The sequence below is a fragment of the Pholis gunnellus genome, assembly GCF_910591455.1.
Source record: "Pholis gunnellus genome assembly, chromosome: 9".
NCBI lineage: Eukaryota > Metazoa > Chordata > Actinopteri > Perciformes > Pholidae > Pholis > Pholis gunnellus.
Genome location: NC_136535.1, coordinates 16831042 through 16975220, shown reverse-complemented (window position 1 = coordinate 16975220; position 144179 = coordinate 16831042). Strand labels below are relative to the sequence as shown.

General features: G+C 40.6%; 1 protein-coding gene across 1 annotated transcript; it reads right to left on the bottom strand.

Annotated features, from left to right (window-relative positions):
- Nucleotides 1-80237: 80237 nt before the first annotated feature.
- Nucleotides 80238-128360, bottom strand: LOC306700602 (leucine-rich repeat and fibronectin type III domain-containing protein 1-like protein; the record flags this gene model as incomplete). The annotated part of the gene is made up of 8 exons (XM_079165663.1): nt 80238-80290; nt 85391-86040; nt 123903-124283; nt 125287-125444; nt 125554-125797; nt 125954-126207; nt 126444-126595; nt 128168-128360. 8 exons carry the CDS (start codon nt 128358-128360, stop codon nt 80238-80240), a joined length of 2085 nt encoding a protein of 694 aa, XP_079021789.1.
- Nucleotides 128361-144179: the final 15819 nt, after the last annotated feature.

Sequence of the window (144179 nt, the reverse complement as noted above, 5' to 3'; positions counted from 1 at the left end):
CTGCAACAGACTTGGTGAAAGTGCTTTTAACGTTTTTGGACCCTCATCTCAGTGTGAACTAGATTGTTTTATAAGCATGCAAGATTTTGCAGTTTTAGTAGAAATGGTACTAAAACTGCAAACTTTTTTTTGTTATCATGTTGTTTTTAACATTTTTGCTGTGTTGTTTTTGAAGTCACTTATTTTGTCCTAAGTGGTGCTCATGTGAAACTGTTACGCTGCCAGGACCCCTTTCTAAATGAGATCGAACATCTCAGTGGGATTAATCTGTCTAAAAAAAAAAGGTTAAGGAAGAACAAGCTTAGACTACCATATTTCCACCCTCTAATAATATTTATATTTCTTTAGGCAGGAACTCATGTTTTACCCTTGTGTGATTCCATATAGCTTCACAGTCTGAGGCTCTCAGGAATCAATGATATTACTTTTAAAACCTGACACACTTTGATCTCTCACTACCTGAAGGAATACGACTGTTGCCAAGTTACATGATCACTAGTTTACGATGAGCCAGACTACACACTTTAAAGCTCTAAGGGTACTCTATATCAAGCCCCAATCTGCAGATAAAACACTTTTTTATTTGGCCGCAGAAAGTGATCGAATCAGGACGCGTTGAGCTGCACTGGCTGAAATAACCTTCACCCTTGGGTGATAAAAACACTTTTGCTTACAGCGGATCTTTTTCTTTGAAATATTGGGTTCAGTTTGTTTTTGAGCTGACATTTCTCTTGAGGTCTTGGTTGAAAATAAGTAAGTGATAAGTATTTTTCAGAGCGTGAGTTATACTCTTTTGAACTTTTAAAACAGCTCTGTAGTTAAAGCAACAATAAATAGAAAGGAAGTTGTGTAAAGAGGTGTCTCTGGTCCCCTGTGAGCCCTTTCACATCTAGAGTGCATCTGTAGAACACTATGGCATCTCTACAGTGCCAAAATGCATACTGAGATAAAAAATGTCTGCCAGAAATGAAAGGACAGAGCCTGTCAGCTCTGCTGCCTTTAAGGTCACGTCACACATCAGTGCATCAGTACACGTCAGTACATGATAGGGGCAGGGCGAGGCTGGGGCAAAGCGAGTATTATTGTGAAATAAAAGACAGAGAGCTAAGGGTTACAAAGGAGATCGGCAGAGATAAGAGGAAGAAGGCTGAAGAGAAACAAGGTGTCTGACAGAGAACGGGTTCTCAGGTTTTCTTTGTGCTGCAGGCATAAAATCAGGACGGAAAGAAGTGACAGAACCGCAACATTTCATGATCTGAGGGTGTTTGTCAGAGAATCCCTTCTATCTTCAGGCCCAGAGGCTGGCTTTTGACCAGATTCATTTCTGCTATCAAACAAAGAAAGAAACCGGGGAACAAAAATCGGGCCAGAAACACACTCCTCCTGGAAGAACTATGCTAATTGCATCATGAAACATATACACAAGGCACTTTATTTCAGTGCTGCAGTCACATTTCTGTCAGCCATGCTCTCTAACCACATGATCTGTAACATATCAAGAAGACTGTGTATTTTACAACTCCCTGATTGTAGTGTGTGCCAATAAATGGACTAGACAGCAGGCTGCCAGAAAGTACTGGCATTATGTCCAGCTGCCTCACCGAGCACACTCATCAGCACTGCATACAATCGCTGCTTGTCAGCTCCGACACACTCGAATCAAAATGCCAGGTCAGGCTGACATTGGCCTGTAATTTCCCTAGCCAACTGAGCTGATCTTTCTGTTTCTTATCATTTAGGCTGGCACTATAACGGCATCTGTAATGGATTACTGGCTTATCCTGGTGAAGATGTAATACTCCGGGCAAAGGGAAAATACATCAAGAAGTTTGTGCGCTCAATATGTTGTGTTTAATACTCATTTGCCTGCTCTGCAATTAGCTCCAAGAGCAACACAGCGGGAATTATAACCTGTGTAACTTCCTAACACCTGCTCTATGTAGCTTCATAATTAAATCTAATTGCAGTATTTGTTTTTGTATCAATACAAATACAATATTATTTCTTAATCATTTGAGTTGTGTGTTTTAATGCAAAGAGCGTATAGATGACAATAACAAAGTAAAGGATACAATTTATAATTTTTGACAGTTTACACTGACTTTGGGACGGTTGAATTGTTTTTTTTTGCACAGTGGTGAGACAAGTTATTCTGAAGCCTTGCTGTCAATCATAGTTCTTAGAAAGAAAAATTGTAATTGGCAGGTAAGACTTTTGAAAAAACAACCAAGACAATTGCAATCCGTGCACAGCCGTGCTCGGCTCCAAACATCCTGATTTGAGCGCCCTCAGCTGTCAAAGTATTTGTTGGTCAACATCGGAAGGATGATTTGTTCCTCAAAATGTTTTGAAAAAGCTTCAGAAGTGAAGGTAGGAGGGATGTGAGAGTGCAAGACTTCAGTGTGATATCTTCCAATGCATTCCGATCTAATTGTAAGTTGTTGGTATTTAATGGGACCATTAATGGTCATCAAGGGAGTTGCGCCGGCCTTAGTATTAAAAGTTGGTGGCTTAAAATCCTTCTTCATTGTCATTATTGTCAATGGGCATATGATGCTTTTGGAACTTTTCTATCATTATCTACGTTAGTGGAAAAAACTCACGCCAAAATCATTTCCGGAATTCAAGACAGCAGCAGACAGAGGGGGGTAGGTCAAAAGGCAGTGAATGGAGCTGAGAAGAGGCTTAATTAATTCAGCTAATGGTTTAGGATTAAAGAAAAAAAGAGAAGCTGTAAAAATGACACAGTCACTTCTGATCTGTGTGGCAGTCTTCAGGGCTGGTGTTCACAAAGTCTTCTCAGGCTTACGTTAGCTCTGACTGTAATTGGCCAGTCTGGTTGTAAATTCAAAGAATAATGGATTCCTTTCACTGCTAATTTAAATTTTTAAGTCCCCTCTATAAGATTTATCAAAGCAAAGAAAAAAAAAAAACATGAAAGACACGACAAGTCGAAGAAGAGTGTTCGCAAAGATGTTTAAAAAGTGCTGTTGATACCGAGAAAATTCCCGCTGTAGGTCCTGAGCTGTCATATTCTCGATTTGTCACATGCCTTGTTACCCCAGAACTTTTCTGGGACACAACTAAGTCTGTGGAGCGTTAATCTTAAAAAAAAAAAGTTTCAAAACTTGTCACTCATTATTTATTTATTTTACTTTAGTGTGAAAAAGCTCCCTTGAGATGCTTTATGCTTGTCTCTTGTGATCATTAAAGAGACGTGGCTTTCATAAATGAAACTCTTAATGAAACCATGTGACAAAATCACTGTGGGTAAAACGCCTATAGGCAAATCTGATATCCCTGTCTCTTTGCAACATGAAATTAATTAAAAAAAGTAATTGGGGACAGTTAAGATGAGATGGGAATACAAGTGTTTTCACCTAGACTTGACCGCTTGTATCATGATCTTGTTTGAGATGTGCTACTGCTGTCGTGTTAGATGGAGGTTGTTCAGAAAAGGGCTACCTGCGCTCTCTGATCAGAGGCTGGATTCACACTGGAATACAAAAGTCATTTATATTCTCTACGTGTCATGATATAGTAGCTACAGAGTAATCGGTTCTGGGTCACATGGGATTAACTATCAAATATCTCTGTTTCTATGTCATAGCATAGAGGACAGAGGCAAAACACACATGAAAAAAGAATAATTTCTGCCTTGAGGCGAGAGCAGCAGAGGAATCTGGCAGCCAGAAGGGAAGTGTCTAATCAAATAAACTGCTAGGTTGAGACTTAACTGACTGACTGGTTTGCTGGCTACTTCAAACTCCAGCTCCATGTGTTCTTTGACCGTCTGTCATGAAGGCTGCTGGTACAATGTGGAGTGTGTGATGTGCTGCACTAGCTGGTCTGAGTCCAGGTTCAAATTTTATTTGACTTTTAACTGTGTGGGCAGACCCAGGTGGCGCTGCAGGCCTGAGGTTTACATGACCACATGGTTTTTAAAAGTCTACAGCCGTGCCAGAACATGCTGTTGTTTTGGCTTTACCACATTTTAGTTGTTGAGATATTTCACTGAAAACCACACATGTACCTCATGGTGGTGCTTGAGAAAATGTCATCGGTTCATCACGATATAGGCTATTGTCAGTAGGGATGCACAATATGGCGTTATTGAAGTTATTCTCTAACCCATAAATACCTGCTTCTCACAGCCGATATGATGAAAGGTCAGTTCAATTTTTGTATTTCAAAAATAACTTCATAACTGGTAGACGGCTGAGGTAGATGGTTTAATATTCTGTAGCTCTGACAACCAAAACAACAACCAAATGAAAGTGAACAAAGAACAGTTCTGACTCTTCAAGGTGTATTTGATCAAAAGAATCATATTTTGGCTTTCATAGAGCATTTTGCCTAGAAATTCAAATGGCATGCTATGACATAATCTGTCAAATCAGACGTGCAGTTAAAGAACCTAAAGGGTGTGGCTGCTTAGACTGCAGATACAACACAATGACAACATTTCTACAGTAGACCGTTATGCTTCATTAAGAAATGGAAAAGGGTTTTGGGACAGCTATGCTACTAAGACAAGGCAGGTTTTCCTTTGCTTTGGCTGAGTATTACACTCTAGAAATCCACATATTTCTGTAATAACATGCAGTTAGTGTAAAATATGCACCACCTATTGTTTCCATTATTGTCTTCTATTTGTCTCTTGCGCCGAAACTGTGAGTTGATAATTAGTAGATAATTACTAAGCATACAAATCCCTAGAATTACAGTTTCAGCTAATTTATTATCGGTTGTTCCCAACAAGCAACCTGTTTTGTGATCATCACCATCACTCTGCTTCTACGGCTATTAAACAAGCTCTGTTTCAATTGTGACCTTTGTGAGACTCATCAGGAAAAAGTAGACAATACGTGCAGCTGCTGCAGCCCCAAGCCAAACATGTTAAGTGAGCTTTGGTTGCAAGATCCAGTGCTTGTTGCATGAGATTTAATCTAGATGTAGGACAAGACGAAAACTGAGCAGCGGTTTTTAAATGCGTTGTTTTTGATCCGGAGGTCATATGTCAGCTGTCTAAACATGTAACATAAATTACAGTGTCTGTAATACAGGCATCCTTTCTGCAGTATTTAATATTCTGTATAGATGTCCAATGCAAACACTTTATATATAACAAATAGCACAGTCTTCCGTATTATGTTTAATGTGTCCTCATCTTTACTGCATACGGTTGGGTATAATGAACATTGCAACCTGTAGCGGATGCTAGCTAGACTGTTTAGGTTATTTTTCTGACAGCTATGACTGAGTTGTCACATGACACATTTTATGAAATGAGCACACATGTATCTACGCTGAGTTTACCACAACTGGAAATGATTCTAAAACTTTGAAATTGCTTCACATGTCATTTAGTTTAAGGTCAGCATTAGCCTGTCTCCAGCTCACCTCCATTCCTGCTGGTGGTCCTTTCTGCACCTGAGTGACAGAGTGACTCTGTGTGTTGCCTCATTACTGGGAGCTAATGGAGCCCCCCCACTCCCTAAAGCTGTCTGTTTCTGGTAACAACTAAAGCTGGCTAATGCTCGCTCTGTAGCGCTACGTGACATTATACTGTAACAACTTATTATAACACCTGCCAAATGGAAGCAAAGCTTCACTTTCTGTATAATAGTGATTTTTGTTTTTTTACCAGTGATTTATAAATACAGCTCCCCGATTTATTTTCTGTTTATGAGTTTATTCTGTATTCCCACCTGGTATTTCTATAATTGAACAATAATTCATTAGACAAGTCAGGTTTATTGCTGAAACCCTGAATTAGTCCCAGAGGACTTCAAAACACATTAAACAATAAGTGAAAACAAACCCCCCCCCCCCCCCCCCCACGAGAGAACAACAGAAGCTTGAAACATTGTCTCATAAAATTCAAACTCCGATGATTCGAGAATGTGGCATCCATTGATATTTGGTCCCTGTTGTTGGTTTTTAAGACATGTACATATTGGACAACGACTACTGCGCTATCAGATTCAAGTAAGGATGAAGAGACTCATTTTTGGACATAAATGAAAAGTTAAGTTTAATCAATGGATGAGTCTAGCAGACATAGCGAGATTTGGAACTAGCTGCCAGATAGTCGTCCTTCAGTGCTGTTGGCAGGGAGCTACTGCACTTTTAACAGGCTTCAGGACTGCGATGAAGAATTCCTCAAGGTACCAGTCTTACAACGGACACAAACACACAAGTTAGTAAATCAATACCTGGTAAGAAATATCTATATATATATATTAACCCCAGTATTGATGTTTCAACATAGTTCAGTGATATCATTTAGTTTATAGCTTAAAAAATATGTTTACATGTGCAGTTACTCTTTTAATGCAATGAGTGAGTCTAGCCTTCTGTATGGAGGTGCCACTTCTGCCTATTGTTGTTTTACAAGTGGAGCTGATTTATCACTTGATGATTTTACTCAATGGATTCTTTGGGTTCATACGTGTCGGACAAATGTTAGGCTATGACTACTTTTTACTAGGACCCGTAAATGTCAACACGGTGCTCCATAATCAGGTCATTAATCAGCATTGCTTTGGTTGAGAGTGTTCAATCGATCAGCCCCTGGACACTCTTTGCTCCCCGATTTACTTCCAGTATTTATAGCTGTATGGGAAGGTATACATGCAATCAAGCTGCTAAAATTAATCTGGCAGACAAGCACATTGACAAGCTGTTATTTGCCAGTGAGCGCAGGGAAGCAGACGCACTGCACTACAGTTTTAACTCAGGAAAGGCTCCCATTTCAACAGTGGAGGATGGTTAGTAAGGAATAATGTACGGCGAGCTGGTCATTATTGCGGAAAAGAACCTTGACTTGATGAGAATTTAATCATCCCCAAAGGTTTCATTTTGCAATGATGACCTTCTCAGTGCACATTATCCAGCGTATTACATGGCTGCTTCTAACAAAATCAAGGATTTTACACAAAATCTTGATTTGAAAATGATTTTATTTAAAAAAAAAAAAAAACATAACATAATTCTGTGTCCATGGCAACAGCCTGTTCATAGCAGCGGTCTGCTACGTAGAAATAACATACCTTAGAATGAAGTATTCAACAAAGCTGCAATAAACAATATTTCAAGTGAGATACTATCTAATGTAACATACAGAGGATTTACGTGTAGGCTTTGTAGAAGAACAACAGTCTAATAAACAGTACCTGAGACACCATGCTGGACTTAAACATCCGTCTACATGTCAGACAAATAATTGCATCTGACTCTGCAGAGGAACCGGGGGATTATGAAAACGTTAAGTACATTTTCTTTGCGACACTCTTTCACCGAGTGAGTCATACTAACCTGCTACAAACATTGTGCTTAAGATTCCTTTCTCACTGTTTGAAAAGAAAGTGACCTCGAGGCTTAGAGAGAAACTCACTTCTCTGCAGCACCAGAACGGCGTTCTTGTAGTGGAGGTATTTACCACTAGAGTGAGCATGGCTAACATTAAAAAGAAGAGTTCAGGAGTCAACGTGGATAAGAAAAAAAGTACATGTCCATAAAAGCTTCAGTTTGTGCACCGAGCATGTCAGGCACAAGTGGTTTTACACTCTTTAGGTGCTTGGATAGTATGCATGATTAGAGTGAAACTACACTAACCTCAAATGTTCTACTTCTTTAACAACCACGTGTTGTAATAGTACGGTGTTTTTCTTACCAAGAATCACAAAACAAAATCTTTAATTCATGAGAAAAGTCACTAAGCTACATAACTCGTAACGGTCTACCGGCCTCTGATGCATCTGATGCTTGCTTGACTTCTACCGTACTCCAATGTGAGCAGACGCACACTGATTTTTCTTGTTCTTGTGGAACCGAGGGATTGTTTATTTTACAGGAGACCATACGGATTTCTATGCAGCTATATAATCAGTTGGCTGACGCATATGACACACAGGAAGTAATGCATTTGAAACCTTTGCGAGCTGGTTAAGGTCAGGCATTGACCATGAATGGTTAAGGTTAGGATAGGTCGTCAGCAGCGAGTCTCACGAGACTTTTGTGGGTTACCATCTAAACACGACTCTAGTGTCATAGATTCCTGCCCTGACTTGACACTGCAGACCACAACTTACGTGACAAATATAGGCCAATGTGATCGGTACGCACGTTTTTTTTTCCTCAAAAGTATTTGTTACACGGTTTAGGTTGAGTGTTTTGCCTTTTCTCTTCCCAGTGTGCAGAGAGTGAAGTTGCAGCCCCAGGTGTGATTGAATTGATACACACGGTAACAACTAGCATCACTTCAATTGCAGTGCGGATGAGTGTGTTCAGGCTAAGGATAGAAAGCAGACTCAGCTCCTGCTGTGCCAGCTGGTACACCTGTTTCAGGACAGGAAAAAAAAGCAAGGCCACTCATTCACACAGTGTGTACGCAGAGGGAAGGAGGATTGGAAAGTGACACTGCCACCTATGTCGCGGTCCAGTCCACGTGTGGATGAACAGGCCTGTGTTCTGTTTCACTGTCCCAGACAAGTTTTTTTTCTATTTAATCAACAGGGTCAGTGTAGAGCCTTGGTACTCCCCATGCTGTGACAGGGTTGGCGTTCCCGTTTAATTGCATCCTGTGCTCATGACCTCGTCTGGGACATCCAGATTGTTATCAAGCTGTTTTGATGTTTTTGTCAGAAGGCTTTGCAATGCGCCTCGTCAAGCGAGCCAGACTGTCACTCAACAGAGAGGAATATCCTCACATCATATTGCCATTTTTACCAGCTCTCTATTTTCTGACAGGAAACAATTTAATAAATGTGTTGTTTTGTTTTAGTGTGTAGTAATTATTCTCAGGAGGACAGTAACACTGCAGCTGTAACTGACTCACTAATTTGCTCATTAGACTGCTCATCCATAATTCAATTCAGAATACTATATACCATATTTTGTAAAGTACATGTAGATCTTTTGATGTGCAAGAAATAAGGGTCCAACACATTATTTTGTTTTCATGCTTTTTGCACGGAAAATTAGCATCCCGAACAAGTTGCATTTGGGAATAATTTGTTACTGACATTGTATAGTATAAAGTATTCAAGGATGTCTCACATAATTGCTGTAGCATTTTAGGCAAATATCTCACTATCTAGCCAATCATGTTCAGTAAAGTTCACGCTATTCCTTCAACCAACTGAAGCAAAGCATTTTGTCTCTTTCACACATACAGTACCAGCCAGGGATGGATTTGAATACAAATAACGGAAAGCAGACCTAAGAGAGTCACTTTTGACTACCTGGACTATTTCAGTTGTCCAACCTGGGAAGTGAATAATGCATTCCACTTCTTCTACTGCTCTGTCAGTCTGTTTGCAGAATTCTGTTTTCCCTACTATTGCTGCCCCCCCAACCACCTATTTTATATACCTAACTTATGTGCTCTTGTTTTATTTCAATCCAGTCTGTTTTGCTGTCATTTACCATCGTGCTAGTTTCCCCACTTGTGTGTTTCACTGAGGAAGTGGCTTTACACCCACTGTGTGTGAGAGCAAAGAGACTCTCTCCCACCGGCGGCTCATCTGTGCCCCCCCCCCCCCCCCCCCCCCCACCCCCTCCTTCGCCGACCACCGAGGCCTGATGTTGCTCTTGGGGAGAGGACCTCAACACACATCAACAAGCTAATGACCCACAGGCAGGGGTGGACTACTGACTGGTGTGCAGGTAATCAGAAATGCTTCCCACACCGGCGAGGTGCCATCTCTGCGTTCTGTAACCATCTGAGCGGGTATTCTCCGCTGCTGGCCTCACAGTCAACAGACTGAGCACCAGACTAAGCCCACAGCATGTCGACATGTTGCCGTTTCTAAATAAAAAACAGTAGACAAGCTGTCTGCTATTATGAAATATTATGTATTGGCTATTTTTCACTAAGTCACACATTTCTCCAAGTTTGTCCCTTTGTCTAAATAGTCCATTTTGATTCTAAATTTGCATCCCTACGTACTCTGAATTCAAAGCTTGTCAAAACTTTGCTCACAGGAGTCTCTTCTGTCTTTTGGTTTATCCATGTGTTTGTTTACTTGTCTCTCTCAGCCATCTGTCCCTTTCCCTATTTTAGTCTGCCTTTCTCTCTGTCAGTCTGACGATTTCCCACCTGAATGAATAAATCATCAGATTCCAGGTGAGATAGGTGAGAGGTCTCCTGGTTAAGTGTTATAATAATATTACCTCATAGCTGATTCACTTCACACTTCCAGAAGTCAAGAGGCCATCAATATTAAAGACGGGCACTGTGCTGTGTGCTGTGCACCATCTTTTAAATTACAGCCGTGTTATTACGCTGCCACAGTCTATTGCTACTGGGAAAATGCAACTTAAAATTGATTTCAGAATTAAAATACTAAAGTGATGAATGTGAAACTCAAAAACACATTTATTGGACTTTCCTCTCATTTGCTGCTTTCTTTTCTCTGTACTGTAGACGGTTTTCCACAAACTCCAAAACTGTAATTGCTTTCCCACTCCCCTAGAGTTGTTTTGCAAATTAAAAATGTTGACACTGATCTATACATACTCTGTATGCACAGCTGGAAAGGGAAAACTATTTCAAGCCCTAATTGTTAACAGCCTTCTATTTGATTTACTAATGTATGGCTGCAGAAAGCATCTGATTCGGGTCGAGGCTTGAAAGAGTTGTGATTAGCAGGAGAAAGGAGTTTGTACATTCACACAAAGACCCGTTTTACCATCAGAATGTTAATTTAAAATTTTTAACAAAGGTTTCTTAATTAATGAATTTCTATATTTCCACAGGCACCTCAAAGGGACCACCTAACAAAAGCTTAACTTTGACCAAATTAATCTTTTTGCTCGCTGTGATGGATTACAATTTCAAACTGTTGGTTAAAAAGCTGGTTTAAAAGCTGTGGTCCGCTTTAAGATGCTTCGGATTTTTGTGACATTGAGTCTGATGTATTAATATTCCTGCCAAATACACAGATGGTTGTGGTACAGGATCAAAAGTGCTTGGGTAAGGTTAGGGAACGTATTTTCATAGTGTAACAATAAGCCAAGAGTATGTTTTATTGTCTCACTTATTCACCACCCTATACCTTTACTGTTTGCTTACTTAAGGCACACCACAGTACTTCATGCACTGGCACTAAACAGGGGCATTGGATAAATCATGTGCTGCAGAATCACCCAGTACAAAGCTAACTCCTGGGCAGACATGGTTTAGTTTATGCTTGGATATTATAACTGAGATGAAGAAAGTATGCCACAGCAGGGTTGCATAATAAATATATGCAGCGTTGCTGACACTTTAAATTGCTTTTTCACCCGTTTTTCAAATTATTTTTACACTTTCCCCTTTTCTCACACAGAAACCATCATCCCACTGAACAACCCATCTCAATATACTCCTTACTGACTTCACTGACATTTGGTGCCTTCTGTGTTTCAAGTCTTTTGTGTGCTGAAGTGTTTGCCCTACATTTGAAAATGCCACATCAACTCTATTGTTGTTTGTCAAATCAATTTGAAATGTAGTTGAAGCTAGCCCCCCCCCCCCCCCCCCCCCCAACACACACACACACACACACACACTGCTCCCACCTCTTTGAGCTCAGAGTGCCGTCAGTGTGAGCGTAAACACCCAGGCTCTTTTTGGAGCATAGAATGGTGTGTTTCTGATTTTCTGTCCAGATCAGTTCCCTTATAGTGAACCTGGTTGACAGCTTGAATGCTGTTACACTGTGCATGCCTCAGTTAAACCCAGCTATTGCCCACCACTACACACTCTCCGTGTTTTACTGTGCTCTGACAGAAAAAGAAGACTTTATACACCCCACGTTCTCCACTGAATACATATTCAAAGACATGTGGTGCACAAAGGGACACACTCGGGTTCCGAATTACAACCGGTTCCAAAATTCTGATTCCAAAGGAATCATGAAGAAATGTAAGCATCAATTCTCAGTTCCTAAACCACGAGGCTATACATTGATGCTCTTTTTGGACTGGACGACGCAGCACATTTTGTTTTGTCTACGCAGTGAGGGTGAGGATTTTAACTCTTTTCTGACCGATAGCCGACCCTCTTTAACCAATCATTACAGTCCTCGGAAGTTAGAGCATCTTTAGCTTCTGCACTGAGTATTTCCCAGTGAAACTGAATATTTGAGCTGTGTACAGCTACAAGAGGGATTTTAATCATATCCTTTGCATTTGATTGGGCCTCCAAATAGTGGAAGGTGTTCGAATGTATTTCCAAAAGGAACTGTCTTTTCATGAATTACAGGTATACTAATTATTTAATGCGTTTTAAAAGATTTTGTCCTTTTTGCCAAGAGTTTGATGTGAAGATTGATGCCTCTCTAATGTCTGCGCTATAAATATGAAGCTAGAGAAAGCGGTCGGTTAGCTTCGATTAGCACTAATTGGAATGTTACTTTTCTTTTTGGAAGTAAGGTGTACGGTGTCTACCAGCACCTCTAATGTAACAAAGCGTTGTGTAGCCCCCTGCACGACAAGCTAGAATGACATAGTTGGAACCAATCGATTCCTTATGTTTTCTACCCTTCTTACCTTCATTTTAAAACGTTTCCCTCTACAACCTCTGGAAGACAGCATGTCGTCTGAGCCCGTGGCAAGCAGTCAGATTCCTGACAGGTTAACTATTTAGTCAGATTGTTAAAGACAAGTCAGAGGTGGATTGTCATGAGTAAAATGTCTAATGGGGTGTATATTTTAGTCTACAGTAGACGCACACACACGCACACACACACACCGAGGCTTTCCTTACTATCTACTTGCTTGCACACGTTCTTAGTAGCCCGTAAGTGCTAATGTTAAAAGGCTTTTCAAACCCTATTACACCCCTCTCCAAGTTCTCTTTATCTCTTTCTCGTGCTCTTCTTTTCTCTACTTTTATTCTCATGCTCTCTCTCTCTCGCTCCTCTCCCTTGCCCGGCCTTTTTCCCCTCTTTCCTTCTTTCTCTCTTCCTCTCTCGCTTCACAAGCTGCCTTTCCTTCCCACTTATATACACAATCACACACAGTGACATTTGGATTTCCAGCTTTATTCAAACGCTGAATTATTAAGAGAGCCAATTTTAAGGAGGTCTGCTCTGCATCGCAGCCAAAACACAATCTCCATTTCAACCGCAAGTGTGAGAAGAGACGTGCGCGAGTGAGCCAGAAAAGGAAAGAAGAGGGAAGAGAAATTAGGGCAGTGATTTGAAATTCCATTTATGAATAAAAAGAAAGTTTAGAACGTTGTTCACAGGCATTAATCATTCTAAGTGTGTGGGTTTTTGGCTGTGTTGCGTCGCTGAGTGAGTATAACAGCAAGTTTGCGTGTGTGTATTTTTGTGTGTGTTTGTGTGAGAATGTACACTGTGTGTCTCCCAGTGTACAATAGGTGTCACTGTATACCACAGGTTATCTGCTCCAGTCCCTGACCTCTGCTGTTTCACAGCATTTTATTGACATACTCCACTTTTTGTCTTCAGGCCAACATTTTCAACTTTATTTATTTCATTTTGTTGTGACTGCAAATGGATTTTGCCTTTGCTTCTTTCTTTTTTTTCTCGAGCAACCGTCCAAATGGTGCCAGCTTCAGCCTGCTAGGAGGGTGCTGCAGGGGCTGGCTGCGTCTTCAAAGTACTCCAGATTTATTTTGCATATGGAGACATCTCTTCACTGCTTTTCACACCTGGACACATTTGTGTTCATTCTCTACAAAAGTATCGCCACATGCAAACGCTGCAGTGTTTCAGGGTGCAAAGCATATTGAAGGCATGTTTCTTTAGCTCAAAGGATGTAGTTTCTGACCATTTTGGGCGCACACACACACATGCATATGTAGTCCAGTTGCAATGTAATCATCACTTTTCTGTATAAAACTGTGCACTCTACATCACAGTGCTGTAATAACTCCTTGATAAAAGAGAAGTTTGAATCAGCCACTGAGGGCAGATTAATTAATTTACCTTGAAAATGTATTCATCTTTTTTTATGTTATTGCATCTTTGTGATAATTTGTTTGTCAGCAATTTATTTTATAAACGTTTTTGTTGGATCTAACATAGCCGTCTTCATACGTTGGATATAGTACATTTCTTCTCTAGTGCACACCCCAATAACACAATACACATAATTTATTCAGCTATATGTAAACATGTTCCTGCTCTATTATTTCGCGTTCTTTGTTTTTCTTTTCTTTCTCTCTATCCTGTTATTTCCGCTGCTGCATTGACCCACTTTCCTCACAAATCAAGCTTGCGTTAGTTATGGCAGGCACTTAAGTTATGTTCACCACATGAGCTGACCGTGAGCCGATCCAACCAATGTACAATAATGTTTGACACCTCAACGTGGTGTTCTGTTGTAAGCTGCCAATATTGCATTCTCACGAGTACTGCGCCACGCTGTTTTTGCTGCTTTCTCCCCGCACCTTCATCATCTCCTCTTGTTCCAGTCCACAGTCAGTTATATGTTGATTATGACAGTTGTTGCCTTTGCACTGCGGTATGTGCAAGCTGCTTGGATACATACAGAGAGCTCCGAATCTCCACTGCTAAACAACTGTATGAAGCTATTTCACTTGATGTTGAGTGTTTCTGACAGAAGGATCATTATATTTTTCTTATCTTTTCTGATAGAAATGTATTCTCACTCTAGGCACCCAACTCACAACCTATAACATTTGGTACAGTGCTTTGAACTGAAGGCACTCCGTGTTAAAGTGTGTTGACCTACACGCACACATACACGCACAAACATACATGAAGGAAACTGAATCTGTGAATCATGGTTTAGGATAAAAAGAGAGCTTAAAATGGTTATCACACAGAACAGGCATGTCTATCCCATTATATTATCCCTTAAAGCTCACCCTTAACCCGGTTCACTGCCTCCTCAAAAATCGTTTTAGAAATGCGTAGATGCTTAGAAATGGCAACGTTGCCAGTGGGATGGCTTTCATGTGGGGATGTTAGTGGGTTTAAGACGCCGTGATCACACTGATCGCCTAAGAAACAAACGAGCTATTAGAAGATATTTTGGAACCTACAAGGAGCACTATAAATGATTTGGAAGCTGTATTACATAAGAAATGTATTAGATGTATTATAACCAACTAACCTTAGAAAAATAAAAAATGTAGAGGTTGATCAATTAATCGGTTTTGCCAAATAAATACAGTAAGTTAAATCTAGCTCCACGTCAAGTCTATTATCAAACTAGTAATATTTTATATGTTAATGTATTGTTCACAGGGGTCCTTTTTCTCCAGAAAAAGTACTTTTACTTTTGATATTTTGCCGATGATTCTTTTTATTTCAGAAGGTTTTGAATGCAGAACTTTTACTTGTCGTGGAGTTTGTTGATATTGCGGTTGAGGTGCTTGTACGTTAAAAGTCACATTTGCAAAACACACTTTTTCATGGCTTTTAAACATAAATATGTGTCCCCGGTGTGTCTACAGACCCTCAAAGTCTCGGAAAAGACCATCATCTCTATTTTGCTCCTGGTCCATCTATCCCATTATCTGAGGACATGGAGACTCCTCAAAACCACAGGACATTGCTTTCTCAAAGAGGGTCAGTAAGATTCCCTTCAAACCTGAAGCTCAGGATGGAATTATACTGGCTGTCGGTGACACATCTTCAAACATGGAAGCTGTAAGTTTTGCCAATTTTATGTTACTGTTGAGTAAGCAGACAGTTAACGTTAGCATGCTCCGCTGCTAATGCGGCTAGCGTGCATTGCAGGTCCACAGGCTGTTGTAACGTTGTAGTATGTAATACAAACTGTGTAAAAGTTGATTTACATTTGAATCCAGTTAGATAACGACAGTAGTAGGTTAGACATGGGCAACTGCTTCATTTTTAATGTTGCCTTTTGTGAAACTTCGTACATGAAGGCCAGTCTGCACCGTAAAAGGAACACTGAGTGGAGGGCCAGCTGGACTGTGTGTAAAGTTACTCCGATCGTCGTGATTCACAAATACACGTACTGTCATATTAGTGGCTCACTGTAGCAGCACTGTTGCAGTTATACCGTGACACTGATATACTGTCAGCAGCTCTCAGTCTCTCCGGTCACCGCCTCAATGAGTCTCACTTTGTCATATTTGCAACGTTCTGTGTAATACATTTTTCCTCCGTACTTGATTAAACCGATTTGTTAAAAAATAATGAGTGTTTGTAGCTGTTACCATAACTACACGTGTTGTAGTAAACTATAATACTATTTTCCTTCAGTCATCTTTACTGTAATCACCCTGGTATTATTACATGACAGTATAAACTCACACTGGCATGTTTTACAGATCACCTCAGTGACCTGATGCCCGGTGCTGAAGCTTCTGTCTGATCAGGCGTTCCTTGACTCACGAGACTCCGCTCACAGAGGGAGAGCGCTTTAGAGGAGCGGCAGCGGCAGAAAAGTCTCCCTATGACCACTGACCGCTCCATTAACAGCTGACACAGCTTTAGTATGCGAGACACACTTTACACTGATGCAGGAGATGATGTGGACGGTTCACATAAAACGTGTGGCGTCGCTGCTTTTTGCATCATGTAGCCAATTATTTCAATGTGAATGTCTATGAAAAAAGTGCTTCATTTTTTGGTCATATTTAAGTTAGAATTAATGATCCTGTGTTATTGGATACTAAACTTAGATTAAAACATGTTCCTTTACAAAGGCTTTATGTATTTGCAGTGTTTAAACGGCTGATATGCATGTACAAGGGTAAAAGAACTCGTCCATTTAACATCCAGACGATGAAAATGTAATCTTTACAGATAGAAAATAATGACTTAAGTTAACGCTGTTTAACAGTCAAACCTCACAGATGCCAATATGAAATAATATTTTCTGAAGTATTTTGAAAGTGTTTCAAATAGATAATCTGTTGCTTTGATAAAAATGTCACAGTGAAAATACGGCAGTAACTGTCTGACAAGTAAAGGCTTTTCAAGTGAAAAGATCAAAGGTACTCTGTGAAACATAGACAAACAGTTCTCACAGTCAATGCTGGGACTGTCATTACTGAGCTGTTTTTTAATCAAATAAGTATGTTGATATGGTCTATTCCAGCATGCTGCTGCCTATGTTAAATGTAACTGGTCTGACAAAATGTAATATTGATAATATGAGGATAGCTCGATGTACCTTGATTACTTTATGTTTATCTAGTGTCGTTTACCAGAAATAACCACCGTTTCATCTCTCATATTTTCTGATAGTCACTGTGTTCACATTGTTGTTACTGAGCAAAACTTTTGTCGATTTCTCCCCGATTTCAGATCAGATTCCTGCTGGAACATGCCGGTTCAAAAGTTTAACTTTGGTTCTTATTCCCGCTGGAACTGCTGCTCACTCTGTGTAGTAGAGAGGGGTGAATACAGGCACATTCAGTATGAGGAAAATAAAGGGCTTCTGAACATAACCGCATGTAAACATGTTCTAGTAGAAACCCAAAATACAAGTATGAAAAGTAATAATATGTCACCGTCAAGTGAAAGGTCTGAGTACTTCCCCCACCACTGGAGATGGGTTTCATGTTGGCACCTGATTCACTGACATTTCAGGCACTTCTTAGTTGTTTTTTTATGCGTCTACTTGTCAGACCCGAAGGAATAGGAGAGATTTCCAAGTAAAAACTTCAACTATAAAAATGAAGACTGATTTAAAATGCTGACTGATGAAGTCTCATGCGAAACTGTTTACTGCCTCACTGATGTAGACACACCCTCCCAAACTTTACGACCAACAAGTTTTCATGAACATCACACACACTTCCTGTCATTTCAGTATCTACCTCTGGGGTGTATGAGTATATATTTCAGTCGTTATTGCTGCATACTATACTGGTTTGCTCCTATCTGAGTTACCTCAAATATCGTTTCTGTTTGTCCTGATTAGACATTTTTCTCAGTAGGATTGGTCATTTAGGATGAAATGTGAAAATGGCTTGCATCCCTAAATATGCAGTACAGCATTTTACTTCACTCACAATGAACCATGAACACACTGATGACACACTTTTTCAACTAAGTGTCTGAATTCAATCATGTTCATACCTACAGTAGACACCGATGCAGTCACACACATGCGGACGCGTTCGCTCACACACACACACACACACACACACACACACTTGTACATTTGGTCCCCTCCCTGTTGGCCCATAAACATTTAATCAATGTGTCGAGAGAGAAAATCAGCCTCATCAAACATTCATCCTCGCATGGCAGGTAGCCATTCTGTTCCTGCCTTACTCACGCAACAACACACCTCATGTCCTCATATTCACGACATGAAATTAGAAGTATTAACACTCCCCCCAAAAAGCTAAGCTGCCTCTGTGCGTGGCGGTAGAGGAGGAGCGAACTTGGATAAGGCTCTGATTTCTTCATGTGTGGAATGTGACAGTGGAAGACTACATAAATATTTTAAGCGAAAGTATACGGGTAAATCTGTAAATCCCTTGTTTTGTCTATACACATACACACCACATATTCCGTGAATGTAAATATTGTGGCTGTGTCTGAAAGCGACCGCCTCAAGGGAACATCTACATGCCCTGCTGCAGTCACATGCACAGACAGAACTGTACACGCGGTAGTAGCGAGACGCATTGATGCATTTCATGTGTAGGAGCTTTATTTACCTCCGCATCCGCTCCTCCGCCCTCTCAACATTTGGTGTGTGTGTGCGTGTGCGCAGTTCTATGCATTGTTAAAGCATGGTTATGTAACATATGGCGACTAGAGTTCATACATCTTTTCAGATTTTTTTTTTTCTTTTGTTACAGTTTGGATGCGAAGCAAGAGGATATCCTATTTCGAATACTGCGGAAGAGGGGAGATGAAAGGAAAAGGGGAAGCGGAGAACAGAGAGGAAGGGATAAGAGAGAAAATATGAGGGGAAGAAGAATTAGGAGAGACAAGTTGAGAGGCGAAAAGAAAAGGAAGGGGAGTAAAGGGAGTAACGAGAGTGTAAATATTTGCTTTATCAACAGCAGCTCTTATCTAACACTCTGAATACACAAACAAACAGTCACATTTTCTGTCTTTAGTGTTAGATAATACAACAGAATAATCAGCAGGTATCTGCCTCCTCTCACTGGCCTCTGGATGAGAATAAAACAATGCATGACATACTGTTCCTCCTCCATCCTTCCCACTGTTGTTCCCCCCTCCCTCTTCCTTATCTCTGTACTCCCACCATCCTTCCATCATTCCTCCGACTAACCTGCGTCCCACCCTCCCTCCTTCCTCACTCCTACCTCTCTTCCATCATCCCTCCATCACTCACCCTGCCCTCCCGTTACAGTACACTCCGTCCCTCACCTCCGTCACCGTCTCCTTCCTTTTATTCCTCTCTTCAAATCTTTTTCTACCGTTCGACAAAGCTTGTACATCTCTTCATATTTCAAATATTACTGAACCATTTACACACATACACACACACACACACACAGTACAACACAGCAGAATAGAAAACAAAACATCTTCCCACAGATGATTGGTTACATAAATGTTTCACTGGATTCCTTGACATTTTATTTTCATTGTGGTTTCACACACTTTGTATGATGTACAAAGACCAGGAGGTTGGTGTGAACCGAATCAACCCATATTTATTAACTGTGTGAAAGAATTTGCCTTTCTTATCAAGAAAATCTGTCTTGAGAAAATTGAGAAAGATGCTGGCAGATGTTCAAACTGATATTTCTGCACTTTTCACATTATACCAATGCTTTGATATTGATTTCATTGAGACTCGAGTTATGGCATTTTTTCAGTAAAGACCATGGGAATTCAAATAATGAACTTCCTGTTCAGATCGACCCAACAGTAGCAGTATGCAACATATTGTGTCCATTAAACATTAGAATCTGAGGTGTAATAGAAATTAGCTTTTTTTTTTTTTTTGCCTAAACTGGAGGATTTTTCAAACACATGCACAGATACATGGACACACACACACTCACACACATGATCGTATCTCATGTACTGAATATGCAACATGTGATGCCATGTGGGATGGAAAGCTTCATGTGGTTTTTAGCCTTTGTTAAAAAGATGGCTAAGAATACACTTTAAGGGTACAGCAACCCTCCGGGGGAGATGTTGTAGCAGAATAGGTTGCACACAAACATACACACACATGCACAGTTGTTTGAATTCATATTTTTACAGAGGGGATTAAAACCCAGTGTGTTGCCCTTCACATTGCTTTTCACAGCATGATCGTTTTGTGTGTGTGTGTGTGTGTGTATGAAGGCAGTGGTCTGAAGGTTTGGTCCATCAAAATGATTGAGTGGACATGCTACTCAATTTTGTCCCCCCAACAAAAAGTACTATTGTTGACCAGGGACTTCTGCATTCAGGGCACTGAGAAAACTCACTGAAGATATGTCGCAGGAATTTCAATCCGCCATGGAGTCACTGAGCCCAAATTTTCAAACTAGTCTAACACAACAAAAACAAAATAATTGTCAAAAGTTCCCTTTTTTCTTCAGACAAAATTCTTTGAATACTCTGTGGGCTGATGTAACTAAACACTGTTGCAGTTACTCCTCATTTTTCATGCGTTTTTCCTACGAAAGCCAGCAACACCTGTCTATTTCTGCTCCTTACATGCGTACAGTCTTTTCAAAATATACTTCCATCTTCACAGGAAACTCAGGTTTATGCAACAAAACTACTTGGTTAGGTTCAGGAAATCGTTAAATACCATAGTTGTTGGGCCCACCCACAGCCCCTTCTGCTCGCCCTGCGTGTGCTTTAGCGTTCTTACCTCCTCGTTCATGATTAAGTGGATAACATACGAGATTCATTTGTGGGATTGCTACAAACGCTGGATGAGACCAGCCTGGTGTAAATACACAAGCTGAGCCCAACAACATAAAAGGGCCCAGGAGGCTCAAGGGGAAACAAATAAATAAAAAAATGTTTTCTTTGTTTGGTACTCCTGACTGAACGGCAATGGAACAGAGGACTCTGTGCTACTGGGAGTGCAAGGTGATGCTGTTTCGGTTTCTCTTACTGACTGACAAAGAGGCGACTGGTGCTTGTTGTTGTCCTTTGACACTCTTTCTCCCTCTCTCTTTTCCTGTGTGTGTGTGTGTGTGTGTGCATATGTGAGAGAGATTGATGCAGTTTTCCTCCAGTGAGCCAGCCTGTACCTTTTTGGTGACGCAATTTGCAACTCCCCCCACTTTGGCTGGTTGCACGTATACAATGCACTCCCCAACCAGAGTTTGTTTGAACCCAACCAAACAGGTTGGACGTGAAAGGACCCAGAAAATGATCCTAATCTTCTCTTCACAGACCACTCATCGCCAAAGGTCAAAAGGTCCTTGATAGTGCTTGGTTTCTGAGCAATTCATATCATACAATGATCAGTAAGACTCTGAACCCAACACCCAAAATTGAATCAATCCTCAAACAACGAAATGCTGAATTCAAACTATCATTCTGTACATTCCCAGCTGCAGCACTCGCTACAGTTGGAAATTGGAGCAGAGAGTTTGGTCTGAGGCAGCGATACATGAGTGAGAAGACGTGGTAACACAGACAAATCTGTTCAGGTTGCCTACGGACATTAACTGCTCATTTAAGGAGATATTCCTCGGTTAACAGAAAAGAGTCTGCACTACTTTTTTAACCTGCTAATCAAAGCTCAAAGAATAAAGGAAATGGCTGCTGGCTGCAGTCCCAGTTTGGCTCATGGAATCGCTTACTTACAGAATATCCTTTTAATGGAACTGCTACGGCCAAAAAAGACCTATTATTGGATTGTTGCAGTGTCTCCTAAAGACTGCTGATACATTCAACACTCTGTGTTTTAGAGCTGCACCGACGAGTCAATTTATTAGTAGATCGACAGAAATGAATCTGCAACTTTTTCAATAATTAATCCTTATCTTGTTTCAGCTTCTCGGATGTGAACATTTGCCCAATTACTTTTTGTTTTTACAATTTCTACATTTTTCAAATTTTCTGACATTTTATAGAGCAAGTGATGATTTGATCTATCAAGACAATAATTGGTACTTCACAAAATCATTTTTAGTTGCCGCCCCAAAATGTCTTGAAAGTGGTTCTGGGAGCGGTCACACCGTTGATTTAGGTAGATACTACTTTGTGATGTCAAAATAGAAAAATGGCAAAAGCATTGAGCCCACGCAGCTAGTGATCCAGCTAAGGCTATGGAGTCCTAGCTGACAGGTTTACAGTTGAGGCACTGTTTTAGCCCCTTTATCCTCTGTCCTGCTTACACTCCTTTGACAGGGTCACTACACACACACGCACACCCCATTCATCATCAATTGGATGCTTGTCAGAGCACTCAGCTTCTTGGAGCCCTGGCAGATTACTTCCTGTGGCTGATTGTGTTTTTTGGTTTTCATAGCTATCTTTTCACCGTCTTACAAGTGCTTGTGGGTTTCATAACCAACAGGTCGTGGAAAAAGTCTGTTTAATATATTTATTTCCTGATGCTAGATGAGATCACGTGTGCAAATTGCTCTCCGGCTACATTACATTGCTCAACACCACAGTGCAAATGAAGCCAATGTGGTTTATAATACCCTGCTGTGTAATAATGGCACATGTATCTCTTTATTATGACTTTTACCTCATGCTGTCTCCACATTAATAGCACTGGCTTCATAGACACTAACTTTGCTCAGGCCTACATGCTGAAAATGATGAGACTGCACTTCAGCGGAGTTGCTATGCTCATTTACTATCTGCTATAAATCTCACCAACAGCCACTTCATTAGAGTAGGGTCCCAGTCATCTATGGCCCCGTATCGTCGATGTTCCAGTGCTCTTTGCTCATTGTTGTCATTTCAGCTGAAAGCACTGCAGCTGAAAAACAGGGACTTAGCAGTTGCAGTGTACAGATGGATTTCTTTGTAATAGTCAAAACAGGCCTGTTCATTTTATGTTTTTAAAATTAATGTTGAAACAGCAAATTTACTGCACAATGGCCTCCTACTGTGTAGACTGTCTGCTGTTTTCCCCCCCGAGACTCTTAAGAATTAAGACAGGGCTGCTGTTTACCTATGCTGCGATGATGACACCTTACAGCAATGTTGCAACACCTGTTGAAATAACAGCTGATAGTCCCTCAAAGTTAATTCAATTCAATTGTAAAAGGATCTGTACAGCTGTGTCTGCTGAAAAGCACTTAATATTAAATGTCTGTTTGCCCTTGGATGAAAATCCTTTTCTGTTCCGTAGTCGGCTGCATACGGAGACACACATACAATCCGATTTCAGATCCCTTATTGAATATTTTTAGGTTGGTTGTTTGGTTTGCAATGTCGAATACAAAATGGAACCGGCTATCGTAACCCATCCTCATTCTTGACCCCATGTTGGTGACCAGAACCATTTCAGGGCTGTTGATGTTGCAAATACAAAAAGCTCTGCACAAAATGCTGTAATAATGGTTTTGACTTGATTTACATTTTAACTATTAGCCACTTGACCGTAAACCTGCTCTTCATCAGTGAGCAGTTTAAAATGGTATGGCAAGTGTGTCAGAGGATATAATGACATAATAGATAAGTGGAAGACACTGACACTTAATTACCGATCATATAATGTCCCTATCAAGCCCACACATTGCCATTTAAAGTAATGTGTACATAATTACAGCAGTTGGAACACGTCTACATCTGTTTCATGCACAATTATGATTAATGTATGTCAAATTAATGAGTATGCATATATCTAATCTTTTAATCTATAATTTTCTCTGATAATCACGGATTTCCAAAAATATCTTCATTCAATGTAAAGTTGTCAACCCTTATTGCATAACAATCTGGTATCGACATCTGGAATAGTTGTACAGATTCTTCACTAAATGACTTCAAGGGTTAAGGGTAGAGTACGGTGATCACATAGATCTTCATCCTCAAGACGCCGGTGCATGTTGTGAACTGTTCTTCTCCTCACTGAATCGCTATATCTTGTCTGACAAAAATGAATACAAATAAAGTGTACATGGTAAACCACCCATACAAACAGATTGTGGTCTGAGGGTAGTTCTAGGCCTAGTTTAAATAATATATTGACATGATATTGCATTCAACATAAATGTTTCATTATTACATGTTTCTATATTCTTGTTTTGTGACAGACAAGCTCCATATCACTTAGCACGACGAATTTCAGTCTTGTTTCATCATCAGTCACTTTGAATAGCCTATGGCCTTTAAGGTAAGTGCCAACATTACAGTCCGTAAATCATTCTGTCTTCCTCAGCTGTGTTTTTAAGTGAAACCTCATTTTTTTCAGCCCTACTGCGGGAAATCCCTCACATCACAGACTCCTCCCTGAACCACAACATCTATTAATTCTAAGTCTCTTTTATCGCACATTCACTCTAAAGCACCGGTGCTTGTGTTTATAGTTAATGCACATTCACACTTACATTCCAAATAGAGCTGCTTCACCTTATACGTATCATATAGGAGGTGGCTTCTGCAACTGGACTACATTTTTATAAAGAGTTTCTTTACATTTGGGCAGTGGCGGGCCGTCAGGGCCTGCAAAGCCTTCTCTGCTGGCCTAAACAGAATCACAAAGTTATAGCTATTTTATAATTTAATATTTTTTCTTAAATACATTTAATTTTTTCTTATATGTATTATAATTTATAAAAATATTTTTCCCATTATCTTATTTTCTCATTGCACAGCTACTGTGCTCGTCAGTTGCTCTGCTTCCAGTGCAGCTTGTTTTAAGTAGAGCTTTTATCCAATCAGATTTCACCTCTGTGTCTCTAGTAAGAAGAGAGGCCCCAGCCTGCAGACTCACCCAGTGCTGCCATGTGCAGTTTAAATTGAATGGGGACGATATTGTTGATTCAACCAATCAGATCTTTAGTTTGGGATTCATGGCCCCACCAGAGCAGTTTGCAGGCCTAGTTACCTCAGCTCAGAGTCCAGATGCCTCTCTGCCAGCAAAGTGCAGAGTGTGCTGTGATTGGTCAGTGGGCGGGCACGTGACTATGTGCCCGCGAAACATGATTGCTAGCAGAGCTTTGTAGCAGACAGAGTTCAAGTGGAAATATTTGAAAGACATGTTACCTAGCTTTGTTTTTTTAATATGAAATGGCGGAAGGAGGAGAAACGGATTTAGTGGCGGAGTTACTGGGAACGCTTTTCTCAAGAAGGACATTTCTGAACAAACTGGACATAGTAAGAAACACCCCACAGCTAGCAGCCCTGACCCAGCCAGGAAAATGATTTGTATGCAGCGTCAGAAGCGTTGCACATGTTATGGCTGTGAATGTGTTTCATTTTAACTGAGCGTTGGTACTTTTGGAGAGACTCGAGTGGATCTACAACTCACAACCGCGGCCCGCCCTTCGCCGGTCCACGGCCGAAGACGACCACCGAACGCGGTCGAAGGCGACCACCGAACTGCGGCGGAAAACGGACCACCGACCGACCGGCCGCGAAAGACGGACAAGCGACCGGCAGCGGAAGACAACCGAACGTCGACCGAACAGCGGCGGACCACGGACAACCGACCGGCGGCGGATCCGGTTGGACTTCTTACTGGAACTGATGTACTGGGATTAAACTCTTTGTCAGCATAGACAGCATTTGGTAAGTGAACTTCGTTTGTTTACCTCTACTGTTCATTTGTCTATCGTGGCGTTTTTATGAATAGTATTTGAATGGCTCGTGCTCGTGTGCTCGTGTGGTGGAATGCGTGGATCCGCTGCAGGTCTGCTGGATTGATTTGTTGCTTTGTTGTCATATGAATATATGCGACTGCTCTTGTGAGTTTGTCATTGTGTTACATTGATTTGGACTATATTGTCCGTTAATGAAGCAGCGTCCCGTCATGCTCGTATTCTTGTATCTGCACATTTTATTTCATTTGTCAAATGTTGCAGTGTTATGTGAATATGCGGCTTTTACACGAAACAAATAATAACCCGTAGCTGTGACGTCATAATGAGGTTATTAGAAGTGGAGAACAGCACTGAAGGCCCAGGTATAAAATCCACGGCCCGCCACTGCATTTGGGTGTGATTAGAAATCACATTGGGTTCCATCTTCACTTGAAACTCCGGTTAACAAATCTCAACAACACACATCAAATCAACCGCTACAGAAAAAGATGTATCACCTTATTGTTAGAATTTGCAGCAGTTATTGCCTTTAAAGAATAATTGTCTGTTATTTGAAGGGATCATTTCAACAAACTTATTCCTTATTTTTTATAATTTTGGCCATCATTCCTGTCGTACATGAAATTGTTCTACTTATTTTAGACATTGTAGACCTGGAAACACTGATATCACTGCAACATAAGCAGCGATGACACACGATTAACAATTCAGGGCACAATTCAGGTCACAATTATTTAACACGATTACTCATTGTCAGTCAAAGCATCACGCATTCAGAAAAGGAAATGTATAAATTTTAATGATAAATGCATTGATCTGGTGTACTTTGAGAGCAAAATAGTACAATCCACCCCAGTTGACAGTCGTGCCGGCAGCAGAGAGCTTGGTCCCTCCCTGCATGGAGAGAGGCGAGGTCCAGGTGACCTTGACCGCGGGCCTTTCCCTAGAGCCAGTGGGGGCGCACCATCACGTAGGAAATACCCCTGGAGAGGACCAGCCAGCGCCAGGGAGAGTTCCCCGATCTAATTCTCCCACACTGAGTGGCCAGTCCTAAACTGCTGAGCGGATCAAAACCAGAGCGTTATTGCAAAACGAAATGTGGATTAATAAAAGTTTTATGTTGATTATCTCGTTGTCATAAAACAATTTTGGAAGCCGACATCGTAATTGAAATTTGATTAATTGCACAGCCCTAGCTTTTAGGTATTACTACTGTACTGCACGTTTGGATATGCCCCCAACCAACCCTAAAGAGGTGCAGTCCCAAGGTCTCCCACTCTCATGATTAATAGATATCAAGGGATGAAATGTAAATGTAATGTACATGTCGAGGCCTGTGTATTCATCAATGCCAAGTACACCTGCAGTGCCAGCATGTTTTGCTCAGATGGAGCTTTTAGTTGGCATGTTCATAACTTGTATTGCCGTCCCCTCTAGTGGGCTCCTCCACCTATTTCAGTGTAATTGATGTCAAGGTAAGCCACGGAATTACGGAACTGGTTCAGGTGGAAGTAAAAATCACGAGTTCCCACTGAAGCTGCCACCTTGCCGGGGAACAGTCACTCTGCTTGAACTGTGCTGATCTTAAATGAGGACTGCCATTCAGCTCCAGCACTGTGGGGAGGAGCAGCCACAGTCAGGCAGATCTCACATATCCAGTGTACATCCTCTCTTGTCTGCCACACCACATATCGTGTAACCTTGCTTCTGGCAATTCCCCATCAAATTGTCAGCCAAGGATTAGTTGTTATCTTGGTTAGGAAGCAGTGTAAGACATGGCGTGCTCGGTTTTGTGATTCTTATTGAGAATGTTCAGCATGTGGGAGGAAGTGCCAGATATGTGTATGATAAAAGTCTGTGGTTTTACTCTGAAAAGGTGAACATACGTAGCACTCTCAATTAGTTGGCTATTAGTTCTAAAAGAAGGCAAAGTTGTGATTCAGCAAAAAACACACTCAGTACGAAACACATTCTCTTTCAAGCTTTGCTAAGGTACTGCTGGCTAAGTGAGGGAGAGGCTATTCTGTTCATTCTATTCTGCAAATCAAAGGAGACAGTTGTACACTCATTTACTCTGCTATGTCCTCTGTCTGACTCTGTGCTGTGAGTTAAAGACGTCAGCTTCGGGCTAATCAACCAAATCAGCTGATCAGCTTCTCTCCGCTCCACTCCCTCTAATCACTGGATTTAGGTCGCAATTACACTCTAGTCTTGATTCTCATTGTTTCTTGTTGAGTGTGTGTATGTGTAGGCACCTTGCATATGAATGTGTGGGATTGGGAGACGTATTGTGTGTGTGTGTGTATGTTTGAGAGTGTGCGTGTGCTTGACAGAAGTTTATTCTTTTTTTTTTTTTTTTTTTTTTTACATGGTAGAGGATAAGGGAAAGTAATTTATTCGCGGCTAAAGCCAAACTTTTTCTGATAGCGGCCACAGTTGAGTTATAATTACGGGATAATAATAGGTGCCGCGATGTAGTGGAAAAGTAGCGCATGAAGAGAAAGATCAAAAAGTCAGCACACAGACTATACGAATGCTGGACAATTTTTAGTTCCACTTTTTCCAGCTTAGGGCTTGATTCATGATTGTAATCTTTTTCATTATTTTACAAAAATCTTACCATACCAAATGCAGATAAAGCAGCAGAACCGCCGAGTGTATTAAATGAGCAACAGTGTGACAAAAAGTTTTGTTAGTAGTCAAGATTTGTTTTTATTTTGTTGGTATCCATTTATTTCTGTTCCTATTTTACATATGGTCAAGAGCAAGATAAGAAAAAACATATCTTCGAACCAGTTGGAAAATTAAAAATTAAATTTCAGCAATAAAAAAAAACATGGATATCTTACAATGAAATTGTTATTATATGTTTTAGAGCAACTATGACTGGATCATTAAATATATGGGCAAAAGAAATACTGATGGTCCATTGATCCCAATTCAGACTTTATAAACCCTTGGATGATAGTGCAGATGTCTGTCCATCTGGCTGCCGAAGTGCTTCATCTTACTGCATTTTTTGGTGGCATCTCTCCAATCCTTCGATGTGTCCCGGAGTATTTGCACATGGCACAACACCTGCCCTTATATACTGTTTAGGGGCCCGTTAACTATGCTAATTATAACAGTCGGGGACAAGCCTCCAGTTTATGGTCACGTTGGATTCATCACACACCTGGGTTACATCAGATTTGGATGGTTAAGAACGTTTGGTGCATCTGGAAATTGACTTTTCTTCGTCTTGCTTTAGTTGTTTGAAACTTACTTCTGTTTTCCAGCACAAAATAAAATTGAAATAAACTAAATGAATGCTCTTCTGTATCCTGCACTCAAAACCCCACTTTTTCCATGCAGAGAATTGATGACAACTGAAACCGCAGTATTAAAGGTAACGCTTAACTAACGCTTGCGTGCTGGTGCACAGGGCTGTTCAACCAGGTGACTCTTTTTTTCTGTGTGCCGATCTGGCGGAGCAGAGACACTGGTGGAAGTGAAGTAGGCGGAGTGTGCTTACGATGAATAATTCATAAACTTGACAGAAGAAACAGAACTCAGCTTTTAACTTCTGAAATAGTCTGTGAAGTTTTGCTCTCGTTCCTTCTGCATGAATGTGCAAAGTGTCTCTCAGCAGCAGCATTGCAGCTCTGCTCTGCTTTCTGCTATGTTCACCTTTTAGATGCTGTACTGTAATTAATATTTCCCTCCTTTTATGATATATTATTTCACCCATCCGTTATTAATCAGATTGTTAAATTTTATGACCCAACCCGCCCGATCCGTTTATTAACCAGCCTGCGGATAAAACTGCAATCAGAGCATCTCCAATTCACAAGTTGATGGAGCCGACGAGATTGCATTTCACTGGAGTTGTACCTCGTACGATTTAATGTGACAAATAAATTGATTGATTTATAACATCAAGTTTGCATGCAGCTTGAACTCTGCTATAGCTGCAAGGAATATGAAATTGCCTGTGAACAGCCTCATGGAAGTTATGTTTGATTATTTTTCATTGTACAAGCAAACTGACTTCAAGAAAGCAAGTCAATTTATGTTTTAAAAGTCATCAAAGAAACAGATGATATATTCTGGCTGGGAGGCGGTGTTAAAGGAAACGCTAGCCACTTGCTCTGTGGGCCCCATGGATGCGGAAGATCGCCGCAAGATCCGGGTAATTTCATACTCTGGAGTCAAACTTATTTTTTTGCTTCATGCACCACCGAGCAACCGCCACTTTCAAGGCTTAATCCAGTTCTCTTAATACATCCATGGTGGTACTGTTCTACTCGGGAATGGGGAAATAATTTGGATGTCTATTCTTGGGAATCCTTTTTCCAGGGATTAAACCCTTGTCGCGACAAGTGTAGTACACACCCTCTGATTAAATCTCGGGTAAACACTGTTAGCTCTGCCAGCACTTTCGCTGTTGTTTGCACTGTTAGCACTGCTAGAACCATAAGTTCCAATTCTCGTGTTTAGCACCTGTAAATTAAGCTGGCCATTGTCGAAGGCAAATTCGAAATCACAATGATTCCCGATGCATCTCAGTGTGTCGCATCCTCGATTTTCTGTCGCACTACACAATGCTATTATTTTCATAGTACAAGAGTAAGGTTGTCACATTGCAGCTCTAAGGCCGGGCACTTCCTGAACGCCATTGGATTTTTTTTCGGCCCAACATTGTTAAAACAGAGCAGCTAAATAGTGGTAACAACAGCAAAAAGTTAGCGGTCTACTGATATTTTGAATGCCGTTTCATTGCTCTGCATGCACGGAGGGTGTGTGTGTGTGCAAAGCTCCACCTCCACCCTCAGTGACCAAACTCCCGATTATGTCCCGTCACTGCATCGATGGAGAATTGTTCACGTTTGCATTGGGATGCATCTTGGAATAGATAAGTAAAACCTGTACGTCATGCATAGGTAGAGGTAGGCATGTGGCCCCGGCGTGACTCACTGCGACTTGAACAGGCTGCAGAGGTGACATAGTCTCACTCTCTCTCTTTCTCCCATTACTCTAAGTTACTATCTCACCCAGATGCGCTACAATTTGGTGCCGATTTTATTTAATGAGAATCGTTATTCTGTAGTACCAAGGTAGTTCATGGTGTTTTGTTGACATGTAAGTCGTATTACAGACTTTATTCAACCAGTGTAGCTTTGCTGTGCATGAATGCTATTTCTCTTCCTGGAGCATCTACACTTCCACAGTTATAATTTCACACATGGAAGTCACCCAGTTCAACCAGGAGCTGATCTGTTAGCCACTGAGCAGCAAATAGGGGCTAAGTGTCTTGTTCAAGGGCACCTCAGCAAGCAGCCGCTTTTTCACTTCCCTCCCCAGATTTATCTCACTGGGAGCGAACTGGAAACTGTCCAATCGCACGTCGCATTAGAGAAGCTAGAGAAGTGCGATAAAAGTGGGTTGGGGAAACCGAGAAGCACAGACGAGATTTGTTTGACCATCGCTGGCCAACGCTTGTGTTTTTCAAATATTAGTTGGTGCATCTGAGCAATTGTTTTCTAACATGAATATACACCATAGTGAAATGAAAGTGTCAAGTTCAACCGATGTGAACTGACGGTTACACAGTCGCAAATGGCTCAGTGGATTCTGTGATTTGAAGTTCCCAGCAGCGGTACCAGAGAAAGTGCAACTCTGTGTTCTGCCGACGGATTGAAACAGCAGCCAGGTGGAGTTGAAAGACGCGGCCCTAGCTCGACCCTCCCTAGCAAGGCCTTGGGGGAGCTTCAGAGACTTGTGCGACTTCCCTAATGATGGGTGAAATGTTTCATCTCTTCATCACATCCCACCCACCAAACTCTGTCTGTCCATCACTCTGTTTTGTGTTGTCTCCCTTCCACCGTGTCACTCCCCTGTACTCTCATCATCTCTATCTCTCTACTCAACTTTCCCTCTGTCCTCTGTCTTTATTTAGTCTCTCCTTATGTCTCACCTTGTCTTCCACGCTGTCTCATTTAAAACTTACGAGCTCCGGTCCTTCTTCTCTGCTATCGTCTAAGCGTGAGGGAGGAATCTAACTTATGTGTGCATGCTCTGCGTTAAGAGAAAATATGTTGATAGGGGGACATAGAGCTGGTTGATCTACTGTTATCTGTCACACGTTGAAAAGGGAGACTCATTCTGCAACAGTTGTGTGTGTGTGTGTGTGTGTGTGTGTGTGTGTGTGTGTGTGTGTGTGTGTGTGTGTGTGTGTGTGTGTGTGTGTGTGTGTGTGTGTGTGTGTGTGTGTGTGTGTGTGTGTGTGTGTGTGTGTGTGTGTGTGTGTGTGTGTGTGGATGAATAGTGCCGGCAGGGATAATGCTGGATATGTTGAAATCAGAAGTACACGACAGAAGAAAAGGGCAGGATACAGAAGAATAAATTATGTCTACACTTTTACAGACAAGCATCATATATGTATCAGTGTGTGTATTTAAATGCGTATTATGCATGTGTACACTCAGAACTTGCACTCACATTGTCAACATGCACATTTGTACATGTTTTCTCAAGGCCTCGGCTTCCGCCTGTCAGACTTTGAGTCATGAGCCACCGGTTAGCATGCTGGCCCATAATAGGCTGATGAATAAGCCTGCTGGTCAGTGTTCTGCAGTGTGATTGGGTGATTTTACACCAGCTGGTCCACAGGTAACTGTGTTGTACATTCATCCACAATATGCAGCTTCAGTGTGGCTCATTGGTTGGTGTATGTGCGTTGAAGTAGGTACTTCAACTGACAGTGTAACTGTAAGTAATTGTCCTGGGGATGTAGGGGTCCCAGGGCTTTGTTGATGAGCCCAACTGCAGACGGGTAGAAACTGTCTTTGTGAGGTATTGCGTGAGGTATTGGTCCTGATGGACCGCAGCCTCTTGCCAGAGGGAAGGGACTCAAAGAGTTTGTGTCCGGGCAGGGTGAGAGGGATGGCTATAATCTTTATTGCCCACCTCAGGGTCCTGGAGGCGAACAAGCTGTGGAGGGAAGGCAAACTGCAGATACATTTTAGAGAAGGCAGACATATGAGAGATATCTCCCAAACTAGGCAACTCACACCAGAACCATCTATATTGATTATAGCACTAAACATGAGGAAACATTTATTTTTGATTTTGGAGTAAAATGTCCTTTTAATAATTAACTGTTAAACGACAACAAGAATGTTGAAATGGTCAGATAAACACTCAGAGGAGCAGCCTGTCACTTAAAGGAGAATGGCTGGTCCGCCTTAAAGGTCATCCCACCTTATGAAGGCCTAAGCCTGAGTTGCTGTTAACCTCAAAGTTAACCTTTTTTACTTCAATCAGTAGGCGGCAACCAACACACAGGAACTTGGCTTGGGCCTTGAGGAGTTGTATCATTTATTCACAGAGAAATAAACTGTACGCACACTGCACTGCTACTTCAACCGCTACTGCTGATTTCATACTTACCACACAAATTTGACACATCTGCTTTGTCATATCTCTGCATTAATGGCATCTTCTTTCATGCTGTTATATAATCCTCTTCAGACGATCTGGCTGTCCCCACAGTAATACGGCGTCCTAGCCGGCAGTTAATAGTGCTGCCAGAACCATGCAGTGTTAGCATCACTAGATTACTCATAATCTCTTTAACACATGCATTATTAAATACTCAGTGGTGGTCTTTTCTTTGTGCACTCTATGGTGCTGCTGACCTAGTGGAGTGTAGCAACTCAACCACTGATATCTAAACTGTAAATACAGTACTTAGTAATGCTATGTGGTGGGAATTTGTAAACTCTCCCAGTCCATACCCTAATACAGTAAAAAAGAACCATTCTAACCCAGTCAAATGATAACATTACCTTATTTAATACATTATAGTGCTTTCAATACCCAAAGGGCCCAATATCAAAGTTATGTTATACTTGAAATATAAATGCTCTATTAAAGCTGAAATTAACAGTCTATCTCTGTTTTAAAATCTGTAAAATACGAGAGGAGGGCTAAGAGCAGCCGGCACGTTGACTACATTTACACGCATACAAGCAGCTAGGTTAGTAGGTGAGATCAGGTTAAGGCAGGAAACTGGACAGCATGCTTATATGACCTGCAGGAACCTGTGAACCCTACAACATGCTGGTATTGTAGCTGGTATTGTCTTCCATACTCCTTACTGTACCATGTTTAAATGCAAGACTGGCATGTTTTTGGAGTAAAGTGATTATTTTGTATTTATTCCAGGTTCAGTTTTAGACGACTTTAGACTGCTATCACAGTGGTAAGGCGACACATAGGGGCAGCTTAGTCAGTGGCTCTCAGCTTCACACTGTGAAGCTCTACGTACTCCTCTAGCATCAGTAAAATAACCATGCTGCGTTATTTGACACAACCTACATTTTGTATTATGTTAATTGTCCGCTATACATGGCAAAAAAACATGTTTCTCCAAAAAAAACATGTTTCTCCAAGTCTAGATCACTTATTTTGATAAAATTAACTGTATTATATCTTATTAATATTATAGAAAATGGAGTTTATGGCTGGCTCAGGTCACACATACATGCTTTTTTCTTTCGTGTTTGTGAAATAGAGACAGTGAAATACTCCAAAGGCATTTGCAAGCGATGCTACATTGGCTGTTTTTCCGCATTTCCAAGTGAGCTACATTTTTTCAAAGACTAGCCTCTCTCTGATTTTTTGTCTAGAGAGTACTCGTGCTTTTTCTCACTGCTCGGCATTACCGTACAGTGAATACAATTCTTAAAAGTATGAATACAATATGCACACTCTGTTACCCGACAGGAGGCGAGTAGTTGACCACTGTGGGTCTTGGCCTGTTGTTAAAGTAGTTGTGCTTCATAGCTTCAATGTCGGTTTTAATGTGAAGGTTACAGTTGCAGGAAAAACACACAGCATTCAAAGCTGACGACCCCTTCTTGGCTCAACGGGCGAGTGAGGGAGAGAGACAGCAGAGATGGTCGAGCGAGCCACAGAGTGAAGGAACAACGGGATAGGCGTTAGTGAGGACAAAGCAGTGAATCAGAGAAATAAAACATTATTTTCGGATTGTTTTACACCAGCTACATTCCAAAGCACAATAAAGGCACCCACATCTCCGCGCACCACCCTGCAGGAAGGTGTTATGCTGCCGGATTTTGAATGAATATACAGTCAAGGGGCACGCTTCATCCTGCCCTCTCTACTGGTGTGTGCCTCGGTAAATAGACCCGCAGCAGAGGAGAGAGCACAGGGAGCGGTGTGCGATGCAACTACCCGCCCTCAACCGTCAAATACGGCCGCTTTGTACCTGACGGTGCTAAAGGGGGACATGTGTCTCGGTATCAGATGCGGAGGGGCGTGACAAAGCAGCGGTATCTGACCAACAGGCTGCACACCCTGCCTGCCGTTATTGGCTGTGTTACTCTCCCACGTGGGGCCCAGAAGTTGTTTGCCTTTATTTTCTCTCTTTTTTCCGTTCAGGATGTTTTGGGTACTTCCAGTGGTTCATAAGTGTTAATTGAGACGGATTATATTTGAATCAGTCACATTGTTTTCCGGTAAATTATGTAAATTCTTGCATATTATACCTTTTAATATAGAGACACCTAAATTGCAGCACACGGACAAATGTGCCACATGATATTTGTCAGTTGTTAGCATTACTTGTAACGTGCTGGGAGCTATTTCACCTATCGGTTCCAGCCAGAACCTACTTTAAGCAGGCTCCCAGCCCAGGGCTTCCTACCTGTGGTTCTTTTACACTATAGGCAAGAATAGCAACGTGCTCTCTTATTATATTTACCTATAGCTGTTTAGCCTGAGTCTTTGGATGAGAGCAAAAAAAGGTTCACATGGGTCGTGGGTTGAAATGTTTTTAAGAACCTCTAAATTAAAGCCCAAAATGTTCCAAGTACATTTATCAAAAATATCACAACCTGACAAACCGTGAAAGAAACCTGGCAACCGTCCACGTTGAAGCCGCAAGGATTAGACATTTTTGTTGATGACTATTTTTCATTTTCCTGTTATTGTAGGGATTTACACATAGAGATTAATCAGACACAAATAATTTGGAACATTTCCAGTTTCAACATGTGCTTATCTCTACGCGGTGACATAGATAGGTATCCATAGCAGCAGGCTTTTGCACCATGCAATTTACACCACTATTTCTAGATTTTGCAATAATTACAGTTCTTTGCAAAGTCTTAAAAAGGCTATATTTATAAGACTCATCAACAACGGCTTCTTTCATTTCAAGTGGCAGAGATTTTCCCACGAGGACCAACCAAAGCACACTAATGTAAAAAGTCTATTTACCTGGCTCACAGCACCATGCCTTTGGTGAGCAGTATTATGAGTGTGTATAATTTCATGCAAGGAACACATCTTATCTTCTTTGATTTGAAGTAAAATCCATCAGAATACCTAATAACCTCGGTTGTCTTGAGGGCTTCAAAGGTTGGTATGAACAAAGTACATTTTCAACACTGCTTTAGCTTTAAAATCAACACCTATTAATGGGGAACGCTGAATACCGAGTGGTATCAAAACCTTGTCCGTGTCAAAACAAACTGCAGGTGTTTGTTGAGCCTGAAAGTTCAAAAGATGCTGCTGGCATGCAGTGGCAGCTACTGCATATATTTATTGCGGATCACACAGATGAGCTCTCTAGGCGCTGGAAACCCTAAGTAGAAGGTCATCACATCAAGTCTTTGCTGCTACACAGAACATTTATGGATCCCTTGCTGGGATCCCAGATTACTGCTAATGGCCGACCTGCATAAACACATGGCTGCGTTTTTGGAGTTATGTTTCATTTGTCATTTAGACGTAAGGGACAGGGACTCAATAAATAAACATTTTTAAAAGCACTTTGCGCTGGTTTGTACTGCAACTGTGGGGCGGGTGAAAGAAACGTCTGCCGTCTTACCCGGAGAACCTGACTGGTATCCTGTGATTTTAGCTTTTTGAACAGATAAATTGGGCACTCTGATCCAAACAACATCTTACTGGCTTGAAGTTACATGCTACATCAAAGCAGCTCTTCAGACTGTTGTAGTTGAAAGAGCCTGGCTAGGTTGAGCATTGATTTCCCAAAAGCCAAATATTATTGTAGCTGCGTCTACATTGACCTGCAGGCCTCCTTCAATCAAAATGGAGTCTCTCCTCAACTCTTTTAAGACCTACAGGCCTTGACACTACCAAGAGAACTGAAATATACACCGACATCTTTTGGGGTCTTTCTCATTCGCCGTCCTCCTTTTGTCTTTCTCTTCCCTCGCCGCTTGTCATTTGTTTTCTTATGTTTTTTAAAGGAGCATCAGTGTTTTAAGCCCTCCTGTAGAACTTAAGTGCTGCAGGAATCAACAAGAGTATGAGCACTATCAGATGCGGTGCATTATTTATTCTGTGCTGTCATAGACAACAGAAGTGGAGGCAGAGTGGTTTAAAAAGCTGGGTGGGGCTGTCGGGGAAATAATATCAAGCAGGTCCCCAAGGCCAATCGTATCATGCAGGTTTAGCAGAGAGTTTGAGATGTCGACGATAAAATGCCCACCGCCAGCACAAAATAATATTTCAGCACGAGAAACGGGCAAGTCTGAAAATAAGACGCGTATCTTTCCCGCAAAATACGTTGCTATTATTACTCGGAGAAAACATCGAAGGGGCCGAGAATATTTTATTAGACAACTCGGTAAACAAAAATGCTATTCCAATAGTCTTCAGTAAAGTGTGTAGATGAAGTGAGATCTGATGAAGGTCAGCTTGAACAACTGTTCTGATGCTGATAGCAACATATCGTGCATTCCCACACGACTTGCTTTCAACGCGCTTTCCTAAAAGTGTGTGTTTACACTATATGTATGCTGTATGCTACTGCATGCACTTGGGGATGTTTTAATGTGTGTTTATGTAAATTGTTTTCTTTTGCTGATTCAATATGTAAATATTTGATTTTAATCAAATCACCATTTCTATATATTTTGTTCTAATTAGTTGACCTGCTGCACAATATATCCCGGTTCCTCTGGCAACTGCAGGAACACCCCTGGGGTTTGAGTATCCTTCATTGGGAATCACAGCATAACACGGCGGGAGATTCATGTATCACACAAAGACTGAATCATTTCAAGTTTGTAAAAGTACGACATATTTTTTAGATAAACTGAAGGGCAGCTTTTGCCCGTTGTTTCACCTTCTCCCACCTGGTCTACAGTATATCTTCCTAATACTCACTGCTGTCTTTCTTTACTCTTGTCTCATCTGTTATTTTCGACATCATCCCATCTCTCACTCCTCTGTACACACACCGTTTTCATGAGTTACTTTCTCAAAACTCGTGAATCCTCTTAATCATTCCTCCCTCCTGTTTTTTTCAGGCCCCAGTCTGATTGCATCTTAAGATTCGAGAAGGGGGGATGACACAACAAATTTGTCTGTCCTTCAATTCCTGCTTTTTATTCCTCCTCCTTCCTCTCCAAATCCACCCCTGCTTTACTTACTCCATGGGGAGTCTAGAAGATGTCTTCCATTTATTTCTTTACTTCCCTTTGTCCAGCTGCTCTCTGCTGTCACAAATGTGCACACACACACACACACACACACACACTCACACACTCACACATATGAATATACCCCGAGTTGAGTCTGTCTCTTATCCTTCTCCCATGGGTTTACTTTAGGCAGCAGCAGCAGTGGAACGAGTTGTATTTTGGTGAGCTCCACTGAGGATAGAAGTCACATCTCAATTACTTTATGCCTAGCCTTAAGATGAACTAAATCAAGACAAAAAACAAGTACACCAACGCTAAGAAAAAAATAAATAGTAAAGGAGAGGTATGAGGAAATAGACCACAGAAAGACAGGGAGCAGTTACAGAGAGGAATAGAGGAGCAGGCACAGATGGAGATAAAGACCGAGGGGGAGTGGGGATTGGGGGGGTTAAAGGCGTTGTTGTTCTAAATAAATGCCAACTGGAAAACTGACACGACCATTTGAACTAGTTTGAGTTCGTTGGCCACATGTGAGGCTCTGAATGTGACAGGCTTTGAGTCTGAAGACGTTGGCCCTTTACTTTGAGTACAGTCAAAATCCAGCTACAGCTGACCACATCTACCCCAGGCTTGAGTGGTGGAATTTTCCACGACTGAAATTTGATTTAGTTTTAGCTTCAAAGAAAGAAACATTTATTCCCTTATTCACAACTAGAAGACAGGATGGTGCAAGTGCTTTTTCCAAGTCTGCCTGAGTGGTTGTGTTTTCAGATAATGGACGGTAAAGAAACTGGTCGCTAGTAGAGGGAGAATTTAATTGATTTTTTTTATTGATTAAAAGGGAAAAATGCTGAATTGAACGTGAATAATTTGTTATGCATTATAATTTATAACCTTTGTAACATGAAAAGCAATAATCCACTCAAGGGCGTGCTAAAGTGATTTTAGCATAACTGAGAGGGTTTCTCACTGCAGAGTCTACAAACAGCTCTTGGCTGTTGTAAAATCACTGTAAAAAATACCTCTTGAGTATTATTGTTGAATAAAAAAAAACAGCTTGCACTCTGAAATACAAATAGTCCAATTTCGTGCCACTCTGATTCGGGGAATGCCAATTTGCCAATGCATGTGTGATGTGTGAAGAAGTATGCTGTTGTCAAATTATTATACTCAGTGATTTAAGTAAATCTGTGCCCGCTCCATTTATTCTCTGCACAACTGCTTCCTCTCAGAGACAGCTGGTTCAGGGACAACAATCCAACTGTTTTTCCTCTTTATTTATTCAAAAAAAAGTGGAAACTGAAACTCAAAGGAGGAGGTTTTGGCAGCGTTAGAGCGGTAGGGATACTGATCTAGTTCCAGAGGCAGGGAGAGTTTGAACTCTGAGCCCAAATTGATTTTCAGGGGCATTTTGTAACTACAATTTAGACAACTACAGCAGAGGGAAACACAAGAGTAAGTTACTGGAGAACAGCGTTTCCTCCCTGAAAGAGATACCAGCAAAGGAAAGAGGACGGAAACAGAAGCAACACATCTCAGCAGATGTAAACAAACATGGAAAATGACAATGGAAAAAGCTCAATGCTGTTTTCACCCTCACATATTCGGAAGTATTTGAGATCGCTTTATTTCACACACTTTCTACAATGTGACAGCACTCCCTGCATCTAAATCAAAGCAGCATCACATCACTGTGTATTCTTGGCGATACATAACAGCCGTTTAGAGTATTAAACTATTGTTAAGCACTTCTACGTGGTGCAGTGAAATCTGTTTTGATCCTGTAAAACAGCTGCACAAAATGAGAGAGTGAGGAAAGGTAATTGAAGCTTGTTTTCCAAAGTGTAGTGTGTATGTGTGTGTGTGTATGTGTGTGTGTGTGTGTGTGTTTTTTTGATAGCGTGAGACAGATTCCTCAACTCCTTTCAATTATCTGGAACTCAAACTGTTCTGATGCTGATAACAACAATTTCTCCATCCCACGTGACTGCACAGGCTTTGCTTTGAACACACTTTCCTTGAGGTGTGTGTTTGCGCTACACACATGTGCTGTGTGTGTGTTTTGGTAAAACGCCAAGGTTTTGTTCTTTTATGTGTGTGTATGTTGAGATGTTGTGCTTACTTGAGGTCGAACATGTTTTTTCACATTTGCACATCATACAGATTTTTACGGTACCTTGAAGTTAAATCTAAACTTACTTGGGTGTGTATTGGGGGTTTGGGGCTGCTTGGTTTCAAGTACACACTTACGGTGCGTGCGCTGACCTCTGAAAGATGATTATATTAAAAAAAAGAAGACTTATACTTGAGGAAAAGATATATCGGGGCAGGAGCAAACAGGAAACTCTCCGTGTGACATCACAAGCACACATAACAATGCTTTACATTTTTACATTCACAATTATAAAATCAAAGTATTATGAAAATACACTTGGTGACATAATACATTTGCCAGATGTTTTTTAACAATGCAAGAAGTGCAAAAGTTATCTTACAATTGTGGTCCGGTAGTTGTGCTACATGATTTAACGAGCAAAGAAATGTGTGCCCCTTGCTTCCTGTTATCTTCTTTTTTATTTATTTGTTTCCCTGTTGATACTAACGGCTATAAAGCCCGTGAGTGTTGGTTGTTTCTGTGTGTAGCTGTGCTGGCCGAGGCAAGTCGGAGGCTCAGTGTACCATGTGAATCAACCTGGTGGGCAGCAACTACCTGCTTGCCTTTGCTGTTAAACGCATGACTGGCCACACGGAGACAGAGGGAAGGAAATGAGGAGAGGGGTGACAGAGAGAGAGAGAGAGAGAAATAGAAGATAAAGTGTATAAAATATAGGAGCAGGTTTATGGGAAGAAGAGGGAGATCAAAAGAGGAGGAAGAAAGGATCAGAGGTGAGGCCAGGTTTGTTGTCAACCACATGACTGGACACGGACACAAGACAGATAGAGGATGGCGGTGGAGAAGAGGAAGAGCTCGCCAAATGGAACATGGACAGAGAGTGGGAAGGAAGCACTTAGGTTAACTTCATTACTACACATTGAGAGAGAAGACGGGATGGAAAAATGAAGGATGAGGAAGATAAATAGAGCAGACACAGGTGTGCTTCAGTCCCTTAACCCATTTTCACCAACTGCGACTGGCAAAGGTGCAGTCATGCATGATTTACGATCAGATGTTTTTTTAGAAAAAGGTTAGATGTTCGAAAAGGACAGGACATTGGACACGGGCTGGAAAATCGTGCAATAATGCTCCGTGCACCTTATAAAATGGATAGTACACATTTGTTGCGTTGAATGTAGTGAAAGGGAACAGGTCAAGAAAAAGAGGTCAGGCAAATGTGGCTGAAGGCCAGTTGGAGACTAAAGTTGGCTGCCCGAGTTTAAACGTGTAGGCTGCAGTATATGCCTCATGTCAGCTGCTTTGAAGACTGACTTCTGTCTTCTTTCGATGATTTGAAATCGTCTGTGTCGTGTCAACCCTCTTTCACCTATAGCTCTGCACAGTTCTGGGCACAAAGGAGGCTGCCCCTGGTCAAGCTGAGAGTGACGGTTCATTCCTGATTTTATTGTTGATTGCGATGTAGACTGTTTTCACGTTGCGACGCTTTACTTATTACAGACCTATTATTTGATGTGGTCTATTGGTGAAGTAGCATTAATAACTAAGAGGGTGGGCGGGTACTTTATTGTACTTCACTTTGCTATTATCGTCTAATGAAAGATGAGGAGGAAATTCGGACTCCAAGGATTGAAGGTGCTGTGTCGCAAGGTTATACCAAATAGCTTCATTCATGACGTTGACATTCAAATTCTGAATCAACTTTGAAATGCTGAACATTGTCTTAGCAGAACATGAGCCGATAAAGACCGGTAATCTACAGTAATCAGTGTTGCCCCTGCAGCAGAGCACCGCAATCATGAATATCCTCTGCCCTACTGTTTCACAGAGTGCAGGGCTTAGAGGTAGGCTCATTGAAGTCGTAAAGTACGCGGAGCATTCGCAGGGTGGCTTTCCATACACAGCAGAGACCGCTGAAGTGAAGATAACAGTGGTAATACATGACTAGATACTATGTGTGCTATTTGATGCCAGTGGTGGCTGCGTAGGATTGTTTCCGACTTGTGAGCCAAACATTTCCTGTAAATCCAGTGTTTTAAAGTCCAAAAGTCAACATTTATTGAAAAAAAGATAGATTTAGTCATTTCTAAAATTCACAATATGATTTTATCTAACTAAATATTTAGCTTCAATCCATATTTGTTGGTGTTTTACCTTTTAAAAACAACATTTTCACTGCAGTCAAAAAACAGATTGCTCTCCCGCTCGCTGCACACATAGGGAGGCAGCACTGATGAGTTTTATTCATTAAAGAAAGTTAAACAAAAAAAACACCATCACACTTCATCCGATGAATCATTATTAAACCTGACGATAGGAGATGTCGAACTTGTGAAGTCGTGTCTTCGATTAGAATTGCAGACTTCACTTTTAATGTTGTTGCATAATAGATAGTGCGAGATTACTAATCCTTATGTCGTGGGCTATTTGACTTTTGGGGTAATTCATAGGCTTTACAGCATAATGTTTAACAAAAACAAGACAAAAAGCTGCATTCAAATACCGATTTGGATGTTGATCAAAGCTCACGCACACACCTGCGCACACGGGTAAGTAGATTGATTATGTAGATAGACAACATGGTATGGAGAGAGAAGGAGGGGGAAACAATCAGTCAGAGCGCTGATCAGTGCTTCACTAATGGAGTTCCGCAGAGTCATCGCTTTCTGGTCTTCTAATTGACTTCCTGTCATCTGCATATAATTTACATACTGTTACCCTGGGCGACGAGGTGCAGGAGAGGCTGATGTGTGTGCGCGTACGTGTGTGTGCACGTGTGTGCTCCATGTGTGTAGTTAAGTGGAGATGAGTGCAGTGTAAACGCTGTTAGATAGACCCGTTAATCATGTGCTTAACCTCATCAGGGACTCCACACACAGACGCAAGCAAAATGAGACACACTGTGAGAAAACGACTGAGCGAGCGAGAGAGAGAGAGGGGGGGGGGGGGGGAAACACGATTAGAAGAGGAAGAAACCTTAGTGACAGCTATCAGTAGTGGGAGAGTGTAGCTCAGGTGGTGGAGTGAGTCAATCAATTCAATTCCCAGCTCCTCCCGGCGTTAGAGCAAGGTGTCCTTGAACTTGGGGTTCGGTGTCTTGCTCATCATAAGATGAGAATCTAAGTTGCTTCAAAATATACATAAATGAAGCTCCTCCAAACCACTCATGGCAAATAACACAAATATCCAACATTAACATCTTATCACAATAACTTTATTAGCTACTAAACTATACTATATATGACTGAGTTAGCAGATGTCACTTTTCAAATGATGTCAGAAATAGTATATATGTACATATGTGCAATGCATATAATGACGATTATAATAAAGTTTAGTTTATTAGTTTGGGTAAAATATGCATAACAATCAAAGCAAATTTAGTGTAATACATACTGTATACAACATTGAGCCTTCCAACTCATAAAGTTAAGAGTTATTAAAATAGACGACTCTGTGTTAAACTGAAGAAAGGCATTGATATATTCCTACTGGCTCTAAAAGACTTACATTACTGGGATTGTGCAGCTTTAGAAACAGTGTTTGGGCTCCATAAGAATTGGATTATATAACTATTTTTACTTATTTGGAACTGTAACAATCAACTTTTTTGTTTTTGTCTCGCAGAATGCTCAAGTGTCTTGTTACTTCATGGCTTTGTAGCAACAACAACAAAAAACAACCTATATCCCCTCAAATGGTGGGTGTAATGAGAGTACTATTCTTTTGTGAATTATGACGTATGCTCATATGGCGTGTTTTAAAGTGAATCGACTCGGCTCAGCATCGATATAAACAATAGTGAATTAGTTCAATCTCTTTTCTTTTTCATTTTCAAAACACATTTTAATTCGCATGAGACGGTAGGAGAGAGGGAAAGGGAGTAAGGGGAGGACAACAAAGGAAAAGCGAGTGTGAGGAATATTGAGGAAGTTGGAGGCATAGACAACGAGAGTGCAACAGAGAGATATGCAGGGAGGTAGAAGAGAGAGAGAGAGAGAGAGAGAGAGAGAGAGAGAGAGAAGAAGGGTAAAGTGAGGTAAGTTACAAATTGAGTGAGGAACCTGCTTTCCGTATCCTAAAAAGGAAACCTAATCCAACCTGATCCCATTCCTGTGTTAAGCTGCCAACAAAGCCAAGATGATGGAGAGAATAATGAGATTAACAGAAAGAAAGCAGTGTGAGCAGTGGGACACACACCTGGAAATAAAGACACGGTAGACCATTTTTCTCAGCTGGAGGTCCAGAATAAATAACTTGGTATTGAGTCAATAATTACTGGGCACATTACACCGTGCTCTCAGTGTTGTCCCAAGTAAAAATGCTATCTAAAAAACAAACCCTCCAACAGATTGCAAATTACATTCTTGTACACTTGGATGCAAATAAGTTTCTGATGCTTAAAAAAAAACAACCTTAAAATCCTGATTTGACAGAAATGAGACTACATTTATTCAACGTGTGTAGCACATTCTCAAAGGCATGTAATTGCATCAATAGAGGTGTCTTTCAGGACCTACGTCCCATATTTCAAATACCCTCTTCCTCCGACTCTCTCCGCTGTCACTCATTGCTACAATCCAATGACACACACTTGGAAGGACACGGGACAGCGCGGTGACGAACGCTAGTGAGCTGGGAAACCGTCCTCATAGCTGCAGGAGCTGTGTTCAATCCTGTGTGACAGCCACCATCCATCCTGCTCAAGTGTCCTTCAGCAAAACACCGAGTTCCTCCCGAGTCACTTCTTCCAACATTGATTGGAAATATTACACACACAAGAAGGGGAAGACTGTATTCAACCACCTCGTTGGTCCCAACGCAGTCATCATCATGTCTATTGACCGTGTGTGTCAGTCAGTGTGAGTGTTATGCGCATGTGGCATGTTTCGTACGTGGATGTTGTTAATGTGAGTGGGCGCACAGCATGAGGGGGATGTGCTATTTGGAAAATCTTATCTGATAAAAGGTGTTTTTAGTGTGTAATGACAAGATTGCTGAGCAGGGGCTCAGCAGGAGGTTGAGAGCGAGAAAGAGGGAAGCTTAAGAGAGAGAGAGCGCGAGAGAGAGAGAGAGCGTGCGGACTGATCTAGTGGGAGATGAGTGGGGAGGCTAAGAGACTGAGATGAAAGACGAAGTGCAGCAGAGCTGGAAGTGGGACTGAGACACGGAGGTAGAACAAGAGGTTTGAACAGAGAGAGAGAGGAGGAAGCAGAGACCAAGGGAGGGAGAGGCAGTCGTTTGCGAGGTCTGACCTAACGTGCTCTCATAAAGGGAACACTAATTGGGAGATAAATAAAGAAGGAGTTCAGAGACAGGAAGAGGGGGCTCGAGGACAACAGCTGTTGTTGCTGGTTGGATCTGATGGATCTGATTTAGTTGGGACTAGCCATGGCGAGGTGGTGTACACAAACAGTAATGTTAGAGGAAAGCACTGGGATTTGGTAGAACATTTTCAAGACAACCCGCTCTGCACTGAGCTCCAGACTAACTTTTTACATTGGCTGCACTGAAGAAAAGACGAAAAGCCAAGGGATCTCCACAGTAAGTAGGGATGCTCTTATGGCGATGATTAATGTCGGTACAAAACTTTCATGGCCTGACCGACCGGCAGATTGACACTGCCGTCCTTCAAACCATGGATAAAGATCAAATTGAAATGATTTATATTCAGCATGAAAGAAAACAAAAAAGTAACACTGCAGTTTTCTTGGACAAGCAAGATTGGGAAATGTGTTCATACATCAAATGAAAAGACAAAAATAAAAGATAAGAATAAAGAGGAAAACTGTCCAGTTAGGATCGCCTGCTTTCTCAACATCCACCTGCATATCTGTCCTATCAGTCTGCTCGACTCTCCCATAGACTGTATATAAGAAGAGGATGTAGTCACCGTAAAGTTACTCATTGGTTTGTGGACGACCTTGAGTTTGGCATATTGTCCGTCGCTGTCTTGGTTATTGGCCGTTGACACGAGAGGGTGGAGCTTAGCTGAATGAGACATGATTTGGTGACCGAAATGTCACAATTAACCTTAATGAACTGAAAACACACTGTCAAAGTGTTCAAGTTGTAAGACAAAAACATGGACAACTTCAAGACGAGACAACGCCATGGGACCAACCTGCCAATCACAAGGTAGCCACTCCCTTAATTAAGCACACCCTGCTTGATTCTCAATTTTACTCCATAATTTACTAAATGAACATCTTGCTGTATTGTAGACGACTTATAACTAGCCATAGAGACCATAAACTCCTGTTTACGATGTTGACTTAGGTAATAAATCAAGTCAGAAGTAGGGTCATTTTCTCGTAGACTTCTACACAATCTGACCACTTTTTTCAACCAGAAGAGAGAACTGGAGGTTGCAGCCTGGTCTCCGATTATAGACTCGTCTGCCTGTCTGTTAAATACTGAAGAGTCTCTGCCAGTCTCACTTTCTGCGTATGCTGCCGTTTGTATAGATAGAGGTTTCTTTTCTCGTTTCTTTCAAACACCATATACAGCACGAGGTTAGCTTGATGCAGTTGGCTTTCGACCGTATGTGTTCATTTCTTCATGGAACGCATGCAAGCCTGTTAGGATGTGACGACACAAACCATGACAGTATGTGGTGCTGAGACTCAGGGTTGATTGAATGTCTTCAAATTAACACGCACACACCCACATAGGCAATTGCACATTGAGAAGGCACGGCAGATTGGATTTCTTGAGGCAAAAAATAACACTCATGCACGCACACACAAACTCATACACAGAGTGAGGGAGGCTTATTAAATGCCTTCATATCAAAAGCGCACAGCCCTCACACTTCAAAGAGGAGCAGAGACCTGAGGCACGCAACACAATGCAAAACTCACTATCTAAGTTTACACGCACACACACACGCACTCACACACACACATTTGAGGACGATCTATGAAGCTCACTCCATACCCTAAACTTGACCCTCACAAGCAGACTGCAAACACACACACACCATGTTCGAAGTAACATGCATAGATTAACTATCATTGAACAAGCTTTGGTATAGTACAGTAAGTATTTATTTGTGACACACAAGTATCAAGCTACTCCAACTATACTAGGCCTATACCGTGTATTTAACGCAGTATTACACAAGCGTACAGAAGCACACAGCCTTCCTCTTTGTAACTCCTGTGTATGTTCATAGCTTTGGACACAGAGAAGAAAGGAGGACAGAAACCGTCAATGACCTCCGTGATTCTCTCTATAGCCGCTAAAGGAACGTTGCACATTACCGACGGGTCAAATCACCCAGCACTTTGGTCACGGGAGAGCAGAGAAGAGTGATACTTCACTCACCATATGGTGTGCTGTGGAGCTTTGATTTCACTACAGTGTGTTTCGGCACCTCCGTGGGGCTGTCGTGTCAAGGTTATTACCATCACTGTGGAAAATAGAAAAATACGTGGAAAAATAGCCACAAAATGAATCTGGTGTAAAACAAGAAGATCCTTGTAGATTTGAATGTCAAAATAAAATACAGTATACAGTCAACTTGCTTTTCTTTAAGCTGTACTCATGTAGTTGTATTCAAGAAGGTATACCAACTTCCAGTACAAACTAGGTCACGGCATCCAGTCAATCCTGCATCTCTCTGATAGTACTTATTTTTTAGTCCATATTATCAAATAAGGAAGGAGCAATAAGTCACACATCTCGTATGTGAGTTTGTTGCATTGTTTGTCTGCCTCTTCAGCTTTAAGATTCTTTGCTTGTCCTGAGTCCGGGTTGGTTCAGAAAGCTACAGTATTGTACAGAGGCACTAAGCACTCTTGTTTGTGCCTATAACCCTCTATTTAACTGTAGAAAATGAGTTGAGTTGCTTTGCAGTCATGTAACCATTAGCTTTCTGTGTGTGTGTGTGCGAGCACTTGAGGGCTTTTTGTGGAGTTTCATAGGCTCCAGGTCCTACCTTCTTGTATGCAGGAGACCAACAAGTATAGGAGTTGCTAGAGCAGCAAAAAGGACGTGATCCCTCACTGGCTTCCCACATCATGTTTCCTATGTTATCATGAATTGATCCCAAGCAAAGGCTGAAAGTTATTAAGGATATCAAGACATTTGATATTGGTCTTCTCCATTTGTTTTCATTTGCTTTGTCGTGGCTAAGAACACTCATCAACACACATTTGTGAATATCTGAATACTCCAAGAGAGAAAGAGGAGACCTGCTCCGTCCGTCTGTCAATGTGCCAATCTGACTGCTGCACCAAGCAGTCAATACAACATACAATCAATTAAAGGTGGTAGGACCACAGCAACTTAAAGACTTGTAAACACACTCATGCACTCAGAGAGAGACTCACTACTGTCTCACACACCTATACTGATGTAAGTATCTACACAGTCACACGTGCACACGCACACATTCACACAGCGAGAGGTGGTAAACATGCTCTAATTGGGGTGGTAACAAGCTTCCTGTCAATCAAAGCCCTCCTCAGTTCACTTCGGTATTCTGCTCATTCTGGTCCAACTCTGCAGCACTTTAATTAGCCACAACTGGGACTAGCATTTCCTTCTTGGAACATCTTTGGTTTATTTATCTGAGTGCATGTTGAGTGATGGTAAATATGGGAATGGAGGGTCCGGATTTAGCCAAATCACAGTATTCTACATCATCCAGGCACAATGCATTTTAGCAGCACTAAAGCAGCTGTCTGACTCTTTTTCATCGGGGATACATCGGTCACAAACACTTCCCTAAATTATGACTTTTTGCTCAGAAGTGACCATTTGGACGGAATGGAAGTGCACTAAAAAGAACTGCTGCAGCAGGCCGGTGTCCCCCCCCCGGGGTCATCGGGCTTGATGAAGAGCATGTCGAGGACTTGAAAGCTGATTACCAATTCCAGGGCCTGACATGAGACTGGCCTCAGTTCAGTTCTACCGTAGGCAGGGCCAGAAATGAATTAACAAAAGCTCTTGAAAATGTCACTTATCGTCTTATCTTACTTCTACAGGAATGTGTTTGTAAAGGAAAGAAACAGTCGTCAACACTCTCCCGGGCAATCTTGTGGTTTCCTGTTTATTGTTGTTTTCACATTTTACACATTTTTAGAAGCTCTTTTCCTGTATTAGTTCAGGGGAAAGAGTGACCGTTAGACATGTTCAATTAGGTCATATGTTTGTACATGTCTTATTTGTCCACTGCATAAATGAAGTCCCTCACAGAAAATAAAAAAATGTGAATACAATTTTAAATCCATTTATATGATGTTTATTACTCGTATAATGGGCCTACTTGTTATAGGACTATAATAACAGGACCCTTTTGTCCATTTCTTTTGTTGTTTTGTATACCATGTGCTGTCGTCTGTAATGATATTTAACGTCTTTGCACAATGTTGTTCTTTTGATAATTGTGTCCTGCATCATTTAATTGTAGTATTAATCCACGTTTGCTGGATGTTATCTGGTTCGGCAAATACTGTTTAATGAATTTCCTTTCTTTTGGAAACTGACTCCAGGCCAGGCTGCCTGATTGGTATTAAATAGGCTTTGCTGACACATGTGATTCCGAGTAATACAATATGCCACCATGTATTAAGTTGATAAATATAGTTTGTTGTGAAATGCTAATTGGAGTCATATTAACTTTCAACACTCATTTGTTACCTCATAAGATACATGCTTTGAATTGAAGACGTCTTTTACGAAGCCAAAGTGATTACGCCTGCATTCAAATCAATGCGTTCAGGATGATAAATAGAATAATAGAAATACGGTAATCAAGAAGAAATACATTATTTCTTCAAAGTACAATGAGTATGAAAGAGTAGAGATCCAACACAGGTTAGTAATGTGTTTTTGACCAAACAGCATGCACCGTTTGAACAGGTGTGATGGAGGACATCAAACAAACACATTTGTTTTTACTATGACTCATCTGCATGCTTTTATGTGATCCTCTACAGCTTTTGTTGCGTGTATTTCACCTTCTCGCTATTCTACAGAACCTTACCTTTATCTTGGCATTACAAATCTGATTACAGTTGCTCTATTTAATAGCCACCAGTAGATCAGACAGGCCTGTGTGGCCTCGTGATAAAGAAAACAAATGTCCCTGTGCCGGTTTAAATCATGACTTAACTTAAAAGCCTTTTCAAAATGGCTGGCTGCCAGCAAACTATTACAATACATCTGAAATTAAGAGGCCTCACTAATGTTAGTCTTTGTTATGTTCTAAGTGAGTTCAATGATGTGCTGATAATTTGCAAAAGCTGAGTCTTATTGAAGCGACAAACTGCCAGCTAACTGCCCAGCTGTATTAAGAAATTAAGGCTGGGCTAATCTGCAGTTTTTCTGATATTGCTGTCTCTAAATTCCTAATGAGTGTGATTATAGGATGATCCTATCTGTGTCACGAGTATCCATTGAAGGCAGAATGCCAGTGAACTACTCAGCTGGAGAGCTGGAGAGACACAATAGCTGCATCTCTTGCTCTTCGTTTCTGTTCAGCCTCGATCTCTCCCGGTACCTCTTTCACTGGTTCTCTCGGTCTCTGAAGTCCAGCGTCAGGAAAGTCTTTCAAACACTTTGACCTAAAACTAAATGGCTGTTTTTGTTACATTTGTTGAATCATTTTATTAATTTGAGCTTGTGTCTGTCTGCTCCAAATAGACTTACAAACCAACAGCAATGTAATAAAGCTTTATTTTTTCAACATATTATTAAAAAAAAAACATGGATTTTTAAAGATGAATAAAATCAACACATTCCATAAAGTTTCTATTTTTTCAGGGAATCGTGGAACATTTTGTTTGATTTATTTAATCTAATTTGTAACTGCAAATCTGTATATTGATACAGGCATATTGCAATTTTATACAACAGTAGAATGGAGGCTCCTTATGCGCCTTCATATGCGTGAGTGCATGTGTGTGTGTGCATGTGTGTGTGTGTGTGTGCGTGTGTGTGTGTGTGTGGGGGTGATTTGCCATGCTTCAGTTGGCATCCGTCTTTCTGGCAGCCGAACTGCATCCCTGTTTGCCTGATTTGAGATCAGCTTAGTGCGTAATCACTTGCTGGATCTCTCACCACATCACTGACTGAGTTCACACGCACACAGTTTCTCTGATACTTACACATTATCCTATTTGGAATTCACTGTTAACATACACACGAAAAATAAAGCCATACATTGGGGCAAGCTGTGCACGTTTTCCTTTCACATAATATTGGTGTGCATGTTAACATGTTTTTACCTTCTTTCTCTCTTCTCCCAATTTGAACACCACCACTGTTATCGTCTTTCTTTTCTTTTGTCTTGCTTTCTTTCTTCTCCGCCATTTGCATGTGATGGGAAAGAGGGAAAGAAGAAGCAAAAAAAAAAAGAGCTCGATGGATAAAGAGCCAGAGCAGAGGACAGAAAGAAAGAATTTTCTTTCTCAATGTCTGTGTGTTCAGCCATGTGAGGGAAGAACTGGGATGCAGGCCAGCCAAAAGACTATCAAAGAAAACACACCGTTCTGTGAAAGTGTAGCACACTGTTACACACTCTCTTTCTCACACACGCACACACACACACACACACACACGCAACTGGCTTGTTGGTAAAAGGAGGCAAGTGAGTAATGAGAGGGCAAAGGAGTAAGAGAAGAGAGGAGTAGGGGATGATTGAGTTGGTGTTAAGGCAGAGGGATTGAGGAAAGGAATGACGGATAGAAGAGAAGCAGAAGAACAGAGAGTATATGGGAAGAAAAAGTGGAGGGCGATCGGGTGGGGTGTAAAGCTGATATGGAGGCCAAAGGACGGAAGACGGGAGGAGAAAGGATTCATTTCCTCCAACTATAGCTTGTCCTTAACTTACAGTTAATAGGACACACCCTTTGGGACAGAGAGACAGACACAGCGATGGAGAGAGATACACAGAAAGAGACAGATACTGATGAAGCTTTAGAGACAAAGAGCCACGATTTATTGGGGTGATATGAGAAAGAGAAAAGAAGAACAAAAGGGCACAGATCCCGAGCCATGTGCTCCATCACTACAACCCAGCTGTATGTGTGCAAGGCAGCGTTGACATCTGATTACCATCCTCCCTGCCCTCCTCCTTAATTCCGTTCCCTCTCTCCCCCATTTCATCTGTTAGGTAAAAAAATAAAAAAAATTGATTGTGTTGCTCTTTGAAACAACAACAGCTGCATAAACTGACAGGTCAATATTTTCACAGCATGGGTGGCTCATAAACTCGAGGCCCAATCTGTCGTATTTTGAAGTGTTGGCAGAAGAGCAAAGTGATCAGAAAGTTCATGAACAACAGCCCTAGTCGTAAACCGGGTACAAAAAACACACCTATTTCAGCATGTTTAGGTGTATTTAATTCTGATTAAAAGGAACATTAAAATCTTTGCCAAAATGTATTCATTTATATGTGAGAAACACAGCGACGGCTGTGCTCTGGATGCCCCCTGTTGGAATACAGGCGGACGTAACTGATGTTGGCATCAACATCATGATCAGTATCTTGATAGAAGCATAAAGCTTGCCCTCGGATGGTGTAACACATTTAAAACACGTTGTGGCTGCTGATCCATTTTGATTGGTTACACGGTCCTGTTACTAAAAGTGAACCTCTAACTGCAGTCTGTGAGAGTTATCTCCACAAGAAAGATGGTCAATCTAACGACTAATTTATCAATTATTATAAAGATAATTTTTATGCATTTCAAAATTAATATAACGATTCATGTATCCAAATTAAATTTCATAATTGTATTCAATAATTTTCTCCTATAAACCAGCATTGTAACAGGATAACTGACCCTATTGGATGCCTGATGCCTGATCAGAAGAAATGCTGGACCTCAAATTCAAAAGGATTGCTGCGACACGTAGATTAATGTAATCACTGTATGTCATAGCAACCCTTTCCCTGAACTGGACAGTACTTAGGGACTTACAACCTAAAATGGTTTTGACATGGATTTATTTCATCACTGGAGTAATATGCAGTTAAGATAGTCACTGGCAAATGAAAAAATAGCCTCTTGGCTAAATCTGGCGTATTTACAGCATATTTTTTCTGCATCAGTGTGGGGCAGGTTAATATAATATTAAAGCCATTTTCTCACTCATACATGGCTGTAAAAGTAAACAGAAGATATAAAATGTCTGAATAACAAAGTTAGATGATGCATGTAAGGTTATGTTACCGTTGATGCACAACGGTCTCCTTTCAATGAGTGAAATCATCTGGGATCTCTGTCACATCTACGTCGTGATTTAAAGTCCATCCATTAAAATTGACTTGTCATAAACCACTTGTGTAATTATTTGTTTTGCTTCCAGGACTCTGTTCCCTTCCTGATCTATGTATTGAGACAAAGCGGGTGGGAGGTGCAAGTTTGCAGCGAAGATGTGAAGATGCATAGTTAATGTAAATCTTTATTGGAATAGAATTTCCTATTTTAATGAGAACACACTCAAATCCATTCATATGATTTAGAGGAAATTATTTTTGCAAATGAAGATGTGTACAAGGGCAGATGACTGAAAGCTTTCGGTGCTATCTGACCCCAGCTGGTCTCTTGATTAATTAAATCTTCACTCGCCTCACAATTCGATTACGATTCACCCGTCACGATTCACAGATGAATCTGAATTTATTGCATCCTAAATGTTCTCCATTACTGAGCATAATGACTTTTTCAAGAATAAATTCAAGCAGTCGGTTGAATCTGACCCGCCTTTTTATTGATAAAGTGCATTCAAAAAAATTGACTACAACAGTCGATACAAAGTATCTTGTGAACGCCGCCACATCACAGAAACAACACAATAATCGTTTTTCAGTGCTTTTCAAGTGGGCGGTAATCTACAAAAAAATTAAGTTTTCACAAAGCAGCACTTAGACTTTTTGAATGGCTGTTACTACTCATAGCTCTTCTACTCTGACTCGGTCTAGGTCACTGTATATCCCAACAAAACAACACCACGGTTGAATTTCAGCCTGAATCTACTTTCTTTTCAGCCCAACTTTATTGAATCAGGACAGCTGATGTTGGTGCCGAGATTCAGAAGTTAATGTGAACTTCACTTTATTGAAAACAAAGTAAAAAGGTGCATTTTCTATACAAACAGACTTTAAACACAGTTCTTATGGGAGTGATACATTTTATTTTGCTCTTGTGTTTTTGCAACGCAAACCAGAAAGTGTTGCCATGCCAATCAGAAAGGAGGATGGATAGGTGTCTCTTGACAAAAACCCTTTTTTTCTTTTTTTTTTACATTTCTTTCTCTTTTTTGTCTCTTTCCACTGCAAATGGCCTTTCAATGTCATTTATAAATGCTTTGTAAGGCAAAGATAGTCCTCACTTTAGATGAGGCCACACAAAATACTTTACTAATGATTAGTAACTACCTAATTAATCATGAATTGCAGTATTAATACGCGTTTATAAAGCATATATTAACATAATCCCTAACCATTAGTGCATGTCTAAATCATTATATATATATATATATATATATATATATATATATATATATATATATATATATATAAATGCATGAATAATGTACATCTAAATAAGTTCTTAATCATTTACTAACACTTTATAAAGGATGTTATTAGTCATCTACAACTCCTTAATAATTGGTTTGTAATTTTGTTTGTAACAGTTGTTTACCTAGGAAACAGTTAAGATATAGTAGAGTAATGTACATATATGTAAATATATATATATATATATATATTGGCATTAGTAGTTTTAATTATGTATTATAAGCTGCTGTAAATTGTGAGACACATGAAATCAGCATTGCCGTGCTGATCTGATGGCAGCTGAGCAATGCGTATATCTTATTATTCAGCACTCCTTCTGTCAAGTTGTTACTTAAATTCATAAATTCCAGGCATTCTTTTTTATTCAAGAGCCTGGTAGCAGCCCCATGGATTATACAGCAATGTTTCATTCCTTTTTAATTCAGTTTTAATGTTATTTGAGTCTGAAAAGCAGAATGGCTCCCTGGAACCTCAACACTTGAAGAGATACTTACCATACATCCTTGGATCACAATTCTCTCCCGAATGCACATTTCGTTATATTATTCTCAATATTTTTTCTTTTACCTTCACATTTGTCACAGGCCTCCATAATCACAGTTTTCGGAGCAGCAGGTTTCTCGTCCTTACACTCACTCTGTAAGGTTTACGGTATTCTTCCACGTCACCTCAGTCAGTCAGTTAATTCCCTAAAGTACGTTCACCTGTTTTAAAGCCTTGGTTCTATAAATGAGAAGCGTCTTTATCGCCAAGGCAACTTATTCTTCATCAGCGAGAACTTCATGTTTTATTTTCCTCTATTCAGTTTCGGTATGTGTCCTTGAAGTCAAGTTAGACTCAATGACTTATGTTCCTCTCTGTAATATACTGGACTTTATATTCTTTTCCTTTCTTGCTTCTTTTCCCACTTGCATCTCTCTGATTACCACTTAACCCTCCACTTACTCTCTTTCCCTGCGTTTCTTAAATAAATATCTGTTTCCCAATTCCCTTCTTCCTATTTCTCTTTTTACCACTCAGAAACAGAGTTTCTTTGTTCTTGGCATCCTTCAAATTTTTGTGTCCTCTTACTGTTCAGAGGCACAATCAAAGTATATCCGGTCGTTTATATAAAACAAATGATACACAGAATCTTGTTTTTTAACTAATGGCAGGAGCCAAACCAGCATTACCACTTGATGTGTTGTGAACACATAGCTGAGTATTATAATGTGATTTAAAGATGAGGACATCTTCAAAAACATACACATAACAGTGTTGTTTTTTTATCATCGGAAAGCAAACAACCAAGAATATCCAAAACCACAATACTTTTGGGTCCAAATTAGATAAATACACGAATGAAGTGATATTTTGAAGTGAACCTGTTTTTCCCCCTCCTTTTTAATGTTAGGTTTCCACTGTGTTCAATCTGAATGCACCTTCTTTTAGAAATGTACTGTAGTAAGTTGCAAGATGCTCAGACTGGAGCAAGTGGAAAATGTCACTGATATGGACTGTGTCTCTGTAGGATTCAAAGGTAACTGCAGCCAAAGCTCTGGGATAGGCCGATAAGTTTGCGTAAACACAACGGACCCTGCCAGTACTAAATGACCTGTTTCAAAGGAAAAATACTCAAATGTTGGTCTTTTGTCTTTTGGATGAGGCCAATATGAAAAACTACGAGAAAAGGTAGAAATAGCAAATTAGCACCAACAGCCAGGCATGAAAACAACGATGACTAAAAAAGTGACCATCTGTAGTCTAAACCTAAATCCTGCTGTGCTGTAATGCATTAGATTGACTGGTGATATGATCCATTGTCTGCTGGCTTTGTTGAATGAGTACAAACATCTCCCACCAAGTATTAGTGGTGAAAGATAACGATGACAGATTTTATTCCCAAACACATGAAAAAAAAGAGGTGATAAAAATGACTTGAAACAAGAGTAGAAAATAATGTGAAATATGCCCTCATTCCTGACAGAGAACAATAAAAGAATTCAACAGATGTGTCAAAAAGATGTATGAGAGTCTGTTATATAGAGATTTAATCTGAACTTTAGAGAAGGGAAACTCACAGCGCTGCAGGATCATAGATGGATTTTTAAAAGGTCTCAGTAGTAAAGGTTTCTTCAGTATCACGGGTAAATTCTGTAATAGGCAAAGCAATGACACTACAAAAGGATCAAAGGGCCCATTCACATCGCTGCTACGGCTCTGAATCCTTAAAGACACGTTCTTTAAGTCTGTATCATTGTATTCAGTTGGGTACCTGTAGGAGTGGGTGCTTCCACACATTGTTTATATGAATACTAGAACAAAATCGTATACTGAAGATAGTTTTCTGCCGTTTCCTTTAAGAGCCAATCAGCTGCAGGGGAGGACTTCACTGGAGCAAAGAGCAACGGCCTAGAAAATCAAATGGGTGACAATCCACGATTGGTAAATGACATAGCTGATGAAAAATAATGGGGGAAGGTGCTGCTTGTCAAAGGAATTATGCATGCGGCTCAGTAAATGCAGTTGTCCGTGACACACAGCACTCAAATAAAGTAGCTCATATTACTGTACAGTGCACACTAAACGGAGGCCCTTGCAATATGCACATTTTCAACAGCTTTAAGCCTGTAAGTTTGGGACAGAAAGCGTGACAGGGTTTATTGGTCCAGGGAAAATATTCTTAATTTAGATTAGTAAATTATCACCAAAATATCAATATCAGGCTTTAGGATTAAACCAGGCTTGTTCAGTTTACCGGAAAGGCAGCAGTTAATTAGGGAGGGCTGGTATTTAGCTTTGCATTTGCACAGTGAATATCCCTGTAGTAAGATGTCAGTATGAACAAGTAATACAAATAATAACTCAAACAAATGGATCTGGTATAATTGGGGGTTTTCAAATCTGAATACTGTATTCATGAATACACATATGGAAAAAAACAACATATTTTTGATTTAGTTAAAAGCAGATATAATGTTTTTGCTCATCTTTCATTATGCATGTACCAAAGCACACAATGAACAACATTTTCAGTTTGCTTTGGGAATAGTTTAATTATTTTGATTACTAATTTAACATGAGTTAATTAAGGCAGTTTCTCCTCTAAATCCGTTCCCACTTGGGTCGACTCCTCTGCTCTGCTGACACAAAACGGCTCATTTGAGTAGGAGTGGAGAATAAACCCTGTCTACTCAGCCTCTGTTTACTACGCACTTCACAAAATGCAACTTTAAGAGATTTTTTAAAGCAAAATAAGCATCCATGCAGGGAACCACATTCAATGTTATTCACAATAGAAGTAGAACATTGCATAGATAATGTTCAACACAAAACAAAAAGAAACAGAATCATCTCGGAATTCGTAGAAAAACACTAAACCCACATAACTGTTATGTCATTTAAATATATCTGGAGGGAAGGGGCTTGTATGATGGGGGCAACATATTTGGGAAACCTCACATTTTATTGCCTACATGTAATACTTTATTAACACTGGTACAGATGGAGGCCAAATGTTTTCTCACTATGACAGACACAATGGTAAAAGAAAAGGTTTAACTTTTAAACCCTACCAGCATCATCTTTGGGGGTTCAATATCAACACCTTCAGTTCATATTTGTAGCTGTCATTCACAATGTTGTCTTTAAAATTAACAAAACATGTTGGCCCTCATTTGTCTCCATACAACACCACTCGCTACAGAAACCTCCATGTCAACCAAACAGCTTAGCAAAGGTAATTCATTGGAAGTTTATAATGTTGAAATTGATTGGAACTCTATAGTTTTTTTTAAAGTTTGCATAAATAATTGGTTCAACAAATGCGGGAAGAAATACAAAGTGCAGAATCACAGCATATCTCCAAATCAACTGAAGCCATTCATACAAAATCTACATTCAGGTTTTCCTCTTTTTAAACTTTTTAACTGCCCCTACAGCAACAGATCAGTAACTTCTTAATTGGAGTTGAAGCCCATGCCTCTTGATAATAGGCGTGTGCTGAATGAAGATGAATCAAAGGCAAAAAGTTCAGACACAACTTATTCAGTTAAATTATTTTAAATGAAATTGATGTTATTCCTAAAATTAGGAACTCCTCCTCAAAGATTTTAAGAATTAAACAGCCTCTTCATGGTCTGAGATTTACAGATGGATGGCTGCAGATAGGGTCTTTTTATTTAAAGATAGAAAGATCAGGGGGAGTGGTGATGGCAGATAAGAAATGATGGCTTGCATTGAAAGCACACACACACACACACACACACACACACACACACACACACACACACACACACACACACACACACACACACACACACACACACACACACACACACACACACACACACACACACACACACACACACATGCACACACACAAAACCAACATACACAAACACACTTATACACCGGCCTGAGATGACTTTTGCCATTGGCAGTAACATTTCAATCAAGTGGCTCCACCGAGTCTAATCTTTGATGGGATCATTTCGATGAAGCTGTCCTCTAACTACACTCTGATGACTTGTGAAACTTTCACTGTCTCTTCTTAATTTTCTGAAGATGTCTTTTTATACTTTCATGTCTTTCATAAGAGTTTATTGTTTGCACTGCTCACAGCCACGGTTGAAGCTGTAGAACAATTCAATATGAGAGAGAAATATATGAATCAATCCAGCTGTCAACCTAATGCATATTTGATTACTATTGAAATAACTCTCCCATTTAAAGTCCTCCACTCCAAAATATGAATGAGCTGTCATCTGTTATTCAATGCTGTGGCCTCATTCTGCCTCTTCACGCTACTGTCCATTAACAATAAATGGAAGCCGGCCTCTTACTGTAAGAACACCACCGCGGCCAAAACCAAACATCAGCATCTTTTCATATCTAACTTCCTGGCCATCAACCTCTTAATTAAAAAGACTTGGCTGACTCTTCACAGAAGTCAAAGAACATTTGTTGTGTACATTAGAAACCACAGAACAATGGCAACCTCTGAGTCATGGGGTGTTTCTCTACTTTCTGCAAAATTGCACCCATTAACAGTTAGCGACCACTTCATGTCATTTCTTTTGGTCAGAAGCAGCCTTACCATACGTCGTAACCTCACTCAGATGTGAAGGAAAGGCTTGAATGTGATATTTGGATTCCTCATGTTTGCCACAATCTTGATTACATTTCTCTGGGAAAGAGAAATCTTTTAAAATTCTGCATTTGACTTATTTCAAATATTGGATAAAGCTGGAAGATGCATAAAAAAAAAATGCCTCTGTGCTGTAAATCAACAATCTGCAAAGAATCTCTGACATCTGCCTTGCTGTGTCTGGCAGCTGCTGCAGAGCTCCACACGGCATGTTATCATTTTCAAGGAATCATGAAATTGATTAAAGACATTTGTTTCAGAGGTAAAGTCAATATTTTAAAGGGACAGTTTGGATTGCGAACGTATCGGCATTTAATAAACCACAGTAGATGTTGGTCGCAAGCCCCCAGTTTAAAGAAACAGACGGGCGTACCGACCCAGGAGCAAAGCAAGGCACTGCTGTGGATGCAGCAGAGATGATGCACATTCCATGATGTATGTTGTTTCATGTCTTGTCCTGTTGTGCAGGTGTGGTATCAGATGTAATATGCAAAGCCCCAGCACCATGAGGGAGGCTTGCATGATGGTGTGACACAAATCAGCATGTTGTGGTGGTTGGACAGGTTTCCATGCTGTTTTCTTTACATACTAATTCAGATGACTGCAGCCCCCTTTTGCTACTTCCTGACAAATGTGGACAAACGCTACATGCCTTTGACAAGATTCAGCCCCAATTAAGCAGTTCCCTGCATACAAATTGAGAAAAATATATTTCTGAATCGTACCATCATGTTTTTCCTTTGTGGCTTTCTCACAGCAGTTCCCTCATCTGGAAAATGTGGGCTGGGAGAGGACGGTAACTTTGGGTTTAATTAGTTGAACTAAACTTGATGAGATCTTGCGGTGTGCATCCAACCTAAGATAAAACCAGGGGAGAGCAGATTTTTCCAGTTATCTCTCACTGTGAGCTGTCCTCATTAAAACACATCTAATGGTTGTCGGCAGAAGATTAAACGAAAAACACCATGAGGTGCCGTTATTATAAATACTGAGCTCTGCTGATTACAAACAATTGCCTTCATCACCCCTGTTCCCTTTGCTTAGCAAGTAGGTTGTGTCTTAAAAGTCCATTCAGTTGCCCTGCTCAAGCGATGAGGGATATTATAAATCCTGCCTGTTGTGGATGGGGAGTTAGAGGAGCAGCAGGGCAGCAAGCATATACTTTTTCGAATGCATCAGCTGCAGCTATTGAACAGCCAAGTTGTCAAAAAAGGCAGAAAACTAAGAGGGCATTTATTCATATGTAGTCTATATGTGTGATGTGTGGTATGCATCATGTGGAGAGACATGGCGTGGAGGGGCACAGGGGGAGTGAAGTGGTATCAGATGTTAACAGTACAATATCAGACCCTCACCTTTCATCTTCTGTTACTACGGAGACACTATACACGCCATCTTCGATCATCTCAGTCATTTGGAAAATTCAAATGTGGATGAAAGGAAGGGGGCTTGATGGTGCTGAGGCGTGACAGGCTCCTCCAAGCGAACATGCTGCCTAACATCGCAAACATCAAACGCTTTGAGCCTCTCTTAAAAGGAACCAGAAACAAAGATTGAGGCCCAAACTTTGTGTGCCCGAAAGAGAAGGCACGCCGAGCTGTTGTGGTGTTTATCTGAACTCTTATCAGATCGACCATTAAATGAATTGTGTGGCTGACAAAGCAGCGCTGGGAAGAGCCATGGAGCAGAAGCCCGTACTCCATAAAAGTAGTTTAGAGACTGTTATTAGCAAGCTAGCTGCTGTTGTGGACTGTTCGTTTTGTAATAACTGCTCTTAGTGCACACATTCTTCATCCACTGGTGTCTTTGGCAGTTCAGTTCAGTTCATTTAGATCAGTTTCAATCATACTATCTTAATACGAGTAGCCCATAACACGTATTTTTTTTAAAGTATTTTTTTTTAAATTTGTTTTAACATTTCAGAAAAACCGAGAATGTGAACATGGACTAAATGGGCCACCAATTACTTCATTTTAAGAGACCCCTCCTATTTTTCCTTTAATAAATCTCTAATAAGCAAAAGGAGTTCTTATCTGATTGCTCAATTAATAGACGGATTGATGATAATCAATAGCGGTGCCCTAATTAACACCATCCAACTTATTGCTGTTAGATTTCTGATCTGGCCAACGGCGATGGGTTCATGTGGCTGAAAGGCTGAACGTGTGTTAAATGATATGAAATATAGAAGTGGGGCCTTCAGGTCTTCCCACTTTGGGCTGAGCATGCAGCCACGGTGGTCGCCACTCGCCTTGTGCATGTCAAAGCTTTAAGCGGAATCAGGCCAAAGCAGCTCACATTTGTAGATTGTTTTACATTTTCTATCCGTCAAAACATGCTTCACACCTTAACATTGCAAGGATTTGCAAGAAAATCAGATCAAGTTGGCCAGTCTCCACCTGAGTAGACGGCAGTCCTCAAAGGCATAACACATCCGGGTGTAGCGGTGGACTCCCCCGAGTGTGCATGAGGAGGGAACGTTAAACACTTGCAAATGAGATTCAGCTACACATGCTGGGTTTAAACCTATCTTAGGATGTTGGCCGCGTGTCTTCCAGCACTCTCTTTCCCTGTGAGACTATACCAACAGGGGAAAAACTTCACAATCTTCAAAAAGAAACTGCAAACAACCAGCCGGTCTTTGTTGTATGGCACGGACAGGAAATTGACGTCTAGTTTAGAAATAAATTAGTCAGTCAGTCAAGAAGCAGTCAGAGAAGTATATGGCACAAAGAGCAAACATGTTGAAGAAGTCACTCATGCATGGAGGAAGTCTGTTACTTCAGCTCGACCTCAGAGGAGAAACTTGTTTTCAAACCTTTGTGTTCACATTGAACTTTTCTGTGTGACCGTGTACATGCTTTACTGCATCTGACTGTATGAGGAAGGATGCCTGTACGTGTGTGAGTTTTCAAGGCTTCTCACTCAAGGCTACGAGTTTCTTTGAAAAGAAAAAAAAAGAAAAGTTGGCCTCTCTCATTCGACCAATCAGGCGTGAGTTGTACGGCCTTGTGGTTAATTTTCTAACCAATTAAAATGAATAGGCTCTTTCTTGGCTTTCAAGGCTTTGCTTTAACGAGCAGCAGAATTAAATATCCATTCCATAATTCTCACTTAGGACAGCCAAGGACACTGACAAAAGTTGTTGTGCTCTTTGTGTTACTTTGTAATACTGTCGTGCTGATATCTGTCTCTCTGTGTCTATGTGTAGACTTTTGGGATGAAAACACTGACTTGAAACCAGTACATGACAGGAATTCAATGCGTACAGGAAGAGTTGCATGCATGCAAATCTTAGGTAGAGAAGATGGTCTGATTAAATATGAAGCACCTTGCTGCATAGATTTACATTTCAATGAACAGAAAATGATTTTCATAAAACTACTATAACTTCTCAATGCTGAAAGTTCACATCGAAACAATGCAAAGTATGTTGACATAAATATTTGCCTTAATGAATTCAGTAGAATAATGAATGGTATCATCAGTGATTATGTTTGATGTTGTCAGCTTAAATGCCTCTTGTTTTATTCATACCCTCAGAAGAAAACTTTCAAGCCAAGGTGACTGTTTCATAATTAATTCCTAATGATATTAACGACTCATCTGGACGTATTCGGCTTTGTTTACTGCTCTTCTGCGTTGATTTCCTGCAATAATAATAATCCCTGCATGGTATAGAGCTCAAACAGTGAAACATGAATCAAATTGTAATATTAGGATCGTTTTTTAAAATGAGACCCCAGGTGTTGCATTTTCTAAGTCTGCTGATAGCTCGTGGGATGACTGTCTTCATCTTTGTTTTCCATTCCTTTGTCAGTCTTTGATGGTGCTCTGGTAATGTTAGAGCAGCCATTCCCTTTTTTCTACTTCTGTTGAGAAAGATATATTTAGCTTACTTCTCCTTCATTATACCCCATCATTCTTTCTGCTTCATGTGTGTGTTTGAAACAAAAAAAAGAGAAATAGAAAGGGAGAGGGAATTGAGTTAACAGGTGGTGATGGGAGTGAAGGAGAAAAGGGAGATAGAAATGGTGGGGAGCTGATCTGGTGCTGGGCGCCTGCCAAGAACTAAGACGCAGAGAACTGAGGAATGCAGGCGATCCGGGGAGCAGGATGGAGTTGTGTAGAGCAGATTGGGTATTAAAGTTGAGAGGAAAAACAGTGCTAGAGAAATGAGGGGATTGGTTCGGAGAAAAGAGCACGAGGGGGGGGGGGTGAAAAAACAGAGGGGGCTGAGGGGAGTAGACGAATGGAGGAGTGAAGTGATAGATGGAGATAATAAGAGAGGAGGGAGTTTAGGAAGCAGACACATTTAGGTTATGTTCACAGGAAGCATTAGCAAATAAGGGGGCGGAAGGCACTACTGCTCAACTTAAAAAAGGCTTTACGTAAAGCTCATATCTATAATGTTGTCAGGCTGTAGAATATTAATGCATCCATGCACAGTATTGATCTAGTGTGCTGAAACGTACAAAACCAGAACCAATTTTAGTGAATAACCATGGACAAATTTGACAGTATTTCCAGGGCAGCTGTATTGATTTTCCACTTTGAAAGTCACAATCAAAGGCCTAGTGAGTGAGGCATTGATCCGGTCATGTGCAGGAAGGCTTCATGTTGATGTCGCAGCAAAGGAAAGCAAAAACACGTGTCATCAGTGGGAACTGGTTAAAGACATTTTGGTCTACGATCACTGATGCCACCAGCACACTGAGCCTTAACTGAAGATCTGTGTTACACGTCACCGTTATTTTTCCTTTTGTACATTGCAGAATATCTAATATATTTATATGCTGTATATATATTTTTTCTGCAATAAGTAATCTGCAATTACTGAACTACACACCAACATTTATATTTCTGTCCACCTGATAAATACAGGTCCAATATTCTCTCTTCTCTCGTCTGGTCTCCACCAACTCCTGAGGGAAATATCTGACTTGTTGTTAAATGTTCCACTTTGTTCACCAGCGACTCCTTCGCTGTGTCTCTGGGCAGTTTGGTGGCAGACAGGTATAGTGTAAAGTAGGTTTATCTGAGCTTTTTTGCTTTTCTTTGCTTGCTGTGGCCAAAAACGACCCCGATGAGGGCTGTGAGAGTGAGCCAAAACTAACTCTGGGCCGTAGGAAGCTTTGAAGTGCTTTTGCTTCATTGTTAATATAAAAAAAATAAAAAATACCGGTTATAGAAGCTTAAACTAGAATTTGGCACATGACAGTGATTAGCTCCCGTAGTTAACTTATTGTGACCCTATACATTGTGATTATCTATATTTAATATATCCATTACTGAAGTAAAACTGTAAAAAGTAGAATGCATATACAATCTTAACATCTTTTCAAGTGTATATAGACTATAATGAATGGAGAATTGTTTGTGATTCACTTGCACAGTTATTTTTAAAGGTTCTCTATGCAATAGCATTAATATATGAGAAAATGACCCTACTTTTCACTTGATTTATTACTTCTTTTAAACATCGTAAACATGAGTTTATGGTCCCAGTCACCAGTTTCAAGTCTTTTTCAATACAGCATGATGTTCATTGTAAATCATGGTCCTGTTTAGAGTAAAATAGACCATAAAGTGGAGTATGCCTTAGGGTGGGCTTACTGTGATTGACAGTAAGCCCACATATTCCAAATATGGTAACTTCTGTTCACGGTTTTGCAACAAGTCAAGATGGCGACGGTCATAATCCAAGAAGGCGAACAGCAAAATCGCCCGACTCGAGGCTTCCTAACGGCAGTCCACAAACCAATGAGTGACATCACGATGACTACGTCCACTTCTTACAGTCTATGGGCACAACTGACGAGAGGTTATCGTCATGTTGTCATGAAGTGGTGTCGGATGTGAGAACAGTATTGCACCAAACACTACTGGTGCATCCCTATTTGCGATGGGATACTGTATAGTTGTTAAATGTCTACCTGAGCAGAGAATGAAATGGCTCTCCCTCGGTGTGTGTTGTAATCCAAGCTACTGTGCTTTGTTGACTTAACCGGGTTGGCCATGTGTGCCTTCTAGTGCATGTGAGTGTGCTCTCAGTGTCACGACTGCTGCTCTGCACTGTGCCCATACACCGGTTACAGCCGAAAAATACATAGCTGTGTAGCATCCACCCTCCGACTCGACCTCAGATAAATAGAGTTCCTGTTATTTGCACTGTTTGCGCTGTTAGCACCATTAGCTGCTCAGCTCTCGCCATGTTCAGAGCCGTGTGGAGGTACTAGATTTGCTCTGCATTTCAAATGTAGTACCTTTAGATCTTAATTCATTCATATGTTTAGTATTGCTATCCACCCACAGCATCCACCTCGACAACAACAATTAACTCATTTCAAAGTTGAAATTCAGTCACATTCAACCGAGCTGGAAAACATGAAATTACTCTCAGTCTTTTGAAATGACTGTGTCAATGTTTACCTTCAGCTGCACTGAAAATTGCCAACTTCGGTTACATCTGAAAAACAATTGTACCTGGTGTTTGTTTAAACGCCAACGGTTGATTACATGTTTTATACAGAACAACTAAAGCTGGAGATAGTTTTTCTTTCAAACAAGAAGATAGAAACAATGCCGCCAGTCTATTTTTGTTTGTTTATTAAAAAAATTCCACACACCATAAAAATTACATGTACAAAACTATAAGATTTGAAATTGCTGTATGTACACATACAAAATATAAAGCCCGAAAAAAAGTGAATGGAGCACAGTGGGAGGAAAGTGAAAACATAGCTTTTGTGTTGTTTTTTTTGTGTGTTTTTTTGTGTATTTCTTCTGAGATGGTGTCAAACGGTTTGAGGTTCTCTGTCTATTTCCTCTTCTACCAACGTACATCTCTGCAAGGAAATGTAACAATCATGACGATCATAATGACACTGGGGAACGGCGGCAAGCGCAATCACGTGCACACCCAGACACACACACATATGGACAGCACATATCTAAGATGACACCTCTGTACCACATATCCCATTTACAATAACCAGCTTAAAGTCAGAGTCAAAGCATGGAAAGGATGAGAGAGATGCTAATATAGAACACCTGTGTCATTCTGATGATTAATATAAAGGGATATCTGTCAGACACATATGGAGATGTAGCTCTTTTGACCGAGAACATGAAGTGAGATGTTTCCTGTTATCTATCATGCTGTGTGCACGTCAACACACTCCACAGTGATATGGGAATGTTATAATGAAGATGTGCAGAGGGGCCTTTGATGGATACAACCATGATGTTAACAATGCAGGGGGTGCAGTCATATACAGTCATACAGCATTTTTCTTTAAAATAAAGTATTTCGATTTTCAAAGTAGAACTCTAGACATGTAAACGTATTCAGTGATGACAGTGATGAGGATTTTGATGAGGATGAAGGCTGATTCGCGTGATTTGGCTTACGGATACCCTGCTACTTTATTTTTTTTAACTTCTTTATCTGTTTCCTTCTTGACTTGAGACATGTGGCTTTCATCTGGATCTCTGGGTCTAAAAAAAAAAAAAAGGAACAAAAGAGAGCGAAATCAATTAGTATGCATTTTACTGAAACATTTGAAATACTGTGTTTTGTCAAGAAACATATGCAGCGTCAAAACTTGTCAAAGTCATAGTTAATGGCTAAAGGTGTTTGGGGTGTTATAGTTCCAAACATGAAAAAAAGTAACAATGATGTCATCTTTTATTGCAAAAATTGACATTTACACAAAAGATTTGTAATCACAAAGCAGAGTTTTTCAACACCTGTTAGCTACAGCTGTTCAATATGTTCAGCCTTGGGCAAAAAGATGTGTTTAGCTAGAAGTAATGTGCTGTTTGTCTGGATAACATTTGTGCTTTGTATGCCATGGGCAAAATGCTGTGTGTTTTTGGTGTCTGTGTGTATTTGTGTGATTTTTTTCTTCAGAACAATGGCCAAATTAGCAGCTGATTACAGTTCAAATTACTAAGAGCACTTCATCCACCGTAACTTGCAAATGGACGGCCATGACAGGCAGCTACTTTAGGAGCAGCTCTGATCGGAAACATCTACAACCCACATTATTTACTAACATTATCTTGTTCCCTATTAGAAAACAAAATTCAGAGTAATACAGTGATGGACAGTCAACCCTAACGCAGAGTGATCTCCATCTTTCTTATTCTCAGTGCTCTACTCTAGATACTGGAACCAACTGGGTTTGAAATCCAGTGTACTCAAGTCTGATTTTGTTCAACCTTAAACTGATCCATGTAATCTCTGCATTCTGTTATCACTCAACTGTCAAATAACTGGGTTTCTAAAAGCATAGCATCCATGTCAGAAAAGCCCTCAATCCACAAAGAAACACATTAAAGCTACACGATGTTGGCTGTCGATTCCCCTGTTAGAACAATTTAATAAACGCATTCTGCTAAGTGACGATAGATTTATGGGAAAAACATGTGACGGAAAGCAATTGGCCAGCCCACCAACCTCCTTGTTAAACTTGAACAAATCTCCCACTGCTGGCCTCATTAGTAGTGTAATGTGAGCATGCTAAAATGATTAGCTGTCACATTGTAAGTAGCCCTCTTGGGGGAGACCTGGTTCTATATTCACATTGCGCTCATGGAGCGGTTGACTGAAAGAATACAGTTAAATGTTAATAATAATAACTGGACAAAACAAATCAGCCGTGATAACACCCAAACTAGATCTAAGTCATTTGAACTGAGGGACTACCACTGGCCTTCTTTGAGATATGCACTCTCACTGGAAGGCTACAAATTCCACCAAATGTTTGTCCAATTGATTAAACCACTGCCCGCCCTTCCTCCATACACTGCAACATGTGCATGAAATTGTACTGACAAAGTGACATGGAAGTACTCTGTGAAGCATGACTTCATGATATTCAGCTAATGATTCTTTAAAAAGACATCTAAACCCATCTGGACAAGGATAAAATGACACCACTGTGATTTCAAAGCTAATGTCTCTATGTCAGACTGCTTGGTTTATGGAAAAAATACATCAATATTCAGCATTATATGCAGCTCTCTGCAGCATTTGTTTTCATTTAATGCGGCTGATGCATTATTTAACATGTAGTAATGTTAGTAGTAATACATTTAGTCTTTGGTACAAGCTGCGCCACACATGAACAAATCAAATCCTGGGTTGTATGACAAATGAAGACTGATCCCCTAAAAACCTGTTAGAAATGACAAATCTAACATCTAATGGAAAATAGACATTTGCCACTTCTTCACCAAAAAAAGCCCGAGAAATCTTTACCCACACACCCATCTCAACAAGAATGTCAAGTAATAAACTGAGCATTTAACAGCAGCAAAAGACACACAAATCCCAGGTCTTTGTTCGCCCTGGTATTTTAAAACAAAAGCTTGTCTCTCAATCTTTATCTTCACGGCGTCCCCCCTGAGACCATTATTTGCGATAAAGCTTTGAATCCGCCAATAAGCCAATAGACCACTGCAGAGCACTTTATGTTTGTAACACATAAAAGACTCCGATCTCCCAATTCAACACCCTCGAATCCCACCATCGTCTTATTCTCCTCCCAATACAAATAAACTGCATCAGTGTTTTTTAGGTGTAAATCTACCGATGTAACGGCCAAAAAGCCGTTCTGAGGATAAAACCTTAAATCTGCACAATATTTTAATCCAACAACAGTCCCATTTAACAACAACAGCCCCATTTTCTTTCCTGTCTGCTAAAGGAAATTGTTTTCTGCCGAGAGAGATAAATGGAATGGTGCTAACTCAAAGTCCCTGCAGTCAATAGATGTATGAATACCTGCACTGCCATTGATTTAGTGGACGTTTCATTCACACTTTACATTATGTGTCACATGTAAGGCAATATAATACATGGAAGTTACATTAAGACTATGTTGTACTTATGAAAGTGACAAAAATGAACACACTGCATCCTTTACACTGACATGATTCATATTTTTGAAGTGCGGGGTGATGCTTGTTAAACTATGTTAAATTCATATAATACTGCATCCAAATGCATTTAGTTTATTGTACTAAACTTTATATTACTACGTCAGCCACACATATTTTTAAGCTTCTGCTGTAAAGTACACAACATAGTGCAGTAACAACCTCGGCAATCTTCAATCCTAAAATACTTTACAGTTATCGTTGCAAAAACACAGCTGCCACCATTTATATGTAAATGGTTGAATGTACTTTATGTTTCGCTGGATCATTGTGTAACCTGCTGAATAGTGCCAACCCCAGTTGTCTTTTCGTTTGTTTGCATCTGCATCCTCAAGGTGCACCTTGCATCATACTATATATATATATATATATATATATATATATATATATATATATATATATATATATATATATATATATATATATACAGCCATCAGTAGCATCCCATTACTTTCTGCAGCCACAGCTGCTATACTGACTCTGTCTCTCTCTCTCTCTCTCTCTCTCTCTCTCTCTCTCTCTCTCTCTCACACACACACACACATACACACACACACACACACACACATTACATTCATTTCCTTAAGCCGTACCTTCACCATTTCACAGGCTCTCAGTGCCAATTAATGATTATTCTGTTGTCTTGAGCCAGATGTTTAAATCACTTTCAATGCTGCAGTATGTTGACTGACTTGCTCTAAAGGAAAAAAAAAAAAGATTGCAGCCAAAGACAACCACCCACACCGTTTCATTCATTCATTATTTAAGTCTAATTTTATTGTTTTCATTGCTAAGAAATTGTACAAATATACTGGAATGAGTGTAAAAACATTGGTACACTGAGGTAATATTCCAAAGAGGGAGTCAAATCTTCACTCTTCATATTTTCTTTGATGGGGTAAAGGTGCTGGGCTGTAGACATTTATTGAATACAGTAATTGACAGCAGTGCTTTTAAACCGTTGCTGCATTGCTGACCTTCAAAAGCTGACGCTGGAACACTGAGAGCAAGATCTTTTGCAGAACAAATCCCAGTGGTGCTCACATTTTAGTGCTGAACACCGCCCAGAAAGCTTCTTTTTTTTTTTTTTTTTTACTGCATCAGGGTAGTTTAGTATTCACAGCTCTTCAGATGCTTTTCCTGGATGGGCAACTGGCAGAAATGTCAACTTTTTAGTGTGACTGACACATGAATCCGTCCTCTGAATAATTCAGGCGCTCACTCATTCATGCTGAAGTATCAATTGCTCGGTAAGTTAATATCGTCCTCACAAACATACATGCATCATTGAAATGGCACGGGATCGTTCCACAGACATGTCTTTTGACTCACTGAGTATGTGTCCGTGTGTTGACGTATATGTTTAGATGAGGGCATCATCTGCCTCGCTGAGTAGTTTTCAACCATTTAAAAAAAGGGGGTAAGGAGTCACACAATAAACACTTACAAAAATAAACATTCATTGTGTGTATGTGTCATCTATTATTCATACTACCATGTTTTCTTCCTGAGGAACCAAAGACACCTCACTGCACAATACAGCTGGAGCTCAATACCGACTTGTGTAATCCTCCACGCATACCACTCGCTGTTCTCCCTATGTTTTCCTCTCTGTTTTTTTTTCCACTTCTCCTTCTTCACTATTGCCCATTGCGTTTACATCTCATATCCTCTCCTTTTAAAAAAAAAGAAATCAAAAAAATCTTGTCTTTTCTCCTTTACCGTCTCTTATTCATCAAGCTGCTTATCTTGTGCAGCCTCTCTCCTTTATGTTGCTCTTCATCCGAACAGTACGATTCAGGCAGCCAATCACTGGCATGATAAGATTTCAGCGGGAGCATATGACCATACAAGAAGACCATGTTAGTCTACACTGAACAAGCACATTTTGAATTATCTCACAGAGCCCAGCTCCTCTTATGTTTCTCTCATTTGTATAATCTTTTTTTTTTCCTCCCCATATTCTCACTTTATCCCTTTCCCTCGCCCCCAGTACTTCTGAACCTGTCCCTGGTCTAACCCTAGATCTCCTGTCTCGTGCAATTGGGTCTATTCTCTCCTTTTTGCAGTGTTTGGTGGATAGAGGGCTGTCTCGTGCCACCTTTAAAGTGTATGCAGCAGCCATTTTCTTCCTGTCATGAGTGTTTTGTGGTAACAAGTCTTTGGGGACCTTCTTTTGAAACCCGTCTTGCAAGGGCTTAGAAGGCAACGGCTAGTGATGCATACTCCTCCCTGCAGTGGGAATAAGCCTCTGGAGGGCTCCTCTCTGAAAGCATTGTCATTGGCAATTTTGCTGACTTTATGCATTGGCATGTTATGGTGAATGCAGTGCCCCCATCAGACACAACAGCTATTTGTGTGCTTGAGGGATAGTGTGCGTAAAGCCCGATCCGAGAATCGACTGACGGGATAGCTTTATGAGTGCATCTCCCAAGCCTATAGATAGACAGGAAGAGACCCTCCCACTGTGGTCCGCACGCACTCTACAAGCAGTGTGGCAGCGTCATCGGCTTTCTTAGGTTGGGTGAGTGTCGAGGACATATGTACGGCGGTGTCTTGGTCAATGCCTTGTTGGTTCATAAGGTTTTAGCTGTTGGCCATGTCAGGCTCCTTTTCAGGGTCTGTGCTCGCTCGAACGACACAAACACTCTGGGGTTGGGCCATGGCTCTACCTAGTTAATTTACGTACTACCTGGGTAGGTGGGCTGCGGGGTCTAGCCTTTATAGTCGGCCAAGAACCGTGTGGTTGGGTTGATGTTATGTTGTGGCAGGGCATGCATTCATTGGACTTCACCTGCTTTACCCATGGAGCCCAGTAAAGGGTGAAGCCTGTGTTAGAACGAAGGTTACGATTTTGTAACCCTTGCTCTAACAGCAAAGGCAGTTCTCTTTACCGAGGGAGCCCTGCTGCTCCTATGCCACGTTAAGGATGTCGAGCTGCAATGTGTGCTGTCATATGTACCGTATGTGGGGTTTGCACGTATTCAGGTAATACCATAAGGTAATTGCCATACTTTTGTAGGACACTCCTCTTAACATCTCCACAGGTCAGACAACATTAGGGTTCACACACACACACACACACACACACACATTAATACAGTTGGGAGATACACTCTCTCCTTGGATATAGGCTGCAGCCAATGTGGAAGTGTCTTAAAACGTACATTCTCTCTACTGACCATCAGGGGGCGACTCCTCCGATTACAAAAACAACACTGATTGGATGGAAGTCTATGACAAAATGACTCTTCTTCTCACTTGATTTAATACCTCAGTAAACATTTTGAACATGAGTTTATGGTCTCAATTGCTAGTTCTTTTTTCATACAGCTTGATGTTGATTTAGCAGATTATAGTCTAGTTTAGAGTAAAATAGACCATAAAGCGGAGTATGCCTTACTGGGCTTACTGTGATTGACAGGTTGCTGCCGCTACGTAAAAGGCATCTCGACATCACTCCTCGGCATTCCAAATTTTTATACGGGAATGTAAAAAATAAAAATAAAAAACATGGTACCGGCTGTAATCCAAGATGGTGACGGCAAAATCGTCGAACTCGAGGCTTCAAAACGTTGGTACACAATTCAATGAGTGATGTCACGATGACTACTGTACGTCCACTTCTAGTCTATGGCCTTCACGTGTGTTCTCCCCTTTTCTTCTTGAAGCACACAATGCTTCTCACTCACGCAGCAGGAAAGTAATGTGTAGTGAAAGCAGGATGTGTCGGAGAACCCAGGGTCATTTTTAGATATTTAAGTGTACATGCGTGTGTGTGAAAGACGTCAGATCATTCTACATAAATGCAGTAATGTATGCATGGCCACACCTAGGTACATCACCACCACATCAGCTACCAGATGTGACATGCTGCCTAATTTGAAGTCATAGAATAGCCCAACAGCCCACATAGAGGGAGCACACATTGCATCTCCTCTACTTTAAATTCGTAATAACAACTACAGTGTGGGTGTGTTTGCTGTGCCATTCTAGCCGCAAATGAAATTAACTGAATGGTTGCTGGGAGGGACACATAAATGCCGCTACAAAACGACCACAGATGGAAGCTGTCACATCAAGTGAAAAAAGCACCATATTGCCGTTTAGACGAAATAGTGCAACTGAAGAGACGTAGACATAAAACATGTGTCTGGTTTACAATGTCAGCTAAGGAATTACCAGTTCAATCCTTGTGAATTTGAGAGGTCGAGGGACATCGAAATGGCCATCAGGATAGGGCTCATCTGGTTGGAAAAATCAGTCTGATTGTATCGAAGTCTATAATGAAATGACCCTACTTCTCACTTGATTTATTACCTCAGTAAACATTGTGAACATGAGTTTATGGTCTCAACCGCTACTTTCAAGTCTTCTTCCACATTGCACAATATCCGTTGGGTAAATCATGGTCACATTTAGGCTGAAATGGACGATAAAGCCGGGTATGCTTAATTAAGGGAGTGGCTACCTTGTAATTGACAGGTCTCTGTCAGAGCCGTATAAGGCGTCTCTACCACAACGTCACTACTCTGCAGTCTCAATATGGTCTCTTACGTTCACTGGTTGCAAAAAAAGATGGCAAAGGCCAAAATCCAAGATGGCAATGGCAAAAATGCCAAACTCAAGGCTTCATAACCTCTGTTGCTCCATGTTGATAGCCATGTGGAGGCAATAGATATATGTTCAAAACAAGACTGTATTGGAGGGACACACACTCTTGTAAGTCGACATCACAGAACTTGTTGAAGACACAGTTTAGCCTCTATCCACATCTGTCACAATAGCGGAACCAAGGCATCAATAATCATTGATTGATAATGTGATGCAATTACCATAATCGTTGTTTTAATACACAGGACACAAAGCTTAATGGATGCCAACAGAGTTTTACAGTCCCTCATGGGTTCAATATGTTACATTTTCTAAAAAAGTTGGAATGAAATCACTACATTTTTCCTTGGCAGGACAACTATATTGATCACCATAAAGGGTATCACAAAAAATCAAATGTCCTTTCTACCTGTTCTCCCATTGCCATCCTACCCCTTCGGTGTTACAAATTCACCATAAGATACTATCAATCATGCTTAAAGATATTTATTCCATCATACCTATCCACCAGCCAATAAGCTTTTCACTTGGGATTAAAATTAGAAATGCAGCGTACGATCTATCCAAAATATTTATGTCAATGAAAACAAAAACTGCAAACAGAGAATCCAGAAATAAAGATAGAGGATGGACCGGTATTCTCCTTAACTTTGAAACCCAACTGAAGGCACTTTAGGACATGCACTTTACAGAGATATTTCTATTTTTATACCATGCTTTTAGTTTGTGCATTTGTTTTGTGTTATCTCTCTCTGGCGTGTGTGTGTGTGTGTGTGTGTGTGTTTTTGTGTGTATGTACGAAATGGGCAAGATGGCTCAAACAATCCCCAGCAACAACGGAGAGAGGCATTGTTTGTTATGTGTAAACAGCTTCTGGTGTCCGACATGTGTAATCATACTGTTCATGTCATCTTGAGAGGACACACACACACATAGTTACACAGTCATAGGTGTATATGAAGAGATAACTATAATAGAGGTGCCCACAGGTACCCACTCTTACTTGTGTCTGTGTACCAGGTCCACAAAGGATGATGGAGGGATTCATTGATATTGTTTCTGAACGAACAACGAAAAGTGTTTGTGTCACTTTGTTGCATTTGTAAATGGAGATAGTTGTCATCGCTGTCCCTGCAACATCTTGTAACCACAACTTACAGGGGAAAATAGCATCTGTGTATTGCTGCCTATAGTCAAAGCACATCAGCAGAAATGACTGTATTATCTCACTACTTTATCCTGTCCTTTAAATATTATATAAATTATATTAGAATTATGACAGAATTGCCAAACAAAAGAAAAAAGATAAAGCATTATATGGACTCTTCTTTCATATGTTTGCCTGGGAAAAGATGAAATGGAGACTAGCATTAAAAAATCATCCTATTGCAGTTTGTTTCAAATCAATTATCTTTGACCAGACTGAAATTAACTTGAAATTGCCAAATAAAGTAATAATGGGTATAGCAAATCCATAAAACGTACTTCGTTATCTAGCACCACTGCACAAACAATGAATCAGATGAACTGAACTGCGGTTGGAGTAAATTATTGTTTGTCGACAATTAGGGAAACACATCCGTGCATGACGAGATTTATTACTGATAATTATATGCAATGGTAATTTTGTATGCGTCTTTTGAAAAGCTTATTACATACTCTTAGGTAAAACACATGGATGGTCTGAATGGATACGATGCAGTTTGTAGCATCAAACATCTTTGATTAACAAATGGTTGGACCAGTGTTTTAGTTCAAGTTCAGTGGAGAGCACTTTGAACAGCAGTTGTGTGCCAGGAAAAGAACATAGCAATGAAGTATTCAAAAGTGTAAAGGGCACTATTCAACTACTGGTGCTGTTTTTGTTTATACCCACATTCAGTTATAATGGGATATATACATTCTCTGGAGATTAAAGAGGTTTAAATATGTTTGGAACCCTACTAGATGCATACAATTTGACTACAGATTATGCTTTTGATTACCTTTAATACATGTCCAACTTCATTTTGACAGTGAAAACCTCTCCAGCCTGGGGACTGGATGAGTTCAATACTGCTGCAGCAGACATCAGCGTCTGTCCGTGACTAAAGAGATATTGCTGACCCCTCCCCACCTCCCTTTTGTACAGGAAAAGTTCATCCCTGAGGCTGTGGTGTCATAACCATATCCTCCCAGCCAGCATATTATATTCTCCAACAGTATTTGATCACTGCCTCGGGCAGGCAGGAGAAAAACAAGAGACATCTGATTGACAGGGGAAGAGAGAAGCATGAGCTAAGGAGTGACTCAGACACTAAAGGAGCGGGAAACAAAAAGGAGGGGGATGCATTTCCTGTGGACTGTTGTGATATTGTCAGTGGAGAGCGGTAACGAAGCCGATCGTTAGAGAGGGTGGCGCTCTAATTGTTTTGCTGACAGCAATTAGATGGCACTTGTTAAAGCATTGCCCTTATTAGGTTACAGAGCACTCACAGCAGGAGGAGACAGTGCAAAGTGTAAATGTGTCTTAAACTATGGGGCAGGACCCAAAATTGGTGGACGGCCAAAGTGACTGCAGGTGGGTCACCATTTTTCACAATAATTAATGAGGCCGGGTCTTTGGGTGAGAGAACTCCACATTTGGCTGCTTGTTTGGTTAGGTTAATGGGCTAATCATCAGATTACTCACCTGTATAAGTGGGCCTAAGGAGATGTTAGAGAGGCTCGTAAAGGTCCACAAGGTCCTCACCAGTCCCATCCAGTGGAAAACAGACAAGACCAATTGATAACAGGCCTGTCTAGGCCTGTCTAGTCCAGCTTAGTCTGCCCCAGATCACTGCACAGTCTGAATCCTTAACCAGTGTACAATTCCAGTTGAGGCTCCGCTGCGTCCAAGTTTGGGTCCAGCATAGTTCAGGTTTTTGTTTTATACTGTTTGTGCTTTCCAGAAACAGACTTCTTATTGAGAGATAACAGGGTCCAGTCAAGGTCGAGATCCAGCTCCAGGACCAGCTCAGCTCAGTTCAGTTTAGCACAATTGGATCAGTCCACGTCGATGAATGGAGTGGTGCTACTTGGAGCCAGCCATGTTGAGAGTCCCTTATGTTCATTTGAGAAAGAGTGAGCCATTATCATTCGAGTGCTTAACACATCTTCGTATCCAAAGCCAAAAAAAAACGTGTGTAATATTATTCCCTTTCTGTTTGTGCAGTCTATCATATTGTATATCCGGGTTATGTGTGATTATCTATGTATCAAACTTTTACTGTCTCTCTGTTAATACCATCCACTCGGTATCATCATTTTGATGCTGCTTCAGATGATGAGAAGTTCATTCATATTTTCTTTATTTTGTAACACGTTCACATATCTCTTTATGCGTCCTTTTTAAATTACCTACGACCATTGTATCCACTTCCACTGATAGACATGTTTCAAAGTGGAAAATCCAGCATTCAGTGTGTGCCGTTCCATGAAAAAGGTGATTTATGATAATCACACCGAAAGCTGGATCCTGCAGCAACTGGCCAATCAACAGCCAATGAGACACCGGGCCTTGACAAATCCAATCCAGACATGACAACCAAGATTGGCAGTTAATAGTACACCAGACAGTATAGTTCTTTTACCCAATGATATTCATGGAAACAAAGTGATGGGTACGGTAAACAGGAAATATGGGAATGGATCTTAAGGGCTTTTTTTCTTCAGTTTTCACCAGCTTCTCCCTGGTGGTGACGTTCTCCACATCTGCCACTCGGAACAACAACGTCAGGGTTCTAGAGGACAGAAGAGTAAGAAAACAAAGAAAGTAGAACATTAAAATGACTCCGTTAGGCTAGATGGAAAATGACATTACTGTAAGGACTGAGCAGTTCTAAAAGGGACTATTTGGCACAAGGGGGTTAAAAGGATCAATAAAACATCAGGGATGCAGAGCAGGACATCAGGTCTTGACAAAAGGATAGAAAACAAAGGTTCTTGGAACAAAATATGTAAAACAGCACAGGTCTAGAAGACACAGTTTGGCACTCGTGGGATCTGGACTATGCCAGTTAGAATTCCAATTACCACAGACCATAAATAATACAACTACCTTCAACATGTGTGAGTGAGGCATCATTTAACATTATGTGACTTTAACTTCTGTTGTTTAGTGTCCCGAGTTGAACTACACTGGCCAGACTTAAAACATTCTCTAAAGGGGGTTTCATTTGTTTTCATAACGTCTGCAGTGATTTAAAAGACAAAGAAAAGCTGATATTCAAAGAGGAAACTTTTGTATTTTTTTGAGGGAAAAAAGAAGAACATGAAACAATATGAAATTGGAGGAATTAAAGGGTCAAATGTTTTTTTTGTTTTTTTTTTGTTATCCATAGTGGTTACATCATACTTTATTCCAAACAAATGGAAAACAAGGAGATGGCTAACAATTCAGCATGTTTCTACTTTTCGTCAGCTTTTTGTTCGGTTTAAGTGGCATGTCCATCATAATATCCATTGTCTTCTTACCTAGCAAAATGGTTTTCATTTCTCCCTTAGATGAGAGATTCAACAAATGCCTGTACAAACGAGGTCTGCTGACCATGGAAAGCAAAGAAGTGCAATAGCTTGGAGATTGATGAAGCTGTACTTGCTGGGGCAGAATATCGCCTCAGCTGTTATTTGTAATGTGTATGTTTGCCAGGAGAGCATTTATTTTCCATATTTGTCAGGAGGAATATTTGTTAACTGCACTTATGTACAGCCAGTGCTTACTGTGTCAAATTAAGAATGAAGGAGTCTTCTTAATGCTGCAGTCTGTATTCATCCATCACAACCACAACACATCAACACTGTCTTATCCTCCATCATCCTCCACTCCTCTCCCCTCTTCTCCTCCATCCCCCTTTGCACCACGAAGATAGATGAAGGAGATGGGGTGATACAGAGAGTGGAGCGGAGGTGGCGGTATGTCGAGACGATAACGCAGTGCGAGTCGTAAAGACATGGATAGAAAGGACATAAGTAATAAGAAGTTGCTACACAGACAACTGAATTGAAAACGGATAGGGGAAGGAGAGGTAAATACAGGATTACAAAGATAGAGTACGTGCAAACAGAGAATTAGAGAAAAGGGAGATGCCAGCAGAAAGGAGGCAAAGGAAGGGATGAGAGGACGAGTATTAGAAGTGAAGAAAGATATATCATTAAAAAGACGAAAAAGGGAAGAGAGGGAAGGATCAGTTCACCCACCTGACAACAAGTCAGTTCACACATTTTGAGATGCTTGTCCAGGAGATTCCTGCCTCCCCCTATGAAATAATGGTGAATGGAATTGTTTGTGTTGCTCATAACATAGATCAATTTCATCTATGAAAACTTTCAATGGGCTTTCAAATCACAGCCCAAAGTGACAATTTCCGTGATTGTCCAAAACCCAAAGAATAACTGGTATTATCACATATAGTAGTAGTCTATTTAATTTCTATCGAATGACGAATGACTATTCAACACATTTTTTCTGCATTTTTCTGGGCTGTGAGAACCACAGAGTCAATGCTTCGCTGTATTGTGATGGAGGCAGGAATCACAATGGTTTGGATATCTCAAAACATCAGCAGACAAAATCACTAGAGGAAAGTTACAAAAGAAACCCCAAAAGAAAGGCTCAGATGGTGGTAGTGACACAGGGTGAGGGAAATGGAGAAACTGTAGGTAGACTTTAAGGAAGAAAAATAAATCCAGGGACTGCTCAAGTTTTTTGAGTGCCAGTCATTACTCTTTGCTTGTAGTCTGGGCGCGCGCTTTGTGAGGCCAAGAGACCTTCAGATCTTAAAGTCTCTCCATTCGACACTATGAGGCCGCCTGTCGTCTGCTGCTGGAGGCGCGAGAGAGAGAGAGAGAGAGAGAGAGCGAGAGAGAGAGAGCAAAGAGAAGGCAAAAGAGTGAGAGAAAGACATTGAGAACAACAGTGAAAATCAGAGAAAAACACATACAGATGGAGCAAAACAGCACAGAAACAATTGGACAAAGAAAGTAAGCAAAAATGTCAGGATAGTCAAAAAGCTGGTTGAGAAGAAAGACCAGAGAAAGTGACAGAGAGAGCTCGAGAAACACCGTGTGAGGGGGGAGAGAGAGAGATATTGGGGGGGGGGGGGGTATTGCGAGAGATGAATTTAGAGAGACAGATGGCAGTGAAAAATGAGGCCGGGCATACGGGATGACATTGAAAGGAGTGGTGATAGATTAAAATACATGGAGGACAGACAGGCTACAGGTTCATGGATGGGCCATGGGGAGAACACATTCTTGCACTTCACACAGAGTCACACACACATCCCCGTGTTGTCCTCGGCTTTATCACTATCTGGCCGAACCTCGTGGGAACATTTACACTGGCTCAAGGCGGTTAAACCTTAAACCTTGTGCACAGCACACCAATGCATGCACAGACCGGCAGGGATTTGGTAGCCAAGCTTACACACACACACACACACACACACACATATTCTGTAAACACTTGTTTTCATCCCTGTGAGGACATTATATTGACTTCCATTTTAAGTCTTAACCCCTTAAAATTAATGGTTTACCTTGAAGGAAACATCATTTTTCTCCCCAAAATGTTGTTAATACATTACACACACAAACACACACATTCAATGTTTGGTTGCCTGTTTTTATACTAATAGCACTTTGCTTGAAATAATCATAAACTGTTTGTGTCAAGCATATAATTACTGATACTCTTGATAGAAAATTGCCCACTTAGTATTTAGGTTAAAGAGATACTTCTGATGCTGACTCCACATGCGGCATCTATGACACTATGATTGTCAGAATGTTCCATACTGTCTATTTGTTCATTGATTTATTATTCTAACTGAGGGATAGGTTCAGATTTGTATGTAAAATACAATACAAACATAACCACATGTACAAGATATCTGTTGCTGTGTTCATGCCTCTAAAGGATGACGGACGAAATCCTCAGTCCTTTAAAGGCTCAGCGGAAATTATGAGGGGAGACAGATAAATTGAGTATCTCCCAGAGATGGCAGGGGGATACAATAGAAAGTAGTAAAACAAATACAGAATTTGGCACTTAAAAGACTCTAAAGACTCTTAAAGGCTCTAAAAATGGATATTAACTTAAGTTAAACTTTAAAATGCATCTTTACAGAGTGTCTTTAGTTTCTTACATTAGTTTAGGAAGGAATCTCTTGCACCAGTGGGTACATCACAAAAAAAAAAACTCTTTCAAAATGAGTCTCTGGTTAAAATAGGTTAATATTCTTTTTTATTCATGTAACCTGTTTTCCGTTTAAAAAAAAAGGAAATATATTCCTATAAGCACTTCTCAAAACAAGATTTACCAAATTCAAAATTATGTATCCAGTTCACATATGAATGTGAACAAAACAGTCTATGAAAAGCAAACAAACACAAGAACTATCACCCACAATGTGCCTATTTTTTCATGTTGGGTTGCATATCTGACAACCGTGGGCCTTTAATGGGGCCTCTCTGTGTATCTGTCAGCTGCTCTGTTCCTCAGGCGCTCTGACTCACTGCGGTTCTCTCTCTGATCAGATCAATGTTGCCTTTCTCTGCAATGCAGCAACCAGTGAAACACATCAGACACGGCTACACCCTGAGAAACCCCAACAGCCTCAGTACACACACATGAGTATTATCCCTCATTGTAGGTTGCCCTCAAAGTGCCAGCGATCCTGGAATCAAAGAGAGGAAACACGGAACACAAAAGGGCCAGCGGTAACTTTCTCCTCCAGGGTGAAGCGTCAAAATGAAAACTTTAATAATTGCTTTGTTTGTCTGTGTCGTTGCAGTTTGGGATCTTTTGAAGCTCCTTTGAGTGACACACTTCAGTCAGTGTTAATTAGGCCTATAGGGGGGACTTTTGACTTTGCACATTTGGTGGCACCTCATTGCTACAACAAAGAATCATCCATGCTAATTCCTTGATCCCAGTTTGGAAAAATTATCTCCTGTGACAGCCCAAATGAGCACTCCTCGACTGCTCTGCTTTGTAACTCCTCGTTGGCCTTCAACCTTCTGAACAACAAACTTTCCCCCCTCACAGCTTCAGATGTGAGAAAAACAACTAGAAAACACCTTGTTACTATGATGTTTTTTTATCCAGTAGCATATTAATGAGAACGGCTCTTGACACCATCAAAAATCTCTTCTTTCATAATATCATTATAGAGTGTGATGTGAGCTCACTTAATTTGTAAAATATGTCCAACTAAATGAAGCTCTAGCGTAAGTTCAGACAGGAAGACTATACTCGTGCATGCCTAAGCCCGTAGTTTATTTCCCATACTGCCATCACTCCTCATTCCGTCACACTCATTATTTCCTTGCTGTTATTGTTTGGGGCTGTCAATCATGATATCAGCTGTCTAGATCAGCTGGTCTCTCTAGCCAATAGCACAGGGACACAAGGACATCGTTAGCCTATCATCTTGCTGCTGTCTCTCTTAAATATGATTGTCTCTCTACCTTCAGTACGTTCATGCTGCTGTTACGCAACCCTCCCCTTCCTCATCTCTGCCCAATCTTCGCAGATTCATCAACCTCATCAGCCACCATCACCGCCAGTGTCTCTGGACTCCACGGGGGGATTTATATTGTTGCCGCTCAGGGCATAATAAATGTTAACTACTAATCATTCACTTGTCTCCCCCTGAGTTCACAAAGGTGAAAACTTTCCCTGAACTTGTGTGCTAAGCCGCTGCACAGATCTCTCGTCTCTTTTCCCGCTATCAACGCGAGGCTCATTGACACCTCATTTCAACCCATACAAAGAGGCCAATTGAATTGACATATCATCCGCTGATAAAGAAGTTCAACTCAGCTGTTTAAGCCACTCATGTGAAATGGTGTCTCCATTTATTCGTTCTAATGAAACCCCCATTTCCTGAGTGGATTAGTGTTAAAGGAGAAGCGCACTGAAGTGGGTTTATGAATATTCTCATGCTCTGTTGGATTACTATTAATACTATTTTTATTATTATTATTACTGTAGCTCTATTGAGCATTTAAAGCGATCTTTGTGATCATATGCAAGTCACTTCAAAAGATTGAATCAAGAGACTTGGGGCCTGATTACATAATAAGACGGTTTTATCGAATAGCCTTTGCTGGCAATGAGACAAAGGTTACATAAAAAGTACATCGCATGTAAAGGAAAGAGTCATCACGCTTTTACCGTCATGGGTTTTGCACTACTTAGATAATACTGTGAATACACTACAACAAACCTAAATGAATTATTACAGTTTTAGTTTAGAACAAATTGTCTGTGTGCCTTTCCGTTTCTCACCTACTGTCAACCAGCTGACAGCTATTTTCTGTCAGTAAGGCCGGAGCAACTACGGTGGAAGCTAAAAATACTTTATTCAAGCTGGCACAAGAGGTGAGACATCAAGTGACAGTGAATGGTAGCCTGAAGTTTAACTAGTACCAATAGTTTTAAGGCTGGAAAATAATAAATAAATAAATAAATTACACTCACTGGAACATCTTCAGGAAGTAGTTTTATGTTCCTGCACAGTCATGGATTTTTTTAATGTCTAGGTGTCAGAGAGTTTTCATCACAAATCTTGGCTCTGCTATCCAAGGTCGTCCAGTCTTCTTACTTTACAGCAAATCATAAAATCTTTTTTTCCAATGTTTTTTTCTTCTTCTATGTATTTTAGCATCCTTTATCGTTGAGGACAAAAGGAGAACACTCTAGGACTGTGAGTGTATGCATCTGTCTAAACATTCATATGCTGTAATAAATGTTTAAGTTTGTGAAGAGAGTGTCAGAAAAGCTTGTCAAAGTTATGTATTTTCTTTAACGGATACGTGAAAATATAATATTAACAGCAGAGACACTGATGAGAGCATATCAGCCCCTTTAAAGACTTAATAGCGTCTTTTACACAATGTATAATGTTTTTTATACACCAAGGAACTTGAAGGAAGGCACACAGATGTGATGACTAAAAAGACAAATCCAGTTTTCAAAAATTGCAAATGTTTAACTTCCTCATGACGCTATTTTTTATAAAGGCGTTTGGTATTGAACCTCAGGCAACCTTCAATAGCCTCTTTTTCTGTACTGAAGTAACATTCTTTTTCACTCTCCAGAGCTCTGGTTGTGTCAATTTCAATGCAAACAAGCCTTCTCAGGGTGCTTAGTCTGTATAGCACCTCAAGAGAGGACACACAACAAACACTAACCGTAATAATGTTAGCTGGGGCGCTTGCATTACCAAATCCCTCTCTCCTCTGATTCCAAACCACAAAGCTTTCTCAAGAATTCAGCATGAGCAAAGGCCCAAGAAGTGCAGTTTCTTGCACAAAGGTCACAGCATCAGGTACATATATCACTTTGGCAAACTAAATAAACTCACTAGTTTCTTCAACTCCTTAACAGCTTCTAGGCCTTTGAGTTATCTACCTGGTAAAGTATCCTCCATTGTTCAGAAATGAAGGTTGGTAATTGGCAAGAGCAGAAAAACAAAAAAATCAATGAGCTTGGAGGAAGTGAGGTTTTAGGTTAATTCCACTACACTGTACGAGGGACTTTTTTGTTTTATGTGGAAAATAAAGAACACAGAGAGTTTACTATGACTTCAGATGCGACTTCAGCTCTACATAGAGAACAAGTGTTTCCCCCTCTGTCTCTCTTACTATCTTCCCAGTGCTAGGATGGCATCTCTCTTCATTCTCTCCTTCACACTCACTCAGATTCTCACTGTTCCACACTCTGTTATCATCTTGCTCAATTTCAAACCCCCCAATTACACATTGTCTATTTCTCATCCTCCATCTCTTTCTGTTGGACTGTATTTTTGGGCTTTCTATCAACATCCTATTGTCTTTCTTTCCACCTCTTTGAAATGCCCCCTTGCTCTACTGCTTTCCTCCTCTACGTCTACGTCTATGTCTGTGTCTTCACTACCTGCCAGTTCCTTGGGGGAGGTGGGTTCTTTGGCGACAGACGGCGGTCTGCTTTTCATCTCAATGGCGACCCTGGAGGAGAAGCGGGACTTGGTGGGCGAGAGCAACTCCTCATTGGCCAAGGAGTCAGTCCTTGTCATTATGCTTCGTCCACCGCACGCCTCCTCTACCAATGCCACGGTGTCTCTCAGAGTGTTGCTAGGAGACATAGCCCTGGACGGTGCTAGCGCTTGGTCCTCCTGACTGTCGGGCATTTTTGAGGCGGAGTGAGGGAGGACTTGGACCTGTCCGCCTCCTCCTTGCCCGTTGCTCTGCGGTCGTGGCGCTGGCGCCGCAATGGCTGCTTTCCCGTGGCCTGCCCCTTGGTGGCTGTAAACCTTGTATCGTATCATCAAGATGATTATAAAAACCAACACAGAAGCAACAATAATCCCTCCAATGATGATAATCATAGTGCCACCCAGGAAGTGGCTGTGCAATGCCTGGCACTGGCTGAACTCCGTGTCCGTGGTGAATGACAGACAGCCCAAAGGACGGGTTGCAGTCAGTGATGTGATGACATCGTCAAACACGGCCAGGACACAAAGATCATAGTTGCGTCCAGCGGCGAGATCCCGAACCAGGAAGTCATTGCTGCTGGATGGAATCATCCTGCCAAAGCAAAAACAAAAAAAGACAGAGAAATTACGTCAGGCAACTTAATACATTTAAAAAAAATGAATAAACATCAATCAGAAGTTTTTAATAAGTTCCCAATTGTTTCTAAACAGTTTTTTTTTGACAAGCAAGCATATATTTAACATGTACGGATAAAACAAGCTAAATTCTAAATGACAAATTTATTTTGAACGGAGCGTTTCTTTCTCAAAATCCCAGTTTTCTGTAAAATGTGTCACCGATTATACAGTTCTTTACAATAAACTTCTTAGCAAAATGTTTATGGAAAATACACGACCATAGATTAAAGCATTACTGGTAGTGATGCAACGGATCATAAATGGTCCCAGTTCGGATCGTATCACGGACCAGAGTCACGGATCAGATCACAGATCTAATATAACCTTTAGAGATCCCTGATCACGTTTTTTTGCCGCCGATACTATTTGCCGATCACTGATGATCCATATTGGCAGATACCGATCCCTTTGTTGTTTGATTATAGCAGCTGGCCTACAAGGCTCCAGACAATTATTATTTTTTGGCCACCATCCAAAAAAATCATTTCAACAGCTCTGAAGTCAGTAAACCCTCAACAATTCCACATTTTATCCTTTTACTTTATGATAGTCATCTGTAGTGTTTTATTTTCTTCATAAAAACACACAATTCAAATGATGAGGAAGTAAAATATTCCATTTTTATTGATTAAAACAAGTCTTGTCATTAGTGGTTTTAGTGATGTAGTATAAGCTGCTTAGAGCTAGTGTAAACAGGTCATAATTCATCTCTAATATCTATTTATCTTGTTGTGAAAACATCCCCTTCAAACAACTGGATTCATTCAAGTTTCTCACCAGCACTACATTTTACGAGTTTACGTGCGAACACATCATGATTACGTTATAATTTACCTTTTGAATTCTAATTTTCACTGAACGCATCAAAATGTAACTGAACGGAATATTCAATATATATCAGTCAATATATATCAATATATCAGTTTTTAAACAGCCATAGAAATGGTCACCTGATGCATAGACACCAATGCATGAACACCTATTTAAACATATTTGGGTGGACAAGTTTGAGATAGAAAAGATAATACTTTAATAAAAAATGGTTCAACCAAATTGCGGATAAAGTGATATAAATATAAAATGAGTAATGCTGTGGCTGTGGCGGAGTGGAGAGCAGGGCTGTCTTTCAATCAGAGGGTTGGCGGTTCAAACCCTGGCTCCGGCACCACTGGTTGCGTGTCGATGTGTCCTTGAGCAAGACACTTAACCCCAAATATTGCTCCCGTAGCTGTGCCTATGGGAGCATCTCAATGTAAGTCGCTTTGGACAAAAGCGTCAGCTAAATGACTGTAATGTAATGTAGTAAGTGATATTGAGTAACAACACCAGACCAGTTTCCGGCCTATTCCACCTCTGACCACATCCAACTGTGATGTCAACAGGGTCCTGGAGTTCAGCTGTATTGAATTGCAGCAAGGTCAGAAGTTAAACTGCTGAAGGTCTGCAAAGGGGTTGTTAACTCACTCTTTAATAAAGGCTTCTTCATTTTGTGACAATCAAAGACAAGCATTACAGCCCTTATTTTGCTTGCTAAATTATGTCACAATATCTTGTCACAATGACATTGCACGGTGAAGCTGCTCTCATACAAGCCAGATGGACTAACAGCTGGCATCAGAAAGCCAACACACCTGCCAACACAAACTTGCTCTCTCCAACTCTGTCTGTCCATTCACCACCACACTGTACCACCAAAACAAGCAGCGCAGAGTAATATAACAAAAACAAAAAAAAATCCTTGCCCAAAATGACTTATGATTACATCTGCTTGTATTGCTCCCTTGTATTCTGTTGTGTGCTATTATGTGAAAGCAGCAGCGGTGACACATGAACCATCATCATATATTTCCGTGCGGTGCCGCCCGTGGAACAACAGCCACCTCATCGTTCTTATTTCCCCACAGAGTTAGTATTCATAAGCCTGAGACCTGACAAACACTCACACAGATCCATCCCCCACAGCTACAGAGATCATCATCCTCTGATTAAACGCATTCCTGATTCTTACCATTGTCAACTTCTATCTCGGTCTTTCCCGAGGTAAATACTGTAGCTCTAGTTTTTCCTTGGCAGGTTGCGTTCCTGGGGGAAATCCGAGGGAGAAAAATCTCCCCGGTAAACAGGAGCAGGTGCTTATCGTAGTTTTTCCTTCTCTTCTTGCCTCTACTTTCTCAAGGGGTCTTCAGTGTAACTAGTGGAATTGTCAAGCGCCCATATGTCATTGCTACAATTGATCTAAATCATTTGTCCCATCTGCTTCTTTTTACATTTCCCCCTATGTACTGTATATATGTATGCACATAAGTATTTCTGCCTGTGCCCATCCCTCCACCTTAGCTGTATTTCCACCGCTGCATGGAGACAGACAGGCTTTGCAATATAGTCTGAGTGAAACAGAACTGATGGGAGGCTAGTCTGTGTGTTTGTAAAAGCCAGTGGGCAGCAGGGTATTAGCTGGCCTAGTCTCAGTGCCAAGCTCATCGATGGCATTGAACCCCCACTAGGAAGTATATCTTGGCAGATAGCTCTGTGTGTGTTTCTGCGCATGTGTGTGTGTGTGACCTTGTATGGCTGTGAAGTCTGGTGTGAAAGGTACGTTTTTATTTAATAGGAATCGAATCAGGAAACTTTATCTGCCATGATGTCTTGCCCAAGGGTAATAGCATGATTTGAGAACAGCGCTGGACTGGGGTTCCTGTAAGCAATTTCAAAAGGGGTATTGAAATACTGTAGTCATAGAAAACAGCGCTTACGTCCACCTTATTAAACTTAAAATAAGGTTTGAACTAAAGGATACTATGGCTGTTTGTCTTTCTTCTCATCTCCAGTGCGACAAACCAAATCATAGTTTATTAGGGGGAGAAACATCAGGGAAATCAGTAGGAGACCTGGGGTCTCATTCATAAAACAATGCGTAGGATCCACCCTAATTGATTGCGTATGTACACATGAGAAAACTAGGCCCAAAAAATATTCTCATTTAGAAAACCTTGCGCCTACCTGTGTGCAAATTCTTTTTACGAATACCACGATTCAAGGCAAAGCACCTCATGAATGTTGATGCATAGGAACGGGTCTGCTGATGAATGATTGTTTACGGTGAATCACGTCCACTACCGAGAGGAAGACCAACAAAAGGATTTTGACGCAGAAATCAAGCTGCTTGTGGGTGAGGTGGTCCCTGAACATCCTCCCCTCTTAATTCTTCCATTCACATAGTCCTCGCAGTGCCAGTGCATCTATCATGCAGCATTAAGCACCAGTGTCACAGCAGTATTCATACGTTTCTAATAATCAGACTGATTGCTTCCAAAATGATATCATTTGAAAATGGAAGTTTGACAGGTGAATACAATTTGTTTATTCATTTGAGATTTGTTATCGTGAACTTTTCCTGCTAATTAGGACTTCACAGGGGGAGATGGAGTGTAATGGTTGTGCGAGGGGGCTTTCACTGACTTTTATTTCCAGACTTTGCTAATTTACACCGTCCATATGTACAGGTGGGGAAGATGTGCTGAGTGTGTGACAGTCACCGCGCTGTGTCCTTATCCCTATCCAACAAACCATCAATTAATTAATACAATCCTGTTCAGTGCAACTATTGTACTTGGGGATACATGCACGGTCTTAGAAGATTATTGAAAATGATTGGAGCTCTGTTTTTACAATTCTTTAAGGCTATTTGATGTTATCTTGGAATTTTCTAACCATTTCCATGCGCTGCGGTGCGCTCCACAGCTGACCGTGAGTGTTTAGAAGTCCGGCCCTTCCCTCTGCGCTGAGGGAAGCAGACAGCGCTGAATATTGAGTGAAATTTGACTAGAGATTTTAGTTGGTTTCTATCTTTTACCATTGAAAGGTGCTCATGGAATAGGTATGGCTCACTAGTACAAATAACACTGCTGGTTTGAATGTTCATGATGTGATGGAGTGAATCTAGAAGTAGCATGTGCTATGAAGTGAAATCAAATGTGCGAGAGGAATCATTGTACTAGTTTTTTTTACAGGTGAGCACATTCTTCTTCTTCAGTGAAATCAGTTGATTTGATTTGTTTTGTTGTGTTTCTTGATGACTAGGCTACACTGACAAAGATATTAGTTACATCCTTCTGTGTTCTGAGGATGCAAGATTTGATGCGCGTCTATTTTCAATCAATCTGCAAATTAATCCGAAGTGCAATAGCAGAAAAAAAACAAAATGTTAATAATAAATGATCTTTAACTAGAATCTCGGTAATAGCATGGCTAGTGAGATGTTACTGAGGACTAAGCGCATTATGTGGAAGTTAGCTGGTGATTAATTTCCATTTGTTATTGTCAAAAGTCCTATTTTCATTTTTTGTAGTATTCATCATTAGCAATTACCTCTTCACCTTGCTCAAATTGGCTAGGAGTCTCTACTCTTGCCATGAATCTGTAAGCACCCCACCACACACACACACACACACACACCACTGGACTTGATCAGGTGCCAGGTCATAAATATCAATTATGTTATCACTGAAGCAGCTCGGATCAATCTAATCATAAGTGATCAGGTAAGGCTGAATCAGTAAACCCCTTCACACTACCCAGATAAACGCACCATCAGTGTTGCTTCAAAACACAATCTGGCCTATACGGTTGTCAGGATGGGCAAATTTGGTGGAAATCCGCCTTGAAAATCCTTTGGTGTCGTCGTCGTCCCCCCCCCCCCCCCCCCCCCCCCCAGCCTGTAAGTGCTCTGTTCTTAATAGGAATCAAACCGGGAAACCTCCACTGCCCCGAGGCTTTGTTAAAAGGCAGCTGCAGATGAACCGAGAAGTGAGTGAGTGGGTGGGATGAGGTGGAGGGAATTCTTGGGGGGGATGTAATACCACCACCACCTGCCTTGTTAAACTTCAGTGATTAAATGTTCTGAACAGAATTGAAGACGTTCACGCCAATGCGGACATTTGTATACATGCAATTTTTCTTTCCTATTTTAGACAGAATGGCCTTATAAAGGGTCAGTCATAGAACAACCTTGGAGCGATGAAGGATTCAGAGTCACAACAACGAACCCAGATGTTCAACTTGATGGCTGCTTTTCTTATTTACCCACCTACGCCGCGACCAGATGTACAACAAATGATAACAGCAACCTCAATTACATCTAGTGAAATCAGCATATGGCATTTCATTTGCTCACTGGCCAGCATCTGTTTGTGTTTTGTACATCAACAGTTATACAGATGTGAGGAATGATGCGACAGTTCCAACCAATCAATAATTAACTGTGGCTGGGAGTTTTTGGGTCTTGTGCAAGTGTGTCATGTCTTTAGAAAATGTAAAAAAAAAAAGGGACAAGGACTGCTGGGCAAAGCAGAAATGGTTCAGCAAGTCCGTTTGACACCGCAATCATACTGGATGATTTATTCAGTTAATGGGTTCAACCACGGACACTCGCGCACACTCAGAGAGAGTTAAACAGTTTTCCTTTCCTTTGCGATTCAGATTCAAAGACACACAGAGCTACTGAGCAAAACTAATGGTTTGTACAACTCAAACGCCACACAAACAGATCAACAGTCAGTCAAAAATACGTTTTGTCAATCCTCGGTTTATCCTCGCACCCACAGGCACACATGTGCATACACATGATCGTGCTCCCACACACAGCTAACAGACTGTGAGACTCATTCGAACGCACAAATCTCAGTGTTTGAATTAAACAGATTAGTGCGCGTCATGTGTGATCTTGCTCTGTGTACACATGCACAAACCGACCGACAATAGATTGATCGCATAAGCTGACAGCTCCTCAAATTAATCCCTTCCCCCTTATATTTATTTAAAATTCTTTAACAAGGCTGTTAACACATGATCACGAACAAAAGCTTTGCATTAGCACGAGCAATTGCTTTCTTATGGTGCGAGCAATCACAGCAAACCTTGAGGCGCTGTGACTTTGGGTATAGCACAGCGCTCAGGTTTTACACTTTGCTGCTGCAAATTATTTAAACTTGAACTTATGCTGACCATGATGCTGACCAAGATGCAAAAACACTTCTTTTTTTTTTTTGTCACGATCAAGTTTAACCCAAAAGTTACAGCCATACATCTGCACGATACATCAAACACTGCTTAAAGAATATTATCGCATTAACGGACATGACAAAGAGTTCACTTCTCACGTGGTGCCAAAACGGACTTTAGCCTCTATTATGTGACCAGAGGCTGCAGCTGGAAAAAGCAATGGTCCCTAGGACAACTGTATGAGTTGAATACAATGGACCTCAAGCAAGAACACTTTCCTATTCTTATCCCGACTTTCTCCTACGTCTTGTTGTACGGTGCACTCGAGTGTGCCACGAGTGTGATTCAGCAAACGCTCCTAGCTTCGGATTCTTTAATAACTGCGGAAACATGATGAATTCCACATGTGCGTAAATAAACGAGCATTCATGACCATAATTAAGGTTGTAAAGGCTACGCATCCTGCCCCATGTGTCCTATACTGAAGTCCTTTTAGGGGATATTCTATAATTGTAAACAGTGTCAGCAGCAGTATTAAGGGACCTACTTAAGTCAAAGAATGGGGAAAACGAGTGCTGCTGTTGCCGTGTGACCTGCTGGGGATCGTACCGTCACTGAAACAAAGAAGAAATGGTGACGTGAAAAATTTGTTCTCCACAGCAAGGCGATGGATGACTGCAACGGGATGACGTCAAATAGTTTAAGTTGTTTTAAGTTTGTAGATGTTCATATTAATATTGTATTGATGAGTGCCCATAATTCAATATATCCACTACAAAGTATATAAATGCCATAATGTGGGTTACTCACATAACGTTACTGTAATTGCGCTTAAGCGCTTTTATATATTGTTTAAAACAATGTTCTCATTGTTTATATGAACTTTGACTTCATCCAGATTCTGCCCCAGAATTCCTGAAAGATTACTGACAGTTACATTTGACTATTCTTTCGTCAGTTTACTCTTTGAATTCTGGTTTTAATAATGCCTCTTAATTCAAATTGCACCCAAATTTCAACTACGACAATGTTAACCTCCACTGCGATTCTAATGACGTTACATTAGACGCCCTGCTCCCCAGTTGGAAAAGGGGAGCAGGGCGTCCTCCCCCTGTGCTGTGACAGAGAGCGATGTGTCACATCACACATCACACCTGAATACTGAGTAGCTATGGTAATGTTGCCGTCGCTGCACATTTTTCAGGTGTGATTCAAGGTAAATGGGTTGTTCCTGTGCTATCAGGCCTATTTTCTCATGTATACATCTAAACATAGAATACAGTATTGACATCCTCTCGATTACTGGCTTTTCATCTCTGCTTTCATCACCACTGCAGCCAAAGACGAGAAATGACTGTCTAGATTGCTGTCATTTCCCGCGGTTATTCCTCGCCTGTCTGTTTGATGAATGCAATGGAATGCAAAATATGCAATAGAACTGAATTTGCATACTTTCTCCTACAACTAGACCTGTCTAACCACATCATAGGCTATATATAAATAGGTGGATAGACACCATTCCCCCCTTAACTACTGAGGGTACAGTTGTCCTAAAGTAGCTCTAACAGGCTTTGTCTGCAGTTACTGTTAGACTTAGCTGTACAACTATAATGTTGCAACTGTAATTTTTACACACACACACACACACACACAGCGTCTGTACAGTGTCTGCACAGCAGAGGAGTTGTCAGTCTGAGGCTGACGAAGGCCTCGGTGTCTGTGGCCAAACGACATTAATAGATGCTAATAGACCTGTTATCAGCAGCTCTACATTGCTCGCACGTCATTATTGTCTTGTCTCCGGCGAGGAACAGCGACCGCTTCGTTAGAGGCTCTTGTACCAACAGCAGGCGGACGAGAGGCGCTGCGCCGCTGAGACCCGTGTGTGCTTGTACGTTCGCGAGTGAGTGTGCCCAGTCTGAGTGCGGCTGACATTTCCGTGCCCACTGCGGATATGTATACTCCCGTGCACGTCTCTGTCTGTGCATGAGCCTGACATTTCCATGCCGTCTGCATTCAGTTATGTTGACTGACGGGTGGGGCGCTTTGTTTGTAAATACTGTCCATCAATCAGCCCTTGGGCTCTCAAAATGCACGCACACACACACACACACACACACACACACACACACACACACACACACACACACACACACACACACACACACACACACACACCTACACACACACACACACTTACATATCCGTACACACACATCTGAGATGTCATGAAGTCACATCCGGAGCCCTGGGTTCTGACTGTTGATCTAAGCAAAACGTCGAGTGAATATTTATGATAATGTGCCCTGGCTGTTATAAATAATTTAATATGCCAATTATTCCTTCAGTGCAGGCAGTACAGAGTGGGAGAGGGCAAAGGGTTGACAGCAAAGTCCCTGCAGCACTCACGGGCCTGTCCCTCCTGCCAGGCACACTGCAAAAAGTGACACAAAAACATGTCACTGAAGTGGACGTGGACGGAGGGAGGGATGGATGTGTGCACCTACGTTGAACTTCAAAACAGGATTTGTGAAACCTAGCCCAGGCGTCCGACATCGCGGTGACATTTTTCATTGAAATAATGAACCTTTGGAATCATGAGCATTTAATCAAATGCTTTTTAGAGCTGGACATTTTTTTTTTTTTCTTTTGCAGTAGCCATTAGGTATTCACAATACCCAGGGGACAAAATTTGATGTTACAAGCTCTAATTATAAAAATAAGTGCCACATAATTAACCATTCTGTGTTGACTTCCCCTTCGGGACCTTGTGAGCTGAGGGCCTGGTACTGTTGCCCCCTCTTAGGAGGTGAGCTGTCGCCCTTCATCATCCCCTGGAGAACTGAGTCAGTATTTTCAAGGTTCCACTGAGCGGCCGGATCTGTCAGATTTCCGTTCTAGCAGTGTTTTGACAGTCTCTCTCTCTCTCTCTCTCTCTCTCTGCCCATTTCTTTTTATTATTATTATCTTTTTATTATATCGCATCTCTCTTTCTCTCCCTACAACCTGCATATCATTTTCCTTCCTCTTTGTTTTTTTCCCCATTTTTAAGCCTCCATATCCTGATGAGCGCTCAGACATGAGACGGATCAGATTTTAGATTTGTGAGACAACCTTGCAAGAACATTTGCATTTAAATCATTTGCATTTTTATAGCATACATAACTGTCTTTTAAGCACCCACACTGACGGGCATACCACCTTATGTTTTCCCTGGATTTACAGGGAAGTTTTACAGGTGCATGCAAACGGAGGCAGAGAGCTGACCTCAAGGATGAATGTTTTCTTGCTTTGGTTCTTTGTTTGATGCTGCGGGGGCACGGGGCAACCTCCAAACAAAAACAACCAGATTTCATTACATTGCAGTCATTACTGAAGCGGCTGCATTGATGAGAGTAAACTCCAGCTTGTCCCCAGGACTGAACCTATAGAGTGCAAGCCAATATAGAGCTGGATCAATTATGAAGAGCAGAGAATGATGAAAACCAAATTAAAATTATAGATCCATGCAGTGGAAGATGCTTGCCTATTTGTGTGACTCTCCACATGCCCTTTTTAAATCAATTTAGTTTTTTTCTTTATGTTTTTAGAAGAGGATTATTATTGATTAAGTCAGGGTTGATGGGAAGTAATGCAACATTATTCATAGAATCCTTCTTTTGCAAATGACTTTGTGCCTAGCGTAGATTTTGCATTATAGAGTGTGTTGCAGCTGGTAATTTAAAACTGAGTTTTGCAGCATACTGTAGTGTGGCCTATACATCTTGGTAGAGTGGCAATACTTTTGTGTACATAAATAAAAACCTTGCTGGGGAATCTCTAATTTTGCTTGTTGCTAGTGTTACTCTATGAATAAAGTAAAATGCAAATGCAGTTCGTACTGTAGCATACAAATCACCAGAGTTGGTAACAACAAGCTAACAGCTCTGTGATTGGCTGATTTCACATTTAAAAGACGAGCAAAATCCAGAAAGCCGATCGAAATCTAAAGAGCAAGAGCTGTGAGTCCTCTGCTGACTTCAGCGCCATAAGTGTGACAAAGACAAAAGCTGGGGCACGCACTCAGTAACAGGAGCGATACGAGGACAGCGGTAACAAAACAATGGTGGAAGAATCTGAACATACAATCTCGTGCCGCTGACTAGAGGCCGGCTAGAGGCACTCACTCTGGAAAACTAATTTATTGGTTTGACGAACTTTTCCTTATTTCTTTTCTTACTCTCCCATTTTTACATTTCATTGCCTTTTCTCCTCCTCCTGCCCTGAACACACTTATTCATAATCCACCTGGTTCCAATCATTCTATAGCTATATTCCCATTCGCACTCATTATAAACTTAAAACTCCGATAAAGTTTCCAATCCTTGATTCATTAGTTCACGCAGGAGAAAGTCTCTGAGAATTGTGATGTCCACGTAAGGTATTACTTTTTCTGACCTTCATCAATAGTTACACAGGATTTTTTTTTCTTTTCTAATAAGACTTGGATTTCTGCAGGTAGACCCTTGTGACAACATTTCATTCGGAACAGTGGTAATACCCCCATTTCACCTTCCTTTGAGCACCTGCGGCAGCAGTAATGAGGATGATACTGTCCATATTCCAGTGTGATGGTTGACGGTAATATGGATTTTCTAATGTCCCTGTTTTGGTCCTTGTTTCATTGTAGTGCTTGTTGGGGATTCAACTCGATTCACACACACACACACACACACACACACAAGGGTGACAAGATGTTCCCTATAATTATTGTGGAATGTTTTGTGTATAATCTAATTCTTGCAGCAAGTCCTAAGTTTGCTGAGGATTTCCAGGATGTCCGTCTTCCAACAGTCATATTCTATAAATAAGACACAGAGGCAGGCCACTGCAACAGCTGCATCACATCTGGCATACTAGTGCAGATGTAGTTATGCTCATTGAAGTGAAATGCCAAGGAGTAATCCTCATTATTGCTTTTGATAAAACTCTCTATGTTAACTGCTCACTTGTCCAGTACACAAGCCAAAATGACATGTTGCCATACATGACTGCAGTATTGGTCTCATTACAAGAAAATGGAAAATGAATTGATACATCTGTTTTTGTTCCACTTGAACTTTGGTTTATGAGTGCAGTATGGTCAGAGATTTGCCACAAACAGGCGGAATACCAATTACCATTATCTTTTATGGAGACTATAATGGGATGATTTCTCATTTGTATGGCTTACAAACAAGTTGAAGCGATCATAGCAGGCTAGAGGCTTCCGAGATGTGTTGGGAGCATGTCACATTGCAGACTTTGTGGAGAGACATTTGGTCTTTTTTTTTCACAGTGTGCCCCGGACATGGATAGGAACTCTAATCTGAGCTGAAGTCTGAGAGCGTCCAGTTCCGTGACATTATGATGGCATTTCTGTTCACAAATGATGTACTCCCTTTGCCTAACAGACTGTGATTTCCTGTGTGCAGCGGAGCGTTTCGCTGCTGAATTTCAGACGGTATCAGCTCTGCTCCCTTCACAGAGAAGGGTCATCTGCCAGTTAGATCAAGCGACTGCATGAAGTCAGCAGCAATAGTGGACCGTGGCGGCAGAGAGTGCAGCCACAGTGCATAAATCTTTATTTACCGATCAGTTTGTATTTTGACCTTCTCCTTTGTCCGAGAGCTTTGGGTAGTGACCAAAGGAATAGGATTATGGATTCAAGCAGCCAAAATGAGGTTTCTCCTCACGCTGACTGGACTCGGTGTGCGTGACACAGTGGACAGCCAGGCAGTCCAGAGGGCCTCGCATTTAAGCTCCCGCTCCTCTGCACTCGGAGGAGCCAGCTGATGTTGTTTGGCACCTGGTAGGGATGCCAACTCCTCATGTGTGTCCCTTTTAATGTATACCAACCACGGTTGACTGAGAGCACAGCCCAGGGCAGAACCGGGACTTGCTGGCGAGGCTTGCTGGAGGGGCTTCCACCTGGCATCAGAGCTCACTGGGATCCAAACTGCATAAAACTGCTATAATGGCAAACACAATCTGGAAAAAAATATGGTTCCCTTACTACTTAATTTAGTTTTTTTGAAAAAAAGAAGGTGAAATATAATTAACTGACTGATTTGGTTACAGGACCTGATTGGCAATGCCCATATTTGGCCATTTAAATGTACTCTAGCTTTCATGTTCAATGAATTCTGACTGACCACAGAGGAATATCTTTTTATCTGATCATTCAATCCAATATTTTTTAAATACCCGGCTACATATGCTGCTCTCCAGCCATTGAACATGAACTTGAATGAAACTGATGCAGCAAGCACTGCTATTGTCAGACATTGTGTGTTATACTCGTAGAAAATACATTAACAATGACCAGTGAGCATACTTGGTCCAAAAAAGTATTGCCAAGGAAAGCAGATTAGTTATTCTTTTTCATTGTGTTCAATGGCTGGATAATAAAAAGATTGTAGTTGATGCTTCCAGGTAACTCTCTACATATTTAACCGCAGTGCCGCAGCTGTAAGCGGCGTTCTTTGTCCATCAAACATGAGCAGTGCTGCCAAAAGAAGCTTTTGCTTTGGTTAATGTAATATATTTCTTTCTGACTGTTGATAATATCACTGATCGTACTAAACTACCCGGGTTCCATTCAAAGCTCTTCATGTGAATACGAATGCTCCTTCTCTCTGTAGTTTTTCTTCCACATGAAAGGTCACAGTGGCCTTATTGTACTGCAGAGAATACCACAGTGAGCCCTAAAATACCAGACTCATATACAAAAGAGCGAGTACTTGATAATGACAATAAATTACTTAATAATAGAGACAGCTGTACAATTCCCTCTTCAGGAGGAAGATGAACAGAGGTACAGTGAGTCCTGAATAAGGTATGATTGGAGCAGGGACATGACAACCCTCTGTGGTGACATCTTGCTGCTCAATATGGGACAAACCTTAGGGGGCAGGTTGCTAGTGCCATGCACAATGCAAAGTGAATGAGGGATGAAAGGTAAGTGGTTGCATAAGTGTGGACTGGAACTGTCTTTCTTGTGGTAGTCGGTAGTTGGCTGACGTACATTTCATAAGCCCAATGGAAGCACAGGCGGCACAGGAACGGGATACAAATGGCACTAGTGAGTGCTGCTTATAAGTAGGTCAGTTTATTTTATGGCGCTCTCCACCTGAAGTTACATTAAATCTCCAAAAGCTGCCTGCGACATGCTCTAATATACGACTGCGATGCACAAAGGCGCTGTCGCGGTGTTTTCTGCTTGAACAAAGCTCATCTTCATTAATAAGACTGTGCCCTGAAAGGTAAAATAAGTCAATATTAATAACTGGTGTACACATGATTTAATACGAAGAGATGCATGAACTTTACTCTCATAGAGTCAGAGGACGGAGGGTACCCTATGAGATAAAGTCAGCGGTAATCCCCAATGTTACCATTGTCTATAAATACAAGCTGAGATTTAACATTCAGCTTAAACACTTTATATATTGGCCAACCGGAGCCCTTCGATGGCAGACGTCCTATACGAGATACATATTAAGTAATCTGTTACAATAATACAGAAATATAGGATGTACTTATGGCTTAACCCTGTGATTGAGAAATCACAAAAGTAATTTACTGATTTAATTCTCTGGAATAACCTTTGGAAGTATATTATAACGCATTACACATAATTAAACACCCATGAGGATGGATTAAATATTACTTTGCTTCATGAATAGAAATTTGCCATTTGCTTACGTCTGGTAAACAGTTGCATATGTTTTGAGACCTTTTTCATTCATCGTTCACCTGTGGTTACAATTTAGATTTTCTCTTATTCTGCTTTTGTCTTTTAAACGACCCAATTGCTCCTCTCTGGCTTGTAATAGTGAGACATTTTATTGATCTCTGTAGGGAAATTGCCTCTCCACATGCATACAGAGTTCATGGTAAGCTATAAGCCTGGTAGGAAGTGTCTTGATAAAGGACCTCAGTAGGAATGTAAACGCCAATATCCTGTGGTGGTCTCTTTATCCATGCTGTTGCCAGAAAAAAAAAAGCACTTAACTAGGGTCTGTATTCACATTAGGACTGTGGGATGAAGTAAATAAACTGTACTGCTCCGTGAAGAGAATGTGACATTTCTTAACCCTTTTGTTTGATTATAGAAGATGATTTGCGAGTAATGTCCTCTGCTGCTGCTGCTGCTGCTGCTGCTCTACAGTAAAGATCTTTGACTTAATACTGTGATCCTACCCCCACACATGAGGACAATGGATGACCTTTACAGGGTAACCGCATGATAATGATATTATCTTTTGAGTTATTACTGTACTTTGGTAATGGCCTGTGTTGTAACATCCCACTATGACTGTTGACACCACGTGTGTTTTGATCCTGACCCCCAAGAACAGTGCCAGAAAACATTGGTCGTATGTGTTTTGAGTCATATACTGATCCTGACATCAAAGTTTATGACGGAACAGTGTGTGCATGTACATTGTACCCATTCATTTATCAATTTATTTGAACATTTTACTCATCTACTCATTAGTCATTTGTTCTGTTTTATTTATTTTTCTACTTACATGTCCTGGTAATGTCAGGAAATCAAGGATTAAAAGCACCAAGTACATTTAATGTACCAAAACAGATTATGATTCACAATGCCCAGTGAAAACAACGAAGCACGGGCTTAACAACACCGGCCACATCTGCGTGAAAGCGGGCACTTCACCGAAACAGTTGTAGATTCAACAGCTCTAGATAAACGCTGTTCCAATACACTCAAACTGCTTTTGGATACATTGACTCAGTAAACGCAGCGTATCAAATGATAATGCTTCCTCTAACAAAAACTGTACCACTCGTTTTAAAATTGTCACTCTGAAGCAGCACAATGAGCCATTCCGAGGACGTCTTCATCAAAGTTAAATCACCGTGAAACTTTTGAAGCTGCCGTTGTTTCATAAGACGTGTCTTTATGAACTGGGGGAAGTTGTTGACCCCATAACTCTAATCTCCGTCTTTTCCTCTCTCCCTCGATGCTGCCTCCCCATTCCAACAGGAAGAGATAATCTGGGCAGAGATTATTGTGAGATTAGTTGTGTCTACTGTATGTTGTGTGTGTGTGTGTCTGTGTGTACCCTGTTGAGGGCGGCTAGATTATGACTAGAACGGATGCAGGGGATGGACTGAAGGAGAACGAAGGGACAAGCGGGCAGATTTACACTCAAACACAGATATATATATATAGTCAGCCTGAAAGAGACAGAAACAAATATATTAACAGGAAGGCACAAGACAGACAGTGGCATGAGGTTGAGAGGTTGTCAAGTTGTCTGACGACCATTGAAACATAAATGGTTGCCTGTGCACTATGACCTGTACCATACACTTCGTCATGCTTTAAAAGTCACGCACTTAACCTCAAGCGTCAATGCGCGATGCTCATCGACCGTGTATCGGGCTAATTCCTGTATGTTTGTATTGCTTTAGAAAGCACAAACCATGTCGCACATTTAATAAACATTTGTATTTTGCTGTACCAAACAGCAGTGTACAATGCTAAGCCAGAGTCAGCTGTCCTGAATTAGCACCATCCACATAAGAATCCAAATATGAAGCACCTTTTAAATAGTGAAGGTCAAGCAGCTGAAATAGGAGAGGTGCTTCAAAATGCTATCCGAGCCAATATTGACCTCATTAAGCTGAGAAGGTATCAGCCGCAATGGGACCATTCCACATTAAATGCAGTGTCTTTGTCATTATAAAAGGTTCACTGTTTCTGCTATCAGTTGCATTCATTCAGTCACGAGTTGCAACGCTGTCTTTTCTTTTCTTCGTTCTTTGTTTTGTTGTGCCCCAGCCAACAGCAATCTCTGGCCTTATGTAATTACACGTAGAATTCTGCAAGTAAGTTCCACTCAGTGAGGTTTAAAGACTTAATATTTTGCCAAAAGAGAGCACTGGTGTTATACAAAGTACACGGTATCAGCAGATAAGTATCAGCAGAGATTTTGTGTCGGAATCAGTATCAGGGAAAGGGAAAAAGTTGGATCCATGCATTCCTACCTCACAGGTGAAGTGAGTTCTCCCTTCTCTCTATCTTTGATATACCAGGACAGTGTGGCTTGAAAAGACGTTGATTGTTAAGTAATTGCCTTCACCTACATTTTTGAAAACTCTTGAATGAGACAGGACTCAAGAATTTCTGACAGACATGAAGAAATACTTTTTTTGCCGCAATTCTTTAACCAACCAACTGTCAGACTGACATTTCCAGGTTGCATATTGGTCAAACGTTGTGTTCGCTGTGTCTTTGAGTGTCATGCAGGCAGGTGTGTGTGTGTGTGTGTGTTTTATCTCCACTGCCAATCTCGCATCGTCTGAAAGGGCAGCAAAGAGGGCCTGGAGTGTCTGGACTAAAGTGAATGCAATACATCAACTGTTGAAGTGTAATGAAATAAAAATGATGTCGGTGTCATTGACGCCTTGGTAAAATGCTCCCCTGGCCATAATGATAGACAGCAACATGAAGTCTGACAAAGAGAAAACACAACATTTCTTTAGAACAAGAACAGAATTTGAAGTAACCGTGAATAATTTCCCACCTTGTAGTTTTGTAGTTTTGTCCTTTTGTCCTTTTCCCATTTAAAAGAAAAAAAGTTTGATGGAAACTACCAAGCAAACTATAAAGCAATTGTACATTAAACGTTTTCACCAAGACATTTAAATTTACACATAGCTCCAAATTAAAACATGCGTACACGTTCAGCATTTCTTCATGAATTGAACGATAAGCTGACTGAGCCTAAGCACAGTCAGTTGATAATATGTGATAATAAGTACACATCTGAGCACGGGTACATATTGTAGCATTGGCCCAAACGTACACACAAAAACTCGCACACACGTCCCTTTGCTATCTGGACTGTCCTGCCCCCGTGAATTAGTAATGTGTTTAAAACACATTGATAGTCACTTACGCAGGTTCCTGAAGCTCTAAGTAAATAATGTGCATGGTCAAACACACACACACACACACACACACGCACAAACACATACACAAACACACACACACTGACAGTCATAACCAAGCAGGGGTAAATGCCAGTCTCTTTGTCAAGCAGAAGAGCCTGACAGAATCAATTAGCAGGCTGGGAGAATGGAGAATACTGGATTCAATTAAACTGACAGCTTTCCCCATAGGCACACCACTCACTGGGCCATTATTCAACCAAACTGTGTGCTTGTGTGTATGAAAAAGAGAGAGATGGTAAGAGAAAGACAGACAGACGAGAAGAAGTGTATGTGTGTGTGTGTCTCTGTGTGTTTATCTTGAGGATGAACTCATTTCTATCCATCCGCCCCGAGGTCAACTTGCTCTCTTAGGGATTTAGACCCACACAAACACTGTCAAAACCTCCTTCAGCCATCCCCAGCAAGCCACGCAGAGTGTCTAGTTCAAAGAGCAGCTCTGGTATCAATACAGTGGATTCGTAGGCCACATAAGTAGGAAAACAGCTGCTTTCTACCAGTCTTAATTATAGCCATATGTACAGTCACTGGCAGGGATGTTGTTCGGGTTTCAGAGCAGCATTTGCAGAGCCAGAGCAAGGGAGTCCAGGGGCATATACCCTGGGAGAAAAACATATAACATTTCAAAATCAATAAGGTGAATGCATCTGCCAACATACATAATGTATGTAAAAAGGAAACAGCACAATAGCCGAGTCTAGGTGGGTGTTTGTGGAGGTTGCGCTTGAGTGTTGGTGTTATTATTGTACCCTGAGCACTTTGTTCTATCCATCTGTAATGCCTTAGCGAGTTATTTCAAGTAATTTATTCTTAATGTAAGAGTGTGGTGGTTGTTGTTAATGTGGGTTTTTTTTTGTCCGTCGATTTCCATAAGCACTGAGTTTATTTCTGAAAAGTCACTGAAGTAAATTATCAGCAGTCCGAAAAGACCTGCAGAGGATTACAGAGTGCAGTCTGGCTTATCTGTCACTCTGCCGGCACTGAATAATGAACAGAACCTCTACTGTTATCTCTCTTCATCGCTGTCCTTGTCTCATCTGTCACTCTACAGATACACAGAGAGAAATCATTTAAAAAACAAAGTGCTGGTACACTGAATGGGGCAATGGACCTGACCAAATCCTTTCTTACTATTCTTAAGTATTAGTGAGTGATTTGAGTCACAAGAGGCATCTTGTTTGCAATACTCCAATACTGTGTTGACTGCAGTAAAACAGAATGTTGTTTTTTTTAGATAATTTGGTATGCTTGTATCAACAATGGGAAGCGTAGCCTGAATAAACATACATTATTTGAAAGCAAATAACACACTGCTGTATACACATGGCATCTAGCAATATGCAAAGAGCTGTAGCAAGGCTTTTAGACACCTGATGTAAGGAAAGTCCTGAAATTAAGTTCCAGTTTATCCTTTTTTATTTCCTATTTCTTCATTTCACACTTAGTTGTCACTTAGTTTCACCTTTTTCATAAATATACTCCAAGTTTTTTGTTTGCAAAAAAACCCGTTGTTCTGCTTGTTCCGTTGTTCTGCACATTTATAATTGGCTTTTCTTGCTTTAACAAATGCTGAAAGAGATGTTTTATCAAGAGACAGACATAGATAGATAAATAGATAGATAGATACTTTATTTATCACCAGAGGGAAATTTGTTTATGCATATTTAGACATATTGCGCTTATAAGTTTGAAGAAGATCTAAAAAGACGGAACAGAAGGCAGTACAGAGGGAGAAAAAGATCTCCAAACTGTAGTTGGTGGCCTCTAATTAAAGATCAAAAAGCCCAGCGTAAACGACGCCTTAGCCTTTCCCTGTAATACAGTATGGTATTGATTGATGCACCATTGAAAATGTCGAGTACAGATCCCAGCAGTGCTGGGCTGAAATGATTCCTACTTAAAATCATGAATGCTAATTCTTTGCATCGAGGCTTCTTTAGAATACTAAAATAATCGATTGCTGCAGCCCTACAGCAGCGACAAGTATGCTTCCTCACTGAGAAACTTATTACAAAAATAATAATCATCAGGAACAATCAAAGTTTTCTTAAAACACGTGTACAAATGCTGTTATTCTTCAAATGATTCCCAAAGCACAGCAAGTGAAGTCACATGGCTATGCAGAGCTTCTCAACAGCACTGTCCGTGGTGCTGAAGAGGATGATGAATTGAAGTTAGTCTGCTGTCTTATGTAACTGTTTAGAAGCAGTACACTAAAACATAGAAAACAGACACAATGCATCTATACCGTTTCCATTTTCTCATAACAGATCACTGTTACGAGTTGCCCTGAATAGCCAAGTGTCTACACAGCGGTGTTGGCTATTGTGATTGCTTTAATCTTCCAGCAAGTTAGCGTTCTGCTAAATACTGTACTTTCTGATCCCCGTTAAATTATAGCTTTTTTCTTGACCATTTAATTCAAGTTTCCAAATAACTAACTATTAGATATTCTATACAAATCAAAGATTGATCTCGAGAAATACATTAAAAGCTGTCCTGCTGCGCTCCACTTTGGTCCTCCAGTGAGTCACCACTTAAAATTCAAATGCTTTGTAACCTTATGGTTTTTGATTAGAAAGTAGATATATTCACTGATTATGTACATTTATACTTGAAATACCAGGTGTGACTGCAGTCATGCTGTTCTAGAGACGTCACACACGTTCATGAATAAGACGCTCATTACAGGGCTGACATTAAGAACTCAATCACAGACAGAAATATCAATCATAGCAGTGCATAGAGCACTAATGTCCAGAGATGTATAGAAATATATGTGAAACAGGTGCTTCCAACGCCTGGCAAGACATATTCTGACCTGCTTTCCACGCAGGTGGAGTCAGACAAAGTCAACTCGCTTGTCTTCCTGGCTAGTCACATGGAGCGATATAACTCTGGTCGCTTTATGTTTCTTTTGGTTCTACGCAATACAACTGCTGGTCCAGAGGTGCATTATATTTCTTTTGAATCATCCTCTCGTCAATTTCTGCTGTCCCGTTCCGTACAAGATTTGCAGTAATACAGGGGATGGAAAACAATACGAGTGATTCCCACCCAAAGGATTTAAAACACCACAGTTACATTTTATACTCTGTTAAGATATAGAGGCAATCTGGTGTAGTGCGATGTAACTGACATATTGCAACCACTTGTGTTGCCACAACTGTAACTAACATTGAGGCAGTCTTCTATGTTTTTCCTCCGTCTGACTTTCTCTACCTGTCTCTGTCTCCCTCTGCATGTCCAATTCACTTTGCAGGCTCTTTCTTCACACTGTCACAAGCAGCAGTCGAATATGTTGCTATTTTTGTGACCTTGAAACGCCCGGGATTGAAGAACAAAATGGGAGTTGCATGCAAATAAGGTGGCACGCGGCAAGGTGCTTTTTTTTTTTTTTTTGCAGTTGCAAGGACCAAGTCTCTCATCTTTTATAATTTGGGGATTTTGCCTGCTGGCGTGAAAGGAGTGCATGCTACAAATGTGCAACAGCGACACAGCAATGCAAAAATAATGTGAATAAATAAGAGTGATAACGGTAATCGAATCGTAATCTAACTCATCGACAGTGACCACAGGGCATTAGTATTCACTGTGAATATTTGCATGCATCTCTCAACCAGTTCACAGCTAAACCAAGTATTAGCAAGTCTCCTCTTCCTGTCTGTCTCTGCTTGTTTGTAAGTAATGTTGACACACACACACACACACACACACAGACACTTAACCACACACAGACACTTAACCAGTTAGCACCTAAACCAGCTGTGATAGGTTAGATTTTCAAGAGCGACAGCCAGATTTCCTCCCATTTATCAAAACTATCGATCCACAAAGCGCCCATGGTCCATCAACCACAGAGAGAGAGAGCGAAAGAGAGAGAGAGAGAGAGCGAGAGAGAGAGAGAGAGAGAGAGAGAGAGAGAGAGAGAGAGAGAGAGAGAGAGAGAGAGAGAGAGAGAGAGAGAGAGAGAGAGAGAGAGAGAGAGAGAGAGAGAGAGAGAGAGAGAGAGAGAGAGAGAGAAACAGATACAAAGGCAGTGAGACAGAGAGAGGAGATTAAATTCATTTAAAGTGCAGTGTTGACTGTGGGAACCATGTGCTAAATTTAGCACATCTATCATAGATTCATTACAGAAAGGAGGAGAAGGAATGAGTAAAATAGAAGAAGTTTAGAAGGGGAAATGAGGTAACATAAATGTAGAAGACAGAGAGACAGAGCGAGAGAGAGAGAGAGAGAGAGAAATGAAATATTATAGAATGGGCGGTGTTGACACGAGGGAGCTTGTATTTAGTTCAGCTGGTGGATTAAAGCCTAATTTTACATCCATCTAAGTGGGCCATAGGGGGAGAGAGTGGGGCCGAGGCTGATGCTTGTTAATGGCTTAAGAGTCTTGTAAGGGCTGGAATAGACTTTGAGTTCAATGACAAGTTGTACTTGATAGACGCTGGAGGTTTTAGGGGCTCAAGAAAAACACGTTTTCAGTTCAATACTGTCAAACAGAAGATCCAGGCCTACTAAAGCCTTCAGTTTTAATGTAGTGCTAAATGAAAACGTATAACTCCCAATTTTGATCATGTTTTGCGTACTCGTTTTAATTGAATGCACCGTCCCTCCTGTGCTGTAAACTGTGGCACTAGACATGCACATGGAGTTTTTGGGACAGTCACTTGAATTAGGAGCTTTGCTGTTAATGTATAGCAAATGTTCTGTTTCAAAACTCTCCTTTGAAACCTGTACTGGGAAATGATGAAGTTCTTATTTGAGTGATCCATCCCTGCCCTGAGTTTCAATGCATGCATTAATAAAACAGAATACATTCAACGGCATTAACTAACTGTGGTCTGGAATTTAGATTTTTCACCTTTTTTCACCTGTCTGCCACTATTACTAAGTCTATGTAGTCAACAGTATCAGAGAGAAATATGGAATGTATCATGCAACCTGATTCTCTGAATATTTCTAATGGTGGAATAGCTTAAAATATACAAGTAAAACCTTTCTGCCAAGGTAGCATGATACCCTGTATTTGGCAGGTGGCAGGTTCCAATTTCATTCCTTGCCTGTATGTATGCATGAGATCAAAAAAAAACAAGTAAATCTGGCTGTCGCTCTTTAAAATCTACAAATCAAAGAAACCAGGGATACAAATAATGTGTGCATGGTGAGAATAGACGGGGAGTTAAAGAGGAGAAACAAAGAGCATGAAGAGAGACTGGTTTAATATTTCAAACAGGAGAAACAAAAGCGCATTAATGCTGTTGTTCTGCGCTGAAGGGAGCTGGCTTGGTTACATGTTTACACCCTCACACATACAGTCCTTGCAGTACAATCTACTTGGTTTATGCAAATGCAGTGTCAGCAAATGCAATAACACTATTAAACCGAAATGCACCCAAACAGACCACACCAAAGACCTCCGTACTCACACATGCTCAAAAACAACACACACACACACATGCAAACACATTCCTTTACATAATTAATACATATTTCACTCGACATTATGCACTCTCATACATGAAAGAGGCACTCCTGCATGCATGCACACAAACCATGAGCTAGATCAGCAATGATTAGGCTGTGAACTGGTCTGTGTGTGCAGAAGGCGCCTTACACAGACATATACATGAACACACATTCACAAATGAAAATGATGAGCACAGACCAGTGAAGTAAGGAGTTAGTTATTCTCCTCTGCAGACTAATGCCTCTCTTCATCTATCCCATTCTCACCTCTTCTCTGTCCTTGTTCTCTTGTCTATAAACCTTGTAATAAGCACTCACACTTTTTCCATGTGTGACAGATTTCCATCCAAATGTATCGCAAAAATTCTAACCAAATTTCCCTAATTCTCCGTTCGGAAAACCATTAAAGCGTTGCAAAAGAAGAGGGCGCAACAAGATGACATAATTAGAAGAACAGGTCGAACCTGCAAAAGCAGTGTAGAAAACTGGATGTAGATATGACAGTTTTCAAGTACTATTGTGAGATCTTTTTTGGGGCTATATTGTGTCTCTTCAGTGTAGAAGCTTCAGTGGACTTTAAAGTGACACGCTTCATCATTATCCGCTAATTCAGTTTCCATTGCACTTGATCGCGTCTTGCTTTTATCAATACACCAACTCTTCCACCTCCACCAAAACCTTCTGGGTTTATTGCATAATTTTTTTGAATTTTTTTGGTGTTTACACTTTTTTTCTGCGCAAATTGAAAATGTGCATAAAAACACATGGACGGAAATAAACCTCATGCCAGTGAGTTTCGGTCTCGCTATGTTGTTGTGTGTCTGTGTGTGTCTGAGTACGTGTGTGGTCATTATTTAAGAGCTGGTCATTACTGTAGCTTCCTGCTGTGTGAAAAACAAAGAGACAGACATAAGGCAGACATGAGAGAGGAGGTAGAGAGAATTATAGACAAAGTAAAAGAGAGAGTGTAGCAAAAGGAGGACGAAGAACAAAAAGACAGACATGAAGGACAGTGAGAGAAGAACACTAGCCTCGGTATTTAATGACAGACGCCACACGTGAACATCACACACAAACACATTCAGCACGCATCCCAGTGGAGTATAGCACACTCAAATGGGCCAATTAAAAGAGGCCGCTACTGAGACACTGGCCTATTAGCAGTGACTGGGCGCTGTTTTCAACAATTAACGGTGATTGCTCAGTGCCCATGTAAGGCCATTAGATCAGGACACAAGAGACACATGAAATGCTTAGGTTTGAATAAACACAATCAAAATCAACTTGCCTCTGACATGAAGATTGCCCGACCTTTTAACACTTCATGCCCACTGGCACTTTACTCAGCAGTAATATCCAAAGATCTACATTCTAACACGGAGGCCAGAAATAATAAGGGCCTCTATTTATCAATAACAGGCAAGCAGAATGAAGCTGTAAAATACAGCCTGCCTTTCAATAAAGAGAAGATTAAATATTAATTGATTCACCATTTGCCAAATTCATAGCTCGTAAAGTACACGATATATGTATTTATCTTGTTCTAAACAGGTTCAACAGGTGGTGCAAAGAGGTGCCGTAGATGTTCCTAAAGAAACCGATGACATCTTGTCTCACAGCTCTCGGTAGGCTTTGTATTAAATGTTAATTTCCAAAAAAACAAGGTAATGTGGTTTAAAAAAACAGGTTGTATTTCCCCACCACAGCATGGTTATATAATACCCTAAAGAGGTAAGTTATTTAGAAAAAAAGAAAGTTTAATGTACGATCAAAGTCTTAACCAATAAAGACATGTGCTCCAGTGTTTTATGAATAACCTCATGTCAACAATCAGTGCAACTTCTGAAACAAGGCTATGGCCGGGCCATATTGTTTTGCAGACAGGCGTGCGTTTGACATCGGCATGTTGTCAATTCGGCAGTAATTGAACGATAAATGGATAAAAATGAATGACAACCAGCATCACATTTGTACACTTCTGCCGCAGTTTCTTCTTCGGGTGGCATTGCTCTCCCGTCCTCTCGGAAAATAATGGAAAAGAGTTTGAATTTGTGCGAGTGTTTCTACAAGACTCTTTATAAAGTCATCGGACCAAATGTCCATTTAACAATTAGGTCAGAATCAAACTGAAAAGTCAGAATTTCCGGAATAAACGAGGTGGGTGTGGAAGGACGCTATGACCAACAGCCCGAGGGTGATGATTCCACAGGGATGTAGAGCTCACTTCCTAATATATCAATCACAACTTCCTTACATTTCATTTGAATAAAAAACAATATTGTAACCTAGTACCAATGCATCAGGTTTTAATGTGTTGGCTAATAAGTCAAACTGCCAAATATGTAGTTAATTGCATGTACTTTTATGTCGTCAATCTCCTTTCCTTTCCTTTCATCTACATTATCTGTGGCTGACTTTTCGATAACTGGGACAGCTAGCTCTGATCATGACTTGGCATCATGCTCTCTTAAATTATTCATTCCAATCCAAAAAAAAAAGCAAAAGAACACAATACAAACATAGTTCCAGGCACATAAGAGTTGTTAGAGCCCCAGACAGCCCATTGTCTGGGCATCTTTCCAAACTCAGCAAGCCAGTTCTGCGATAGCGCTGGTCACCAGTAGTGCATCCTTGCCCCTTTGTTTACAAAGATACAGACTATACTCCTCAAACACAAATAGATTCTTTTTTTTTTACTGACACTAATCCTGGCGGAAACCACATACACAGATACCCCTGAGGAAGAAGTGAACACCCAGCAACTGTTTCACTTTTGATTATTTCTAACTGTCAGCACTCTGTCCAGGTGTGTGTCTTCTAAAGTTCAATATAACTCTTGATGTGTATGTGTTAGTGTGTGCCTTTGTGCGGAGCCTCTCCTGTTTCCATATGAGTCTATGCACCTGCACCCGTCAGTCGCAATGAATAAGATAGCTGGCTGTGTGTTCAGGAGGTTTGGTGATTCAGCCGTCTCAGATCCAGTGTCTCAAAGCAGGTGCTCTGTGTGGAGCTGAGGCAGGGTCCTCCCTCCTAATGAGGGATCATTCCTTCTTCCATCCTCCCACATTTATTCTCCTCTGCTCGTTTATTTCATCTTTCTTTTATCTTCCACTCTCCTTCCACCCTTTGCCCCGTCCCTACCCTGCTCCCCATCCTCTCTCCCTCTCTTTTTCTCTCGCTCCTTGCCCTTTCACGCTCCTTCACTGTTTTCCCCGAGTCACTCTCCCTCTCACCTTTCCTCTTCACCTTCTCCTCTTTTCTCTTTCATCTGTCCTCAACTCTAACCTGTAACTCCTCCCCATGTGTCTTACATCTCGCTCCTTTCCTCCTTGCTTCTCTACTCATGTCACTGCCCTATTTACCGTCTCTGCCTTGCATCTCGGTAATATGAAAGTTAATGAATAAAAGAGAAGAGAAAATGAATGTAGGCACTTCTTTGAAGTTATTGTAAGTCAGTCCAGATAAGAGCATCAGGCGAATGCTGAGAAAATGTTTGCGTAAACGAGGATCAAAGGACACCACTCTGAAAGCTATATTTGTCTGCTCGATGTCATTTGGAAAGAAAAAAAGATGGCGTTCTTGCGAATACAGCTCAAAAATGACATTTACGTGCCAGGCAGGCATTAATATGGTAAGCAAGACTCTGGATATTATTCTTTATCAGCATTGCATGAATGGAAAAGTGAAACAAAACTCTTGGAAATGCATCCCTGAATTGAAGAAGATATTTCGGGTCTTTACGTCTGCGAGCTCGTTTGTGGGTTGCAACGGTGTTATAATGACGAGGTTTTATGGGAGGATTAATCTACATTTGGAAAGTAATGACTGACATGTTGGGCAGAATAAATATTAGAATCATAACAGAGCCTTTAACAAATCAACAAAGTCATGATTCAAGTTTACGGCCATGGGTGAGCCAAACCAGTTTATGATTGGAAGGAGTCGATAATTAAATATGAAGCACCACAACAAAATTGCATCGGTGCCGTTGTTTTTAATTACACTTTAACACACTGACATATGCGCTAATATCATCCGAAACTGATTATGTTTGTTTTAGGGCTGCAATTGACAGTTACTTTGACAATCAATTAATCAGTCAATTATTATTTTAATTCATTAATTGGATAGTTCCAAGCATTTTTATAAGAAATTTAAAAGAAAGTTGTGTCTAAAATGTATTAAAACGTATTTGGATCGAATCTTGGCATAAGGGACTAATTATAAATATTGTGCATAAGTTTAACACCCATAACCAATAAAAGATTTTTTTAGGAATCAAACGTATTCGTATTAGTTACAACTTATTGGTCTATGGTGAGATCCCAAATACTGTAACCCACCAGTTTTGTCCACAGCTACTTATATTGTGCTCTGATACTGTGAGGTGAAATATATATAATATATATATATATTATATATATTCAAACTCTTGACAGATAGAAAAGTATGACTGAACACTGTATAACACTGGATGGCTGTATACATATGAGTAGAGGTATGTTTCTATTTATTTATAGAAGGAATCTTGGATTAGAAAGATAGATGGAAATAATAGGAGACACCTGAGAAAGGCGTAAGAGGATAAGGGTATGAATAATGGAGTGATCAAGTAAGGGAATGACAGGAAGAGAGAAGAAAAGTGCGAGAGAGGCAATCATAGTTATATGTTTCAAGTCTATACCAACAGGAAAAGAATGGATCTTACCACCAACACACCCACAGAGCATACATCGACATCAATGCTTCTGTTGTAATCATGTTTCACATGACTTGCAAACAGATCTGTTCATTATGGGTCCACATGTCTTATTCTTGATCTAACTCCAATATAAGCACCCATACACTCACACAAATGTATTCATTATTGGGATATTTTTTACTTTTATCAAGTTGATGCATTTTCTGAAAGAAAAGTGAGAAATGTTTTTTAAGGAACAATTGACTCCTTTTTTTTTTAGCCGGATAAAGGCCGATTATGTACTGCACATGATGAGGAAGTGACTAAAAATCCATATATTTTAATATGGAAAATGCTAGATATTTATTCTTTTTTTGTTTCAAAATCGATTCACAAACAGCCGTTAACGCCTGCAAAGATGGCAAAAAGGGTTAACAGGATTTTCATGTTGCAGTCACTTCTGATTTCAGCACAAGCATTAACTCCAATCAACTGCAAAGCAGCTGCAAATAGGACAAGGACAAAACAGCCTAAGATTTATAGTTAATCTCATCCTAGTTTAATGCTGAACTACATTGGACTGCAATGCACTCAATCTATTAGATTGGGTTTCCATGATTGGGATTGGTTAGACTTGTCTTGTCTATTATTGATCCTTATCTTGATGGGGTTTAAAAAATATATATATATATATATATATATATATATATATATATATATATATATATATATATATATATATATATATATATATATACTGTACATATATATTTATATATATATATATCATTCATATTTTTTCCAATTGTTCATCTTTATTAATTAATTAATGTTCAGTGGCTGTAGCTTAGCCACCCAAGCATGGATCAAAACATGGTGTCTGCAGGTTCACCAGGTTAAATGTAAGATCATTTATGAGACATGGAATTAAATTCTGTTTCAGTCATACCAGCTAAGATATTATGGTTTGTGAACACAGTTCTGCTCACTCCAATCACGTACGGTCCTCACCCCCGACTCCATCAGAGCACTACAGGCTGGTTACCTGCAGGAGAACACCTAAACCTCAGTAATGCATTTGTATTGATCCCAATAATAATTGGAGATGGCCTGAAAATATGCTTGGGAAATTGTCTCAATGTGGAGTCAATAATACATTTTTCGAAATATTGACACTTATGACCTATGTTGTGAGGTTTAAGTCTCTCACAGCTGCTGTCACATAAGGAGGTCCGAGTTCAACACTACTAGGCAGCTTAAAACACCGATAAATCGAGATTGAATATTAAGCTTGTGCAAGCACATGATGGAAACTCAATCATTAATGAAGAGTTTATTTACTCATATTTCATTGAGTGTTGCGAAATGCAATCTATCCACCATCTCTCAGCTCTTATCCCTACTTAACATCCAAATCCCCTTTTCTCCTTTCCCCCTCATCCTCTCATGTTTCTCTTTGCTCTGCTCCTCCCCCCTCCTGTCCCGGTCTCCTCCTTTAACCCAACCCACTGCCTCTGTCTTTGCTCCATCATTTAATAAGTATGTCCCCTCACTCTCTTTCTCTCATTCTCTGTTTTTAATTACGCTTCTCCATCCATGAAGAGCTGAAGGCCGGGTGTGTTGGGGCTGGAGGGAGAATGTGAGTAGTGGACCAATGAAGAGGGAGAAACAACCTAGGGTGGTGGGTATGGAGGGGGGGAGGGAACGACGACGCAGGATAATTAAACATTGATTTGGGACGATGATGAGAACGGCAACAAGACGCCAAACAAGAGGATTATAGGTCAGGCAGCCGACAGCGTTCTGCTGAGCTCCGCAAATATCCGGGACAGAAGAGGAAAGGGAGGCAGAGTGAGGAAGCAATAAGTGAAGGGAGAAACATGCAGGATAAGGCTGCAAGTTTAAGAATAGATAGAGGAGGAAGCTTGGAGACAAGAAAAAAGATATAAGCAGAAGAGCAAAGGGACATGAAATGAGAATAGCAGAACTGGGAGCAAAGATGGGGAACGAGTGAAATAGATTTGGAATAAGGCAGCGTAAAAACAAAGCCTAAACACTTGGGATATAGGAAAGTGAAACAGACTGAAGGGGGCTAAAGAAATGTAAAAAAAATAAGGGAAAGGGCGTAACAAACGTAAAGAAGTGACAAGGTTGATGGAATATAGACTTGGGAGAAGCTTACATGAAGAAAGAGAACAAGAAGAGATCACTAAATAGATGTTGTCAGTGTCTTTGAACTGAAGCTCTATGATCTGACTCTTTAGTTCTGCACTTAATTGGCACAAATACAGCAGGTACCACTGATGCCAATGTGTGTGTGTGTGTGTGTGTGTGTGTGTGTGCGTGTGTGTGTTCGTGTGTGTGTGCGTGCGTGTGCATGTGTGGACAGTCATTTATCATTCGGCCCTTTAGCTCATTAGTACGTACGCAGTGAGTCATTCAATTAAATGACAATGACCTACAGCAAACTGACTCCTCATTGCCACCAATGGGATTGGGGATTTGCACACGCGTGTGCATGATTGTGTGTGCGCGCGATACTTTCAGTCAGATGTATCATGTTAGTGATATTGTACATTTTGCTGGTATAGGAGCCTACATGTCTTTCCCTTTGCTGTTTGGTGTTTTGGGTTAAGTTTGGGTTGTGAGTTTCTAAATGAGCGGTCAGAAGCTTAAACCCACTAATTTCCTGAAAATTGTCACTGTGTCAAAGGAAGATAATATTAAAGCAAGCTGCTGCCACACACTATGGCAAAACGCCACATGCTTCTATGAACCATATGATCTTTTTTTTTTTTTTTCTTTTTCAAGGTTAAACACATGTGGCCAAGGCTCACTCATTAAATTGTAATTCAGTGTGTAACAGGGCGGCTAACCAAGACTAACTCGTTATTCATATCACTCCATTTACCAGAGAGGGGTTCTGTGATTCTTTCTTCTTTTCATCCTGTTGCACTGAACTACTACAACTGTATTTAAAAAAATGACAGATACAGTGCAATATGGCTCAAACCTTTGTTTGAACTGAACAAAGAGATGTTAAATGTTACCAGGTAACCAGCTTGCTACAGTTAAAAATACGCTACTTTTGTATTACAATAGCTTAACATGCAATAAAATCAACAGCTTTGTCAAGTGGTTTGAGCATTGAAGGACAACCTAACAAATTACACATTCTTACTGAATATGTGAAACAGTAAGTCCTCCTCTCTAAAATCACAGATTTTCTTAGAACACTCACTGAATTACATGGGGAACTTCATAACCAGATGTATTTGTGAAGTTGTGAAATATACGTAAGAATGAAGATGAAATCACCCCAAGCATGTTTGAACTATGACTTGATTTAGTTGGTTGGTTGTTTTTTTTTTGTTGACAAAACCACATATTCTATTTAGGTCTATGAACTGTAACCATCACAACATATGCATATCAAACTTGTTCAAAAATGGACGGATGCACATCACACATGAACAAGCTTGTTTGTGCTTCATACAGTGTACATGCGAACATATTTATTTGTAGGCTGCGTGCACCCACCTTCTCGAACACACGCACTCTCTCTCTCCCCCTCTCGTTTCCCCCCATCCTGCTAGACACACAGTCACCCACATGCAGCCCACCCAGGTTTGCCACAGATGCTCGCATCACCTGCTCCAATGCTATTAACCCTGAAACACCCTTTAAACCACTCACCAACCCACACACACACACACACAGACACACTTAAAACTACTTGAGCATTGACATCAGTTCATTCATATTTCAGTTTAATAATCCTCGACAATTTACTATTTACCAAGCACTCTAATGGATTCCAGCAATCTATACTTCATGTATTCATTCAGAAGAGAACTGAAGGTGTGCTAAAGGATTTACAAATAGACAATACTCATCTGTTAACCTATTGTTCCCTGACTGTGGGAGGAAATTGTCCTATCATTGCAAAAACAGGTCTGATGATTGAGTTTAACAAATAATGAGACATCGGTGTCAAAAGCTTCTTTTCATCCATAAGCTACAAAAAGTGAATTTGCCTTTGCTTACATCACATAATGTGCACAGCATCTCTGAGTAAACAGCAGCTATCTACTGCAAGTGATGTAACTGTTGTTAATGCATGTTTCCAGTCACTATATCCTGACTCCGCTGGGCTGAGCAGATTTTATGTGTCTGTCCATTACCCAAAGAACCACAAACCACGGACATTGCAGAAAAGGTATAGACGGTTAGGTCACAAGCAGTGCTCTGCTGTCTGCGTGTGTTTTTGTGGGTGTATATGTGTTTCTGTGATTGAAAAAGGTTCACATTGACCTCTGTCTGCCCTTGCGTAGTGAAGAAAATGCGAGGCGAATACAATTCCTTCGATCAACCTGGACAAACACAAACACGAACACATATACTCCACGATGTACTCACTTGTACGTGATCCAGACAGACAACGTGGTGTGGAATTTAGAGAAGAATCGAATGTGTGGTCTTAAAAGAAGGTTTTGAAGCGATATCTGTTTACCGAATGTATGTGTAATGGTGCTTTGCATCGACGGCATAAGATTAATGTACTGTGAATGCACCTTTGAAATCCCGTCACGCTACCACACCAGAATTAAAGTGTGTGCTTTATGGAGTGGCCTCCGACTGCATGTCTGAAGGCTGGCAGATTACTTTTTTTGCAGTGCAGGATTAAGCTATGTGCTCCAACTGGCTCCGCTTATGTCGCATATGGTTGACAAAAATGTAGTTTACTGTAAATGGTCGAGATGCAGCAATGCATGCTACAGCTGAGGCACAGTTTCCACTTACATTTTGTATCCTCAAACAGGATGCTCCGATTGGCAGATTTCCACACTGCCAAGTTAGATTCCGCTCACAAAGCAATATGTTGAGCTCGACCACATCCATTAGGTGATCAAGTTTGCATTACGCCTGTGAATCTGCATACCTTACAAACACTAGCCCTCAGAAATAAAATGCTACATTCACGCTGCATTTTCTTTTTTGCCATTGCAAGTTTAGCTGTCAAAGCAAGAAATAAACGGACCTACGGGTTTGGTTGTTCAATGTTATACATGTATTCTTGCATTTGACAGCTGGCAGTATCATGAAAGTATCAATGTTTATGGTTTTTAGCCTGTCGGTGTGTCTTTCATTCTCAGCGACTGGACTCTAGCATTAGGCATAATGGTATATAGCATGAAATGAACACCTGGTTGGTTGAGTTGTCCTGTAAGTAATAGAAACATTTTCTAAAGCTGCACCGTCTCGGGTCTCTAATAAGCATCACCATGGTTACAGGCATCACTCATAGCAATGGCAAGATTGCTGACGGAGAATCGACTCCGTCTACGTGTGCTCCTTTCATTCTGTCTTGTGAAATATGTAAAACACATATATAGAGATTCACTCTGTATGCAATGCAGACAACATAATGACCAAATGTCAACACCGAGCATTACACCACCTGGGATCCTTCTGACAGGAACTTATAAATCACATTGAAATGAAAAGTGTAGTTTTAGGAACATATAGCTCTGGATTGGCTGCTCAGCTACAGAGTGCAAGCCGAGCTATATGCCAGAGATTGTTTGGTTAGATAATGTGCTGTCCCTTGTGAGGCCTGTGGTGGAATTTAAGCTATTGATCCTTCTTGACCTCTCGCTTGTCCCAAAAGCTCTGCCGGAATGAATCAACATCCACACACACACACACACACACACACACACACACACACACACACACACACAAACACACACACACTTTTTAAATGACACTAAGTTAAACAGCAACCTGCTGTACATAACGAATACTGTACAATGTACATAACAACATAGGGGAAAACAAGTCTCTCTCTTTCTGCTTCACATGGAAGGCAATATATTAATCAAATATGTGTGCAGCAAGTTCCAGTTTCATTTATAGTATGGTGCTCCTTTACACAATCGCCATTATGTGGTTTAACTTTCAGGGAAAATGCAACGGGTGATTAGCCGGAGAAAGATTCAATGCAACAGGGGGGGAAACAATCGAGGCAGGAAATGTTACGGGGGAAAAAAAGAAAGCTTAACGAGGAGGCACCAGATGGAGAAAAACTAGGTGTAGATGTATCTCATTCATCCAGGTTGTAAAATGTTGAGTCAAAATTGAATTATTCAGCACACTGTTGTAGAATTGTACTACTTATCTGAGAGGCTTTATCTTTTCCACTGTCTGATGGTTTTGTCCGACCTAGACTATGAAAAAAAGATACTATATGTCAAACTAAAGAAGCTTGACTTTGAATATGTTGGATAACTGTCAACTGCTTTAGTGTTTATGCAACACACGATTTCAGAAAAAAAAACATTTGGTGACTTTTGAATAGGTACAGTAGCCAAAATCAACAATTCCTGCAAACAGGACTCCCCACCACTCCATAGAACTAACAGTCTAGTTTCAATTTTAGGTTGAATTTGTCAAAAAGAAACCTGTTCGAAGGAAAATACCACTGATATAAATTATTGTCCGTCAATTTTAGCATGAATATTATCTACAAAGGAGCTGACACAATGCTGTGATTTTTGATCGACAGATATGAAACAGACACTAACTTTATAGTGAGGTTCAAACAGAGCCAAAAAACTAATTCTTTATGTATCACCTGCCAGTCGTGTGCAGTTGGCAGAGTGATGGGTGCACAGAACGCAGACCTTTGACACGAGTAAGCAGGATCCACATCCTGTTTTATGCAACAACAAAATAAACATGTTGGCTTTTGTAAATTAGTAAAAGTAACATAAAAGTATTTTAGGAGACATCACTAGAAAGCACATTCAAATATGGTGGTACGTATATAAAAAAGTGGTATATCTGTAAGTGGTGGAATTAGATTTTTAGATTTAATTTATTGATGTCTTGTTACTGTCTCTATTTTTACATAAAGTAATGTCTTTGTGTATTATACGTAGTAGTAGTTGTGTTGGAGATACAAATAAGACATGAGATTCACTGTGAGCGAATGCAGTCTCACTTTAAAAAACACACACAGACACGCGGCGAGAGAGGCATCGACACGAGAGACACTTAGGGAAGCCTCCTGCAGAGGTCTGTTGCCATTGATGGCACTATAACTGCCATTAGGTTTCTAGCTAATACACAGCTGCCATCTGGTCCAGTGTGCACACACATACACACACATCACACGTGCACACAGATGCACACTTGAAAAGGCATTGATCATATTAGTCAGGGGGTTTTGAAGAGCATGTCTCAGACACAGGGTTAACTAATACACTGCCGACCAATGGTTTTCCAAGTCTGTACAATCGAATGTGCACGCAAACTCACACACACACACACACACACACACACACACACACTCTGTGCTATAAGGGCATTGATCGTAAGTAACCAGGGGGTTTTGAGACTGCGTCAGAGAGCCCTCTTTATGCTCTGAACTTGTCAGAAAATCTGGTCTGTTGTAGTCTTTCTGAAGTAAAACATGATAATTAATTTAGCTGCCTGATTAAATAAAAGCTCAATGAAAAGGACACTGAAGGAAATGTATAGATAACAAGATGCTGTTATCTGGATACTCTGGAGGCTGGAGTTATTTACTCAGTGGAGGAGTAGAAATGATTAAGCAGTAAAGTCAGCTATAATTCGTATGCAATGTGCCTTAAACACCAGATAATTCATCAAAATGTATTCTGATCTCATCTAAATACCGTGTGAGAAAGATAAATGAATACAGGTCAAATATAAGAAAACACTTGTTATTATCTAAATCTGTTGTTCTCATCACTTCTTGTGGCACAAAGCAATTATTACACTCTCTGATTGTGAGGAAGAAGAAGGAACGCACTTTGATTTTTCTTTCTATCAATTCTAATCAGCGACATTGATGAAGCTTCAGCGAGTGCGACGTTGACCAGTTTTTAAAGATATGCCGTTTGTATGTAACAGAGAGAACCAAAATGTAAAGCTAAATACATTTGTTAAGCTCAAATGGCTCCTTGTGTCGCCAATATGTGGTTTTCTCCTTCTCCTGCCCCCCCCAACCTCTTCTCTCTTCATGGCTTTGTGCCTCACCCCTCTTAATGGATATTGACCAAAGAAAGACAGAAGAGAGGAACTGTACACACATGCACACACACACTCAGGGCTGTTTTTTTTCTTTTACTCAGAGCAGAGCTGGTGCAGCGATGAGGCCTCCTAATGTATCTCATGATTGCCATGTGATTCCATATATAGGTTCAGAGTCATGATTTAGTCGTGGTCTTATGCGATGAAGTAAGATTATGAGAAATTATTCTTATGCGACATGACATTTTTTTTTCAAACCGCGACATGAGCACATGTGAACTGGGTGGTATTATGGCTCAGACAGTAATATGGGAACGGTATTTAAGATGAAGCTATAGTGTAGCTCAAGCCTCAATGTGTTTTTCACGTGCTGTGCCACATTGCACATGTATCTGTGAAGCCATCTCCTCTTTCATTTGACTGTTAACCTGCACAGAAATTGTCAAACTTCTGTTAAGATCTCGTTATTGTTTTTTTATTGAACTCAAGGTTCAATAAAGAGTTCAGTCCTGATTTATTTGGCGACACATTTGGTTACCATGTCAGCAGCAAGAGCGGTTTAATACAACAGCAAACATTCGTCAAAAATGATGGCAAATGATAGCGATTTCTGATGTAAATCTGAATTTAAATCCAGCACTGCAATGGCAGAATACCCCACTGCCAATAAAAACAAAAGAGATCATTGAATATAAATACTGTGCACTGAAGGTCTGAGTTATACAGTTTAAAAGTACTGTACACATCCAGACAATCTGCTTGATAATGTGAGGCTCATACGATTGACAGCTACCCCCACAAAGATCTATACACACCCACACTGACCTATAAGGAGGGTTATTTGTACCTACAGGGCTGCAGTGCCCACTAACTGCATCCAACCTTGACCGGGCAGGTGCAGATGGCAGGTTGCAATGCAGGAGATGGGTAGACATGCTTAGAATTGTAAGAAGCTGCTTGTCTCCGACAGTTGGCTGAGCCGTCTGAATAAACAAGTGTCCTCTAGCTTAGTAATAATATCATAATCACTTCTCAAAAATCCCCCAATTCCATATCGCACAAGTGTTGACTTTTCACAAATTAAGAGTCACTGTCTGATTCTCCTATCACCGGGGATGGATTTGACACATTCTTTCACAGGTTTTTCTTTCAAGAATTATTTTTCCCCCATGAGACAATACCAGCTGTCGATGACGCGTAAAAAGGCCAAGCAGAGCTAAATTGGTAATCAGATAATTCTGCTGGGCAGTGAAGACATCTTTGATTTACTTCTGTAATCACAGAAGACAGAGCGACGGGCCTTTATTTGCCCATATTATTTGCACCTTTTGAAAGAAATGAAATGAATTAATAGTCAGCTGCACTCGTCTCCGGTACTATTAAAGCCGCCTGTCACTCATCACGAGAGCTGGGAGATATTCCCAACCTGTTGCCATGACAACTTCACAACATATGAAAACTCCTCAGAACCAAAAATAAACAGAGCTTTCTGAGAGATTTGGCCAATAATTGTTGCCAGTGCGTTGTTGTTTTTTTGCACATAGAGAATATGTGGAAGATCCCCCCCCATGACCACCAAGGCTTAGAAAAAAATCTTAATCGAAAGACATACAAGTGCTCTCTGGTAGTTAACCGCATTTTTGTCAATTGGACAATTCATTAAAGTTCTTTAAATCTCATACACAGGTCTACACAAGTCCAGCTTGCCCTTGCTGTAGTTCAATGATAAACATGATTTGCTACACAATGACCTTTATGCAATATGTTATAATGTCAGTGATAACATATTGCATGGCTGCAATCACACCACTATCAAGAAGAATTATCATAATATCTCTAAATGGTCTTTCAATCCATTGAAATTTGTTGGGTGTTGATTTGAATTATATTTAGACTTGGGATGACAGTATGCTGTATGTGCAGTAGCATGTTGTGCACACAAAGCAGAAAACCTCCCTGTTTGTTTATGGGATCAACTCAAATTTCCCTTCCTTCTACTTTGAAACGTTTACATTTTACCAAATGCTGTAGTGGTTTGATAGTCACCAGGTTAAGGGGCGCCAGTCAGTGAATTCTAACAAAAGTAAGGAAAGTAACAATTTATGGAAAAATATCATATTCATAGAGCCATAATATAAATATCAGCAATGAAACAATGTGGCTACAAGATCAGCACATCACTGAAGCAAGTTGAGAGACAAGCAGTGGAACAGCCACAATCTCATTTGGCCCAGGCCGAGCGAACCCTGCAATGGCTCTGTTCCACTACAGATGTCTTTATCATTTCAGCTGATTAGACTTTTGTGACTGGATGACTAGCTAATCTCCATTTTTATCATCTATCATCTGCTCTCGTCCTCATAGCAGCGGCTGATGCCTCCTTATTAACGCACACACGACTGCTCACAAACACACGCTGACCTTGACTAAAAACAATGTTTTTTTTACTAATAATCCTCGAAGAGTCCATAGCAGTCCACCATTACAACTGTAATAAGGACAGAAAATGAAAACTCACAGGCAGTCAGATCATACATTGACAGTGTAGATAAACAGACCTGTAAACCAGTGTGTCATCCCCAGAGCTGTTGTACTGGACCTGGAACATCCTGACTCCGGTTGAAGAAGTCTGACTGCTCCATCTAATGAGGGCAGAGTTCCCTGTCAATTCCACCAGTGAGACCCTCCGGTCTGCCCCTCTGGTCTCGTTGTTCGGCAGCGCAACCTTGGAGGAGGTTAGGATGTCAGAGGGGGCAGGGTCAGAGGACGGGTCTCGGCTGCGGCTTGTGCTGTTCGCCAGATGGGGCATCGCCGTAACAACTAGCTCCACCCTTCCTGTGGATTCACCTGCTGCGTTGGAGGCAATGCAGGTGAAGTTACCTGAATCCTTCAGGGATGTTACATTGATCTCCAGGCTTCCATTAGAGAAAACCAAAGTTCTGAAAGAGATTGAGATGTATCATGAAGTGAAGAAGTTCAATGCATTAACTGTAGTGTAAATGTTACACCAAAGTAACAATTATAAACTGTAAAAAAGTTCAGGCAGTTGACATAGTCGGGACTTCATATGAGATTGGACAGCCCTCCACAGTCATTTCAAACATATTGACTTCTGGTTACAAAATGATCCACCATTATTCTGTCACACATATCCCAGTCACGTAAGCCCTCTTTCTCTGTCACCCACACAGGAGCCAATTGGTAATCACTGTTCGTCTTATCAACCCATTGAGTCACACTGGGTACACCTGTACTTTGCTGCCTCCAGCAGCTGATACTGCCAACTTCCACCACCAGCAATCCAACCACACTCTATCCAGATCCAATGCGGTGACAGCCATGTTGAGGGGTTAGTTGCTGACAACTTGTGGGCTTCATCCCCATAAGTGTAAGCCTACACCAAATGGTATTCTTCAACAACCCAACAATGCCTCATTTCCATGAAATAGCTTTCACTGAACAAAACGTCAAAAGATGCAAACAGAAATCTCAAAAATATAAAAGTTCTGTCACATATTTCAAAATACTATCAATTCTTTTCTAACTGATTTTTATAGGCAAAGCCATGACAAGAAATGCTAGGTGTGACCTCAACAGCTACCTTCTAATCCTGATTCAGAGCTGGCCCACACACCTACGCCCTACTACTACAGCCAAGACAGAAATGATGTGAGCCAACCCTGTCTGACTTTTTGACTCGGTTGCACATAGCGCTGAGGTGAAGCAGTACAGGGAGGACTATTTAAAGGGCCGTTTTTCTTGCACATGCCAACTGGGTTGGGTTTCTGACGTCAATGAATATAGAGCTGAATCTCACGCCCTAAATTAACACCTGTCCTTTCATTTTGAGAAAATATACAATCAATACGCTTAATAGAGAAAAGTAATTGTAAATTGTAAATCAAACAAGAATATAGAACTGTATAGAAATAATCTTTGTACCTGGAGCTATTAGATATAAGTCGCCCTTCAGGGCTGATCCAGTGGACTTCAGGCTCTGGGTCGCCATTTGCCTTGCACTTCAGGCTGGCAGGCTGGCCTTCCATAGCCACTGTATGAGGTGACTTACGGGTCAGAACTGGTGGGTCACAAATGAACTCCTAAAGGGCAAAAAAGTACGAGGTCAATATTCATATTTGAATTATACAGTTTCAAGGTTATGATTAATTTTTTATTAGTTTTCTGCAAGTGAAACGCTTAAAATGTCACCTCTTCAGGTATTGTCCAGAAGTACTTGGCACTGAGGTCAGAAGGAGAGGCGCATGTCTCAAGATCGTCTTCTCTGGTCAGCCTTCTCAACCATAGAAGTTCACAGTTACAGTGGAGGGGGTTGCCACCAAAACTCAACACCAGGGAGGTGAGGGGGGAGCCTTTGGACTTGGCATAAACTGGGATTCTCAGGAACAATGGGTCCGGGGGAATTTTCTTCAGCTTGTTAGACGTCATGTCTAGCCTGTTAATGGACGGGGTAAGGAGAAGATGAGGGTTGGATTAAGAGAGAAAGACACAGATACATTATCAGTATATCAACAGTTAAGTTGATCAGTAAACCAACCTGTGCATCTTTACATTATCTGTTCACACAACATCAGATCACCAATCAATATACCTGGCCAACTTGTGTAGGTTGGTGAATACCCCTTGGGGAACATTTTCTATGAGGTTGTGATCCATATTTAGGGTATTGACGTTGGTTAAGCGCTCGATCGTGTCCCAAGGCGCTTGGGCAAGGTTGTTGTAGCTAAGGTCGAGATCCTCCAGTGTGGATAGGAAGTCATCAAAGGCATGGGGAGATATGGAGTGGAGCTGGTTGCTGGCAAGGATCAAGTGGCGAAGGTTGGTCAGGCCTTTGAAATGGTCGTCCTGGTTGGTGAAAAAGCAGAAATCCTCAGAGAAGCATCACATAAATATCAGAAAGGATATTGTGTCAACTGTTCTGTTATATTTATCTTTCTCTCATTGTAGCTCTATCGTTTAAGTATGTGTATTTATTGACCACCCATCCAAACTTAAAGGCCTCTAAGTCAGTTTATCGCTGCAATAATCTATCCGACTATTCATTCCCATTTGCCATCATTAATCCATTCCATCAGTCTCACCTTTATCACAGTTAATCTATTAGAGTCGAGATGAAGTGCTCTCAGTCGCCGCAGGTCACAGAAGGCTGAAGGGAGAATCTGACTGATGGTGTTTCTGGAAAGGGTTAGATGTAGCAGGCTGGTCATGTTGGCAAAGTCCCTTCTTCGGACAGCTGGGAGTGAGCAGAATGAACACAAAGAGATGTTCCATCAACTGAGTCCTAAGTGACGAGGTATATTACCTTGGTACAGTATTATGTAGGGTTTGGTATCGTTTAAAATGACGATGCCAGTATCATTATCAGTAGCCTCAAAGTGATGCCAATACCAATAGAGTACTTCATTTGATACCCATCATGTAAATAAAAGCTTTGTGTGTCCCATTCGCTAGCTAATTGCCACCGCTCTGCACAGTGCTTATACAGCGCTCATACCATGGTTATTACTGATAATGTCGTCCCCCAGCCCAAGGTGGCGGAACCACATTGTTCCCCCCTCTGGTTCCCCCGCCAGGTTAAAACTGTTAGTTTTGTCAACACTGTTGCTAGCTTTGTTTGCGCTGTTAATACCGTTAGCTGCTAGCTTTTCAGTTGATACCTTCAAGGTATCTAGTGCAGATACCCAGCCCTAGTATTAGTGAAAGAATGGACGTCAGAAAATATACATATGCAACAATGTTTGATTGATCGCTGAAAGATGACTCTGGTTCTTAATGTTCCTCAACTTTTTATAAAATAGTTTTCTAAGATAGATTGCAAACATATGTATAAGAAAAGTTATAAAAAATAAAGTGGTTGTTGCTTTACAGACTCTTCTACTCAACTAGCTGCTATGATCATATTTGGCCATGTGCAGACTATTTTTTTTATTATTTAGATTGGCAAGCCCATGCCCAATTAGCCTCTTAGAGCCTGGACCCCATGATACGAAGGATGTTTAAATTCTTTTAAAATTAACTTTTGCCAACATACGCTAAGAACCACAGTTGACAGCAGAGATAATCTGGTCACCCCCAAAATGTAATACAGAATCTTGAGTTTAGCACAGGATAGTGCTAAACTTAAACAAAGTTGATTTGGACATTATCAATGTGACTTAAATAAAGTAATATTGTTAATGGTGCATTAAATCATCTTACTGGATCCTGTGAAATTAGTCTTTGTTTCGTTTGTTTGTCTTTTGTGTTAGCGAACTATGGAAAATAATTGATTTTAAATCGGGTCTGGGAAGATTAGGTAGCTGCATTGGTGGGAGCGAAAGGGAATCCAGATTAAATTAAAAGGATAAAGCAACACTTCGGTTCTTAAAAAATAAGTATGTTTCAAAGTATCACAGATAGCTCTTTGATATAAAAAGATGAATCATGAATGAGATTTGCTCGACTGAACGACAAAACCAAAAAGTTTCAAAGTATGAAAGTTAAAAAGAACCAGACTCGTGAGTAATAATAGTTGAGCCAACATTCGTTTTCAGTGCTATCACTAACTTGTGACCCACTCTCCTTATTGCATCCAATGTTCTATTTGAATCACAGTGGTATATTTAAGCTTGACTCATTGCTCAGTCTTTTGCAATCTTGCCACTGCTCAATATTATAGTATGCAGCATGTTCCCTCTTGAGGAAATCATTGAAGATGATGGTTGATGAGGAAGAACTGACTGAACCATGCAAAATGCATTAATTCCCTGCCTTGATTCATGTTTAAATGGAATTTAAATGGAAGACAGACTGGCAGGTATCTTACCTGTAATGAAGTTTTCTTGGAGCCGTAGCTCCACGGTGCGCCGGTCAATGGCAGCAGGAACAAACAGCAAGCCTGTCTTGGAGCAGAGAATAGCGAGCGATGGAGAAAGGCTCTGGCACATACAGCGTTTCGGACACGGCTGGCCCCTGCATGCTGCTGCCAGCAACAGCAAAGAGAACCACAGCCGTTCCATTATCCTGCACAGGGAACAGGGCAACTGGAAGACAGAAAGAAAAGAGCAATGACTTTGAGTGGGTACAAAGAAAGTCTTCCTCAAGAATGGGCAACTGGCAAGAAGAAAACAAAGAAGAAAAACATAGATGTATAAACATTTACAAATATGTAAAGCCCCCTGTAGACTCAACAAAATAAGAGGTTCCTTCTAAATTCTATTATACCACAAAAACAAACATGAATGCTATTGCTGGTAGCTTCATAAATTGGCTAACCTGCTAACCACAGCTTGTAAAAGATAGCAGATTCTTCACATGTAGAATACAGACTCTGTAGGAACCGGACAAGATTTTGGCATTGGAAGTGTTCTGGTATCTGTTTGTAGTCCGAGTAGTAGTGAATGATCAAGTTTGAGCTGTCTTTGGTTGAATGCAAGTAAACATTCTTTGTGGAGATCAAAAGAGGAAGAACACATTGGCCGAAATGCAATCTCGGAACCCACCGGCTATCGCCCGACGGTGATTTAACTTTCTATTGATTTAAAATTAGCCCGCAAACTGGCTACTTGTGAAACAATCCAGTCGTACACGTTATCTCAACTTTAACTCCAATCTCCAATCTTAAGTTGCTTATTGGACTGTAAACGTGTTCATAGAGTTTTAAAAGCTCTCTAATGTGCCACATCAAGTTTAATCAAGAACAAAATGATGAGTAACAAAATAACCTGTTTTTTTGACATGTAGTTGTTTTGCAGTCTTTTCATACTGATACACATTGAACTAGTTGCTGGGGTGAGAGGTAGATCATTGCACTGTTCAGGAGCCGGACTATATTACAAAATCTTAGCTCATAATGGCCTTTATCATTGTGCGGCATGCACGGTGAGCTGGCATTTTCCTAAGGCACACTGGGGTACATGTTGGATATTTTGACAAGATGTAATATAAGTGTGGGGTGTCAAAAACAGGAGAGGTTGATATCTGTAACAGTCATACAGTCTCATCCACAACAGCTTGTATGCTAAAAAAAAAGGCTTCTTACGAGCACACATCCCTCTGTGGTCTTATCCACATCAAACTGATTTGTTATTTCTCAGTATTTTGGACTAGTTTGGTATTTCAAATTAACAGTGCTGGGCATGATGACACTCTCAGGACTCGGGGGACACACACAATTTAACACAGTCCCATCAAAAATTGTCAGAGAGATTTCTCTCTTTCCAGTTTACACCACTTAAACCCCCTCAGGGACATCCTTTCCTCACTCAGTATCTGTTTCCAGCAACACCTGTCTAAGTCTTTCCAACTGGTGTTGTGAAAAGTTGTACCTGACGCATCACATTTACAATTGCGAGAGCTGTTGACCTCCTCTGCGATGACATGATGCGGTAGAAAAGAACTGCGTCTGCTCACAACTGTATCGGTGAAATTGTAAGCTGTGCTGGGCTGGGTGGCATACCAATTCATTCCGTTGCCGGGTTTAATTTCCTGTGCCGTGAGCACTACGGTGGGGACGACTATAAGCGTCCCCACAATTTATTTTCTTTAACTCCAATCGCAAATTTACACACAATTTATTTTCTTTTTCTGATAATCACATCTTATACAAATAAGCGAAAACAGGTAATCACAGGGAATTATTTGACCTGTTTTTTTTTTCGTTTCGTTTTTTCTTAGTTCACCTTTCAGTGCAGTCAACAACTGTTGCATAGCACAAGCTTTCATAATTTAGCCCAAATAAATTGAAGGTGCGACTCAAAAACCATGCTTTGGCCATCTGCTGCAAAACAGTGAATAAGTTAATGTGTCACATAAGTCATTATGGATCACCGTTACGATCAGTTGAACCAGGCGGTTAAATATGGAACCACTTTCACTTTAACACAGCATACATGCCTCACAACTCATGGTGGGATATGTGTGTGTACCAGTGGGCAGAAGTATATTAGCCCGCTCAGTTTGACTCCCAGGCTAATCAATAGCACTGGACTTGTATTTAGTAGGAGGCCTGTGTAAAATACTACTCCTCCATTCTGCTCCTCCCTTGATTCTCCTTAAACCCTCGGAACATTTCTATCAAGGGATGACGTTGTTTTTCAGCATCACAAGATAAACAATACCCAGTGTTGCCCTTTGTCTTAGACTCCACTGTTTATCACCAATAAAGCTAATCTGCCAAATGTATACAAACAATCTTATAAGCCTACTAAATATAGATTTGCTGTGTTCTCCATCCTTTCACAATGTTAAACATAGAGCAGAAACAATGATTCGTTGTAACTTACAAACACACAGAGATGTCTGTTCTTTTATCTGCCTTTCCATTTTTCCTTTCTCTCAACCTTTTTCTTTGTCATTCAATATATTTCTCTCCATTGCTCTGGATTATTCCCCTGCCGTACCTTCACATCACCGTTTCTTTCATACACCACATTATTTACCCTCTTTACTCTCGTCTCACTCCATCGTCCCTATTGTATACTCCTCTGAATACATCCCATGTTATATAAAAAATGTAAAGTAATTTGCAATTTCCCAGTCGTATCAGATTTATATCACTTGACCATCCTTCACCCTCTATGATATGCTCTAGCTGTCCATCATTCTCTGTGATTAATGAATTTTCGTTCCCCCCAACTCATGTTCCGTATCATACATTCCTCTTCTTGTCATCCTATTCCTACCTGCCTCTTACCTCTTCTTCCTTTCCTCCTTGTCCTAAACCTTTATGTATAAACCATGGTTCCTTCTTTTCCGATGGCCATTTATCTTGCAGGCTTCCTTTCTCAGGCTCTCTATGCTGTTCCTGTTTTTCCCCACACCATCCTCCCCTCACGCTGTCTCACTCACTTTTGTGATGGCTTTATTGTAATCTATCTCTATATTGTGTTTATGTTGCAGAAGTAGGTGCCAATGGTGATTTGAAGTGCACACATCTCTAAGTTTGTTCACCCACTCATCCGGCTTGCATGTGTATAGCTCAACTCAACAGCGTAGCCATTTAATTACAGGGGTTCGGGAATGATAGATAGTAATTGTCGTCAATATTTTCTTTATTTTTATTATTATACCTATACCTTGATGGTGTATTCTGGGGCATTTTGTGTTTAGGTATATGTCTTACCACTTAACCCTCATTCAACACCTCTCACTCACCCATTATCCTGATCACACACAAACCCCTTCAGTTTGCTCTTGTCTCTTTGATTGTTTCTTTTCTTCCATTGTTGTTGTTTGCTTTTGTTTTTCTCTCTCTATTCCTCCTGGCTGTTTATGTGCCCCTGTTACTTGCTTTCACCTGTAATCCCTTCACACAATCAATACACAAAATCTACAGTATAAGTGTCCTATTTTAAACATTAACACACACCTCACTTGGTTCTTCCCCACATCCAAAGTTTGTGTGTTTTTAACGCTATTCAATCAGGTTTTTCAGTGTAATTCAGTGAAGATGATAGCAGTCAGTCGCCCACCATTACTCACTGCCGTGCTTGTTTTATGGAGAGTTCTGTCCTGACTCAACAAAACGTCACCTTGTTCCAATCAGCTGTGATAGTGACTGGTTGTCCTATAATAATAATAATACATTTTATTTGTATAGCACTATAGACACCTTCATACTCAAATGCTCATACTGCATGACACATTTGTACATAAATACTGTACTGCTGAAGAAATATGACTAAATTACAGTTGAAGCTTGGTCTCAGAAGAGGACTTGGATGCAACTTGGTCTTGGACTCAACATTGGTGGTCATGATTTCTAAAGCCCTGATTGGTAAACCCATGACAGTTTTCTGTGTGAAACCAAGGTCAGTAAAATGGTATGAATTTAAAGTATGAGCCTAAAATGAGAACGTTACCCCCTTCTGCTGCATGTGTGGGTGGCATAAAGTATAGGCAAAACAATGTGGGTCACATTAGGGCTTATTATAATTACAACCCAAACAGGGGCGATCACAAATCCTTCACGGAGCTTTGTTAAACCCATCTTTGGACAACATACAACCCAAACTGTGCCCTTGTTGGCAAAGTCTTGGGGCAAAATAATGCAATTATTATACGGTATGTTGTCCTGATGGCCTCATATTAAGCTAAATTAGAATCCACTATGTAACCATCCGGGCAAACGCAAGAGGAACATACTGACGAACTTTGTTACTGTCCATAAATCAGCAACACTTTCAATCCAGTTGGTAGCCATGGAAATTGGGATACCAGGGATTGGATTGTGCTGAGAAGAACAGGACTGAGGCTAAGCAGGACAGGTTCAAAGAAAACAAACAAACAAACAAAACACCATCCCGAAAAATAATTTCAACCGTCCCTAAAGTCAATGTTAACACATGTTGCCCAACAAATGCCAAACTGCCACCATCATTTTGCTAAATGTCAGGCCTTGACAATTGAGTATAATGTTTCTTTGTGTGAGAAAGTTAGAGGTAAAGGACAAAAAGCATCCAATATACTTTTGCAGTAATAACACAGAGGAGCTCTGCATTGATATTCATTTCCTACAAGTGGCTGTGCAAGCTGCCAGAACATCGGGGATGTCTCCAACAGTGACAAATGTTTATGTTTTTGTATGATTTTGCAAAGTAAGGCACAAACACACACTGACAGTCTCTTTGTTTTGTTTGACGGTATGATCTGCGCTTTGCATTTGTGAATCAATCAGCTTCTCCCAGGCAGAGTATTTTTCAATGTGTTTAGGGCAGATATTGTACCGGGCTGGGATGCTACATTGCTGTATTTGTGTGGAGAATGCTAGGATTTGAATGTATTCTTCATTCAAGAGAATGGTTATTAGTTATGAGAAGAAAATGTAAGGGATACACAAACGACTTCAAACACATGCTAAAGGTGTTGTTGCTTTGAAGGAAATTAAAACAGTTGTTTTGCCTTAGTTATACTGAAGGGTTCTGAAGAAATCAGTAATTAGCAACACATACTGCAAAAACACGCCACGTCCATTTTCTAAGGGAACAAAAATCGCCTTTGCAGTTCATATCGACCCTACCTTTGAAGATTAAAGAGCCCTTCCTCACAGTGTACTTTCCTTATATATTTCGAACCCAATCAATGGAAACAAGGGGCTGTCTTTACTCATGTTCTATTTCAAGTATAGCAGATTGCAATGCTATGATGTCTACTGTGTTTGAAGAAGCAGAGAGTTTGGGTCTCCTGACGATTACAGTAGACTTTCCTCTGATTAAGTCTGTGAGCTTCTGTCACAACAATATGTGATTAAAGTAACCTAAAGCCAACTAAAGCTCCTTTATTCAATGCACACATAATACATTTACAGGATGATGGAAAACAAGAAACAACAACAAAGTTTCCACCATTCACATTAAAGACAATCAAAAACCACAGCAGTGGTCTGACACACAAATTATCGGTTCTAAGAACTACAACTAAAAGCAAAGCCCCGTTATTACGTCCCGATCTGAAGCAATTAGCAACGCAAATCACAACACACACGCATGCATAACTAAGCTTATAAGAGCGATGTAGAAAGAGGCAGACTGAAAAACACGGGACAAATTATCAGAGAAAACAGAACAAGCCAGAAAACGTGAACCGGGAAGAAAGAGTGAAGGAAGTAGCAGTTAGTGAGGAAGAATGATTGGGATAGAGAGAAGATAATGGAGGACAATCGACTAGAGTTTGATTGTTTAAAGACACAAGGAAATACTTCAAATGTAGGCTTAGCTTTAAGTCATTTAAGTTGCTCGACAGAGTAAAGCCAAACATTTCCAGAAGCAACTTTCTCCTGTGGAAGACACTCTCAGTCAACTGGTGACAGGACCCACATGCTCCGCTAATACCCCAGAGTGATGGGTTGATGGGAATCGGTATCTGAAGTTCCAGAAATGAGTTCAGATCCTGCCTCTGGAGTTTATCTCTGGCTTAACAAGTTGAGGCATGATTGCAACCTCTGAGCAAGCAAATTTTATCTCGTTTTCTTCCTTAATTGTCCGTCAAAAGATACCTTTATTGTGGCAGCCTGTATTGCCTCCTCCCAAGTCCTGGCTATGTGATGTTATGTCTTCAAGAATCAAATTTACTGCAAGGACCTCTGGTGGTAAGTTTTACTCCACCTGGCAACCTTTGATCTCATAACCGTCAAGGCTTACTCCGACTGAAGCATATCTCTACATGAACATGATACGCTGTGTATCAACAACACAGAGAAGAAAACACAACCTGTGCACATTTAAAAGTTTGGTTACCCACAGAACAAAGTCACAGCTGACAGCAATGTGGAGTGCAACCACATGCAACCTTTTACCAGAGGTATTTGGGGACTCAAAGTTGGTTGTGCATCTGTCTTTGACATTATCGGTATTTGCATAACACCATCAAATTGCGAACAATAATCACTTTTGCAGACGTGGGATTTTTAGACCGAACGGTGCCAGTACTATAGGAAGGTTATTGCTTTTGGAACCAGCAGCATAAATCCGATGTGGTGGCCATGAACATAGATGTAGTGCAGTGATTGATGATCTATTACCTGTATTATTACCTGCTATATCCCCATAATCTTCACCCTGGTTCTGTGCCCCATCATTCATTAAATTAGAATTGGAAATAACCCATTGATGTGATCTTTGCACTCAGTACCAGCAATTCATCCACATCTGAGTGTGTGTGTGTGTGTGTGTGTGTTTCTGGCCCCTCACTTATGCTGTGCCCAACCTGGTTTGCTAGAGTACACTGCACCCACAAAGGAGATGGATCACCCTGTCAGCTTTCTTGCAGAACCACTGCAGAGTGTCTTCTGTGTATAATTTACTGTATCTGTACAAGAGCATGAACATGTTCATGTGTGCATTTCCTTACTGATTTCTTACTGATTTGGCTGTTCTCATGCAGATATACCCTGAAACCTGTGAGTGTGTGTGTGTGTATGTACGTTGCTTACATTTTTGTGTGTGTATGCATGGATGGATGCGTGAGTGTGTCTTTATGGGCTTGCTTGCTTTTGTACTAAGTGCTTGCTTATGTGTCTATGTTTTTGTGTGCACATGAAAATAGCTGTGTGTGCTCCATCTATTTCTGCAATGTCTACCCTAGCGAGAGCACTGGGTTAATAACGTTGAAAGCAGCATTATCCATCTGCTCCATACACACACACACACACACACAAACAAAATGTACATCCACACGCAAACACACACACACACACACACACAAAGTTAACTTCAATCAGACACGCTATGTGTGTGTTAGTTTACAGTAAATGAGTAGATGCTTGTATGTACTCATAACTGTGCTGCAGCTTAATCTCTGTGTAATGCTGTGGTGATTAATGGTGAAACAAATCTGTAACGTTTCCGTTTTCATATCAACAATATGTCAACTGTCACTGAAGCACAACTATACCTAATCTACTGTCTGTCGTTCACCTTCTTAATAATTATAACTCATTGTCGTTGTTTTGCACTCCTCAAATGGGGGGAGGGTAAGAAAAAGGTAAACGTAAGGTTAGATTGGGAGCAAAAAAAAAAGAGAAATCTAAGCATGAAGAGGCATGCAAGCAAGTGAATGGCCAGGTGGTGACCATGGCAAGGCAAAGCAAGGGAAAGAGATCAAGCTAAAGCAAAAACAAGGTGCTCCTACAGATTGGGGTATCTGTCAACACCAGCGGTAAAGGCAAAGCTTTTATTGGCCGCAAAAAAACTTGGTGGGGGCCTGTAACTTAGCAACAGCCAATGACACATGGATGGTAACAGTGAGGAGGTGGGGAGAGTGTGTGTGTGTGTGTGTGTTATACTTGTGGGGGTGTAGTGAGAGTGTGCGTATGGGGGCTGTGAGAAAGTGCAAGATTGGTCTGGAGATCTAGCAAGTAATGAAGCTGGAGTGTTGCCGTCAGAGAGAGTGAGTGAGTGTGGGTGAGAGGGAGAGAGAGAGAGATTCAGAGAGAGAGAGAGAGAGAGAGAGAGAGAGAGAGAGAGAGAGAGAGAGAGAGAGAGAGAGAGAGATTCAGAGAGAGATTCAGAGAGAGAGAGAGAGAGAGAGAGAGAGAGAGAGAGAGAGAGAGAGAGACTGCGCTTGTGTTAAAGGAAGAGTGCAGTAATAGTGTGTTGGTCCACAATCACTTTTACAAGTGTGAAGAGAGATAAGTTGTATAGGCTCATTAAACATAATTGCAATGCAATAAATTCAAACATTTGTGTAATTTTAGCTTTTGTCATAATTTGGGGAACCCTCAAAACGTGCATTCAGACTCTCGCCAGAGTCCCTCGCCGGGTGAATGCAGTTTTGGCTTTCTTATCCTGCCAAAACTCATAGCTGTTGAAATTGAGAAGCCAACCGCTAAAGCTATCATTAAAACATGAATGTGATTGAAGTAAAATTAGGGAGGGAGAGTTCAGCAACTCTATCAATGCAGTGAAGGTATGGCAGTAGCCAAGCCTCACTTTAATTTTGGATACTCTCCTCATGTTCAATTTGCCTGCTCACAGAATAGAAAGTATACAAATCCAAAAGGAGTAATTGCCCTTTCAACATAATTACTAATCATCAAGTTGGGCTGGGAAAATAACAGTTTGACATAAACATGCTGACTCAAGTTCAACTCACTCAACGTTTTTAGAGCTTGCAATCAAATCACAAGATCTGCATCAGCTTTAAGTGCTGTGGATGATATCATGACAGCCAATGACCCCACATGGGAACTGAGAAAACTTCATCCACTGACGACCGTGTGATGTGGCTGAAATGTAAAACCAAGGAGCCATGATCCATAGAGCGTCAGCTAGTATGTAAGTATTTTGTCATTTTGTTTTCCAATTAAAGGATGACACTTTCAATGCCGTTGCATTGAATTAAGACAATGCTTGTTGTAGCTCACGATATGAGATATTTGGATACATTCAACCCATGTGAAAGTCAAATTTCTCAGTGCTCCTGGTGTAACCCACCATAAATAAGTAGCCTAAAATGTACATTATCACAAAGCAGGTTGGTTTGCGCACTTCCAGCTATCAGTAGTATTCTTTCTGCTGAGAAGCATCGCAGCGTAAAAAGACGGTTTGTAGGAAATGAGCGAAACCGCTTCAAATTTCTGATTCAGCAAACATAATACAGGACAAAATGGGTCATCTGTGAGGTTGTACCGAGTAGATCGAAGCTTCAATCATAATGATTGCATAAAAAAAAATATTTGTATTAATAACTTACAGGAGCCTTGCATGCAAATTCCACCTCTCATCTGCTCATCTCTCCCTCTCTCTCTCTCTCCCTCTCTCTGTCTCAGTCCAAAAGTCAAAATTCATAGGAAAATCTAAAATGAACATTTTTATTTAAGTTTCAAATTCTCCTTGAAACAAAAACATAATTTTCACTGCTGTCAAAAAAATCGAAACAAGTACCTGTATTAACGGGCGGTCTAGCAGCAATCTAATTGCATTTATTTAACCACAATAACACACAATAATGGAAATAATAACTTGCACTTTACTGTGATGTTGTTACCCCTTTCTGTTTTATATACTAAATAATGGCCACATTTAATCATGTATATATATATATATATATATATACACACATACAGTTTTCTTCAACCTTGACTGGCCTTCAGCTTTTAACCTCTAGACTCAACCACAGTGCCACAACCACATTGACTTTGTTTCATTGTATACTCCTGTAAGGGCGAACACGGGGACCCATGAATAAATCCATGTTGGTATGAATAGGTCAGCAGGCATTATGCAACTTAGATATGCAACCTTGCTTTCAGCATGGGTTGAATAAAGTTATGTCACTGCTCTGCTTTGCTATGGAAGGTTGAATACAGCTCTATTGTTACTACATCAATTGTTTGGCAGATTTTGAATTGGCAGTGAGCTGTGAGTACCTTCTGCTTTACTCAATTGCAGAGGAGTGGTTGCATTAACTTCTCACAAGGCGCCCAATTTAAGAAATCCTATAAAGTTAAACATATCCGGGCATGGGAAGCACATATCAGAGCAAGCTGATTACTATAAGCCTCAAGGAGAACGTTAAGAAAAAAGACCTCCAAGGAAAAAATACTTTCCTTGTGACAGAAAGCAATTTAAACGTGGCTTAGAAAAGTTGATGATTTCACAGCCGTATGCACCCCCTTTTGGGCAATCTTTTCAAATCAAATTTAAGGGAAGACATGGGCTAGTGTGTTACACTGTCGGCCAGAAACACAAGGATTTTGGCAAAGGAATGTGAGTAAACAGCATAGATCATCTCATTGTTCATGAGATCCTCTAACCAATGTGAATTGCTTACTCTGAAAAATGGAAATTCAAGGATGCACTTGTATCTGTGACTATGTGACAGCGTTGGCATTTTTAGTGGCTCATAGTGGTATACACAGTCAAGTCAAAGTCAATATGATTATGTTGTTAATTGGAAGGTTTTTGTCTTTTTCTGTGCCCCCCCCCCCCCCCGTCATTAAAATCTCGCTTCAGTTAGGCGACCAAAGTTGGCTGCCCTACAATTACACCCATCCACATAGGTACACAGGTGCTGATACATACAGTTGGCCAGACAAACTCTTATCTCCAATGTGGAACTGATACACCGCAGGGATCTGAGCCACAAACACACACACACACACACACACACACACACACACACACACACACACACACACACACACGCATATGCTGACTTTCAGAGATCTGAGCAGGGGAAAGAAACAGACATTTGCTAATGGCTCTTTTGTTACATGACTCCTTCGCTCCCCTTTCCTATCTCTATTTACTTTTCTTTCTTGCTGTTTCACACTGTGCCTCCAATTCCGTTTCTTTCAATCTATTAATCTCGCTCCTTTTGTGTCATTGTCACCCTCATTCCTTCGTTTGCGTTCAGTCTCTCTGTTCCGCTCTGTGTCTTCTTTCGAACGCTCTGCCCTGACCCTGTCAGTACAGTAGATAATGAGGTGATTGCGGCTGCTAGCACAGTGCATCAATGCTTGTCGCGCTGCATTCCATTGTAATACTAACCACAACCTCTGATTTACTGTAACGCTAACCACACACGCGCGCACACACTGACACACGGTCCTGCCGCTGTGCTGTCTCCTCTCTCTTGATACAGGTCATCTCTATTGCTTCCTCTTGTCCTCTTTGCGTGCAACATGATATTTAACACACGCCTCTATCAGTCCCTCTTTCAGCCCCGCCACATCGGAAACTCTACATCTCGCTAATCCTCCTCGCGCCTAGTTGGTGATATCTATTACATCATTCCCCTTTTTCTGTTCCAATAGAGGGATACTAGTCACGCATCTTCTGTCTCTCGGACAGATCTAATAGCCTCCTCTCACTCTCAGCAGTGCTATATGATATAATTGTCAGCTGTGACCATCAATAATTCTAACATAAAGCTCTGCCTGTTGTCGTGTAGTTCCAACCCTGTGTGTGTGTGTTTTGGTTTTGTCTTCCTCACTATTAACATCATTTTATATTTTTGCTTTAAAAACCCTGCTGTCATTTTATACATCTGTAATGTCAGTCGTTATGTTTCCATTAAATTGTGCACAATATAGGTAATGAAATGTTGGCAGTTTGTGTTCCCGTGGGCGGGTTAAAGAATGAATGTTACTCTTCTTATCCACCTGTACCCTATGGTGTTTATATATTAGCCTCCATGGAGAGAGAGACTGGAGACACTGTGGTTATGAACACCTCTGACACCTCCGCTCTTTTATATTCTTCACTTTGTTTGTGAGTGGTGGCAACACAGAAACTGCTTTGTTTGCATCTCGACCCAAGCATAAACAATACAAAAAAAAATACTTTTTGGGTCTAAAATTTCTGGCATTTACTTATGTTCAAGTTTTTGAAACCTACTCATTTCCCTCTCACGTTCCAATTCAATCTCAAGATATGTTGCAATCATTTCTACTCATATTCCACTTCTTTTGAATCTATAGGGCAAGCAGCAAAGACGTAATCATAGCATAGAGAAACTGCAAACTAGTGACAAAGACAGCAACAGCATAAACACGACTGCACTGTGAGAGCTTTTAAGGCAGTCGGGGGAATATGAAGACCTAGAAGCTGTTTGATCATCAGCTGTTTGATCTGCTGGAACAAGCGCAGCCAAGTCGACCTTGAAAAATTATAAACTATAAAGAGCTGACGTTAGCATAAAGGCATGGAAATGGGAAAGGCAACAAATACATTTCTTATCCTTCTGTTTTTTTTTTTTTAATGTTTGAACCTGCCATGATCAGGTTTCTGATACTCTGGCCTTGAGGCTCAAAAGCCAAGAGACCATGAAGCATACAATACATGGTTTTCTCTCTTGCTTCCCTCCATCTATCTCTGTATCCCTCACACACACACACACACACACACACACACACACACACACATTGTGTCCAGCAAGATCTCTCCAAATACTCACTACTGTAGCTAATGGGGTTCTGACATCAAACGCCTCACAATCTGAAACACTCCCAAATATAGACCCTTTCTTTTCATCAGGTCTCCATGCATCCTCACACTCTTTGCATCTCCTTAATGGTTTCTCCATTCATCCTTTTTCATTCTTCCTGCCATATTTTATTTTTCCCTTCCCTTTTATGCTTTCTTCATTCCTTTCCTCCTTCTTCCCTGCCTTCCTTTCCCGTCTTTCTTTTTCTCTGATTCAAGGTTTTATACCGATTTTAGCTGTGACAGATGTGTCTTATTTTGCAGAGAGAGCAGAAGCAAGCACTTCTGATACGGTGATTAAGGTGATTGGGAAGTAATAATATTACAGGAAAAAAATAAAAGGGGATGGGAGAAATAGAACTGAGCGGGTGAAAATAAGTAGAGGAGAGGCCAACGGGAACATGTGGACATAAGAAGAGGGAAATACAAGGGAAATATACGGGAAAGGAAAGGAAACAAGTAAGAGAAATGAGAGGAGAAAAGAGGTTGGAGAGACGTGTGCGCCACTTGGTAGTCATCACAGAGAAGCTCTCTCCATTCAGGAACTTGCCGTGCAGCTGTCGCTTCAGGGAATTGATCACACACACTCAGTCACAAATGCAACACACACATACGCACTTGCACACACTATCTAGCTCTCTCTCACATACACTCATGCTTTGGGCTGCGCTTTGAACTGATCCCTGCCACTGGAGAGGCACACACAGTGAGCTTGCTGATAATAATATTATCCTATGGCCTTCATATGGTAATATGGTTTTATTGCTATGAAGAAATATGAATATTATGCTTTCAAAGGCAGCTTAGGGAATTACATGGCTGTCATGGTTCTCAACTTCAATAGAATATTTAGATTCTCTATGTATCTAGGGTCTCTGGGTGGCAAATCTATTAAGTTATTTACCTTTGCCATGATATGTACTGGCATGTTATAGATTCACACATATGATAATGTTCAAAGGCGAAGCGCGAGACACGCCTTGAGATGCCATTGAGAGAAGGTCACAGCTCAGTGGGGCAGACTGGCACACATCTGGATAGAAAGGACTGTGGCATGATGCAGCAAAATAAACACAGCGGGAAGGGAAACGAGCAATACGCTTAGACACTTTAGTTTATATATTGAACAGTAGGAATTCATTACCTTGATTCTGAAAATAAAGCTTTCATTGTAACCAAACGTCATGTTCATCCAGTCTTTCGGCCCAATAAGTGGTTCTAACCTCATAATCTCCTGTTTGTTTAATTTCTTATGTTCAGAAGTATGTCGACTATATTCTCATATCGTAAGAAAAATCTTTCCTAAGCCTAGTCACGCATCACACATCAATCTGTGGCAGTCCTGGGCGTTCCCCAACACGTACGCCAGTGGGCAGCAATCTGGCTTTCGTAAACTGATGGCCATTGGTTTGCATTGACTGTTCAACCTAATGATTTGGCTTCCCTGCCAACGGCAAGCTCCCTCTACTCCAGTTCGTACAGCCTCATTAATACAGACAATACAGTTAATGTCTGTGGCCATTTCACTTAATGTTTGTCCTCCTACTCTGGGAGTATGTGGGAGCATTTGTATTGACCGAGACGAAGACAGGAAATAAATTGTTTTTTTTAAGTCAGAAATTACACATGTGGTGGTGTTTTCTGCACTTGGGTCCACTTAAGTGGTATTACACAATGCAATTTCTGCTTCGCCTCCGCATCATGGAATTAGAATAAGTCTTCATAAATGTTTCAACGATGATATCCCTTCTGCAAGATGTTTCCCCTTGAGCCAGCTGAGATCAAGAATATCCAGCTGCAGATGCAGTCTGCCTTTGGGGAATTAACGGTCTATTAAAGTCATAATCAAACATACTAATGCAGTTGAAAGTACATGAAGGACAATCACTGGACAAGCTCAACTTAGTCTCAGTTTTCCTCACTGTTAACTGCTATCCACTTTGTTGTAAGCTTGGAATATTGGAACTGTCACGTTTACCATTTCCTTCCTTCCATTTCTAATTATTGTGATTTTTTTTCCTCACTACCAGCCTTTTCCAACCACGTCCACATACAAGGATGTTTTGGACAATTCTGCCTAAACCTCTGTTTAATGAGAAGGTTTTTTAAAAAAATGACAGGTGTTCCTATAAAGTCCTGATGACAAAAGCTCCGTATATTGTTGAGCGAATTACAATTTATTTACTTTTAAGGGGTTGAAATCGAACCATCATGCCTGGAACCCAGTATTAGTATAAGAAGTGATGAACACACAGCATACACAAATACTCACACAAGATGAATATGGTTTGACAGCTCTGTTCAAAACCTCTAAAGTTTTTGCTTTTGATTATTAGACCAATCAATGTTGCACACTTTTCTTAATATAATACCAATGCATTTTTCATTTGTGTAATGTAGATAATTTCTCATAAATACTGTATATACCCACAGATGCAGATGCATTTCTGCAGGTACACCCTCAAAATCCAACCGGTCATTTATTTTCAACAATCTGAAATAGGATGAGGCAGCACGATGCATTTAGAAACTTCTAACAGTTTGCTGTGTTTACTGTGATTTCTGAGTTACTTAGGTTTCTAGAATGTTTGTCTTTGGCAATTCCTAGATCAATAGTTTAGATAACATACTTGGATGGATTTTGAGTTTTGTCATTGAAATTGCAAAAGCAATAAGATGCATGTTTTGTCCTGCATGAATGAATGTTTCACTGACAATCATGGTATTTAATTGTGGTGGGGAAAACACCATGATTAAATCAGAATTATGCATTTGAAAAATACTTTTTTACAACGATTTCTGTGGCGTGGTCATTAATCTGACTTAATCTGACATTTGCATTTGTTGGAAATTGCTTTTAGACTAAACTAAATAAAAATGTATGGCACCCCTAAATACATCGTAATATCAATTTAGCAATGCTGAAAGACACAGTTTTGTATATATTTTGCTCTCAAAGGAGCAGAGTAACAATGATAAATGAGCAATGCAATCTATTGATGCATACAGTGCGTAAGTGTGTCAGAGCTGGATGACTCTCCTTCAATATGGTTAATGGCTACCACTGGACAGGGACAGATTCCAACAGAAAGTGTTGCAAATTTACAACTAACTGGCATTTTATCTTTAATTTTCCCCACTTTGATTAAATCAAACTAAACCACGGCCCCACAAACATGGTACATCTGAAGGGCATATCATTAGTCTCAATGTTGCCATATTGTAGTCTTTACAGGCATAGTTTATGTGTACTACCTACTCTGGATGGCGGTTGGCACGCCCCCGGTTTGCCACATTTGTAATATCCAATTGGGAACTGAACTGAAAGTGAAACTTATCTATGTTTCTGTCAGCGGAGACCAGTAGCTTTGAAGAGATAAGTTTCACTTTCAGTTCAGTTTCCTGTTGGAA